The sequence below is a fragment of the Capricornis sumatraensis genome, chromosome 8, assembly GCF_032405125.1.
Source record: "Capricornis sumatraensis isolate serow.1 chromosome 8, serow.2, whole genome shotgun sequence".
Taxonomy (NCBI): Eukaryota; Metazoa; Chordata; class Mammalia; order Artiodactyla; family Bovidae; genus Capricornis; species Capricornis sumatraensis.
In genome coordinates this window covers 7,544,742-7,686,331 of record NC_091076.1, presented here as the reverse complement: position 1 = coordinate 7,686,331, position 141,590 = coordinate 7,544,742, and the positions used below count along the sequence as shown (strand labels likewise).

Below are 141,590 nucleotides of genomic sequence, written 5' to 3'. Positions count from 1 at the left end.
TGTCTTCCAAGAAGCCAGTCTCTGGAGCCAAAGAGGTTGGGGACTGCTGCTTATACTAAATCTCTCTGTATGCGTATCCTATTGGTCCTATTTCTCTGAAGAACCCTAACTAATGCACTATCATTGCTTATTTTATTGTTCAAATCGTCCCAGATTAAGCCCCAGGGAGCTCCTTCGGGTTGACTCATCTTGCTCCTTACTTTCTGTCACTAGGTGATATTCCAGATTCATGATGTACCATCTCTGCACCAGCGCTGAAATGAACCATTTCTCCAAAGAGCCCTGATTCCTTTTCACTGAAGAATGGAATTTAAGAACCAAGAACTGGGCGTCGGCAGCGCTCATCGTTACTGGGGTGTTATCGCCTCCAGGTCCTCTCGGTGGATAGAGTAGGAAATATATGTATGTCTGTACCATCTGTTTATTTCTAGATCTACCCATCTGTACGTATGTACTCATCACACAGGTTTATACTAATGCCTTCGATTCTCATCCAACATCACAGGCTTCTTTCTAGCTTTCCTCTTTCCCTACTTGTAATTCTTCTCTGACAGTGAGAAATCAGATTCTCATAATTTACAATATTCTATTTATGTGCTTAGTACTTGTAAATATCAAATAGGTTCAGAATTTCTAACCCACATCTCTCTGAAAAACAAAGTTGCTACTAAGAGTACAATACTTGTATTGTTCAGTTCTTTTTTCTTATAGTAGTTACTCAAAGATTGAAGCTGGAATCAAGATTGCCAAGAGAAATATCAATAACCTCAAATAAACCACACTTATGGTAGAAAGCAAAGAACTAAGGAGCCTCTTGATGAAAGTGAAAGAGGAGAATTAAAAAGTTGGCTTAAAACTCAATACTCAAAAAACAAAGATCATGGCATCTGGTCCCATTACTTCATGGCAAATAGATGGGGAAACAATGGAAATGGTGAGAGACTATTTTCTTGGGTTCCAAAATCATTGCAGATGGTGACTGCAGCCGTGGAATTAAGAGACACTTGTTCCTTGGAAGAAAAGGTATGACCAACCTAGACAGCATACTAAAAAGCAGAGATATTTCTTTGCCAACAAATGTCCATCTAGTCAAAGCTATGGTTTTTCCAGTAGTCACGTATGGATGTGAGAGTTGGACCATGATGAGGGCTGAGCCCCGAAGAACTGATGCTTTTGAACTGTGGTGTTGGGGAAGATCCTTAAGAGTCCCTTGGACTTCAGGAGATCCAACCAGTCCATTCTAAAGGAGATCAGTCCTGGGATTTCTTTGGAAGGAATGATGCTAAAGCTGAAACTCCAGTACTTTGGCTACCTCATGCGAAGAGTTGACTCATTGGGAAAGACTTTGATGCTGGGAGGGATTGGGGGCAGGAGGAGAAGGGGACGACTGAGGATGAGATGGCTGGATGGCATCACTGACTCGATGGACGTGAGTTTGAGTGAACTCCGGGAGTTGGTGATGGACAGGGAGGCCTGGTGTGCTGCGATTCATGGGGTCGCAAGGAGTCAGACACAACTGAGCAACTGAACTGAACAGAAGAAATGTATGTCACATATTATATATAATATTAACATTCTATATTATATACTAATTATACAAAGTAACATTATATTATACATTGGTTATTACATATTTGTATAAGTACATATACATATATTAAGATATATACATACATACTATATATTAATGTATAAAGTGAAAGTGAAGTCACTCAGTTGTGTCCAACTCTTTGGGACCCCATAGACTGTAGCCTACCAGGCTCCTCCGTCCATGGGATTTCCCAGGCAAGAGTACTGGAGTGGATTGCCATTTCCTTCTCCAGAGGATCTTCCTGACCCAGGGATCGAACCCGGGTCTCCTGCATTGTAGGCAGACGCTTTACTGTCTGAGCCACCAGGGAAGCCTATATTAATGTATAAAATATCTGTTAATTCCTATTTTCTTTAATGTTTTTAAAAAGAAAGGATGTTGAATTTGGTAGGTTTTTCTAGTATCTATGCAGATAATCATATAATTTTTTCCCTTAAATCTATTAATGTGGCCTGTGATATTAATGGATTTCTTATCAGTAAATCAATCTTGGGCTTCTGGAATAAATTCCACTCGGTCGTGGTGCATTGTTTTCTTGCTGTATCGTTGGATTACATTTGGTGATATTTTACTTAGTATTTGTGTCTCAATACTCATGAGTGATTTGAGTCTGTAGTTATCTTTTATTATTCTGCCTTCTAGGTTTAGATGTTAATGTTTTACTTGCTTCATAAAAGAAATAAGTTGTAACTCAAGCATACATCCATACAGTAAACTTTTTTAAACTGAAAAAAAAAATAAAAGAAAGAATGTTCTGAAATGATTTCTAGAACATTGGGACTATCTGTTCTTTAAAAGTTGTGAGAAACTTCTGTGAAACCATCTGGGCCCAGTGCTTTTTTGTGAGGTAGTTCTTTAAAACTTTTCTTATATCTTCTATGGATATTGGTCTAGCTAAGATTTTTTTCATTATAATGAGATAAATTATGCTAATCTCTGTTTCCCTAGGACATTATTACTTTATCCCAGGCTTTCCAAATTTACTTTTATTAAAGTCTGCACAGTAACCTCATAATTTCAAAATTCTTTAAAAAGTTTCTTTATTTAAAAAAATTATGGTAAAATATGCATAAAAGTTCCCTGGAGAAGGAAATGGCAACCCTCTCCAGTATTCTTGCTTGGAAAATCCCACTGACAGAGGAATCTGGTGGGCTACAGTTCATGGGGTCACAAAGAATCAGACACGACTGAGCATCTGAGCATATATACATAAAAGTTACCATTTTTCAATTTTTTAAAAGATATGATTCAGGGCCAAAGGGAGAAGGGGGCAGCAGAGGATGAGACGGTTAGATAGTTTCACCAATTCAATGGACTTGAATTTGAGCAAACTCCTGGAGATAGTGGAGGACAGAGGATCCTGGGGTGCTACAGTCCACGGGATCACAAAGAGTCAAACATGACTTACCGACTTAACAACAACATTAGGTAAGTTCACATCATGCAACCCTCACCACCATCCATCCATAAACTTTTTTTCTTCTTGCCAAACAAACTCTGTACCCATTTTCCTCTCTCCTCAGCCCCTGGAAACCACCATTCTACTTTCTGTCTTTATAAATTTGACTATTTTGTGTAAGTTTAAAAAAAAGTCTTTACTGAGGTAGCATTCATATGGCATATATACTCCTACAAAGTGTAAAATGGGTTCTTGGTATATTCAAAGTTGTGCAGCTATCACTACAATCCAATTTCAGGACATTTTCATGATGCCAAAAAGAAACTCAGTATCTATCAGCAGTCACTCCCCACTGGCTGTTCCTCCAGCCGCAGGCAACCACCAATCTGCTTTCAGTCTACAGCTTTGCCTATTCTGGACATATCACATAAATAACATCATACCATATAGTGCCTTTTGTGACTGTCTTCTTTCATGTAAAATAATATTGTCCAACTCATCTGTGTTGTAGCATGCATCAGTACTTCATTTTTCTTTTTTCTTTTTTGACCACCATACCTCAAGGCTTGCAGGATCATGAGTCCCCAACCAGGGGTGGAACCCTAGCTCTCAACCGTGAAAGCATGCAGTCCTAACCACTGGACCTCCAAGGAATTCCCAGTGCTTCATGTCTTTTTATGACTGAATAATATTCCCTTGCATGGTCACATCACATTTTGTTTAATCCACTCATCATTTGGGTCCTTTCTGCCTTTTGGCTCTTGGAAATTATGCTGCTGTGAATATCACATACAAGGTTTCGTGTGAATACATATCTTCAGTTCCCTTGGGTATACACCTGGGAGCAGAATGACTGGATTATACGGTAAGACTATAATTAACTTTTTGAAGAACCACCAAACTATTTTCTGAAGCAGCTGCACCATTTTACATCCCCACCAGCAATGTATGAAGGCTCCAATTTCTTCACACCCTTGTCAACACCCGTCATTTTGTGTCACTAGGATCCTAGTGGGTGTGAAGTAGTGTCTGTTGTGGTTTCTCTTTTTCTTGCACTTCCTTAATGCCTAGTGATTCTGAGCGTCTTTTCGTGTGCTTTTGGCTGTTTGTGTATCTTCTTTGGAGAAATGTCTATTCTTTTGCCCATTTGAAAAATAGGACTATTCGACTTCTCTGGTGGCTCAGTGGTAAAGAACCTGCCTGCTAATGCAGGAAACACAGGGTCAGTCTCTGGTCCCAGAAGATCCCACGTGCAGCAGGGTAACTAAGCCCGTGAGCCACAACTATTGAGTCTGTGTGCTAGAGCCGGGGAGCTGCAGCTACTGAGACCATGTGTCAAAAGTACGTGGGCTGCACACCCTACGGCCTGTACTCCGAAACACAAGAAACCACCTCAATGAGAAGCCTGCACACTGCACCTAGAGAGTAGACCCAACTCTCTGCAGCTAGAGAAAGCCTGCACAGCAATGGATATACAGCAGGGCCCATAAATAAATAAATACATAAAATTAAAATGAAAAAATAAGGGCTACAGTTGTCAGAGTCCTTTAAATATTACAGGTACAAGTTCCCTATCAGATACCTGGTTTGCAAATATTTTCTCTTATTTTGTAGTTGTCTCTTTACTTTCTTGGTAGTATCCTTCACAGCGCAAAGTTTTTAATTTTTATGTAGCTTATTTTTTCTTTTTTGTGCTTTTGGTGTTGTATCTAAGAAACCCTAACCCAAGATCATGAAGATTTGTGCCCATATTTTCTTCTGAGAATACTATGGTTTTAGTTCTTAGATTTTAGGTCTATGATTTATTTTTATTTTATTATTCATCTGGTGTGAGGCAGGTGTCCAACTTCATTCCTTTGCATGTGGTTATCCAGTCGTCCCAGCACCCATTTACTGAAAAGTCTGTTCTTCCCTTATTGAAAGATCTTGGCACTGTTACAGAAAATCAGTTGACCACAAACGCAGGGGTTTATTTTTGGATGCCCAGTTCTATTATGTTGATCTATTTGTCTGTCTTAATGGTGAGATGGAGCAGGACCCTATGATCCTTGCCCCCATGTCCTCAGCCTACCTTTCGTCTTAGCCAAAGAATAAGTTTAATCAGAGAAGCGAGAAAATCAGAAACAAAGGAAAACAGTCCAACAAGACTAAGTAATTGTTTAGTCCTTAAATCTGGTCAAGGACGTTTAGTGCCTTCTGAAGGGCTATAGACAATATTATGAGCCGTATCCTGTGAGCTGTCTTTTAGATACTGAAACCCCCACCTGGTGGAAGAAGTTCATTACAGGATGACCAGATTGTAGCCATGACATAATCTGACAAATTTCAAGAATTGGCGTCTAAGAAATGGGAAAAATTAAACCATGGAACTAAAGATTAACTGTACTTAAAACAATCAAGACGATCCTGGTCATACCACTGATGATCAGTTTCAAGATGCCTGTCAGAGTTGTCTGCTGTTTCTGCAGGTAGCCCCCTCTGTCTATATTGTCAGTGGGGGAGAGTCAACCTTTGGACAGGTGGTAGCCCTTCCCAACCCCGGTTGCTGGAATCCAAAATAAAGTCAACTTTCCTTTCCACCAACCTTGCCTCTTTTTTGGCTTTTGAGCAGCAAGCACCTGGACCCCACTTTCGGGTACAATGGCAGTACCGCACAGTCCAGGTTATTGTAGGTTTGCAGTAAGTTTGAGTCCAGGAAGAATGAATCATGCAGCTTTGTTCTCTCTCTGCTTTTTTATTTTTTATTTTTATTTTTTAAAAAATTTTATTTTTACTTTATTTTACTTTACAATACTGTATTGGTTATTTTTACTTTTTTAAATCTTTATTGGAGTAGAGCTGAATCACAATGTTGTGTTCATTTCAAGTGTACTCTAATTTTTTTCTCAAGATTGTTTTGATTATTTTGAGTCTCTTGCATACCCACATCAATTTCTGAATCTTTACTTTGCTGTATACCTGAAACTGGAGAAAGCAATGTCAATCCACTCCAGTACTCTTGCCTGGAAAATCCCATGGATGGAGGAGCCTGGTGGGCTGCAGTCCCTGGGGTTGCTGCGAGTCAGACACAACTGAGCGGCTTCACTTTCACTTTTCACTTTCATGCATTGGAGAAGGAAATGGCAACCCACTCCAGTGTTCTTGCCTGGAGAATCCCAGGGAAGGGGGAGCCTGGTGAGCTGCCGTTTATGGGGTCGCACAGAGTCGGACACGACTGAAGCGACTTAGCAGCAGCAGCAGCATGCCTGAAACTAACACAATATTGTAAATCAACCAGAGTTCAATTTAAAAAAAAAGCCATCACAACGGCTCGTTTCATTTTGTTGTTGTTCAGGCCCTCAGTCGTGTCTGACTCTTTGTGACCCCGTGGACTGCAGCACACCAGGCTTCCCTGTCCTTCACCATCTCCCAGAGTTTGCTTAAATTCATGTTCATTGAGTCGGTGATGCCATCCAACCATCTCATCCTCTGTCATCCCCTTATCCTCCGGTCTTCAATCTTTCCCAGCATCAGGGTCTTTTCTAATGAGTTGACTCTTCACATCAGATGGTCAGAGGGTTGGAGCTTCAGCTTCAGCATCAGTCCTTCCAATGAATATTCAGGACTGATTTCCTTTAGGATTGACTGGTTAGATATCCTTGCAGTCCAAGGCACTCTCAAGAGTCTTCTCCAACACCACAGTTCAAAAGCATTAATTCTTCAGTGTTCATCCTTCTTTATATCATTTGTTCACTTTTTACCACTGAATAATATTCTATTTTATGGATATACCACAACTTTGTTTATCCATTCACCTATTAAAGGGTATCTTAATTGCTTTTGTTTTTGGAAATTATGAATGAAACTGATAGAAACGTTTGTGTGCAGGTTTTTGGGTGGACATAAATTTTCAACTCCCTTGATAAATACTAAGGAGGATGGTTGCTGGACTGTATGTAAGAATGTATTTAGTTTTGTAAGAAACTGTCAAACTCTCTTCCAAAGTGTCTGTACTGTTTTTCATTCCTACTAGAAATGACTAAGAAATCTTACTGCTTCACATCCTCATCAACGTTTAGTGTTGTTAGTGTTGTGGATTTTGGCTATTCTAATAAGGATGCAGGGTATCTCATTGTTGCTTTAATTACATTTCTCTAATAACATATGATATGGGACATCTTTTTACATGAGTATTTGCCGTCTGTATATCTTCTTCTGTGAAATGTCTGTTAAGGGTTTTGGCCCGTTTTAAAATCGGATTTTGTTTTCTTATCATTATCTTTTTGTTTTCGTCTGTTTTTTGACTTGCAAGATCTTGGTTCTCCTACCAGGGATGGAACCCAGGCCCTCAGCAGTGAAAGCACAGAATCCTAACCCCTGGACTGCCAGGGAATTCTCTCCTATTTTGGAGTTTCAAGAGTTCTTTGTATATTTTGAATAACAGTCCTTTAACAGATATGTCTCTTTTACAAATGTTGTCTCCCTGTCGAATTCTCTTGACATTGTCTTTTGCAGAGCAGAAGTTTTTCATGTTTATGGATTCCTTTATCAGTTGTTTTTTCACAGATCATACCTCTGGTGTGGTATTTGAAAAATCATGGCCTTACACCTTAAACTAATACAATGTTATATGTCATTTATATCTCAGTAAAACTGGGGGGAAAAGTTATGGCCAAACCCAAGATTTTCTGTAATGTTAACTTCTAGGAGGTTTGTAGTTTTCTATTTTACGTTTAGGTCTAGGATCCATTTTCAGTTAATTGTTGTAGGTATAAGGGCTCTGTCTAGATTTTTTTTTCCATGCGGATGTCCAGTTGTTCCAATATCATCTGTTGTAAAGACAATCTTTTCTCCACAGTATTGCCTTTGCTCCTGTGTCAAAGAAAGACCCACTATATTCATGTGGCTCTATTTTGGGCTCTTGAGTGGGTGAAGCCTGGTATTTGTGCACAGCCTTCCCAAGCCCCAGAGTAGACTGGGACTCAAGGAGGGCCCTTCCTGGCTGCCTCTTTCCGTGATTGTCTTGTAAATGTCCAGTTGCCATTTTACCTATTGCTACTAGTATCAAGGAGTACCTTCTTAATTGCTCTCCACAAAAATATGAAATATCTCATTTTGTTTGATAATGCTGATAGGCATTGTTCCAGATAAGGTAAGTGCCTCAGGCAAAGTTCTTTATGGCCTGCCTTTCCACCTAGGCAGAACCTCTGCCCCACACTTTAGAAACTAGGAGTAGGGAAAGCAGCCCATTATCCATGAGTGACACCCCTGCTCTAGAAGCTGGTGGGAGTGGGAGGGAGCAGCTCCTGTTCTTCTTGACTTTTCCCTTCTGGTGTGGACTCTCTGTTTCAGGAGAGCCATGAGGATCCAGTATTTTACGCCTGTCGTGCCCAGATTGTAGAGCTTCTTGCCTGCAAGTGTGGGTTGTGTCGGGGAAGAGACGCCCAGTTCTCTTTTGCTGCACCTACCTGGGACAGAGCTTAAACAACGAGAGGATGAGAGACATGGACCACCTGCCTTTCTCAAGGTGAGAGCTTTGCTCTAAGCTGGGATTTGGGGACTAGAGTGGGAGAGGGCGCCCCCTATTTTCTTGGCTGCCCTTGGGTGGAATTAAACTCCTGGAAGACAGAAAGGAGAAGAGGAAAGAGAAAGCAGTAGGTGGTAGCTCAGAAGTCATAGACTCTCACTGTTTTTATGTGTTTGCTTTTGTTTTTAAATTGAAGTATAGTTGATTTGGGCTTCCCAGGTGGCGCAGTGGTAAAGATTCTCCCTGCCAGGGCAGGAGATGCGAGAGCTGTGGATTCGATCCCTGGGTTGGGAAAATCCCCTGGAGAAGGAAATGGCACCCCCCCTCCAGTATTCTTGCCTGGAAAATTCCACGGGCAGAGGAGCCTGGGGGGCCTCTCCAAGGGGACACAAAGCGTCGGACATGACTGAGCAACTAAGCACACAGTGGATTCACAGTACTGTGTCAGTTTCAGGTGTACAGCACAGAGAGACAGTGTTTTTGCAGATTATATATGAGATTGTTAGAAGATAATGGGTACAATTCCCTGTGCTAAATAGTGTATCCTTGTTGCGACTCTCACTGTTTTGAGCAACATTCCCTGAAATGAATGCTTCTGAATTTGCTGGATGTGCCTTTAGGGTAATCTCCAGACTAAATAATTAGGTAAAACATTTCTTTCTAGTTAGATAGTTGTTTTACCTGGGGGAATTTCAACCGTGCTCTTCACTCTGCCATTCTAAAAATCAATCTTAAGATTTAAAAAAGTGTCTTATTCCAATGGTTGTTTTCCTCTTGTCGCTTATTTGCTATATATATGTTTCCCCCCCTTTTTCTTGAAGAAGTTAACTAGTGGTTTGTCTGTTTGCTAATTTTTCCAAAAATACAAGTCTAATTTCTGTCCTCTCCTGCACTAATCTCTGTTTTTCTCGTTATTCTTCCCTCTTTGTGCTTTCTTTTGGTTTACTTTCTTGTTGGTTTTTTCCCCTAGTTTCTTAGAATTGGGAATTAAATCCAATTCTTCTTTTTCTTTTACTTTAAATAATAAAATTATTCTGTGTTATGAACGTTCATCTAATCATTGCTGTACTTTTATTTTGATTTATTTATTTATTTTTTTTGGCAGCTCTGCATGATGTGTGATATCTTACTTCCCTGACCAAGGATAGAACCCATGCTCCCTGAAGTGGAAGCTCAAAGCCCTATCCACTGGACCACCAGGGAATTCTCTCTAATCACTGCTTTAAGTGTATCTCATAGAGTCTTATTATTTTTTAGAATTTTGTACTCCAGTTTTTCACCTAATTAATTTTGGTTTTGTCTTTGTTGATGACTTCTCATTTTGTTACACTGTATTCAGAGAATATTGTTTATAACATTTCCATTTTATTCAACTTACTAAAATTTTTTTGTGATTAATATGATTAACTTTTTGTTTCTTTGGATTTATGGGTTTTTTTTTTTTCAGGGGAAAGTTTCCTCTGTTGATGTGTGTTGGATTTTATGTTCTGGTAATTTTTTGGTTTTTAAATAATAGTTCCAAATGGATCTGTTAACCTTTTCCTTGTTCATTTTTTTGTGTTATTGGGGTGTTTTACTAGATTCCTAGCTCTATCGAACACTCTCATGTCAATATACCAAAGTCCAGACACTTTAGTGGATTTTAATTTGTTTAGTTGGGGGAAGGGGTTTGTGTCCTCCGATCTTCTGTTTAGCTTTGTGTCTCTTTTGTCTTGTAAGACCCTAAATTTTTGCCTTTCCCCTCCTTCATCACTCAATTGCCCAAAGACTCTTCAACCATTTGCTGCCCCCCTTTCTTCTTTCCCAGAACCTATGTATTTGAAAGACTGACCCTTCAAATGCCATATACTTGAAGTCCCTTCCCAGCAGTCTGCATTCTGATGTCCCAGGACATTTTCCTATTATTTACAGCCTGAAGAAAAAAAGTCCTCTTCCTGTTGAAGGTTCTAGATTGATGAATTGGACCGTGTTGCCGGCTGTCCTTTTCTATCTTCCCTGTTTTTCTGGGCAGAAAGCCACTCCAGAAGGTGGAGCGGGGCCAGAGCGCAAGAGACCAGCATAACCCTGTGGTTCGCTGTCATTCTGTTTACAGCTATTCTGAAGAGTAGTTTCCCTGGTGACGCAGACGGTAAAGAACCTGCCTGCAATGCAGGAGACCCGAGTTTGATCCCTGGGTCGAGAAGATTCCCCTGGAGAAGCACATGACAACCCACTCCATTCTTGCCTGGAGTATCCCATGGACAGAGGGGCCTGGAGGGCTACAGTCCATAGGGTCGCTAAGAGTCAGACAAGACTGAGCGACTAGCACTTTCACTTTCATTCTGAAGTGTGGACATTCTCTGCTTTCAAGTTATGCTGAGGCTACAACAGAGTTTTATTTCCCATGCTTGTTGTTTCGACTCGCTTGGGAAGGAAGCACTGTGAGATTGGGGACATAGGCAGCCACTGTGGTCCTTGATTACTCAGAAGTCCCTCTGCTTTTTCTTTGTAAGTTGTTTTTTTTTTTTTTTTTTAACATGTATTTATTTATTTGGCCATGCTGGGTCTTAGTTGTCCAGGGGGATCTTTTGATCTTCCCTGCAGCCTTTGGGATCTTTAGTTGGGGCATGTAAACTCTTAGTTGCAGCAAGTGGGATCTAGTTCCCAGACCAGGTATCAAACCTATTCCCTGCATTGAAATCTCACTGGGTCACCTGAGAAGTCCCACCTTGTAACTTTTAAGCTCATTTATTTGCACCCTTTCTTATTTTCCAATATACGCACTTGGGGTCATAAATTTTTCTCTAAGAATTTTTAGCTGGATCCTCCATCTTTGATATATGATATTTCATTATGATTATAATCTAGAGCAACACATATTTATACTCTATTTTCTAATTTCAATTGTGGGTTTTTTTCCCCCGTGATCCAGATATTTCATAAAATGTTTCTTAATTTCAAATGCATGGGATTCCCCATTTTTCTGTTTGTTGGCACTGTTTAACTTAATTATATTGCAGTAAAAAGAATACAAACTGTATGATTTTACTTTTTTGAAACTAGTTGAGTTGCGTGATGGTCTAGAATTTGATGGATTTATGGGAAATGTTCTTTATATGTTGTTCTGCATTTACGTGCAATGCTTCACTAGGTCAAATTTGTTAACCATATTCTTCATATCTTTTATATCCCAGCTAAATTTTTTTTGCTTGCATGTGTCATGGAGTCTACAAATAAAATTGTGATGTAATCTGCTTTTCCTTGTGGTCCTATATATGTATATTCTATTCTATAGAATAGAACCACAAGCGCTGAAGAATTGATACTTTTGAACTGTGGTGTTGGAGAAGACTCGAGAGTCCCTTGGACTTCACAGAGATCAAACCAGTCAATCCTAAAGGAAATCAACCCTGAATATTCATTGGAAGGCCTGTTTTTGAAGCTGAAGCTCCAATTTTGGCCACCTGATGGGAAGGGCTGACTCACTAGAAAAGACACTGTTGCTAGGAAAGATTGAAGGCAGAAGGAGAAGAGGGCAACCGAGGATGAGATGGTTGGATGGCATCACTGACTCAATGAACATGAGTTTGAGCATGCTCCAAGAGTTGGTGATGGACAGGGAAGCCTGGCATGCTGCAGTCAATGGGGTTGCAAAGAGTCGCACACGACTTGGTGACTGAACAACAAATATATAGAGTAGAACCATATATATATATGTATATTTATTGCTTGTTGATCTTATTTTTAAGGATGAATTTTAAATTGCTGTGTATTTTAAAAATCACTAAGTAAGCAACCTCTTTAACCTGAAATTTAATTTTTTCTGAATTTTTTTCTAATATAGTTATTCCAGCCTTTAGTAAACATTTGCCTGGTATTTTTTTCCATCTTTCTGATAGAGATGAAGTAGGATAATCAAATAGTTAGCTCAGAAATCCCATTAGGGGATTGTAAATAGAGAGGAAACTTTAAGGGGCTTTGAGAGATCATGGTGAGTTAATGATCATTCAAGAAAACAGGTTTGCTTAACTACAAAATCAAGTAAGCTCGCTAAGGAACAAAAACATGCAACAGAAGAATGAGACGTGCCTCAGAACAATAGAACAATGGTGGCATGAAACCCACATTCTGCCCAGTGAGCTCATAAGTTAATGATCCCTAGGTCATGCTCTCTACACACATGATAATTTGTGGAAAGGATACACTTAAAAGTGAAAGCCCTTTATTGTACTGAGACCTAAAATAATTTTTCCGTTGCACCCTTACAGTCCTGGCTTGACCATGTAAGGACAAAAAAAACTCCCCTGCCCAACCTGGAGGAGGAGCTGATAATGGAAGCATGATGTCTATTCAAGAATGAGGAAGAAGATGATCTTGTTCTCTCCCTATAAAAAGGTAACCCACTAAGTGCTGGAATCAAGATTGTCAGAAGAAATACCAATAACCTCAGATATGCAGATGACACCACCCGTATGGCAGAAAGCAAAGAAGAACTAAAGAGCCTCTTGATGAAAGTGAAAGAGGAGAGTGAAAAAGCTGGCTTAAAACTCAACATTCAAAAAACAAAGATCATGGTATCCAGTCTCATCACTTCATGACAAATAGATAGGGAAACAATGAAAACAGTGACAGACTTTATTTTCTTGGGCTCCAAAATCACTGCAGATGGTGACTGCAGCCATGAAATTAAAAGACACCTGCTCCTTGGAAGAAAAGCTGTGACCAACATAGACAGCATATTAATAAGCAGAGACATTACTTTGCCAACAAAGGTCCATCTAGCCAAAGCTATGGTTTTTCTATCCATCATGTATGAATGTGAGTAAAGAAAGCTGTGCCAATGAATTGATGCTTTTGAACTGTGGTGTTGGAGAAGATTCTTGAGAGTCCCTATAACTTCAAAGAGATCCAACCAGTCCATCCTAAAGGAAATCAGTCCTGAATATTCATTGGAAGGATTGATGCTGAAGCTGAAGCTCCAATACTTTGGCTACCTGATGGGAAGAACTGACTCATTTGAAAATACTCTGATGCTGGGAAAGATTGAAGTCAGGGGAGAAGGGGATGACAGAGGATGAGATGGTTGGATGGCATCACCGACTCGATGGACAGAGTTTGAGTGAGATTTGGGAGTTGGTCAAGGGCAGAGAAGCCTGGCATGCTGCAGTCCATGAGGTCGCAAAGAGCTGGACACGACTGAGCAACTGAACTGAACTGAAGTACTCAGGGCCGTGCGATGCTCACCTACCCCCTTGTAAGCCTCACAAGCATCCTATTGTAATAAATCACTTCGGATCTATCACTCTCAGTTCAGTTCAGTTCAGCCGCTCAGTCGTGTCCGACTCTTTGCGACCCCTTGAGTCGCAGCACGCCAGGCCTTCCTGTCCATCACCAGCTCCCCGATCACTCAGACCCACGTCCATCGAGTCCGTGATGCCATCCACCCATCTCATCCTCTGTCATCCCCTTCTCCTCCTGCCTCCAATCCCTCCCAGCATCAGAGTCTTTTCCAATGAGTCAACTCTTTTCATGAGGTGGCCAGAGTACTGGAGTTTCAGCTTTAGCATCAGTCCTTCCAAAGAACACCCAGGACTGATCTCCTTCAGAATGGACTGGTTGGATCTCCTTGCAGTCCAAGGGACTCTCAAGAGTCTTCTCCAACACCACAGTTCAAAAGCATCAATTCTTCAGAGCTCAGCCTTCTTCACAGTCCAAGTCTCACATCCATACATGACCACTCGAAAAAACATAGCCTTGACTAGACGGACCTTAGTCGGCAAAATAATGTCTCTGCTTTTGAATATGCTATCTAGGTTGGTCATAACTTTCCTTCCAAAGAGTAAGCATCTTTTAATTTCATGGCTGCAGTCACCATCTGCAGTGATTTTGGAGCCCCCCAAAATAAAGTCAGCTACTGTTTCCACTGTTTCCCCATCTATTTGCCATGAAGTGATGGGACCAGATGCCATGATCTTCGTTTTCTGAATGTTGAGCTTTAAGCCAACTTTTTCACTCTCCTCTTTCACTTTCATCAAGAGGCTTTTTAGTTCCTCTTCACTTTCTGCCATAAGGGTGGTGTCATCTGCATATCTGAGGTTATTGATATTTCTCCCGGCAATCTTGATTCCACCTTGTGTTTCTTCCAGTCCAGCGTTTCTCATGATGTACTCTGCATGTAAGTTAAATAAGCAGGGTGACAATATACAGCCTTGACGTACTCCTTTTCCTATTTGGAACCAGTCTGTTGTTCCATGTCCAGTTCTAACTGTTGCTTCCTGACCTGCATACAGGTTTCTCAAGAGGCAGGTCAGGTGGTCTGGTATTCCCATCTGTCTCAGAATTTCCCACAGTTTATTGTGTCTATCACTCTACCTCTCACTAAATTCTTTCTGCACTGAGACATTAAGGATCAGAACTCCTCAGAGCCCTCTGAAACGCCACCTAGTGGGTTCACTTCTGCTTCTGAATGTGTTACATGCATCTTTTAGAACTATCCTGTTTTTCGTGTATCTTTTTTAAATATAGGTATATCTCAGAGTTGTTGTACATTCCCTTTCAGACTACTACAATAAAATAATATTGCAATAAAGCAAGGTCACAAATTTTTTGGTTTTCCAGTACATATAAAAGTTGTTTACACTCTATTATAGCCTATTAAGTGAGCAATAGCTTTATGTCAAAATGAAACTAAGTACATACCTTAATTTAAAAATATTTTGTTGCTTAAAAATGGTAACCATCATCTGAGCCTTCATGACGATGGATCATGAAGAGTCATGATCAAGGCTTCCCTAGGGGCTCAGTGGTAAAGAATTCACTTGCCACTGCAGGAGACTCAGGTTCAGTCCCTGGTCCAGGAAGATCCTACATGCTATGGAGCAACTAAACCTGTGTCCACAACGGAGCCTGTGCGATAGAGCTGGGGAATCGAAACTATTGAGTCCACTTGCCATAGCTACTGAAGCCCTTGCACCTAGAACCCGAGCTCCACGACAAGAGAAGCCGCCGCAGTGAGAAGCCCGCACACCACAACAAAAAGCAGCCCCTGCTCTCTGCAACTAGAGAAAGCCCAACACAGCAGCGGAGACCCAGCACAGCCAAAAATAAGTAAATAAAATTAATGAAGGGTCATGATCTTTTTGCAATAGTAGCATCACCACAATAAATATAATAAAAATGAAAAAGTTAGAAATTTTGGAAGAATGACCAAAATGTGACACAAAAACACAAAGTGAGAAAATGCTGTTGGAAAAATGATGCCAATAGATGAGCTCGGCGTATGGTTGTGATAAAAGAAGTGTTCACATATTGAGCTGTGGGAAAGTCATTCTGGCTTATACATGGGTTAGCTGCTTTAATTATGAAATAAAAAGACGCGATGACCAGAAGCAAAGAATATCCACGTTAAAAGTAAAGATTAAATGCCTCCTGGGACTCCAGTGCTGGTCCTCTTTTGTTTAAGACCACTTCCCAGGCGCCAAATCCATACTGACTCGCTGTACTTGCTGTACTTGCTGGTCTGCTTTCTTGTTTGTTTAACTTTCTGTTTTATGTTGGAGCGTGAGTCTGAGTGAACTCCGGGAGTTGGTGATGGACAGGGAGGCCTGGCGTGCTGCAATTCATGGGGTCACAAAGAGTCAGACACGACCGAGCGACTGAACTGAACTGAACTGATAGCTGATTAACAATGTTGTGATAGTTTCAGGTATACAGCAAACTGATTCAGTTATGCATACGCATGCATCTATTTCAAATTCTTTTCCCATGTAAGTTGCTACATAATATTGAGCAGAGTTCACAGTAGGTCCTTGTTGGTTATCTACTTTAAATACAGCAGTGTGTACATGTCAATCTCAAATTCGCCAACTATTCCTCCCCCCGACCCTTCCCCCCTGGTAACCATAATTTGGTTCTCAAAGTCTGTGAGCCTATTTTCATTTTGTAGATAAGTTCATTTCTTTTAGATGCTACATATAAGCGATGTCATACAGTATTTTCCTTTCACTGACTTACTTCGCTCAGTATGACGATTTTGGAGTCCATCCATGTTTATGCAAATAGCATCATTTCATTCTTTTTAATGCCTGAGTAACATTCCATTACTTCCCAAGAATCCAGCTGCAATTCGAGAGACCTGAGTTCAGTCCTTGGGTTGGGAAGATCCCCTGAAGAAGGGAAAGGCTACCCACTCCAGTATTCTGGCCTGGAGAATTCCATGGCGTGTATAGACCATGGGGTCGCAGAGTCGACACAACTGAGCGACTTTCACTTTCAACCTTCCATTGTATCTATGTATGACATCTTTATCCATTCCTCTGCTGATGAGCATTTAGGTTGCTTCCATGTCTTGGCCATTGTAAACAGTGCTGCAGTGAACACTGGGGTGCATATATCCTTTTGGACCATGTTTTTCTCCAGGTATATGCCCAGGAGTGGGATTGCTGGGTCATACGGTAGCTCTGTTAGTGTTAGTCTTTGTGACCCCATGGACTGTATAGCCCATCAGGCTTCTCTGCCCATGGGATTCTCCAGGCAAGAATACTGGAGCGGGTTGCCGTTGGTAGCTCTAGCTTTAGTTTTATAAGAAATCTCCATACTATTCTCTATAATGGCTATACCAATTTACATTCCCACCAACAGTGTAGGAGGGCTCCCTTCTCTCCATACCCTCCCCAGCATTTGTTGTCTGCAGATTTTTTGATGATAGCTGTTTTGACTGGTGTGAGGTGATGTCTCATTACAGTTTTGATTTGCGTTCTCTATAGTCCATTTTTCAGAACCTTGAAGGAATGTATTTCTGATTTGTTTAATGTTCTTCGTTCTGATGAGTTATAAAACCGTGCTGAAAAGCCTGCTCCTCTGGAGCAGTTCCTCAGAGTAATCTGGAAAGCTGGCTTCCAGGCCACAGTCTTCAGCTCGCTTCAAATAAAACTCTTTTCTAGGGAATTCCCTGGTGGTCCAGTGGTTAGAACTCCACACTTCCACTGCCAGGGGCAATTAAAATCCTGCAACTAAGGTCCCACAAGCTGTGCAGTGCAGCCAAAAAACAAAAGAACCAAGAAACAAACAAACAAAAAAACACCTCTTTTCTATTCCTAGTATAGTTTACTGATTATTCTTTTTGACAGTTATCATAAACCGTCAATTTGTAAAAAAAAAAAGCAATATCTGTGAAGTGCAATAAAGCAAAATGCAATAAACGGACGTATGCCTCTAGCTTGTAGCACAATTATTTTATAAACTGCATATTAGTTAGCTCAGTAGAAATTATGCTGTGATAAATGTGGTAGGCAGAATAATAACCTCCCAAATATGTACCCATCCCAGTTCTTGGAACCCATGAACATATTATCTGGCATGGCAAAAGGGACTTCACAGATGTGATTAAGGATTTTGAGATGGGGAGATTATCCTGGATTATTCACATGGACCCAGTGTAATCACAAGGGTCCTTAATAGTGGAAGAGAAGAAAAAAAAGTGGAAGAGGGATCAGAGTTAGTAGAAGCTATGTCTTTGAAGAGGAGGAAGGAAGCCGGAAGCCAGATGCCAAAGAATGAGGCTGCCGCCCGAAGGAATTAAACCTCACCCACACCTTGGTTTTAGCAGACTGAGACCCATTTTAGACTTCTGGCCTCCAGAAATGGAAGATGATAGATTCACATTATTTTAAGCCACTGAATTTGTGGTAATTTGTTAGAGCAGGAAATGGAAATCCAACCCAATAATATCAATAATTATTTGATATCAATGATATCAAAAATCTCAGCAGCTTTCGAAACAGAAGTTTTTCTTTTCTTTTTTTTTAAAGAGGAATTAGAGGAAATGTTTAACAAGAGTCTCCTTTTTTTCATTTTCTTTTTTCTTTAAATTATGAAAGTATGATAACACATTTACAGAAGGCCTGGAAAATACAGAACAAAGTTACATGCAATTCCACTGTATATTACAAGTTTTTTTTAAGTAGATAAATTAAGATTTTTAGTTTGAGTTTCAGCAAGGAGTCTCCTTTTAAAAAGAAATTGAATTAGAGTTGATTTACAATGTTTCACTGTACAGTAAAGTGGTTTAGTTATACCTATACTCTTTTTCATCTTTTTCCTAATATATATATTTTACTGAAGTACAGTTGACTTACAATGTTTCAGGTGTGCAGCAAGGTGATTCAGTTATACATATGCATACATATTATTTTTCAGATTATTTTCCATTACAGGTTATTATAAGATGTCAACTATAGTTCCCTGTACAGTAAACCTTTGTTGCTTGTTGCATATCTATTTTTTTAATTAGAAAGCTAGCATTCTGTTCATACTAAGTCAAACAAGTAGAATCAAAATGTCATAATTTTAAAAATTTTAATATGTATGTACAATATATATTTCAGAAAACATGAATTTTGTCTAATTAAAAATTTTTAGTTAATTTCTAGATTTCTAATTAAAAAAATTTGTAATGTATACAAAACCTTTTCTACCTCACTTGATAAAAGCTGGAGAAAGAACATTAAAAAAAAGATGAAGAAATTGGAAAACATAAACTAAATTAAATGGCAGCACTGAATATAAAATAGAAAAAGTGAAACAAAATAGTTAAAAGTAAAAGATCCTCATATAGTCCAGTTGTTTTTAAACAGGGCTGCTCGTTAGAAACACTTCTTGAACTTGAGAAAAAAAGGAATACCTGAGCATTTGTATTTTTCAAAAAATTCCAAGATAATTCTTATATGCATCTGGATTTTTAAAAAGTGATTACAGGTTTTTCTACTAAATAGTAGTTTTGGTGATATAGAATTTTATTATTTTTCTGTTGACCAATCATGATATAATGGTATTAAGTGAGTAATAGTTACATAACATAATAGTAAAAGGTGTTTATAACTTAATGGCACCCCACTCCAGTACTCTTGCCTGGAAAATCCCATGGACGGAGGAGCCTGGTGGGCTACAGTCCATGGGGTCTCGAGGAGTCGGACACAACTGAGCGACTTCACTTTCACTTTTCACTTTCATGCACTGGAGAAGGAAATGGCAACCCACTCCAGTGTTCTTGCCTGGAGAATCCCAGGGGCGGGGGAGCCTGGTGGGCTGCCTTCTATGGGGTTGCAAACAGTCGGAGACGACTGATGCGACTTAGCAGCAGTAGCAGCAGCAGCCAGACAAAAAATAAAAGATAATTACAGTTTCAAGTCATATTGGGAACATGATTAACCTAACAATAAAATATTACATACAATTTGGGGGGTCAAGCAGAGTGCTGTGGTAAGTGGAAGTGCATACACGCACATTTTCAACCACCCAGCCAGTCTGTCTTTTGGTTAGTGCATTTAATCCATTTACATTTAAAGTAATTATTGATACGTATGATCCTATTACCATTTTCTTAACTGTTTTGGGTTTATTTTCTATAGGTCTTTTTCTTCTCTTGTGTTTCCTGTCTAGAGAATTTCCTTTAGCATTTTCAAAAAGTTTATTTCCTATTGATATTACACGTCCTTCACTGTTTAGCTTGAATGTGTGTGTTTGTTAGTTTTTTGGCATGCCACACAGCATATGGGGTCTGAGTTTCCTGACCAGGGATTGAACCTGAGACCCCTACAGTGGCAGCAGCGAATCTTAACCACTGGACCACCAGGGAAGTCCCTATGTTGTCTTTATTCTAGACCCCAGGCTAGAGAGGCTACCAACCACCTGGAGGTACCTTTGACCCAGGGCAGATGGAAAACAGGAAAGGCCGAGCCACCTTGGAGCTCTTAAAACTTCTACTGAGATGCGGCATGAACGATTTCTGCTCAAATTCCACTGACTGAACCAAACCACACAGGTAAGCATACATGGAGTAGGAAGCAGAAAGAAGGACACATTGTCCTTTGGGGAGGGGGCAACATGTATGAGGATCCTGGGGCAACAGGGGGTGGAGGTGGGGGGGGAGAGTTGACAGGAGAACTGAAAGAAGCTGATGTAGCTGGAGGATGGTGATGGAGGGTAGGGTTGGGGTGCTCTTGGAGAGATTCACAAGGGCCTTGTAAGCCATTCATTCATCCAAATGTGAGCAACAGTAGGCTCTGAGTCAGCACAGAGGGTCTCCAGGCTGATAAGGCTGACAAGGTGCCTGTTCTGAAGGCAGTGACCTGGTGGGGAAAATGCATGAGAAGTAAGTAAATAAGGAAGCGAGATGATTGCAGGCAGTGATCAAATACGTTCTATAGTTTAAAAGTGTGTGTTTTACTTGTTTTTAAATTTTTTTATTGAAGTATAGTTGCTCTGGCTTCCTTGGTGGCTCAGCGGTAAAGAATCTGCCTGCCAATGAAGAAGACTTGGGTTTGATCCCTGGGTAGGGAAGACCCTCTGGAGAAAAAATGGCAATCCATTCCAGTGTTCTTGCCTGGGAAATCCCATGGACAGAGAGCCGGGCAGGCTACAGTCCATGGGGTTGCAAGAGCCAGACATGACTTAGCAACTAAACAACCACATAGCTGCTTTACAATGTTGCGTTAGTTTCTATTGCCGTTACTGTTCAGTCACTAAGTCATGTCCAATTCTTTGTGACCCCATGGTCTGCAGCACACCAGGCTTCCCTGTCCTTCACTGTCTCCCAGAGTTTGATCAGATTCATGTCCACTGAGTCAATGACGCTAACTAACCATCTCATCCTCTATTCTACGGCAAAGTGAATCAGCTATACGTATGCACATGTGCTCAGTAGCTCAGTCGTGTCTCTTTGCGACTCCATGGACTGTAGCCCACCAGGTTCCTCTGTCCATGGAATTTTCCAGGCAAGAATACTGGAGTGAGTTGCTATTTCCTCCTCCAGGGGATCTTCGCGACCCAGGGATCGAACCTGTGTCTCCCACATCTCCTGCATTGGCAGGTAGATTCTTTACCACTGAGCCACCTGGGAAGCCCATGTATACATATATACCCTCTTTTTTGGATTTCTTTCCCATTTAGGTCATCACAGAGCACTGAGTAGAGCTCCCTGAGCTGCACAGTAGGTTCTCATTAGTTATGTCTTTTATACATAGTGTTAATAGTGTTTGTATGTCATTACAATCTTCCAATTCACCCCGTCCCCTCCTTCTCCTCTCGATGTCCATACATTTGTTCTCTACATCTGTGTCTCTATTTCTGTTTTGCAAATAAGATCATCTATATTCCACATATATTAGTTAATATACAAGTTTGTATTTTACTAAAAGGACTACTTTTTAAAAGATCACATCTTCTTCCATTCCCAGTTCTTTTTTAAAAAAAATTAATTTGTTTATTTTCTTTTTGGCTGTGCTGGGTCTTCGTTGCTGCGAGGGCTTTCCTCTAGTTGCGGAGAGCAGGGGTTACTCTCAAGTTGCGGTTCGAGGGCTTCTCATTGCAGTGGCTTTTCTTGTCAGGAACGGAGGACGGGCTCTGGAGTGAACAGGCTTCAGCAGTTGCAGCGCGTGGGCTCAATAGTTGTGGCTCGAGGGCTCCAGAGCACAGGCTCAGTAGTCATGGTGCCTGGGCTTAGTTGCTGTGCAGCAGGTGGGATCTGCCCAGGGCAGGGATCAAACCCGTGTCCCGTGCATTGGCAGGTGGACTCTTCACCACTGAGCCACCAGGGAAGCCCCTCCCAGGTCTTCTGGAGCATGATCATCAGCAATCCTCTGATCTTCAAAGAGAAACCTGACTGAGTTCCTGGGAACCCATTATGATTCTTTGAGTTTCACTCTAAAGTGAATCTCACTGCTTTCCTGTTCCACGACTTCGAGTTTAATATCCTCTTCCTTCTTATCCCCCCAGTCCTCAGTTGAAAGTTTTGAAATGGGGAGCTATTGTTTCGTGAGTACTTAAAAATGTGAACTTAAAGGGTGTTAAGGCAGTACGTATTGTTCAAGTTATGTGTACTTTATTACGGGAAAAAAAGGGGGGAGAAGTCACCTGTCACATGTAGGTGCTGACTGTCCCACAAAACTAAAGAGTGAAGGGTAACTGAGTCAGTGAAGATGGAAAGGCTTAAGGTCTGCTTGGTGGGGCGCGTGGGGGCGCGGTGTGGAGGGGCTGAGCTAGCTGGTCCTGGGCAAAGCCTTCCTCCTCCACTTTGGAGCCTCTGGCGGGGCTCTCATATCCCTAAAGGACCTTGGAATGGGGATGTGGCCCCAGGGAATTCGCACTCCAAGACAATCTCCTCTCTGGTTCCCAGGTTTGGGGATTCCTGTATCTGAAATAAATACAGACACAACCAGCGACCCTTCCCCAGCAAGGCACAATCACTGAATATTTATAATTTACTCATCAGTCACGCGCCGCAACCCAGGTTGGTAGCATTCTAGGTCCGCACCTTGGCACTGCATTTGTAAAGAGCGGAGAAGGGCTCCTGCTGCCTTTCTGGCCCTGGGGTCCCGCTGGCCTGCCCTCACCCTTCTCGTACGTAGGTGATGAAACTTGAGAGAAGCCTTTACCCAGGAGAGCCGCAGGTGGGAGGTGCGTGGTGGAGACTGACTGGGTTAACTCTAAGTGGAGGTGAGCGGTGATGACGAGAAGCCACACCCTTTCCCAGGAAGGGGCCTGATTGGTGGAGGGCTTCTAGGGCGGGGCAGCTCTGGGGCTATATAAACACACTCGGTGGGCTTGGAGTTACGCTGTAGGTTAACTCCTGAGCTCAGGTAAGTCTTCTGGAAGGAGGAGGCTGGGCTTACCTGTGGGAACCTAGATGGAGGCCCCTAGGTTGACCAAGCCGTTTTGGAAGGGACCCTCCCCCGAGACCTGTAGTTGGAGTCTCTCTCTTTGTAGCTCCAAATGTTTGCGGTGGCTCCACCTCAAAACTCGCCCTAAACCCCAGTATTTTTGTCTGATAACGTCCTTGTCTCTGGGCTTCAGTTTTCCCTCTGTGAAGTAATGGTCTGCTGGTCTTTTCAGGGCTGCTTGATGAAGGGTGAGGGGGTGGTTGTGAATTGGGTGGCAAGAGGCGCCTTGAGTCTCTGGCTTTGGGGTCAGACAGGAAACACCTTGAAGTGGCCATGAGACCTCCATGCTTCAGTTTGTGTGTTTGCAAAATGGGTTTACTTACCAGGACTAAATAAGTTAAAGCGTTTAACACAGCTCCAGGCACTTAGGAAACCCTCAGAGGCGCTCGTTGCTGCTGCTGTTACTCTCTGGCCTGGTCTGGGGTGCCAGGAGGAGGCGTGAGGGTGCTGTAGCTCCCAGGAATTCTGCTGCCTGTCTTGTCTCCTCACCCCCACCCCCACCCCTGTTTCTCCATGCCCATCCCTCCACCCTCTGGAGGTCCTCTGTCAGGCCAGCCACACTGATCCTGTTGACTTGTGCAGGGCTAATGGGGTAAATGCTAAGTCCTGGGGCTGCTTTCTTTACAGGTCACCCTGTCCCACCCCACCCCACCTGCCCCCAACCCCCCAAGAGATGAATGATGCCCAAGATCTGGCCACAGTCCCTGGAGCTGATACCCAAGTGAAGCTGAGGGGCTGGAGCCGTCAAGGTGAGGGTGATGAGTCTTCCCATCTCCGCCAACACCAAGAGCTCCAGGCCTTTCTCCACCTTCTGGGTGAGTCCACTTGGGGGCTGGCACAGAAGGGACTGTGAGGACCAAGCGTGAACTGATGTGAGAGGTGGGATCTCAGCCTGCCCACATCTCGGTCCCATCCCTTCTCAGGTAACTCTGGTTTGGCAGGTTTGAGGGGGGGCGGGGGATGGGGGGAGGTGGTTCATGACAGACATGTCGGAAAATGAGTTCAGTGGGGGCTCGGGCTTTGGAACTTAGAATGCTGCTCTCGTCTCATGGGGTGAGGGTGGTAACTCCAGGCTACCGTTTCTCCTCCTCTCCCCCAGAGCACAGTTTCCTCCAGGATTTCCTCTCCAAAGATCCCTGTTTCCAGATTTCAGACAAGGTGAGAGTGGGGTAGAGTCCAGGCTCACTCGGGGAAGGTTGAATTAGTGGGGCCTGAGTGCTGCTAATGCATTGGGTCCCCTGGTTTGGTGGAGGGAGTGCCCCCATTTTAAGCCCTTGTCTTTGCAGGTCCCCCCACACCATTTTACCCTGGATTTTCTAGGCCTGCTCCAAGCCCAGAACCTGCTTGATGGGCCTGGCACAGTCCCCTCCCCTGCCCGCAGTGCCCCGCTCTAACTCTCCCCATTTCTGTGTCTGCAGTATCTCCTGGCCATGGTGCTGGTCTACTTCCGGCGTGCCAACCTGCAGCTCAGCGAGTACACCCACAGCAATCTGTTCCTGGCACTGTGAGTGGCCCGGGTGCCTGGTGGGGATGCCCACTTGGAGTCACAGGGTGGGGGCAGGGCGGATGCTTACAACCTCTGTTCCCCTTGTCCCCCACCTCTGTGGCCAGGTACCTTGCAAATGACATGGAGGAAGATCTGGAGGACCCCAAAAACGTGATTTTTCTGTGGGCCCTGGGCCAAGATTGGCATCATCAAGTGTCAGACTTCCTGCATCAGAGGGACAAGCTGTGGGCACGGATGGGCTTCAGGGCTGTTGTGAGACGCCAGAGCTGTGAGGAGGTGCGGCGCCCCCCCCCCCCACACCCCCAGCATCCCAGGGTTGGGGAAAGAGCCTGGGCCTCCCACCTCCCACTTACCATCTACTCTTCTCATGCAGGTCATGGCCAAGGAGCCGACCCACTGGGCCTGGACTCGGGAGCGGCACCCCCACCATGGCAGGGCTCAAAGGAGCTGCCCAAAGGCCCAGATCCCCCTCCCCCGGGGTCCCGGCCTCTCACCACCCCACTGCCCTCTCTGTGCCTTGCTCCCTCGCCGCAGCCTCTGCTGCCACCGCCCCCGCCCCTTGCCTGTCTTATCCAAGTGCCTTCCCTACAATGCTGAGTGGCACCGCCCTTCATTCCAAGCTTGGCCCTGGAGTAGGGGCTTTCTCATTGTCCTGCCCACCCAGCTGCTACTGGAGCCAGGCACCTATACCCTCCACAGTGAGTAGTGGACAGAAGGTGGGTGTGGGGGGGTGGTGCCGGGAGGAGCTGGGAGGCAGGTGTGGAGCCCAACAGAATGGGAAGGAGGGGCATGGTGCCTGGGGTCCAGCAGGCTTGGGCAAGTGTCCAGCTTGCACCCCCTTGCTGTGTGAGCTTGGCAGGCTTCCTCTGAGCAGCTCTCTGTCCTTCCTCCCCCAGTCTTCTCTAAGCTGCTGCTGTGCCCTCGGCGCTGACACTCGTAGGGTGAAGAACAGCCCATCTGCTTGCCTGCTGGCCCAGTGCTCTACTGACTGTGGCCCCTCCAGCCTCCTGTCTGCTTGGCCTCAGGCTGGCAGAGCTGCTCACGCCTCCTGCCCCTTCCTCCCAACCTGCAACTTGTACCCACTCTGACCTGACTCCTCTAATAAATTCATACCCACAGGACATCGGCTGTGCTTAAGACCTGGTCTGGGTCCTTCACCCAGGGTGGGAGTAGGGAGGAAGTTTTGGGGAGGGTGGAAATCTGCCAGATTTAGGTACCAGTGGTTGAGACCCCTGAGCACAGGCCCTGTAATAGCTCTCCCTTCCCACTGGCGACCAGTCATCCCGCTGTTTCTCCTCTTTAACATCTTGGTGGATGCTGAGACCCACATAGAGCCCACGGAACTGAATGAAATGAGCTATATGCAGTCCTTAGAAGAGGGCCTGGGACCTACTGGACCAAAAAGAGCTCCAAAGGAAAACGGCTCTATGTCAGTCTAGGAATGCCTGCAGGGTGAGGTCTTTTTCAGAATGAGCCTTAGTCCTTGCTCTGGGCTGCAGTTGCCTCTTGTGACCCCATGGACTGTAGCCCACCAGGCGCCTCTGTCCATGAGATTTCCCATGCAAGAATATTGGAGTGGGTGGCCATTTCCTTCTCCGGGGGATCTTCCCAACCCAGAGATTGAACTCAGGTCTCCTGCACTGCAGGTGGATTGTTCACTGCTTGAGCCACCAGAGAAGCCCGTCTGATGTGATGAACTATGTCAAGTTTGCCTGTGCTTGGGTGGTGGTGGTGAGGAGCAGGATTTTTGGAAAGACCGTCTAGAGTAGTGATTAAAACTTGGTCTTTGGTGCCAGACAGTTTAAGTTCAAAATCCAGGTTTCTGCATGACTTTAGCCAACAGATTTAATCTCCTCTACCGCCTCATCTGTAAAATGAGTATTACACTAGAAAGGATACTGTTTGAGATTTGGTTGCGATAATGCTAGAAGGGTTTAGAACTAGATCTCAAGAAAGGAGCTCGGATGTGGGTGTTATCAGTAGAGGGAATTGCTGCCCAGAGAAAGGTTAAAGGGGAGTGTATCTGGAACAGAAAGAAGGCAGAGAGGTCTAAGGGCTCCGGTGGCAGAGGAATCTAAATGTAATTTCCCTCCCTCCTCTCTGAGTGGTTCCCAAGAAGCATGGGGGTGAAGCCTGGAGGCTGCAGACATTAGAAGCCAAGACAAGGACTGTAAAGTATTTTTAAGAGTTCTTCAAATAGGTAATATAGTCACATGCATGTTTTGAATTTTGAACCAAGAGTCATCTCCTGCCCCTGACTACCAGCCACCTGGTTCTCCTTCCTGGAAACAATGGAAGTGATCATTTATGTCCATCCAGAGAACAAATCTAAATGTATGAAACCAAATGTGGTATAATAAAAATGCACAAATTTGGTCTTTGTCCCTGGTTCCTGGCACAGAGTGCCTAATACCCTTGGAATTTCCAGAGTTATAGGAATGTCTTTTGTTATTCATAATGAGCTCCTATAGATCACACCAGAGTTTATGCTAATGAGGTTAGTCTGGATGATGGCTGTTGCCAAAAAAACTGATTTAGAGGGTGGGAACTTTCAGCTTCCCCAGCTCTTCCAGGTAGGGCGAGGCACTAGAGATTTGGGATTCTGGGGGAGGGTGGCATGTCTTTCCCTATGAATCTCTCCTATTTGGCTGTTCCTCAATTGTATCCTTTATAATAAACCAATAACAGTAAATAAAGCATTTTCCTGAGTTCTGAGTCTTCTACTGAATTATCAGTTCTGAGGAGGGGGGTTATGGGCATCCCCAAATTTGTAGTCAGCCAGACAGGAGTATGGGTCACCTGGGGGGTTCTGTTTGTGGCTGGCCTCTTGTGGAAATGAGATGCATGGGGCCTGTGCTAATTCTGGGAATTGGTATCGGAATTGAATTGTAGGTGCCTAGATGGTGTTAGAGTTGGTGTAGACGAATCACATGGATTCCTATCTGCACTTTCCTTTTGACAGCTGTATAGTACTCCTCTTTTTTTCTTATTGACTGGCACATGTTTCCACACTTCTGCTATTCCAAACAGTGCCATCGAGCAGTGGCCCCCAACCTTTTTGGCCCCAGGGACCAGTTTTGTGGAAGACAACCACTCACCTTCTGCTGTACGGCCCAGCTTCCATTAGACTGGTACTGTGCTGGGGATCCCTGCTATAGAGACTCACTAAGACTCTGTAAAAGTGTGAAAGTTGTGTAAATCAGTTCTGAATATTCATTGGAAGGACTGATGCTGAAGTTGAAGCTCCAACACTTTGGCCATCTGATGTGAACTAACTCATTGCAAAAGACCCTGATTGCTGGGAAAGACTGAAGGCAGGAGGAGAAAGGGATGACAGAGGATGAGATGGTTGGATGGCATCACCGACTCGAAGGACGTGAGTTTGAGCAAGCTTGGGGGTTGATGATGGGCAGGGAAGCCTGGTGTGCTGTAGTCCTCAGGGTAGCAAAGGAGTTGGACATGGCTGAGTGACTGAACTGAACTGACTGAAGGCTTTGTAAGAACAGCATTATTCAAATATGAAACGGAGTGAATTCCTAGAAGAGTTGTTCAGCCAAAGGTCAGGTCAAAATTGTCATCTTTTTTCCAAGGACCATTTAATTTATTTTTTGGTGGCACTGGGCTTTCACTGTGGGATGCAGCCTTCTCTAATTACGCCATGTGGGCTCTAGAGGGAGAGGCCTCGGTAGTTTCAATGTACCACTTCAGGGCTTAGCTGCCCTGAAGCACGTGGGATCTTAGTTCCCTGATAAGGTATCAAACCCACATTCCCTGCAGTGGCAGGCAGATTCTTAACCATTGGACCACCAGGGAAAGCCTCCAAAATTGTCATCTTGAAGAACTTTGCCACATGTCCATCTGTTGGGGCTGTGTCTGAAACACCTCCCCAGCCTCCAGCTGTGTGAAGGCTGTTTTCCACAACACTCACCGATCAATGAGGAACAAGGTTATTTTATGTTTGCTAAACTGCTAAGGAGAAAATCGTGTCTTGGTAAAGGTTTAGTTTGTATTTCTTTTTTCTTTCAAGTGAGCTCAACCATTTTTTCATACATTAAACAGCGGTGTGTCTTTTTTGTGAACAGTTCTTATCTTTGCCCATTTCTCCACTGTTTTTTGTTACTTGACTCATATGTAAGGAAAAATAGCCTTTCAGGATGTAAATTTTAAGTATTTTCTTCAGTTTATCCTTTTAACTTTGTGTGTGGTAAAATCAATTTTTGTGGCTTCTTGGTTTCGTGTCACAGTTAAAAAGAATTTTTCCACACTGAGATGATTAAAAGATTAAAAGAATGTCTCCCTTAGCTGCTGGCTGTATTTTTGTTTTCATTTTTTACATTTAAATCTTGAGTTCATCTGGAATTGATCATATACAAAATTCCCTCCCATTTTCCTAATGCTTTTTATTGAAAAACTCATCTTTTCTCAACACATGTGAGATGCTGCTCTTATATACTAAATTCCTATATGCATTTGGACCTGTATCTAGATTCTTCTATCTTCCAGTGATCTATATGTATCAGTACCCCTCTTCATTAATTATTATATAACAGTTGTTTAATCATTATAGATTGGATTCAATACCTGATAGTGTTAGGCTCCCTAATGGACCTCCTGATGGCTCAGATGGTAAAGAATCTGCCTGCAATGCAGGAGACTTGGGTTTGACCCCTGGGTCAGGAAGATCCCCTGGAGAAGGGAATGGCAATCCACTCCAGTATTCTGGCCTGGGGGAATCCCATAGACAGAGGAGCCTGGCAGCTACAGACCCTAGAGTCACAAAAAGTCTCCAGGGTCAAAACTTGACTGAGTGACTAACACTTGCACTTTCACAGGGTTAGACTCCTAACTTGTTTTCAGAAGTCTCTTGGCTATTCTTGCTTGTTCAGTTTTCCATAGGAACTTTAAATCATTTTTTCTAGTTCTTTTCCCCAAATAATCTGTTAGAATTTTTTTTTTCACTTGTTAGAATTTAAAATTTTTTTTTGGCTGAGTCATGTGGCATGCTGCTGCTGCTGCTGCTAAGTCACTTCAGTCGTGTCCGACTCTGTGCGACCCCATAAACGGCAACCCACCAGGCTCCCCCGTCCCTGGGATTCTCCAGGCAAGAACACTGGAATGGGTTGCCATTTCCTTCTCCAATGCATGAAAGTGAAAAGTCAAAGTGAAGTTGCTCAGTCGTGTCCGACTCTGCGCGACCCCATGGACTGCAGCCTACCAAGCTCCTCCGTCCATGGGATTCTCCAGGCAAGAGCACTGGAGTGGGATGCCATTGTCTTCTCCGGAGTCATGTGGCATCCAGGATCTTAGTTCCCCAATCAGGGATGGAACCCGTGTCCTATGTATTGGGAGCTCGAAGTCTTAAACACTGGACTACCAGGAGAGTCCCTAGAATCTTTAATTTTTATCACGCTATTACTTTCAGAACAGACATCTTTCTGAAGCATCTTTGTATCCAGAGTGACATGTCTGTCCCCTGCCTCTACTTCTTTCAGGCGGCATGATGGCCAATGACTCCCAAATTTGTTCCTCTATTCGGAGGGCTGTTCACGCCTCCAGGCATCTCCCCTTGGATGAGGGCGGGTCCCACAGCTTTCTCAGTTCAGTCACTCAGTTGTGTCCCACTCTTTTCAACACCATGGACTGCAGCACTCCAGGCCTTCCTGTCCATCACCAACTCCCAGAGCTTGCTCAAACTCATGTCCATTGAGTCGGTGATGCCATCCAACCATCTCATCCTCTGTCTTCCCCTTCTCCTCCTGCCTTCAATCTTTCCCAGCATCAGGAGCTTTTCCAGTGAGTCAGTTCTTCACATCAAGTGACCAAAGTATTGGAGTTTCAGCTTCAGCATCAGTCCTTCCAATGAATATTCAGGACTGATTTCCTTTAGGGTACCACAGGTACCTCCCTAACCTGACCCTCCAGTATCCCCTCCAGATAAGAGTCCCCTACACCATGAATCTACTCAGATGGTCTAGAGTTGTCTTTTTCCTCCCTGTCTCCCAAGAGCCATATCCTATCAGTGGCTAAGTTCTATAGGTCTTTTTAGCAGCTTTACTGAGGTATAGTTGACATAAAATAAACTATGTATACTTCAAGGTTCATTTTTGTTGACAATATATACCACCACAAAACCAATACTACAGTCAAATAATGGACATATTCATTACCCCCAAAAGTTTCCTCAAGCCCCTTTGTAATCCTTTCCCACCTGCTAGCCCCCCCATCCCCCACAGCAATCACTGATCTGCTTTCTATCACTAAATTGCTATCATTTTCCTAGAATTTTCATAGAAATGAAATTATATAGCAGACCCTGATAGCTCAGTTGGTAAAGAATCCGCCCGCAATGTGGGAGACCTGGGCTTGATCCCTGGGTTGGGAAGATCCCCTGGAGAAGGGAAAGGCTACCCACTCCAGCATTCTGGCCTGGAGAATTCCACGGACTGTATAGTTCATGGGGTCACAGAGTCAGACACGACTGAGCAACTTCACTTTCATGTCCCTTTCTGTCTTGTTTCTTATACTCAGTATAATAATTCTGAGATTAAGCCATTATTCCTTTTTATGACTGAGTAGTATTCTGTGGTATATATGTGGCACCACAATTTGCTTATCCAGTCACAATTTGTTGATGAACATTTGGTTATGTCTAGTTTGGGCTGTTACAATGAAAAGTTGCTATGAATATTCATACACAAGTCTTTGCGTGGACACATGCTTTTATTTCCCTTGGGTAAATGCCTAGGAGTGGAATGGCTGGGTCATATGATAGGTGTATATTTAACACGCATGCTCTAAGTTGATTCAATTGTGTCCGACTCTTTGCGACCCTATGGACCGTAACCCAGTAGGCTCCTCTTATTCATGGGGTTTCTCCAGGCAAGAATACTGGAGTGGGTTGCCATGCCCTTCTCCAGGGGAACTTCCCAACTCAGGAACCAAACCCAGGTCTGTCTCCTGCACTGGCAGGCGGGTTCTCTACCACTAGCACCACCTGGGAAGCCCATATTTAACTTTACTGTTCTTTTTTTTTTAAGGTAGACTTATTTTTTTTAGAGTAGTTTTCAGTTCAGCTCAGTCGCTCAGTCATGTCCGACTCTTTGAGACCCCATGAATCGCAGCATGCCAGGCCTCCCTGACCATCACCAACTCCCGGAGTTCACTCAGACTCATGTCCATCGAGACAGTGATGCCATCCAGCCATCTCATCCTCTGTTATCCCCTTCTCCTCCTGCCCCCAATCCCTCCCAGCATCAGTCTTTTCCAATGAGTCAAGTCTTCGCATGAGGTGGCCAAAGTACTGGAGTTTCAGCTTTAGCATCAGTCCTTTCAAAGAACACCCAGGGCTGATCTCCTTTAGGATGGACTGGTTGTTTTAAGTTTACACAAAAATTGCTCAGAAAGTATAGAGAATTCCAGTAGCCCCTTTCCCATCTGCACAGTTTCTCTATTGACATTTTGTATTAGTGTGATCTATTTGTTACAATTGATGAAACAATATTCATACATTGTTATTAAAGTCTATAGTTTGCATTAGGGTTCAGGCTTGTTTAAAAAACTGTTTATTTTACTTGGCTGGGCCAGCTCTTAGTTGTAATGCAAGATCTTCCCTCTTTGTTGCAGCCCATGCAATCTTTAGTTACATTTGAACTCTTAGTTGCAGCATGTGGGATCTAGTTCTCTGACCAGGGATGGAACATGGGGACCCTGCATTGGGATCTCGGAGTCTTAGCCACTGGACCACCAGGGAAGTCCCCAGGGTTCACTCTTGCTGTTGTACTTTATATGGGTTTAATGTAATGTCATGTACCTACCATTACAGTATCACACAGAATAGTTTCAGCGCCCTAAACATGCCCTGTGCTCCCTTCTCCCACTTTCCCTGAAAGCTTGGCTATCACTGATCTCTTTACCATCTCTAGTTATACCAGTTCCAGAATGTCATATAGTTGGAATCATACAGTATATAGTTTTCTCATACTTAGCAATATGCATTTAAGGCTCTGGCATCTTTCTGTAGCTTGATAGTTTATTTCCATTTATTGCTGAATATATGTTTAACTTTTAAAGAAACTGCCAAACTGTTTAACAAAGTAGTGGTATCCCACCAGCATCGTATGAGAATTCCAACTCCTCCACATCCTTGCCAACACTTGGCATGGTTAGTCTTTTTAATTTTAGCCATTCTAGGTTTGTAATGTTGGTCCTTCTAGTTGTTTTAATTTGCACTTCTCCAATGAATAAACATTTTTTCAGTGCTTATTTGCCTTCACATGTCTTCTTGGGAAATGTCTATTGAAATCTTTCACCCAATTTTACTGGATTATTTTTTTTAATTGTAAGAATTCTTTATATATTCTAACTACAAGTCCTTCATCAGATATATTTTTTGGCAATGATTTCCTCCTCTGTGGTTTTTCTTCATTTTTACAATAGTGCCTTTTGAGGAGGAACAAAGTGTTTTATTTCAATACATTTCAATTTTTTTCCTTTTATTATCTGGGCTTTTGTGTCATATTTAAGAAATCTTTACCAAACCCAGTGAAAGTGAAAGTTGCTCAGTCGTGTCCGACTCTTTGTGACCCCATGGACTGGATAGTCCATGGAATTCTCCAGGCTAGAATAATGGAGTGAGTAGCCTTTCCCTTCTCCAGAGGATCTTCTCCACCAGGGATTGAACCCAGATCTCCTGCATTGCAGGTGGTTTCCTTATCAGCTGAGCCACCAGGGAAGCAGATCATAACCCGCATATCCTTAATTCAATACACTAGCTCTGGCTTCTCAAAACGTGGGGCTCAAGCTTCATTAAAATAAGGCTGGATCATTACTTACATTCTCTACCAAAAAACAAACAAAAAATGATAATGCTGGTACTCGTTATAACAAAGTCCAGAAGAAATGTGTCCAGTACCCAGAGTACCTACATTATATTGCCTAAAATATCTAGTTTTTAACAGAAATATGAGACATGCATAGAAATAGGAGTTGGAACCATATAGTAGGAATAAAGGGCATTTGAAAAATGACCAGTAAAATTACCCCAGTAAAATTAGGTGATATCGCAGCAAAAATACAGTGAGGCCAAAAGGCAGAGGGAAGCATTCAAGGCGTGCTAAGAAAAAAACCTATCAACCAGAACTCCATCTTGACCAAAACTACCTTCTGAAAGATAAGAGACAAAACAAAGATCCTCTCAGATCAATAACAACTGAAAAAAATGTATTAATAGCCAATTGCCTCACAGGGATTACAGGAGGCGTTCTTCAGCTTGAACACTAGGGATTCCAGAAGACAGTTCTTATTAACATTAACGAAGAAAAACACTTGTTTATCTAATGCTGTAAGAATAAAAGGCAGAGGTAATACAATTTTCTTTTAACTGATGTCAAAGGAACTATGTAAAATGCTATGTATGTCACATGTTAGTACACTACAATATATAGCAATGTGATACCAAACTCAAGAGAGACTTTATTTTCTTGGGCTCAAAAATCACTGTGGACAATGACTGTAGCCACAAAATTAAAAGACACTTGCTCTTTGGAAGAAAAGTTATGACAAACCTAGACAGCATATTAAAAAGCAGAGACATTACTTTATAGACAAAGATCCACGTAGTCAAAGCTATGGTTTTTCCAGTAATCACGTATGGATGTGAGAGTTGGACAATAAAGAAAGCTGAGAGCCAAAGAATTGATGCTTTCAAACTGTGGTGCTGGAGAAGACTGCTGAGAGTCCCCTGGACAGCAGAAAGATCAAACCAGTCCATCCTAAAGAAAATCAGTCCTGAATATTCTTTGGAAGAACTGATGCTGAAGCTGAAGCTCCAATGCTTTGGCCACCTGATACAAAGAACTGATTCATTAAAAAAGACCCTGATGCTGGGAAAGACTGAAGGCAGGAGGAGAAGGGGAAGACAGAGGATGAGATGGTTGGATGGTATCACCGACTCAATGGACATGAGTTTGAGCAAGCTCCGGGAGTTGGTGATGGACAGGGAAGCCTGGCGTGCTGCAGTCCATGGGGTCGCAAAGAGTCGGACATGACTTAGTGACTGAACAACAATGCTTTCTTCTAGAGGTTGTTGTTGTTCTTTTTTTTTTTTTTTTAATTTATTTATTTGGCTGCACCGGGTCTTAGTTGTAACATATGGGATCTTTTAGCTGTGGCATGTGGGATCTAGTTCCCTGGCCAGGGATCGAACCCAGTCTCCCTGCCTTGGGAGCAAGGAGTCTTAGCCACAGACTACCAGAGAAGTCCCTCTTCTAGAGGTTTGATAGTTCTAGGGTTTATATTTAGGTGTATAATCCAGTTTGAGTTAAATTTTGATCTGGTGTATCCTATTAATAAATAGATTTCAAATCCATCTCTTTCTCTCTTATGTCTACCACCTCTGGAATTGGAGCCACCCACTTCCAGGTGTCCTCCATCATCTGTACAAATCTGAGCAGGCTTCTACCTCAGGTAGAACAAAATCCATCTTCCACAGCCCACCCAGGCCTGCCACAACTCTCCTCTCTCTTTCTCTCTCAGCTCAAGCCACACTCAGAATATTTTAGTTCCTCCATACGCCAAGGCAACTAATTCCCCTACCTCTCCCACCCCTGCCATAACTTCTTTGTCTGATTTATCTTTACTCTAATACCCTGGATTAGCGAGGGCTTCAGCTATGGGCTTCCTTCACATCATTCTTCTTCCCAGTTAATCATGGGTATAAGAGTTGAGTCAATGTCTGCCTCCTTCAGAGGGAGCCGAGGCCTTGGGTCTTCAGCATCTGATGTCCAGGTGACCACAGCACCTTGCACATACAGGAGGTGGTCAGTGCCCATTTGGGGAGCAGTCAAACACAGTCAGCTGGAGTGACAGTTTAGTGAAAATAATCTGGGGACTGTGGGGCACGTAGGTTGAGCCAGAGTGCTTTGAGGGGAAGGGGGGCCTTGGCTACCTCTCCAGAGCATCTCCCAGGCTCCTGCTCCCTGCGTTCCAGTAACAAGGAACAATTGCAGTCTCCTGATTGACCTGTGTCCCCCCAGCCCCTGGACCTTTGCACACGCACAGTTCTTTCAGTTTGGAATGCCCTTTCCAGCACCTCACTGCCTAGTTAACCCTACTTTTCCAATAAGATTCACCTTTCTTAAACCCCAAAGCTGAATCAGAAGAGCAGCCTCCTCTAGCTGGGCCTGGTCTGCCTTAGTCATGGATCTGCTATGCAAGGACCTGTCAGAAGGGTTTGGTCAAGATCGGACACATAAATGCCCAATGGTGATGAGCAAAGAGCTCAGAAGCTGGTTCCAGGCCTGACTCACCAGTGGAAGGAGCTCAGCAAGCTGCACTCTCAGGCCTCAGTTTTCCTCATCTGTACACTAGGAGTGAGAATGGTGTCAGGTTAGATCAGTGGCCCTTAACCTTCTTGGGATCAGTTCAGTTCAGTTCTGTCACTCAGTCATGTCCGACTCTTTGCAACCCCATGAATCGAAGCACGCCAGGCCTCCCTGTCCATCACCAACTCCTGGAGTTCACTCAGACTCACATCCATCGAGTCGGTGATGCCATCCAGCCATCTCATCTTCTGTTGTCCCCTTCTCCTCCTGCCCCCAATCCCTCCCAGCATCAGAGTCTTTTCCAATGAGTCAACTCTTTGCATGAGGTGGCCAAAGTACTGGAGTTTCAGCTTTAGCATCATTCCTTCTAAAGAAATCCCAGGGCTGATCTCCTTTAGAATGGACTGGCTGGATCTCCTTGCAGTCCAAGGGACTCTGAAGAGTCTTCTCCAACACCACAGTTCAAAAGCATCAATTCTTCGGCGCTCAGCTTTCTTGAAGTCCCTCAAATTCGAGGAAGGCGAAGAACTGTTTCCCCATCAAAAGGCTTGTGTGTACACCACATAAAGGGCTTCCCTGGGGACTCAGTGGTAAAGAATCCACCTGACAATGCAGGAGACGCGGGGTTCGATTCCTGAATCCTGGAAGATGCCCTGGAGAAGGAAATGGCATCCCATTCCAGTACTCTTGTCTGGGAAATCCCCAGAGGAGCCCGGCGGGCTACAGTCCATGGGGTCACAAAGAGTCAGACACTTAGGGACTGAACAAGAAAACATCATGTAAGGGCCGTGGGGTCACAAAGAGTCGGACACTTAGGGACTGAACAAGAAAACATCATGTAAGGGCCGTGGGGTCACAAAGAGTCGGACACTTAGGGACTGAACAAGAAAACATCATGTAAGGGCCGTGGGGTCACAAAGAGTCGGACACTTAGGGACTGAACAAGAAAACATCATGTAAGGGCCGCGACCTTCCTAGCTGGGGCCGCCAAGGTCAATCAAAAGCCCTGAGCCGAGGGTCCGCTGCAGTCTCCGTCCCTCCTACTTCTGCATCTCAGGTGGCAGGGTCTCTCCGGGTCCCGGGTGGGCCTGCTGGCCGCCTCGCAGCCTCTACCGCCCCCTCCTGGGTAAAGCGGCACACGGGCGTTCCCAGGAGGGTGGGAGAGGGAGGGCAAGGAGGAGAGGGCAAGGATACTGGCCTCTCGCAATTTCCGAGCACAAGAAACCTCAGAGCGCAAGATGGGATCCCGCAGTTCCTCATTTCATCCCGTTCGCGGCGCAAATGGGGAAACTAAGGCCGAGAGGGGCAGAGACTCATCCAAGGTCACGCAGCCAGCCCGGGTCCGGGGGACCGATTCCCCGAGCCCCGCCTAGATGCCGCGAGCCGCTAAGGCGGGGTGGCAACACCGGGAGCCTGCGCCCCGGGGCGCGGGGGCGGGGTGGGGGTGGGGAGCGGGCCCGGCCCAGGAACCGGGCTGCGGCGGGGAACCGGCGGGGTGGGACTGCCGTTTGCAGAGCGTCCGGCAGGGGTCTGCCCGCCTCCGGCCCGGCCCCTCCTCCGAGCAGCTACCATAGCCCGAGGTAATCTCGGCCCCGCGCTAGGGACGCGCGGGGCGGGGGCCATGTGGGGGGACAGCTGCGGCTCTGCCGAGGGGAGGGGGGACGGACCCCGGGCTGCGGGAGGTGGCGCCGAGGGGCTGGACTCCCGGGAATGCCCTCCGGGGCCGCCGCGTGGGGTGGGGCCACCCAGCCCTGCAACTCGAGCTGCTGCCCCTGGTTAAAAATACCCCCTGTCCGTCCTCCCCCTCCGCTCCCCTGCGCTGCCCTGGCGTCCGGGCCCCAGCCCTCCCCACCCCGACAGGCGCTGGCCCCTCCCCGGGGACGAATCTGCCTTTGACTAATTTGTCCTCTCGCGGAGTTGGCCCGGCGTCTGCGGAGGAGGGCCGGGGAGATACCGTGAGTTAGAGAGATCGTCGGAGAAGGTGCCCGGAGAGAAGGGAGGGCGGAGAGGAAGCGGGGTGGAAGACCGAGGAGGAGAGAAGGGAGGGGCGGAGGAGGGCGGGGAGGAGCGCTCTTCCTGGTTGGGCCCTGTCCTCAGTTGCCACCCGGGAAGCCAGCGCAGGGACCGCAGCGACCCCCCAACACGCTTCCCTCAGGTAAGGAGGGTGAGGCCGGCCCGGCGTTCCCCCAGCTTGGCCTGGATCCCGGCTGCGGGGCTGCCTTTCCCCCGGGCTCTCTGAGTGCCTGCGACGGGGCGGAGGCTCGGGAACCGCAAGGCTCCGGAGCCCGCCCCAGGCTGCGTTCCTCACTGTCTCCAGAGGCTGGGCTGGGGGCTGGCGGGAGGGGAAAGGACTGAGGCCGAGCCTCCCTGATCCTTCAACCAGTCTCAGGAGCCTGGGGAGGGGAACCCCGGACTGCCTGGACTTATCAGCCCCCAAGCTGGGAAGGGGGCCAGTGCCTAGGAGCTTGGCTAGGCTGGGGAGAGGGGCATTCAAAGAGGGTTTGCCTCGGGGTCTCCCCACCTTCCTCGTTCCTTGTGCTATTATCTCGGGCCCCGCCCTTCCCCACCTGACTGGCTGACCGCAGGCCTGCAGACCCGGGACAATGGGAGTCTGGGAACGGAGAGGTGGTAGCATTGGGTGGGATTAGGGAGGTGGTGGCCAGCGCACCTGGGGGATGGGAAGCCCCCTCTGGTGGATTCTGGGAGCAGAGAGGTATGGCTGCCAGCCCTAATTTAGTGAGGAGGTGGGGAAACCACAGGCTTGGGGAGAAAGGATGGCAGCGGGCCAGAGAGCAGTGTTAGCAGATAGGAGCCCCAGCTCTAGGCCTGGGAAGGCCTGGGTTCTGAGCAGGGCCCCTCTGTCCCACAGGATGGCCGAGGAGTTCATCACTCCGGTGTACTGCACCGGGGTGTCTGCACAAGTGCAGAAGCAGCGGGCCAAGGAGCTGGGCCTGGGCCGCCATGAAAATGCCATCAAGTACCTGGGCCAGGATTACGAGCAGCTGCGGGTTCACTGCCTGCAAAGGGGGGCCCTTTTCCGTGATGAGGCTTTCCCCCCAGTGCCCCAGAGCCTGGGCTTCAAGGAGCTGGGCCCCAACTCCTCCAAAACGTATGGCATCAAGTGGAAACGTCCCACGGTGAGAGGGGCCACCCTGGATGGGATTCAGTTTACCCCCTTCCTGAGTGAGGAGTGGGAATAGGATGCAAGGGTCCCTCGAGTGGGGTCTGGGATGGCTGGGTTCCAGTTTCTAGGAGGGGCTGGCCCAGAGACAGGACTCTGGGTCTCTTGCAGGAGCTGTTCTCAAACCCTCAGTTCATCGTGGATGGAGCCACCCGCACAGACATCTGCCAGGGCGCACTGGGTAGGCCCTGGGGGATTCCGAGTGTGTTTTCTGTAGTTCCCTGTGCCCATTCCTTCCTGCTCTGCCTCAGCCTCTCCCTCCTGCAAGCCCGAGCAGGTTCTGGCTCTCAGTGCTGGGGCTGGTTTGCCCAGATTCCTGGGTCTTTTCTGTAAGTTGAGGGGTACCCTGCCTGGGGAGTCCCAGGTTCTCCGCAGTATGGCACTCACTGGGCGAAGAGTAGATCTGACATGGATCCTTCCCATCCCAGGGGACTGTTGGCTTCTGGCTGCCATCGCCTCCCTTACCCTCAATGACACGCTCCTGCACCGAGTAGTTCCACATGGCCAAAGCTTCCAGGATGGCTACGCGGGCATCTTCCATTTCCAGGTGAGGAGCCCCACATGCGCCTTGGACAAAGAGGGGGGCGGTGAGGGAGGGAGGGGTAGCAGGCAACGGAGATGGGCTGGGGGACCCTGAAGTTAGGGTGACTCAGGGCCGCACCTTGCGGGGCCAGCTCCCCCACCTCCCCGAAAGTATTTGACCTCTTGATTCCATCTCAAGTCTGTCATGTGTGAGAATCTATCGTGTGTGAAATGGTTGGGCAGGTATTTCAGCTGGCAATCTTCCTGGCTGGTTGTGCACACTAGAGAAAAAAAAGTGTTTAGAAGAGGAGAAAATTCTCTGGGTTATGTCCTGTGGGACAAACCCTTTTCCTCCCCAAGGTCTCAGTTTCCCTGTCTGAAAAATAGTGTTCTTCTGGGGAAAATCGGCCATCACCTATGGTCATCTACACCCTTGGCCTCAGTCTCTCCCGGACCCTCTCACCCCCAACTCCTCCTGCGCTCAAGTCAGTCTCCAGCCACTGAGAGAGCCCTGCGGAAAAGAAAGACTCTGGATAAAGTTTATTTAAAGCAGCTTTTCCTGATGCTCTTTGCGCACAGGACCCACTTTCAAATTACACTGATGAATTCTCAGTAGGCTCGTTTTGGGGAAGAGACACGCCAGCAACCCTGGGTGAGAATCTCTGGCGCCGGTGTCCTCTCCTTCCGTCTGGTCAGGGAGCGCCTTGCCCCCTACTTCATCCTCACCCGCCTTGGCGCATATGGCTTGACTTGCGGGACCCACAGTGCGGCGCGAACTACTGGGGCCAAGTGCGGCACCTGCCCGCGCTGGTCCGCAGGGGCGTGGCCTCGCTGCCCTTTCCCCACCCTCTCCTCGTACTTCTCCAATCCGTTCCTCCGCGGCCTCTGATTGGCCCGTTCACTTTCTCCACGGTGCTGTGGGCGCACCCCCTCCCTTTTGCCCCATTGTTTTGCACACTCACGGCCCCCAGTGCTGTAGCACAGAGTCACTTTTGGCCTGGAATAGGGGGAAGTCCTTCCCTCACTGGGAAACTTGCCTTTCAAGGCATCTTTGAAGCAAGCCCGCGATTGTGGGAATCCTGTCCTCCTTGGGGTTGAAGGATCTAGATCCCGCGTCTTCATTCCACACCTAATTTACCTATGTATCCCCACCCCCCTACACACACACACACACACGCACACACACGCATTTTCATTCCACATCTAATTTACCTAGGTCTCCCACTCCCTACACGCACACACACACACCCTGGCCTAGAATGGTGGGAGGGGGAAAGTCTGGGGTCATGGTAGAGTCAAGGTTTAAGGGCTTTGCAACGTCTCTGTACCTGAAGAACCACCTTGGTCTGTTTCAAAAGTATGAACAATGCTGCCTTACAAGCGTTACCTTCCTAATCTTGTTTAGTTTTCCCATTAGGAAGGCATTACTGTTCCCTTTTGTGGAGGGGGAAACAGGCTCGGAGAGGACGACTTGCTCAGATCCCTGTGTCTAGGATGCATGGCCTAGAATCAGGTATCTAGTGAGTGGCAGAGCTGCTGAGGCCTGACCTTAGGCCCGAGGGATCCCAAAGCAGGGATTCACCGTGCCCCTCCTCCCCCAGCTGTGGCAGTTTGGTGAGTGGGTGGATGTGGTGGTGGATGACCTGCTGCCCACCAAGGACGGGAAGCTGGTGTTCGTGCACTCTGCCCAAGGCAACGAGTTCTGGAGCGCCCTGCTGGAGAAGGCCTATGCCAAGTGAGTAGGGGCCCAGGGACAGCTCCAGGCCACGCCTGGGTTGGGGTTCCTGCTCGGTGCAGAGTGCTGACCTGGGCTGCCCACAGGGTGAATGGCAGCTACGAGGCCCTCTCAGGAGGCAGCACGTCTGAGGGCTTTGAGGACTTCACCGGCGGAGTCACCGAGTGGTATGAACTGCGGAAGGCGCCCAGCGACCTCTACAACATCATCCTCAAGGCCCTGGAGCGCGGCTCCCTGCTGGGCTGCTCCATCGATGTAAGTGCCTCCCCCATCCCGGGACCTGAGTCTCCTAGCGGTTCCTTCTCTCTACTCAGCCCAGCCTCAGACTTGCCACGGGCTTGGCTCCAGACCCTGTCCTTTGCTTCACACCATCCCCGGATCCTCACCCAGCCTCGCTCATCACCTCGGTCCTGTCCTCCACCTCCATGCCTGGCTTCCTCCTGGTCCCCAAAACCTCAGACCTCAGCATGTTTTCCGACTTCCTCTTTCCTGTCATGAGGGGCCATGCCCATGCACTGTCCAGTTCACAGCCTGGCCTCAGCTCCTCCTGAGTCCCAGTTCCTGTGGGCCCCAGACTCCCCATTCGTTCCTTCAGTTGCTCTTCCGTTCCCCGACTTATCTTCAGACCTCCCTCATCCTTGATCTCGGCCTCCACCCCCACCGTCACTGCATCCTCCACTCTAACGCTGCCGCCATGCTTTTCCCCAGCCTACCCAACTCTAGTCTCTGCTCACCCCTCTTCTCCGCCTCCCTGAGTCCCTCCACATGAGGTCCTCTGAGGATCTCGTGGCTCCTGGGTGAGGGGAGAGGCTTTGCATGGCTGTATGTTTGTGTTCACGCGTGTTTGCCCAGGGTCTGGCCAGCTCTGGCCAAAAGCAGTGTCAGTGGGGTGCACAGGCCCCCTCACCAGCAGTAACATTGGTGGAGTAGCCAGCAGCTCCCCCTTCCAGGGACTGAGAAGGGGTCAGGGGTCCTGCCCATCGCTCCCAGTAACTGTGGGTGTATGCAAGGGAAAGCCAAGACTCGGGGCTCGTCTCCTGAATGGGGGTGGGGACAGCAGCCACAGCCCATGTGTCTTTCTGCAGATCTCCAGCATTCTGGACATGGAGGCTGTCACCTTCAAGAAGCTGGTGAAGGGTCACGCCTACTCTGTGACTGGGGCCAAGCAGGTACCGCCCCAGGTGGAGGTCTTCCCCAAAGGGTGGTTCCAGCCTCCTTGCCTCTCTGGCCTGTGGCCAAGGCTGTGGGAGAGGCCGACTCTCCCCGTGACCTTCAGCAGCACCTTTCCTATCTCCCAGGGACTCTCGCCCAAAGATGGTTATCTTGTCCCACCCTGATTTACTGTACTTTGTGTGTAGAGTTGCCTCTCTCAGCAGTTTATGCCCAGACAGGCTTCTCAGCTGTGCTTCCAACGGTGGGTGCTGGGTGCTGAGTTGGGCTCTGTGAGGATGAGGTGGCGGGAAGGGGTGTCAAAGTGTGTGCCAGAAGCAGACACTGACGTGAGCTCTGGGGAACAGGTGAACTACCAGGGCCAGATGGTGAACCTGATCCGGATGCGGAACCCCTGGGGCGAGGTGGAGTGGACGGGAGCCTGGAGTGACGGGTGAGGGGCCGTGGATGCTGGCCGGGGAGGCCTGGGAAGACTGTTCAGTGCCACTGGCATTTCTGCTGGGATCTCTGCCAGCCCACAGTGGACTCAGGCTTGAACAGAGGGGCCCATCTGCATGTGACTGGGTCTGGGGACTCTCCTGGCAAAGCTCAGGCTGTGCGTGTGGGCGGCTGTGCCCATCTACGAGCATCCTCGGGGCGTCTGACCCGGCCCTCATAAGATAACCCCTGGGACTGGGGTCTCTGGACATGACCTTGTGGAGGCCTCCTGAGCCGGGCCAGGGAAGGACAGGCCCCAGGGATAGAGGCTGGGCAGGTCGGTGGCCGCCAGCCCCTGGCAATACCCTTTTCCCGCAGCTCCTCGGAGTGGAATGGCGTGGACCCTTACGTGCGGGAGCAGCTCCGGATCAAGATGGAGGATGGGGAGTTCTGGTGAGCAGCCCCCTCCTCAGTCTGAGTGGGCACCCCAGCTCCCAAGCCCCCTCCCCGCCCGAAAGCCAGCTGTGCCATGTCTCTCGATGCCCCGCCTGGGCACCCTGGTTCACTCTCACCTCGACCCCCCAGGATGTCATTCCGAGACTTCATGCGTGAATTCACCCGCCTGGAGATCTGCAACCTGACGCCCGACGCGCTCAAGAGCCAGAGGTTCCGCAACTGGAACACCACCCTGTACGAGGGCACCTGGCGCCGGGGGAGCACTGCGGGGGGCTGCCGCAACTACCCAGGTAACCTGGGGGGTGGGGTCCTGGGCCCTGCCGCCCTGGACAAGACGTATCTTCTCTCTGAGCCTGTTTCCTCACCTGTAAGATAGGGGTAGTTGTGCTGGTTTTGCAGATTTGCTTTGAGGAGGAAAAAGTGTAAATTCCCAAGAGCCACCTTTGACTGCCTTGCTGGAACCTGAGCTCAGGGTGCGGACAGAGGAGACTTCCTTGCAGCCCGGCCACCTCCTGTCACTCCTCCTTCTGGGCCTTCCTCCTGGCCCGCTGTCTCCCTCCTTGGTCCTTCTGTCGCCTTTCCCTGGGGTCCATGGGTATCCTTCCTCTCCCACCCTGCCTTCTCTTCTTAGCAGGTTAGCATCCTCATCCTCCCCAGGTTGGAGTCAGCATTTTAATGCTGTCCCTGCAAACACTCAAGTTTCTTGGCTCCTAGCTCCCTCTGGTCCTCTTACCTGGCACACCCATAATCCTGATTGAACCTTCTTGACCGGCTCCAGAACCGCTGACCGGGCCTGGAGAGAAATCACACGCTTGGGGCAGTATTTTCCCTGTACACCCACAGCCACAGACCTCAGATGTGCACTTTCTGTGGCCCCAGCAATTCCACTATTCGTATGTTCCTAGTCTCTCCTCAGACCTGCCTCCACTGTCAGTGTTTTCCGATTTCACAGGACACCCCCGTAGTCCCACCTCCAAGGCCCCCAGCCTGTGTGGACCTGTGCCCGTCTCTGCTGCCTTCCTGCCTGCGACAGTGGCAGAACGGTCCCCGCTCAGGGGCACCCCACCCCCACCTCTGCTCTAGACCCCGCTCTCCTTGGGCTCCTTCACCCGTCGCCTCTCTCTCCGGGTCACAAGGGAGAATTGCCTGCCTCTGGAACCCACTTCCCTGCTTGTTTCTCTGCTCCCCTTCAAAGTGAAGTTTCTCAAGATGGCCAGCCTCCCCATTTCCTTCCTCACTAAGTTCAGTGCTTAACCCGCTCCAGTCCACCTTGCATCCCCACCACGCTGCCGCGGCTGCTCCTTGTCCGCTTGGGTTTTGCCAAACCCACCACCGCTGCTCTCTTCTCGTGTCCTGCCCCTTCCCGCAGTTCTCAGCCTGGCTCCCAGCCCTCTGTGTTCAAGCATTCTTCTCCCTCGCAGGAACCTAATTTCAATTCTTTCCCAAACAGATGACCACTGTTTTCTGTACCGTTTACTGAGAAGTCTGTCCTCTCCCTGCAGGTCCAGCCCTGTCATAAGTTCCCACGTAGCTGGGCCTGTTTCTGAGTTGCCTTTCTGTCCCTCGGCCTATCTCTTTGCTACTGCCGCACTGGTTTACTTGCTATAGATTTATGAGTCCTGGGACTTTGCTGTGGTCCCGTGGTGAAGATTCTGTTTCCAGTATAGGCAGTGCATGTTTGATTCCTCGTTGTGGAACTAAGATTTATAAATCCTGAAATTGGGCAGGATGAATTCCTTCTTCAAGAGTCTCTTAGCTCCTCTTGCTCTTTGCTTCTGGTTTTCTTTTTTTGGTTTTGTTTTATCTGTGTGAATTTTAGGATCAGTTTATCAAGTCCTACAAAAAGCCCTTTTGAGATTTTAATTTGGGATTGCATAGACCAATTCAGGGAGAATTGACATCTTTCCAATCTTGATTCTTCTTATCCAAGCATATGCTATGTCTATTTTGGTCTTTAGTGTCTTTCAATAAAGTTTTATAATTCTCATTGTAAAGGGCTTATACCTCTGTTGAGATTTGTTCCTAGATACTATATCAGCTTGTTGCTGTTGTAAATAGTATCTCTTTTTAAATGACATCTGCCAGGTCATTGCTGATACTGTAGTATGCAGCTGACCTTTTAGGTTTATTCTACATCTGGCAAGCTTGTTAAATTGTAATGAATTTTACTCATTTTTCTGTATTCTTTTTGGTTTTCTAACTGACAGTATAGCATCTGCCAATAACGATAAATTTGTTTCTTTTCCAATGCTTATAACTTTGATTACATATTCATTCTTGATTAATGTGCTGGCCAGGCTTGCTGCATGCCCACTAGGACTCACTATGTTCTGGTCTTACCCCTCTCTCAAAGGAAAAGTTTTTACTATTAAACGTTGACTGTAGATTTCATCACTACAAACTTTTCTACTCTAGGTTTTTGTGTGTGTGTGTATATGCACCTTTTATCAGAGTAATGAAACTTAGTGTTATGAAATAACTATTATTAGAATTAGCTGTTTTAAATTACCTGTTAAAACAATAAGTTACATTGATGACTTTTCTCACGTTAAATTAACCTTACATTCCTGAGATAAAACAACAGAGTAATGATATAAATTTTTTATACAATAATTTTACATCCACGTTCATGAGTGAGGTTTGCTAATAGTTTTCTTTTCTCATGCTTACTTTATTTAGTTTTGATATGGATGCTATATTTGGCTGGCAAAGTGAACTGGGAAATGTTCTGTCTTTTCCTGTTTTTCTGGAAGAGTTTGCATAAGGTGGGGATGGTTTCTTGCTTGAATGTTTGGTGGAACTGGTCTAGAAAACTACCAGGCCTGCTCTTTTATGTGAAGATTAACTTTTGATATTGAGTATCTTTTAAGGTCATTGAATTTTTCAGATCTTCTACTTCCTCTTGAAACTATTTTGAGGAGTTTTATTTTCTAGGAGTTAATCCTTTGCATCTTGTTTTCTTAATTATTAACATGAAGTTATCCTTAATATACTATACCTCATCTGTAATGATAACATCTCTTTTATTCATTGTCTCTTTTGTCTTTATTAATCCTATGAGGGGTTTGTCAATATAAGTCTTTAAAATAAAATGATTTTTTACTTTATAGTATTTTTTTTTCCATATTATGACTCTTGCTTGTTATTTCATTCATCTGCTTTCTTCAGATTTATTTTTAGAATTTATTTTATGACATTTTTTTCCTTCCAGTTTTATTGTGGTATATTGACATTCAGCATTGTGTAAGATGTACAGCGTAATGATTTGATTTATATACATCGTAAAATGATGGCTACAATAAGTTTAGTGAATATCCGTCATATCATATAGATACAATATTAAAGAAATAGAAGAAAATGTATTTTTTCCTTATGATGAGAACTCTCAGGCTCTTAGAATGTAGTCTGTTAGCAACTTTCATATCTAACATACAGCAGTGCTCTATTTATTATGCTATACATTGTATCCCGAGTATGTATTCATTTTATAACGGGAAATGTGTACCTTTTGACCACTTTCATCCAATTCTCTCTGCCTCTACCCCTCGCCACTGATAACCACAAATGTGATCTCCTGTGAGTTTCTCTCTCCTATTCAGTAGGCAGTCTTTTCATTTTGTTGCTGTGCAGAAACTTTTCAGTTTGATGTAGTCCCATTTGTTTGTTTTTGCTTTTGTTTCCCTTGCCTGAGGAGACAGATCCAAAATAATGTTACTAAGACCGATGTCAAAGACTGTATTGCCTATGGCTTCTTCTAGAAGTTTAATAGTTTCAGGTCTTACATTTAATTCTTTATTCCATTTTGAGTTTATTTTTGTATATGGTGTGAGAAAATTGTGGAGTTTTTTTTTTTTTTTTTATGTAGCTCTTCAGATTTCCTAACATCATTTATTGAAGAGGCTGTCTTTTCCTCATTGTGTATTCTTGACTCCTTTGTCATAGATTAATTGCCCATTTAAGTGTGGGTTCATTTCTTGGCTCTCTGTTCTGTTCCATTGATCTGTGTGTCTGTTTTTATACCAGTATCATATTGTTTGTTTGTTTGTTTTAAAGAACCCAAATAAATCCTTTATTCTTATTAGCAGTTTTCTATATTTTTTCAGTTGACAATACATGGTGTCCAAAGTGGGCTGCAAAGCAACCTGTGCAGACTGTTTTGATTACTGTAGCTATGTAGTATAGCTTGAAGTGAGAGAGTGTGCTACCTCCGGTTTCGTTCTTCTTTCTTAATATTGTTTTGGCTATTCAAGATCTTTGTGTTTCCACACAAATCTTAAAATTATTTGTTCTAGGCCGGTTAAAAATACCATTAGTATTTTAATAGGGGTTGCATTGAATCTGTAGATTGTCTTGGGTAGCATGGTCATTTTAACAGTATTAGTTCTTCCAGTCCATGAGCATGGTATTGCTTTCCATTTGTGTCCTCTTCAATTTCTTTCATCAGTGTCTTGCAGTTTCCTGAGAATAGGTCTTTTATCTTCTTACTCAGATTTATTCCTAGGTATTTTATTCTTTTTGATGCAATTGTAATTTTATGACTTCTTCAATCAGATTCTTACTTCATTAATTTTTTTCTGTGTGTACCTTTGAGTTATACAATTTTGATATATAATGTTTTTAAGAATTGTAATATAATTGGCATTCTATAAAATTTATACTTTTAATGGGTACAATTCAGTGGTTTTTAATATATTCACAATGCTATATAATCATCACCATTACCTAACTCCAGAACATTTTCACTACCTGCAAAAGAAATCTTATATCCATTAGTAGTCACTCCCTAACCCTCTCATTCACCAACCCCTGGTAACCACTAATTTAATTTTGTCTTTATAGGTTTGCTGTTCTGGACATTTCATAAAAACGGAATCATGCAATATGTGGCCTTTTGTGCCTAGCTTTTTCCCCTGAGCATTGTGTTTCCAAAGGTCATTCATGTTGCAGGATGATCAATACTTCATTTTCAAGGTTGAATAATATTCCATGACATGGATATACTGCATTTTCTCATTCACTCTTCAGTTGATGAATTGCTTTCAGTTTAGGGGTATTGTGAGCACGCTGCTCTAAAGACTTCTGTACGTGTGTTTGTATGAGCATACGTTCTCTTAGGTCTGCAAGTAGGAGTGAGATTTTCAGGTTGTGTGGTAGCTCCATGTTTACCTTTTCGAGAAACTGTGATCTGTTTTCCAAAGTGGCAGCACTGTTTCACATTCCTCCTCTCAATGCATGAGGGTTCCAATTTCCCCACATCCTTGTTTTTTTTTCCACATCCTTGTTAACACTTATTGTCTACCTTTTTATGATAGCCATCCTGGCTGGTATAAAGTGGTATCACGTTGCAGTTTTAATTTGCATTTCCATAGTGACTAATAATGTTTAGTATATTTTCATGTATTTATTGGCCATTTGTGTATCTCTTCTGGGATGTCTATTCAAATCGTTTGCCCACTTTTAGATTGAGTGTTTGTCTTCTCATATATTCTTCATACATATATTTATATTTTCTGGATGTGAGCCTTATGAGGTGGATGGTTTGTGTATATTTTCTCCCTTTCTGTTGGATGTCTTTTCATTTTCTTGACAGTGTTTTTGAAGCACCAAAGTTTTTAATTTTGACGATACCCAATCTTCTATTTTTTCTTTTACTGCTCATGCGTTTGGTGTCATAGCTAAGAATCCATTGCCAAATCCAAGGTCATTTATCTTTGCATTTTCTTCTAAGAGCATTATTATTTTAGCTGTTATATTTAGGTGTTGACCTATTTTGAGTTAGATTTTGTTTATGGTGTGGGATAGGTGCCCAATTTAGTTCTTCTGATTGTGGAAACCCAGCTATCCTAGGATCTGTTGAAAAGACTATTCTTTATGCATTGAATGGTCTTGTCACCCAGTGGTCAATGGCCATTTAGGTATGGATTTACTTTTGGTCTCAGTTCTATTCCTTTAGTCTATGCGTCTGTTTTTTCTTATTCCAATATCACACTATTTTGATTATTTTAGCTTTGTAGTGAGTTTTGAAATCAGGAGGTATGAGTCTTCCAACCTTGCTCTTTTTCAAGATTATTTTAGCTTCTGGGCCCCTTAAAATTCCACATAAATTTGAGGATCTGCTTTTCACTTCTGTGGGAATTTTGATAAGAATTGCATTGAATCTGTGGATTACTTTGAGTATTATATCTTTTGACTTTTCTATGTCTTTTTTAATTTGTTTCAGCAAAGTTTTGTAATTTTCAGTGTATAAGTCTTTCAACTCCTTGGTGAAATTTATTCTTAGGTATTTTACAGCTTTGGATGCTGTTATAAACATATTGTTTTCTTAATTTCCTGTTTGGATTTTTTTTCATTGTTGGTATATAGAAACACAACTGTTTTTTGTGTCCTGATGTAATCTGCAACTTCATTGAATTTGTTATTAATTCTAATATTCTAATTTTTCAGGCTTTTCCATACAGGATCGTGTCATTTGCAAGTAGAGATAGTTTTTTTCTTCATTTTTAATTTGGCTACTTTTTCTTTTTCTTGACTAATTGATCTAGCTAGAATTTGCTGTACAATGTTGAATAATAGTGGTGTAAGTAGGCATCTTGTTCCTGAACTTAGAGAGAAAGCTTTCATTTTTTTTCACCACTGAACATATTACTTAAATGCTCTTAAATGCCCTTTTTCTTATTGAGGAAGTTCTTTTTTATTCCTAAATTTATGTACGTTCTTGTCATGAATTTGTGTTGGATTTTCTAAAGTGCCTTTTCTGTCTCAATTGAGATGGTTATGTATTTTTTTCCCCTTTGTCCTATTAATGTGATGTATTACACTGGTTGATTTTCTTATATTGAACTGTTCTCACATTCTTGGAATAAATCTTCCATAGCATGTAATCTTCTTAATAAACTGTTGGATTTGGTTTGCTAGTATTTGTTGAGGATTTTTATATTGCTATTCATGAGTGATACTGGTCTGTCATTTTCTTATGATGTTTTTATCTGGCTTTGGTATCAAGGTAATGCTGCCCCATAGAATGCGTTTATCTCAAGGAAATAGTAATGTAAACGAGAAATCACATATGATAGTAATTAAAACACTGTGTACCTATATTAAAAAAGAACTCAAAACAATAGCCTAATTTTCTACCTTAAGGAACTAGTAAGTGGGCAAACTAATCCCAAGGCAAGCAGAAGAGACAAATAAATGAAATAGAGAAACGATAGAGGAAAATCAATGAAGCCAGGCCGGCCCCGTGCAGTGGAAACGTGGCATCCTAACCACTGGATTGCCAGGGATTCCCTATTTTATTGTTGATTTATAATTTAATTTCCTTGCATTCAGAAAATATGATCTATATAGGTCATAACTTTGAAATAAACGGAAGCTGGTACAATGGCTCAGGGTGAGTATTCAGGTGTCCTCAAAAAGACTGGCGAACACTTTCATGTTGTGGACTGTAGGCTAAGCACTTCTGTAAATATTTAAAATAGAATCTACTTAACTTTCACACTGACCCTATGAGGGATGTACTATATTATCACTATTTTACAGATGAAGAAAGTGAGGCACAGAGAAATTAAATAGCTTACCAGAGTCACTAGTAAGTGGCTGAACTGGGATTTAACCCCATCTGGAGTCTGTTTTCTTGACAGGCCTGTTCGCTTGACTATTCTCTGAATGTTAGAGGGAATCTTCTACAATTGTTCATAGTATCAAACTTACTGACTATTTTGTCTGTTTAATCTATCAATTACTGGAAGAGGGATCATAAAAATCTCACACCGCCCTGTTGGCTTTGCCAATTTCTCCCTTTATTTCTGTCAATTATTTTTCTTTACAAATATCAAGCTATGATTTTAGGTGTATCAAGTTTAAAATTGTTTTAAGTTCCTAGTGAGTTAAACTTTTTTTTATTTTCCAGTGCCCGCCTTCATCTTAGTAATTCTTTTTACTTTGAAGTCTGTTTCAGTCTGTGTGACTGTGCTCTTCCAGTTTTCTGTTGATTACTGTTTTTGTGGTATGTCGTGTTATACTCTTTGATGTCTGATCTTTCTATAGCTCAGTGTTTTAGTTATCTCTTATAAATAGCATACGACTTTTTTAATGGTCAGATTTGGAAAACATTGTCCTTTGATTGGAAATTTTAATCCATTTGCATTCATAGTGTTACTGATACATTTGTATTTAGTTCAGCAGACTTACTATGCATTTTCTGTTCATCCCTCCTGCTGTGCCTTCTTTTGGAGTGAGTTTTTTTTCTTTTCTCTCTGCTAGTTTTTCCCTCTATGAGTTTGGAAGATATAAGAGCTTGCTTAATAAGTTCCAAAGTTAGTTGGTCAGTATCTTTACCCTCTACCTGAACAGTGTAACGTATAAAGACCTGAAAATGTTTCAGCTGGATCACATCCTCTCTTTATTCAATATGCTGTCTTTAGCTAGCATTTTAATCCTGAACTATTTCCTGCCTGTCCTAAAGTAAGCACCATCATCATCCCCATTATTTGATATAATCCATGTTTGTTTGAGTACCCACATAATATTAGTATTTTTGCTCGCCATTCTCAGACCTTTCACCTGAGATCTTTTTAGTCTGTCTGCAATATAGCCTTCTGAATTTATTTTAGTGAGGGTCTTTGGTAATAAATTCTCTCAGAACTCGTGTAAAATGCCTTTGTGATGTGCTCATTCTTGGTGATTCTCTAGATGCTGAATCTTGAATCGACATTACTTGCACCTCCCTGGAGATGCTGTTCCTCTTCACTCTGCTCCCACTCCTGTGTCTGAGTCTCGAATCTGCCCATCTACCATGTCTTCTGTAATGTTTGTCTCTCCTCTTTTAAGATTATGTTTCTTTGATATTCTTCAATTAGACAATGAAGTGTTGAGTTGGGGATTCTGTTTTGGATTTGTTGAGCTCCCTGTATATGAAGATGGATGTTGTTCAGCAGTTCTAGAAAATTCTTAGCCATGCTCTTTCAGAATACCATTTTCCTAGTCTCTTTATTTTCTGCTTTGAGAATGCCAATCAAATGTAAGCTAGACTTCCTCAGTCAATCCTCTAGATCTCTTAACATCTCTTAAATGGTCCTTCTCTGAATCTCCCTAGATTGCATTCTGGGTAGTTTCTTTAGATCCATTCTCAATTCACTTGAATTTTCTTTTTTGCAGTTGGTTAAGCTTTCCAACAAATACTTAATTTCACTTTTATTTCTGGAAGTGTTAGTGGCTTTTTTCTAATCTGTTCGTTCTTGTTCATATATTCCAGCTTCTCATTTATTTCTTCAAACGTAGTAAGCTTAGTCTTTCATAGTCCATGTCCGATCATTTCAGCGTCTGAAGTCTTGGCAAGCTGTTTTTCATCCATCATGGTGTCAGTCTCAGCTGTCATGAGGTTTGTCCACTGTGGCAGCTTGTTCTCAGCCTCGAGAGGTTTTTGGCTTATTTGACCTAGAAGTATGTGGGAATTCTTTGAGTTCTTAGATGAAGTTAAGTTCCTCGAGTGTTTCTGCCAGTCACCTAGGATACTCCAAAGCCATGACTCTGAAAAATAAATTCTCTCCTTAAGTTTTTTTTTTTTCACCTCATGGGCAGCATGAATTAAAACTGCAAGCTCATGAGAAGGCTGCTTATGGTTGTAAATTCTCAGAGAATGCTTTCCTTCCCCCTGGTGGTTTTATTTTCTTTCATACTTCTGCTGCGGGCATTCCACACAGAGCTCCCAGTTTTATTGCTGGGATCTCCTTTCGGACTTTGTCTCCTGCCCTTGTACCCAGGCAGGACTCAGGGTCTCTATGAGTCCACAGAAGTCCTTCGGCATTATTTACCTTTCATGGCTCCCAGTTTTTATTTTTTTTTAATAGCTTTATTGAGATAAAATTCACATACCATATATTTCACCCATTTTATAGTGTAAAATCCAGTGTGGCCATTGCTGTATTCATAGAGTTGTATACCCATTATCACATCAATTGTAGAACATTTTCATTACCCCCAAAGAAGTGCTGCACACCCCTGGCTGTTACTCCCAAGTCACTTCTCCCCCTTATTTCTATCCTACCCCTCATCTACTTTCTGTCTCATATGGATTTGCTTGTCCCAGAAAATAATTTCATATAAATGGAATCATACAACATGTGGTCCTTGGTGACTGGCTTCTTTCACTTCGCATAATGTCTTCAATGTTCATCCACGTTGTACAGCATGTGTCCAATTCCTTTTTTGAATAATATTCCATTATTTGGTTATATCCCATTTTGTTTAAATTGGGTTTGTCAGTTATAAATAATGCTACTTTGAACAGTCACATACAAGTTTTTTGTGTGGACATATATTGTCATTTGGAGGAGGAAGTGGCAACCCACTCCAGTATTCTTGCCTGGAGAATCCCATGGCCAGGGGGAGCTTGGCAGGCTACAGTCCATGGGGTCGCAAGAGTCAGACATGACTTAGTGGCTAAACCACCACCACCACCTGTTGTCATTAGTCTTGGAGATACACACGTATATGTATGTATATATACACACACATACATACATATTCCTAGGAGTGGGATCACGGGGTCATGTGGTAATTCTATGTTAAACCTTTTGAGCAACCGCCAGATTATTATGCAAAATAGTTGAACCATTTTATGTTCCTACCAGCTGTGAGGTTCTGATTTCTCTATACCCTCACTTATGATCTATCTTTTTGATTAATGTTCATTTGGTATGTGGGGGAGGGAATGCTGGACTTACTGGTGCCTTTAAAAGGAGGTTTTGTATTTTCTGTCCAGCACTTTGCTGTTCTAGTCGGGGGTGGGGGTGGGGGGGTGGTTCAGGCAGCTGAATTACTAAACAGCCAGAAACGCAAGGCCCCCTCAGCCCTGTGGCCCCCCCTGCAGACCCTCTTTCTCTGCCCCTGCTCCAAGTCACTGTCTACACAGCAGACACCCTCTAAAACCCTAATCCAGTCACGCCCCTCCCAGTACAGACCTGTCAGGGGGTCTTTTTTACTCCCTGATTGAATCCACACTTCTTACCTCTGCCACCATCCCAGACCCCCTTTGCTCACTGGAGCCCCTGCTGTGGGTCTTTTTTCTCTCTCTGCCTTGTCCTGCTTCCCAGGCCTTCTCCTTCAGGTCTCAGCTCACAGGTCACCTGGAAGATTCCTTCGCTGACCAAGTCCAGCTTGCTTTCTTTGTAATTGTCCCATTCACTAGCCCGACTTGCTTGCGCTTTGCCTCTCCTCTGGAATGTGAGCTCCCGAGGGCAGGGACTTTGTGTGTCCCCTCTGCACACATGTCACCTGGCACACGGTGGACACAGCGACATTTGTTGAATGAACACATGCAGGAGGGAAGGCTTGATGGGAGGCTGCTCTCCTCCACCTCTCCTCTGATCCCTGCCTCTCTACCTCCTGCAGCCACTTTCTGGGTGAACCCCCAGTTCAAGATCCGGCTGGAGGAGACGGATGACCCAGACCCCGACGACTACGGGGGTCGCGAGTCAGGCTGCAGCTTCTTGCTCGCCCTCATGCAGAAGCACCGCCGTCGAGAGCGCCGATTCGGCCGTGACATGGAGACCATAGGTTTCGCTGTCTACGAGGTGAGCAGGCGGATCGCGCGGAATGCGGCAGAGAAGGCGGCCTCCCGGCGAGCTCCGCCAGGGGGCGCCAGTGGGGGGGGTGTTCTCCGGAGGACTTGGTGACACCTGCCAATCATGGTTCAACTGGGGCCAGTCACACCCCTGAGGTGCACAGTCCTAGACCTGGCTTTGGGGAGGCACCTGCTGAGGCCCTCCACCAGGACTAGGGCAGCCAGGGGCCTAAAATGCTTCCCAGGAGGCGGATAGTGAGTGAGGAAGATGTTTAGCCAGGAGAAGGGAAGATCCTGAGATTCTCCCTGTCCTTGGAGGCCAGGAGGCTGCTCTTGGGCAGACCTCTGGCTTAGCTGACGCCTGGGAGACAGACCGCCTGGCTCAGTTTCAGAAAGAAGTGGGCAAGTGGTCTGTCCTGGAGGAGTAGTGAGCTCCCCATCTGGGAAATATGGAAGCAGATGCTGGCCATGGAGGACCCTGCTACATACTCTGTATTCGTGACAGACAGACACTTCTGGATCTCCCTGGTCGGGGTAAAGGACAGTCACAGCCTCTGCCCAGGCCTACAGCCCCCCCGACAGCAAATTCGTGTGGATGTCTGATGTCCCTGGGCTAGAGGACTTTGCAGTTGTCCCTGCAGGGGGCAATCCTGGAGACTCCGGTTCAGAGCTGAGGTGCAGGGCATTCCAGGGACCAAGAGGGCCCCGCCTGGGCCTCCCTCCTGGGGTCCCTCTCTGGCATGAAAACAGGTCTGAGGCAACAGTAGCCCCAGGCCCATCCCTAACCCTCCTGGTGTCCCCATCTTGTCCTTTTCATCTGAAGAACTCTGGGCCCCTGTGTGGCACACACCATACTCCCTGCCCCTGGGCCAAGCGTGTATCTCTAACTCCCCTCATTTCTCCGGCAGGTCCCTCCGGAGGTAGGTGTGGCACCTGACTCACCTGGATTTACACACCCTTGAACACACGTGGCCCGATGCTGCCCAGAGGGAGCAGGACAGCAGCATGCCCACATGTAGAGAGCTAAGACGCCGCCTCCTCTGGGGGCTCACACAGTGCCCCCACCCCCTGCCCACTATTTAGTGGGCAGAGCAAACACTGTCCTCCTGTGTGTCAGAGCAGGTAACAAGTCAGGAGGCTGGATTTGAACCTTGACCCTCAGAGCCCTGCCTGAACCACACCCACAAGGCTTTTCCTGTCTGACTCTTTACACTGAGGACATCTGGGACCCTGGTTGGGAACAGGGTAGTGAGTGGGCTGAGTGTTCTGTGCCCTTGAGCAAGTTGCTTAAGCTCTAAGCCTCATGGGCTCCCATGAGCTTAAATGAGGTGCTTGTGTAGAGGGCCCTGCAGTGTCTTATATGGGAAACTCCTGGTAAGGATGATAAGAAAGTTACTTCATGGTGTCATCAGTCAGTTCAGTCGCTCAGTCGCGTCCAGCTCTTTGCGACCCCATGGACTGCCAGGCTTCCCTGTCCATCACCAGCTCCTGGAGCTTACGCAGATTCATGTCCATCGAGTTGGTGATACCATCCAACCATGTCATCCTCTGTTGTCCCCTTCTCCTCCCACCTCCAATCTTTTCTAATGAGTCAGTTCTTCCCATCAGGTGGCCAAAGTATTGGAGCTTCAGCTTCAGCATCAATTCTTCCAATGAATATTCAGGACTGATTTCCTTTAGGATGGACTGGTTTGATCTCTTTGCAGTCCAAGGGACTCTCAAGAGTCTTCTCCAACACCACAGTTCAAAAGCATCAATTCTTCAGCACTCAGCCTTCTTTATGGTCCAATTATCACATCCATACATGACTACTGGAAAAACCATTGCTTTGACTAGATGGTCCTTTGTCAACAAAGTAATGTGTCTGCTTTTTTAATAAGCTGTCTAGGTTTGTCATAACTTTTCTTCCAAGGAGCAAGTGTCTTAATTTCATGGCTGCAGTCACCATCTGCAGTGATTTTGGAGCCCAAGAAAATAGTCTGTCACTGTTTCCATTGTTCCCCCATCTATTTGCCATGAAGTGATGGGACCAGTGCCATGATCTTAGTGTTTTGAAAGCTGAGTTTTAAGCCAGTTTTTTCACTCTCATCAAGAGGCTCTTTAGTTCCTTTTTGCTTTCTGCCATTAGGGTGTTGTCATCTGCATATCTGAGGTTGTTGATATTTCTCCCTGCAGTCTTGATTCCAGCTTGGGCTTCATCCAGCCCAGCATTTCTCATGATGTACACTGCATATAAGTTAAATAAGCAGGGTGACAACATACAGCCTTGACGTACTCCTTTCCCAATTTTGAACCAGTCTGTTATCCCAGGTCCGGTTCTAACTGTTGCTTCTTGACCTGCATACAGATTTCTCAGGAGGTTGGTAAGGTGGTCTGGTATTCCCATCTCTTGAAGAATTTTCAGTTTATTATGATCCACATAGTCAAAGGCTTTGGTGTAGTCAATAAAGCAGATGTTTTTCTGGAATTCTCTTGCTTTTTCTATGATCCAACGGTTGTTGGCAATTTGATCTCTGGTTCCTCTGCCTTTTCTAAATCCATCTTGAACTTCTGGAAGTTATTGTTTCACGTACTGTTGAAACCTAGCTTGGAGAATTTTGAGCATTACTTTGCTAGCATGTGAGATGAGTACAACTGTGTGGTAGTTTGAGCATTCTTTGGCATTGCCTTTCTTTGGGATTGGAATGAAAACTGACCTTTTCCAGTCCTGTGGCCACTGCTGAGTTTTCCAAATTTGCTGGCATATTGAGTGCAGCACTTTCACAGCATCATCTTTTAAGATCTGAAATAGCTCAGCTAGAATTCTATCACCTCCACTAGCTTTGCTTGTAGTAATGCTTCCTAAGGCCCACTTGACTTCGCATTCCAGGATGTCTGGCTCTAGGTGAGTGATCACACCATCGTGGTTATCTGGGTCATGAAGATCTTTTTTGTACAGCTCTTCTGTGTATTCTTGCCACCTCTTCTTAATATCTTCTGCTTCTGTTAGGTCCATGCTGTTTGTGTCCTTTATTGTACCCATCTTTGTATGAAATGTTCCCTTGGTGTCTCTGATTTTCTTAAAGAGATCTCTAGTCTTTCCCATTCTGTTGTTTTTCTCTATTTCTTTGCACTGATCACTGAGGAAGGCTTTCTTATCTCTTCTTGCTATTCTTTGGAACTCTGCATTCAAATGGGTATATCTTTCTTTTTCTCCTTTGTCTTTCATTTCTCTTCTTTTCTTAGCTATTTGTAAGGCCTCCTCAGACAACCACTTTGCCTTTTTGCATTTCTTTTTCTTGGAGATAGTTTTGATCACTGCCTCCTGTACAGTGTCACGAACCTCTGTCCATAGTTCTTCAGGCAGTCCGTCTATCAGATCTAATCCCTTGAATCTATCAGTCACTTCCACTGTAGAATCGTAAGGGATTTGATTTGGGTCATGCCTGAATGGTCTAGTGGTTTTCCCTTACTGTCTGCATTCACCTCCACGGTGTCTCCTCCCCTTGCCCTTGTGCAGTAGGCAGGCTCTTCCACCCATTTTACAGATGAGGAAGCAGGCAATGTGACTCATCAGGGTTGGGCCACCTGCGGGTGGCTGAACCTTGACCCAGCTTTCTGGCCAACGGGCCAGAACCTGGAGCCTGAGGTCTGGGTCTGGGGGCAACTTCTAAGGGTGGGCTGAGCTGCAGCCCCCACTTCCTCCTCCCTTCCCACCAGCTGGTGGGCCAGCCAGCCGTGCATCTGAAGCGAGACTTCTTCCTGGCCAATGCCTCCCGGGCCCGGTCTGAGCAGTTCATCAACCTGCGGGAGGTCAGCACCCGCTTCCGCCTGCCACCCGGGGAGTACGTGGTGGTGCCCTCCACCTTCGAGCCCAACAAGGAAGGCGACTTTGTGCTGCGTTTCTTCTCAGAGAAGAGCGCAGGGACCCAGTGAGTAGAAAGCCCTCCCCCAACTCCCCTTTCCTCCCGCCACGCCCTCGCTGCCCCTACCCAAGTTGACTGGCCGCTCTCTCTCCCACCCTCTGCAGAGAGCTGGATGACCAGGTCCAGGCCAATCTCCCTGATGAGGTATGTGCCCTGCCCCCACCCTGGGTGCACGATGGGGACCTGGGTGTCCTGTGTCTCGGTCTCTAGCCGGCAGGGCAGAGCCCCTCCTGGCAGGAGCCATACACATCCCTCACTTGCCAAGCACTTTACAGCTTGCAAAGGACTTTGTGATAGTAATGGCGCCGGGCCCCTGGGTTCTTGCTCCCTGCAGGGTCTGTGCTGAGCTGTTTACCTGGGTTACTCAGTTTCCTCCATAACAACCGTGTCAGGGCGCTGTCACCATCTCTCCTCTCAGGGAAACTCAGGTTCAGAGAGGGTAAGGAATTTACCCAAGGTCGCACAGCAGGGATCCAGCCTCACCCCTCATCATTGGGCTGAACTTCCGCCTCCACATTTAGACTACACAAGTTCTAGACAGGAGTAGAGTAGGGGCTGGGTTCCCATTTTACAGATGAGGAGAGTGAGGCTCTAAAGTGAAGTGACACCTAGCTGATGAGTGCTCCCAGCCCCGCCTGCCGCTGCTGGCCACACAGAGGCCAGGCTGGGGCACCCCTGACCTGCTCTCCCCGCCTTCTCTCTCCAGCAAGTGCTCTCAGCAGAGGAGATTGATGAGAACTTCAAGTCTCTCTTCAGACAACTGGCAGGGGAGGTAGGCTGGGCCTGGTGGCGGGTGTCCGGGGCACCGAGGGGTTTCCCCAGGGCAGGTGCCATCCTCCCTCTTCCCCCAGGACATGGAGATCAGCGTCAAGGAGCTGCGGACCATCCTCAACAGGATCATCAGCAAACGTGAGCGTTCCTGGGAGGCTGCTCTCCACCCCGTGTCCTGCCTCCACGCCCCCAGCCCCCGTTCCTCCAGACTCCAGGATCTAGGCTTCTCCTACCCTGGGCTGAACCCAACCCCTCAGTCTTCGAGGGCGGGTACCCTCCACTGCATTTCAGAGCCCTGCTCACCCCGCCTTTTCCTCCTAAATTCCTCTTGCCGGACCCCATTCTCTGTGCCTGAGCTCCAGGCCCTGGTGTGATTAGGAACTTAGCTGGGGAGTAGGCCAGTGGTTAAGAATCCACCTTTGATCCCTGGCCAAGGGGCAACAAAGCCCTTGCACCACAACTGGAGAGTCCATGTGCCTCAGGGAAGATCCCTCATGCTGCAACTAAGGCCTGACGCAAATAGATAAATAGATGGATATTTCAAAAAAGCAGCAGCTTAGCTGGCTGGTGGCACCTTAGGGCCAGTGTGCCAGCTCCCTTCCTCCCAGAAGGCAGGTGACAGGTGCCTGGCTTCACTCCCCAATGTGTACAACTGAAGGCAGCTGCCTTTCAGCCTTCCCTTTGCCCCCACCTCTGACCTCTGACCTCCGACCTGTGTCCATGGTTTTCCCTTAGCCCAGAACCCCTCTCTCCTGCTCTTCTCACCCTTCGGGACCTGCAGCAGCCGCTAGCCCTGCCGTGACCACCTTCCCTCCATGTTTCTGCTGCATTCCCTTCACTTCTGTCTAGCATTGTTCCTTTTTACCGGCACCTAATCGTGGTGTTGATGTGGCTGTTGGGTCACCGGCTTGATTACTAGAGTACTTTAAACTCCTTTTTCTGATGATAAAAACAATCCTACGCACCTCCTCAGCTAGATTTTAGATACCAGGGGACAGGAATGGTGCCTCCCTCCCCCTCGTCCTACCCAGTGCACCCAGCGTGGGGCAGGCTGAGGATGGTGGTCAGGTTGAGGTGTTGAGACTGGTCTTTCTTGCAGACAAAGACCTGCGGACCACGGGCTTCAGCGTGGAGTCCTGCCGCAGCATGGTCAACCTCATGGATGTATCCTCCTGAGCAGGGCCCGGGGTTGGGGTGTCCGCATAGAAAGGGCTCAGGTTGGGATGTTGGCATAGGAAGGGCTCTGGGTGACCCGTCCCAGGAGCAGCATAGGAAAAGAGACAGGTGTGGACAGGGCAGTTCCTTCTTCCTGGCATCCTCCCCTTGACTGGGGGGAAACTGAGGTGCAGGGCTATGTCAAGTGACAGGGGAGGGCCTCATCTACAGGCTGGCACTCGGTGAACGCCCCTCCCAACCTACCCCAATTCAGGCCTGGCCTTGGGCGGCTCCTGCAGCTTCTCCCCTCCCCTCCCTCGGGTTTCTCTCCACGGCCAGTCTCCCCTCCCCTTATGCTCAGTACTCGCTCACCCGGTGTCTGGTTTAAGCTGTAGAGTTTTCTTCTTAACCGCCACCCAGCGCGACGGCAATGGCAAACTGGGCCTGGTGGAGTTCAACATCCTATGGAACCGGATCCGGAATTACCTGGTAGGTGGTTCCTGCCGGCAACACCCTCCCCTCTTCTTCGGCCTCAGTCACAGCAGGCGGCAGGCCTCTGGTTCCCAAGCCCTCACCCTGGCTTCTGCCCTTCCGAGCCCACGTGTCCCAGTGGGTCACCCCCTCTCCCCACCCCCACCCTCGTTAACCCTCCACGCTGGGCGGATAGGAAGGGCTGGATGCCTGCTGAGCCCTTACCCTCTGCCCCCACCCCAGTCCATCTTCCGGAAGTTTGACCTGGACAAGTCAGGCAGCATGAGTGCCTACGAGATGCGGATGGCCATTGAGTTTGCAGGTGAGGCCTGAGGGTAGGCAGGACCTGTGGAGCCCCCAGGGAGATGGCCCCGGGTCTCTTCCCTGACAGTTCCCAGGGCAGTGGCCCACCCACAGGGCCTTGTCAGTGGGTGGGGGTGGGGGTTGTTGATGGCAATGGTGGAGAAGTGATAAACAGCCATCTACTGCCTTTTTCTCCCGGTGACTGTTAGCATTTCCTGTTGTCCTCACTAGACTTCCCTGGTGGCTCAGAAGTTAAAGCGTCTGCCCGCAATGCGGGAGACCTGTGTTCGATCCCTGGGTTGGGAAGATCCCCTGGAGAAGGAAATGGCAACCCACTCCAGTACTCTTGCCTGGAGAATCCCATGGACAGAGAAGCCTGGTAGGCTACAGTCCACAGGGTCGCAAAGAGTCAGACACAACTGAGCGACTTCACTCACTTCAGTTTGTCTCACTGCAGGCTGCTGAGGATAGGGTCTTTTATTATCCCATTGAGCACAGAGAAAAGTATCTGCTCAGATACTGGATACTGGAGCCACACAGCCAGGGAGAAGTGCAGCCGGCCTCCAGGGGCTCCAATGGGAGCCATACAGTGCTCACCCTCATAGTCCCACTTGAGGATGAGGCCAGGCCTTTCCGAGCAGATGAAACTGGACCTATGGGCCCTGATGGCCAGCTCCTGGGTGGGGCATTCTGGGTCCTCAAGCTTTCTCTGCCCCCACGCCCAGGGTGGGGGCTCACTCCCCCCAGCCTTCCGTCCCCCTTCCTGCACTTCCCGGGGCCTCACCTGCTCTCCTGGGCCAGGCTTCAAGCTCAACAAGAAGCTGTACGAGCTCATTATCACCCGCTACTCGGAGCCAGACCTGGCCGTGGACTTTGACAACTTCGTGTGCTGCCTGGTGCGGCTGGAGACCATGTTCCGTGAGTGTCCCCATGGGCGCCCCCTTCCCATGAGGGTCTTGGGGAGTGGAGCTGGGGGTCCACACAGTCTGAGTGCCAGGAGATGAGGAGTAGGGAGGGAACTTTGGAGGGGGCTCTCGGGCAGCAGGGGGAGGTGGAGGGTGAGGCTGGAGGTGCGGCTGGCCCTCGAACTCGTGTCTCACCAAGCCCTCCTCCCATCGTTTCTTGAACACACAGGGTTTTTCAAAACTCTGGACACCGATCTGGATGGAGTGGTGACCTTTGACTTGTTTAAGGTGGGACTCTCCTCTGGTCGGGTTGGGGAAGGCACTCAGGGGCAGTGGGTTTTTCTCACCCGCCCCGCCACCCCGGGGTGGGGCTGGAGCCTGCAGCCTCAGAGTCAGCCCTGAGGCTGGCCGCCTGCGTCCTGCACGGACACAGCAAGGATCTCTGGTTTCTGAGGGTGGGGTCAGGAAGGCCCAGGCCCCTGGAGGCCTGCACAGGAGCCAGCAGTCTGGGCTCCCGGGTAGAGGAGGTAAGAGTGGCCCCCTCCCCAGGAGGGTCCCTCTCCCTCCTGCCCTTGACAGAGGGAGGAGGCGGCAGCTCCTGAGCCATGGAGCTGGGAGGCGGGACTTGGGGCTTCTGCCCTGGCTGACTGCTCTCTATGCCCTCTCTGCCCGGCAGTGGCTACAGCTGACCATGTTTGCATGAGGCGGGGGCTCGGGCCCCTTGCCGTGCTCCTCTGCCCTCCTCGTCCGCCAAGCCACGCCTTCCTGCGACGCCACGCCTTCCTGCGACGCCACGCCAGGCCACACCAGCTGCAAGTGCCTTCCTTGGAGCAGGAGGCGGCCTCGACCTCCTGTCGCCTCTCCTCTCAGCCGCTGCGGTTCGTTTGCTATGGGCAGAGCCATGGGGCCCTCCCTGCCTCCACCAGGCGCACATGGACTCCTCCAGCCCCTCCGGTCGCCAGACCAGGGAGGCAGCTTTCGCTAGTTCCTGCCTCAGGATGGGGCTCCCCGGGGAGCTGGGGGCCGCTGGCCTCCCCCATCCTGACGTGTCCTCTCTCCTGCCCCCACAGGCCACCCATCCGCCCCCTCCCCCACCTGCACACTTTATAACCACTAGCTCTGCAACAGTCTGCAGTCTAGACCTGTGGAGCCCCCTCCCAGCTGGGGCCCCCTCCCCAGGACTGGGAACGCCTGTTCGTGCCTGTGCGGAAGCCAATGCTCCCCTCTGCCCCATGACCCCCCCAGCCTGTCCCTGCCAGCTGAAAGAAGCAGCCTAGCCTGGGAGGTGGTCAGGCCTTCCCTCCCTCCCTCCTTCCCACTCTCCTTTTTTATATTGGTGATTTTAAAGGGGACTCTGTGGGGACTGAGTTACGGGGATACCAGAGGCACCTGGGCATGGGGTGGGAGGGGTCTCATGTTTACATGTGGAGAAACCCCAAACAATAAAGGAAAAGACCCCACTTTTGTCTCTGGAGTATGTTTCTGCCTAAACCTGCTGGCCCATGAGGGCACCTTGTCCTGCACCCTGCCCTCTGTCTCCTTCCCCATCGCCCCAGTGGCTGGCACCTCTGCTGGAGTCCTAGGCATCTGTTGGGGGGGCAGGGCGGGGGTGGGGCCACACTGCTGAGGTCCCACATGGCCCTGCTGGTCCTCCGTGCCCCCCTCCTCTGAGCCCTGACCCCTTCATTCCCTGCGCATTCTGCAGGGAACACAAGGCTCTGGCTGAGACCCAAAGCCCTACTTAGCACCAGCCTGACCCCCAGGAAGCTCCCCAGAGCACAGAGCCTCCTGGAACTCTTCTTGAGGCTGGGGGAGGGGAGTTGCCCTGTGACCCAGACACCTGTGGTTTATATAAGCTGTTCCGGCCCTAAGGATCCAGGCTCTTCTTACCAGGGATAAGAGGAGGTTGAGTTGGGGGTAGAGGAGGGGCTGGGACCAGTGCTGCAAGGGGAGAACCGCAAACTAGGGCAGCACCTGCAGGGCAGAAACTGATGGAGCCAGGTGGGGGGTGGGGACTGCCCTTGGCCCTGGAAGCCCCAGGCGGAGCCCCGAGTGGCAGATGGGGCCTGGAATCTGTATTTTGCCTTTGGGAGTCCCTGGGCCTGTCTGCTGGGTCTCATCAGTAAGGAGAGTGGCCCGTCATTTCCTGGGCACCAGGGCTGGTTTGTGAGAGGCGGCAGGTGGAGGGCCCCACCCTCTTGGTTCTCGGTAGTGGGTTTCCTTTGATGAGAGGCTGGGACACTGTGGGTGCCCAAGCGCAGAGGCCCTACTCCACCCACCTCCAGCCTGAGGGTGCCTGGGGTGGAGGCAGGGAGAGCAGGCCTTCCTCTTGGTTGCCCTATTTGGGCATTTTTAAAGGACTTTTTTTCTGAGTATCTCCTGCGCAGCCCCCGACTTCCAGGAAAATGGGGGAGAGGCAAGCAGCAGTAATTGCTGGCACCCCCTTACGTGATCTCCAAGCTTTTAAGGCTCTGGCCTCAGGGGAGACCGGTGACAGGCCTGGATCCCGTGTGCTGAGGCTGGAATTGGGCTCCTGAGGATGCCTCAGCGGCCTCCAGAGAAAAGGGGAGGGTGACGATGGTGCCGCGTTTACTGCTGGGGTCCCCCCATGAGGGCCGTGGGCAGGGGCCTGGGCCTGCAGATCTGGGCAGGGGGCTGTGAGGCAGCCCCCTGGGACCTCCCGCTTTTCTAACCCGGGAGGTGAGAGATTAGGAGAAACGAGGAGAAAGGGCTTGGCAGTAGGGGAACTTGCAGATGTGGGGACGCCCCAGGCCTCCTGTGAGGTGTAACTGGACTCTTGTGAGTTCCGGACACGGGCCATCTGCGGTCCTAACCCCGGCCCGTTCCTCCACCTCCCAGGGCCCAGCACCTTTACTTAAGGCCCCACACCTGGGCCTCAGGTCGGGCCCAGAGCCATGGCCTTCACAGACCTGCTGGACACCCTGGGTGGTGTGGGTCGCTTCCAGCTCGTCTCCACGGCCCTGCTGCTGCTTCCCTGCAGCCTGCTGGCCTGCCACAACTTCCTGCAGAACTTCACGGCCGCCGTGCCCCCCCACCACTGCCAGAGCCCCGCCAACCACAGCGCGGCCGCCATCTATGGCTCGGGGGCCTGGCTGAAAGCCACCGTACCCCTGGACCCGCTCGGGCTCCCCGAGCCATGCCGGCGCTTCACACGGCCTCAGTGGGCCCTCCTGAGCCCTAACGCCTCTGTCCACGGGGCAGCCACGGAGGGCTGCAAGGACGGCTGGGTCTACGACCGCAGTGTCTTCCCGTCCACCATCGTGACGGAGGTCAGGTGGGGCCAGGGGCTGCGGGGTTGGTGGGGGCTGCACCCCAGGCCGAGGCTGGAGCATCCTTCCCTTCCCCGCAGTGGGACCTGGTGTGTGAGGCCCGCACCCTCCGTGACCTGGCTCAGTCCGTCTACATGGCTGGGGTGCTGGCAGGCGCCGCTGTGTTTGGCAGTATTGCAGACAGGTGAGCCTTTGGGGGTGAGGGTCTCCCCAGTCTCTTCATTAACTTTTCTTTATTAAAGTTTATTTTAAACTAAATTTTAAAATAATATGTATTTTAATGTATTTAAAATATATATTTTAAAGTAGATGTATGTATTATATGTTGTATTATATAATTTATTATAATACATATAATACATTCACATGGTTCAAAATTCCAGAAGGTACAAGTGGGTATGCAGGGCAGCGTTCTCCCCTCTGCCCTGCACTCCAGTAATTCCTCTAGGGCAGCCTGGTTTCTGTGTACCTCACAGAGATGTTTTATGGTTTTATACAATCCAAGGCTGGGTGAGCTGCCGTCTGGGGGGTCACAAAGAGTCGGGCACGACAGGGCCACCGAGCAACAATAGTGCGAGAGAGCACGCACACGTGCTCCATCCCCCTTTCTCATACAAACGCTGGCGTAGCCCACACATGGTTCTCTATCAAGATTTTACTTCATTCGAGGCCTCTGCGCATTGCTTCAGACAGCTATCCCATCCTGCCTACATCCAGGCTGCACCCCACTGTGTGGGTGAGCCACTGCTGACCATAAGGGCCCCTGAGGGTACAGAGACGCCCCGAAGCGCAGCGCACACCGCTGCCCTGATGGAGCTGGCATCCTTCCCTCCTCCGTCCTCTTTCCCTTCCCTCCCTGCTTCGCCTCCCCTTCTCTCTCCCTCCCCCCTCCTCTCCCCGCCCCACAGCCCCTCCTCACAATCTTCAGGCTCTTGGGTCTCCAGGACTGCAGACCCACACCCTGGACTGTGCTGTGTGGCTCAGCCGCCTCGTGGGTGGCCCTGTTGTAGCCCCTGTCGCCCTGTGTCATCACACATTGGGTCTTTCTCTGTATGAGCCTATATCTTATGCATAGCATCTTCTTTGCCCCCAGCTCAGACCTACCCCTTAGAGGTCATCAATGGACATCTGTGCAACAGAATCAATGAATGAGTGATGAAATGAATGAGTGTAACGTGCGGTGTGTGAGCAAGAGATGCTGCCCACCTGACCAAGCTGGGGCTCCAGCCCCGGACCCTCACTTACAAATGAAGCAATGCCAAGGCCCTGTTTCCCTGGCCTTGGACTCCTTTATGGTATAACAAGCCCCACCTCACCCTGGCCCCCGCAAAATGACCAATCCAAATGAAGACCGGCCCCTAGGGTCCTGCTCCCATCAGCCTGGGCCCCCTCAAGGGCTCACACCCCCATGAGTTCTGCTTCAAGGGCTACCCCCTGCCAGGAAGTCACTCAGGGGACCCTCTCATAACCCTCCGCACCAGCTTCTGGGCCTCTGCAGAATCTCTGCCTTCCCCCAAATCCTGGGAGAGAGGGGGCTTGGTCGGGAGCTAGAATTCTCCTTGAGCGAAAGAACAAAGGTGGGAAGGTGTCTCTTCATTCCCGCTCTCCTTCCACACCATGTTCTCCCTCCCCGGCCTCTGCTGGGGCCTGGGCCCCAGCAAGTGCGCTTCGCTTAGGATGAGTGGCTTTCAAACTGGGGGGTAGTGGGTGAGGGTAAGTAGCTTCCTCTCATCCTCCCTCCACGACAGCCGTGGGGGAAGCTGCTGCCACCTCAGAACCCTAACCCTGTGCCCATGGCCGGGCTCAGGCTGGGCCGCAAGGCCCCCCTGGTCTGGTCATACCTGCAGTTGGCAGTTTCGGGGGCAGCCACAGCGTACTTCAGCTCCTTTGGCACCTACTGCTTCTGCCGATTCCTGATGGGCATGACCTTCTCCGGCATCATCCTAAACTCTCTCTCTCTGGGTGAGTCCAGCCATGGAGGGGACTGGAGGGGAGGGGGCTGGCAGGGGCAGGAGGGCAGTGGCAGCCCCACTGGTGGGCATCTTTCCCATTTCCTTGTGGTGGGATTCTCATCCGGTGACCTCAACTCACAGCCTCCCACCAGGGTTCTCAGGAGACCTGGGTTCTCAGCGGGGCCTGCCAGCAGCAAGCCGGGGACCCTGGGTTGAGATTTGCCTGTCTGTGAGCTGAAAGGACTGGGTTCCCTTCTTTTGTGAATTAGTCAGCAATAACCACTTACTAAGGACCTACTGTGTGCCAGGCTCCTGTGGGGCTTAGTGTGGGGGCATGGAAACGAGATGAGACACAGGGGTCCCCGGGGTGGGTGGCAGGCATCCTGAAAGTATGTGGATCCAAAAGAGGCGAGGCTTCCCCTTGGGGCCTCTGGCGGCCTGGCCTCCTGGGTGCCAGGTGGGAATGTCCCCACCCCACAGTGACAGGGTCAGTCGTCATTCCAGGCTGGTTCCAGTGGCTGTGGCAGAGAGCCGTGTGGGCAGAGGAAGCCCACCCTGGACGCAGGCCCGCCCCTGCCTCTAATTACTTGGTTTGTTGGGGTCTTTTATCCCAGGGTAGTGGGGAATCTTGGGGCTGGAGAACTAGGATGCTCCAGGTCACACTCTGGTCACCTCTCCTCCCCACATCCGGACATTGAAGGGTGCTGAGCTCACGGTGGGACCTCAGCAAACCCCAGCCCACCCGCCTCATCCTGCAGGGTGGGCGTCCAGCCATGGCTCGTGGAATCGAAAGGCAGAAACAGTTGTCCAAAATCCATCTCCTGCTAGAATCACCTGTATAATACACATGCCTACACACACACACACACACCCCCCCCATATACACACATCCTGACATACACACATGCACACTTCTGACCACAACACCCACCCCTGCACAATATATAATGTGTATATTGTACACACAACAATGTGTACACCTCTACACATACACACACCCATACACACATACTCCTACATACAGACACACACACATGCTCCTAACCGTTACACACGCACCATACACACTCCTAACCACAAGACATGCACCATATGCACACATCCCTACACACACACACGAACACACACACACACACACGAACACACACACACACACACAACACACACACACACACGACTAGGTGTGCGAGATGGTGAACAAGTATATCCTGCTCTGTAGAGCCCGTGTTCTCCTGCAAGAAGACAGATAAACAACACAAAGAAGCAGACTGTGTAGTGTGTTAGAAAGTGATAAGCGCTACAGAGGAAAACTAAAGCCCAGAAAGGGGATGAGAGCGGCCGGGCGAGGGGGCCGGGCGGCGGCGGCCTGAGGTGGAGAGAGCCTGCAGCTTTATTGGCTCAGGGCAGGCCTCGCTGAGAAGGGGTCACTTGGACCAAAGCTTGAGGGGGGTGAGGGAAGGGGACCTGTGGCCACCGGGCGAGAACGTTCCAGACAAAGGCCCTGAGGGGAGAGAGTGTCTAGTAGACTCAAGAGCAAGGAGGGCCTCGTGGCTGGACAGGGCTGAGGTGGGTGACAAACGGGCTGGGACGACAGCGGCAGATCCTTAGACCTGCTGGCCCTGAAGGACGTTGGCTTTGACTCTGAGCAAGGGGGCAGCCTCTGGAGGGTCCTGAGCTGAGGACAGGCCTGACTTGGTCCCACTTGGCGTCGGCCAGGACCGCTCAGGCTGCATCCGGCTTGAGGACAGGAACAGGAAGGCCAGTCCGAGGCTCATCCGGTCACCTGGCAAGAGGCGAGGCTGGAGTGAGCCGGGGTTAGCGCAGGGGGAGGCAGGAAGGCGCAGTTAGGCTCTGAGGTTCTGTCTACGGGGAGAAGGGTTTGCCAATGGACTGGACACACGAGCTGGCTGCTGCCTGAAAGCAGCATCCTCTTCTGTTTATTCTGGTTGCTTCGTGAGAGTGTGCCTGCTCTATGTCACCAGGCCCCCACGGATGGACATTTAAATCATTTTGCTATTTGCTATTTGCAAAAAAGCATGTAATTAAGAGGGGCTTCCCTGGTGGCTCAGATGATAAAGAATCTGCCTACAATGCAAGAGACCCAGGTTCATTCAATCCCTGGGTCAGAAAGATCCCCTAGAGAAGGGAATGGCAACCCACTCCAGTATTCTTGCCTGGAGAATTCCATGGACAGAGGAGCCTGGCAGGCTATATATAGTCCACAAGGTCACAAAGAGTCGGACACGACTGAGCAACTAACACAGACAAACACACGTGCAATTAAGAGTCATTATATTCCCTTTTCAACCAACCGTTCACAGCCTTTGCCCGATTTTCCTTTTGGCGTGTTAGTTGTTTTCCTATTGATCTGTAAGAATTCTTCCCAGATTAGGGAAATTCACCCTTTGACTATTATTTGAAATGGTATTTTTTTTTCCTGTCTTTTTTGCTGAAGTTATGACTCTGCTTACAATGGGTATTTTTTTTTTTTTAAGCAAAGACTTCTTATTTTTATGAAGCTCTTTGTTGGCCTTCCCTTTTGTTGTTTCTGGGTTTTGTGACATTCTTGGAAAAGTCTTTCCTGACTCTAAGATTGAAAAGACATCTAGCATGGTTTCTTCTAATATTGTTATGCTTTTATTGTTATATTTAGCTCCTTTTTAATATGTATTTATTTATTTTTGGCTGTGCTGGGTCTTTGTTGCTGCGCAGGGACCTTCTCTAGTTTGGGGGCAATGCTCTAGTCGCAGTGTGCTGGCTTCTCACTGAAGCGGCTTCTCTTATGGCGGAGCAAAGGCTTCAGGCTCAGGCTTCAGTACTTGTGGTGCACAGGCTTAGTTGCCCCATGGCATGTAGAATCTTCCTGGACCAGGAATCGAACCTGTGTCCCCTCCCTTGCAAGGTGGATTCCTAACCCTGGACCACCAGGGAAGCTCTACGTGAAGCTCTTGAGTCCACCTGGCATTTGTCTAAGGGTAAGGACTGAGGTTGGGACGTCTCTGGTGTGCTCAATGCCTCTCTGGAATGATTTCCAGCTGCCACAGGGTCATTCTAAAGTGGGGGAGGCTTGAATTAAACACCCACGTGAGCAATGAGCCCCGCTGAGCCTGGCGTGGTTTTCTCCGCAGTCGTGGAGTGGATGCCCACCCGGGGCCGGACCGTGGCGGGGATCTTGCTGGGGTACTCGTTCACCTCCGGTCAGCTCATCCTGGCGGGCGTGGCGTACCTGATCCGCCCTTGGCGGTGGCTGCAGTTTGCGGTCTCTGTCCCCTTCCTCGTCTTTTTCCTCTACTCTTGGTACGTCCTGAGCAGAGAGGGCTGGGGCAGAGCACCTGCATAGCCGGGCCCTCACCTGTCCCTGGGGGAGCCTTGGGGTGGGCAGCGACTGGAATTTGGGGGACGTGGTGGGGACATGCAGGAGTGAGGACATGGGCTCACGAGGACCATGCATGGCTGTGGGCAGGTTCAGGCTAGGACCCCTTACATTACTGAGGGGCTCCAGAACACACCGAGAGCTTTGCCTTCATCAGCTCCTTTGCGCCTCACAGCAACCCCAGGGAATTTTATAGGAGGATCTCTGAGGCAGCCCAGGTGGATCCATGACTTCTTCAAAGCCACATACGGGGAGAGACTGGGATTGACATAAACACACTACTATATATAAGTTAGGGCTTCCTGGTGGTTCAGATGGTAAGGAATATGCTTGCAGTGCAGGAGACCCAGGTTCAATCCCTGGGTCGGGAAGGGTCCCTGGAGAAGGAAAAGGCTACCCACTCCAGCATTCATATCTAGAGAATTCTATAGACAGAGAAGCCTGGCAGGCTGCAGTCCATGGGATTGCAAAGAGTCGGACACGACTGAGCAACATGCTTTCACTCTTTTTTCATATATAAAGTAGATAACCAATAAGGACCTACTATAGAGCATAGAGAACTCTACTCAGTACTCTACAATGACCTATATGGGAAGAGAATCTAAAAAATTGGGGATTTAGGTATATGTGTGACTGTTTCACTTTGCTGTTATAGCAGAGAGTAGCACAACATTATAAATCAACTATACTCCAGCAAAAATTTTAAGAAAAAAAAGAAAATTAACTACAACAAACAACCAAAGGAAAACAAACAAAAAAGCCATTTACTGGGGTCAGAACCAGTTTCAAAACCAGATCTGTGGACACCGGAAGGCCCATGTTGTCTCTAAATACACTGTAGAGATTCTCTGAAAGATGTGCTTCGAGAGAGGCCGCGTGTCCCCCAGTTTTCCCGATTCTGCTGACAGCAAGGGTTTTTCCTTTTCTCTGGGGTCTGGAAGGTGAAAGAGGGTGAGCTCTGGTTTGAGGAATGGCTCGAGTGCCACCCTGCCCGTTCAGGGCCCCAGTGGCCATCACAGGCCGTCATGGTGGCCGTTTACATGCCTCTCCTTCTCCATCCTTCTCTCGGTCCCAGGTGGCTGCCAGAGTCGTCTCGATGGCTCCTCCTCCATGGCAAGACCCAGGCAGCTCTGAGGAACCTGCGGAAGGTGGCTGCGATGAACGGGAGAAAGGAGGAAGGGGAAAGGCTGACCAAGGAGGTAGGCAGGTCTGGTGTGAGTTCGAGGAGCAGCAGTTTTCAGTCTTGCTGGCAGCCTCGAGATGTGCTAGGATTTGGTGACTTGCCAGGACTCACCATCCAGGTGAACAGGCTGAGAATAAATAGAGTGGGAAGCGCTCCAGTGAGACGAAGATGTTTAACCATAGAATGGCTGTGTGATCTGGGGTAAATCATTTCACTGCTTTGATGGGGAAATAACCCATTCACATTTAGCCAAAAATTCCATAAAATAAAAATCCTAAAATGAAATTATCAAATAATCAATAATAAAAGTACCATTTACCATGCATACCATTTATGATAAGATAGCTACCATTGATTAGAAATAAACACATTTATCTAGCCAGTTGCTTGATACCATGCTAAGGGATTTCCATACACAATCTCATTTAATGCCTCACTTTTTTTTTTGTTGGCTGCTCTGTGCAGCTTGCAGGATCTCAGTTCCCCAACCAGAGATTGAACTGGGGCCATGGCAGTGAAAGTGCCGAGTCCTAATCACCGAACCACCAGGGGATTTCCTAATGCCTCACTTTTAAAGATGAGGAATCTGATGCTTGGATTACCAAGTCACCCAACCCTTTGGATCCAGAGGGAACAGACAGGGAAATAATAACTTGGGCAATCTGCTTAAGAAAACACAATAGGAGGTGGCAGAACCCCTGGGAACCTGCCTTCTTAACCACTGGCTGAGACCGTCTCAGAGTTGATGCCAGGAGTGGGGCCTGAGGGTGCCCCTGGTTATTTCAGCCTAATCAGTGAGCAGCCCAGGCGCCCTGGGACTCAGGTTGGAGCCTCTGCTTCACCTCAGAGTCCTGGAACCAGCCTGGGGAGGAGACAAGGGTCAACCATCCTGCCAGGGCTCGAGACCTTGGCCCTCCCCTGGGAATAGGATCGCAGATCCCGCCTTCCCCTGATCAGACTTTCCTCACCCAGGTGTTGAGCTCCTACATCCAGAGTGAGTTTGCAACTGGTCGCCCCTCCAACTCAGTCTTGGACCTCTTCCGAACCCCAGCCATCTGTAAAGTCACGTGCTGTCTCATGGTGGTCTGGTAGGTATTGGGCTCCTGGCCAGGACTTTGACCCAAGCCCAGGACACGCCAGTGTCCCCACTGACAAACTCTCAAACAGTTAATGCAATGCACAGAAGGGTCTTGTGAAGTCAGTCCTGTTCCCCATGCTTTTTCCCATGTCTTCTGAGTGTCCAGGGTCCTCTGGGCCCCTGCTGGTTGCTAAGACCTAAGGTCGTGCATAAGATACCCCTGCTGACCTAGGGTACCCACATCTGGAGATGGGTCTCACCCAGCTGGGGCACCGACTGAAATCAGCCAGGCAACTTGAATGAAATACCCCTGGTTGCATCCTAATATGCCTCCAGGGGATTCTGGGAAGTTCCCCACTCTGGAAAAACACTTGTGACCCTGTGCCCTGCAAATGTGGGGTTGTCCCCTGCACTGAGCATTCAGAGGGCTTCTGCTCCAAAAGTGTTGCCTGTGAGGCCGTTCTGGGCCTGGGCAGCCAGAGGGCTCCTCAGGACCCAGGTTCTGGGAAGACTTTCAGCTGGGGCGCTCACGTCTTCACAGGCCACTCCTTATATTCCCCACTTTCTAATCCCCAGTTGAGCAAACGTGTTATTGAGCAAAGGATATGAATGGAAACCAGTTAATTTTTGACTGGGTGTCCCTCAACCCTCTCAACAATCACTTTAGGTTTCATATGCTGTATTAGTTTCATGCTGCTATGTAACAAATGACCATAACAGCTGAAAACAATACCATTTTTTTATTAATTGAGTTTCTTTAATGAAATATTAATGATACAGAAGTACATTTGAAGTCTTAAGAAATACCCAGGTTCAATAAACTAACGTCTTTTAAGCAACAGTTTCCCCCTTTTTAAAATTTATTTTTTTTTAATTAAAGGATAATTGCTTTCCAGAATTTTGTTGTTTTCTGTCAAACATCAACATGAATCAGCCATAGGTGTACATATGTCCTGTCTCTCTTGAACAGCCCTTAAAACAATACCATTTTTTAAAAGTTTATTTGTTGAAGGATAGTTGGTTTACAGTGATTTATAATGGTGTGTTAGTTTCTACTGTACAGCAAAGTGACTGTTATATTACATATATATATACATTCTTTTTCATGTTCTTTTCCACTATGGTTTATCACAAGATATTGAATATAGTTCCCTGTGCCATTCCGTAGGACCTTGCTGTTTATCCATCCTGTATGTAACAGTTTGGATCTGCTAATCCCAAACTCCCAGTCCAACCTCCCCCTCTTCTCTTCCCCCATGGCAACCACAAGTCTGTTCCCTACATCTGTGAGTCTGTTTCTATTTCATAGATTAGCTCCTTTGTGTCATATTTTAGATTCCACACTATACCCCTTTATGTGCTTCTAGTTGCGTAGGTCAGAAGTCCAGGCATAACATGGTTGAGTTCTCGCTTCAGGATTTCCTTACAAGGCTGAAATGAAGATGGTGGGCAGGCTGCACGGGAAGAATTCACTTTCAGATTCATTCAAATTGTTGGCTGCGTTCTTTGTTGTTGTGGGACTGACATGTTCTTTGTTGTTGTGGGACTGACATGTTCATTTCTCCACTAGTTGTTAGCCAAGGGCCACTCTCTCAGGTCATTGAGGCCATTTATATTCTTACCATATGGCCACCTCCATCTCAAGGGAGGATTTCCATCACAGCAAATCCTTCTCACATTTCGAGTCTCTGACTTCCCCACCTTTGACCTCTATATCCAGAATTAAAGGATTTCTGGAGAAGGCAATGGCACCCCACTCCAGTACTCTTGCCTGGAGAATCCCTTGGACTGAGGAGCCTGGAGGGCTGCAGTCCATGGGGTCACTGAGAGTCAGAGACGACTGAGCGACTTCACTTTCACTTTTCACTTTCATGCATTGGAGAAGGAAATGGCAACCCACTCCGGTGTTCTTGCCTGGAGAATCCCAGGGACAGGGGGGCCTGGTGGGCTGCCGTGTATGGGGTCGCACAGAGTCGGACACGACTGGAGCGACTTAGCAGCAGCAGCAGCATGACTAGGTCAGGTTCACCCAGAAAAATCCATCATTTTTCTCTCTTATTTTTTAAACTGAAGTACATAGCTGATTTACAATGTTGTGTTAGTTTCTTATCTATTTTTTTCCAGATTCTTTTCCCTTATAGTTTATTACAAAATATTGAGCATAGTTCCCTGTGCTGTATGGTAGTCTTTGTTGGTTATCTATTTTGTCTATAGTAGGTATATAGTTAGTTAGTTCAGTCGCTCAGTCGTGTCCGACTCTTTGCGACCCCATGAATCGCAGCACGCCAGGCCTCCCTGTCCATCACCAACTCCCGGAGTTCTCTCAGACTCGATATGTTAATCTCAAATTCCTCCGCTTTTCCCTATAAAAACTGTGAGTTTCTTTTCTATGTCTGTGGGTCTTTCTGTTCCATATATAAACTCATTTGTATCATTAGATTCCACATACAAGTGATATCAAATGATATTTATCTTCCTATGTCTCACTTCACTTGATGTGATAAACTCTAGGTCCTTCCATGTTCCTGCAAATGGCATTATTGAATTCTTTTTTGTGGCTGAGTAATATTCCGCTGTATAAATATACCACATCTTCTTTATTTTATTTTTAAAAATTTATTTATACATTCTTTTTTTTTTTTTTTTTTTGGCTGCACTGAGTCTTCATTGCTGCAGCGGCTTTCTCCAGTTTCGGAGAGCTGGGGCTCCCCTCTAGTTGTGGCTCACGGCTTCTCTCTGCTGTGGCTTCTCTTGTAGATAGCGGGCTCTAGGGCACGTGGGTTTAGTATATGACACTCAGGCTCAGTTGCTCCACAGCATGTGGAATCTTCCTGGGCCGGGGATCGAACCCACGTCCCCTGCATTGGCAGGTGGATTCTTAACCCCTGCACCACCAGGGAAGTCCTACCACTTCTTTATCCATTCATCTGTCCATGGACATTTAGGTTGCTTCCATGTCTTGGCTATTGTCAATAGTGCCCACAAGAATGACTGTCACCTTTTCCTGAAGTCTGTTCTCCTTTTCTCCATCTTCACTGACTCACACGGCTGGGGATAACCGGGAGGGATGGCAGGAATTTCTCAGTAAGAGGTTTGGGGGCTGATGCTGGGCCCTGGTAGGAGAGAGCCCACTGCCACTTTCTGTTTTTCCACTTCCCATCTCCCTACACTCCTGGGTCTGTGCCAGCATGTCCTACAGAGAAACAAGACCTATGCAGGTGGGTCATGAGGGCCCATCTCAAGCCCCTTCCTCAGGGATATTTTCTTTTGTTTCACATCCAGAAAGTGTCATAAAATACACATAACAGAAACTTTAGCATCTTAAGCATTTTTTTTGGCCATGTCACGTGGCAAATTGGATCTTAGTTTCCAACGATCAAGTCTGTGCCCCCTCCAGTGGAAGTGCGGAATCTATACCACTGGAGCACCAGGGAAGTCACAGCTTCCTAACCATTTGTAACTGTGCGGTTCAGCTGTGTTGCATACCTACCACATTGTTGTACCACCATCAGCAGAACTCTTTTCATCTTTCGACACTGAAACTCTGTACTTATTAAACAATATCTCCTCCATTCCTGCTCCCCCCCAACCTCTGGCAACCAGCATTCTGCCCTCCATGTCTGTGAACTCGACCACTCTAGGGGCCTCCCGTAAGTGGAATCATACGATACTAATCTTTTTGTGAGTGGCTTATCTCACTTAGTATAATGTCCTCAAGGTCCATTTGTGCTGTAGCATGGTCAGAATCTCTGCCTTTTTCGGGCTGAGTCATTGCATGTGTAGACCACTTGCTGTTGATGGACACCTGGCTTGCTTCCACCTTTTGGCTATTGTGAATGACACTGCTGTAAACATGGATGTACAAGTAACTCTTTGAGACACTGTCTCAGGGATCTTGTAAGCTTCTGTGGAGACCCCAAGTGTTGGAACTCCAGGCCAGTGCAGTCAGTTTGGCTGTGAACCCCGAGATCTTAGCTCCCCAGCCAGGGATTGAGTCCTAATCACTGGATCACCGGGGATGTCCCTCACTCCAATTCTTTTTTTTTTTTTAATAACAAAAATATTTTAACAAAACATAGGATTTACAGAAGTTTCGAGACAAGCCATATTAAACGGTCACAAGCTTTTTCTTGAACCTCCCTCTAATTCTTGATGTCCTGTCCAGATCAGATCAGCCACTGAAGCCTGGAGATGGAGGGGCTGGAATGATGCTGGCTGGACTCAGGGTGGCTGGGAAGGGATGTGGATGGAGGGACATGGGCTCGAAGGCCAAAATCAGAGGCTTAGGAGATCAGAAGGAAGTGTCCTGCCAAGCCGGGGCATTTTCGCTCCCCACTTATGTAGTCAGGTTCTGGGAATATTTTGGTGGGAGAGCAGCAGAGGAGTCCTATGCCATTCACCCTTGGGTGCCCTTCTCAGATCCAGGACAGTGAGCTCTGGGCTGAAGCAGGGCTGTCTGCCTCCTCTGCCAGGTTCTCCAACTCCCTGGCTTACTACGGCCTGGCCATGGACCTGCAGAAGTTTGGGCTCAGCGTGTATCTGGTACAGGTCCTGTTTGGCATCATAGACATCCCGGCCATGCTGGTGGCCACCACCACCATGATTTACGTGGGCCGCCGGGCCACAGTGGCCTCCTTCCTCATCCTGGCCGGCCTCATGGTGATCTCGAACATGTTTGTGCCGGAAGGTGAGCTGCCTGCTTCTGCCTTTGGGGTTGAGGGTTTGAGGGGCAAACAGACACTGTGCGGGAACAAGGCTGAGGGATATTCTGGATCTGGAAAGAAAGTGACTACAGACTACTGGAGTTTTTAATAAGCACTAGGACCTACTGATAGTATCACAGTGGAGAATCTACAAAGGACGTGAGTCTTTGCCCTGAGAGCCTTTACTGTCTTGGCAGAGAGATTAGAACGATGGATAAGAACACCAGGGCTTCCCCGGTGACTCAGATAGTAAAGAATCTGCCTGCAATGTACAAGACCTGGGTTTGATCCCTGGGTTGGGAAGATCCACTCCCGAGTGGAATAGCTATCCACTCTAATATTCTTGCCTGGAGAATTCCATGGAGAGAGGAGCTTGGTGGCTATAGTCCATGGTGTCACAAAGAGTTGGACACAACTGAGCAACTAATACTGTCACTTTTCACTTCACTAAGATGAGCTGGAGAGGCAGAGGGCGGGGTGGCATGTCCCTCTGGAGCCTGGCTAGGCACTTGACGGTCTGAACTTCCACCAGGTGGATCTGAAACAGTAGTTTGCAAAGGTGGCTGCAATCATCACCAATCTGGAGACCTTTGAAAACTCCCAAAGCCCATGGGCTCCAGGCCAAGGCAACCAGTCTCAAAGAGAGGGACCCAAACCTCAGTATTTAGTCCAGTGATCACAGCAAGAAGCCAGACTTGCGTATCAGAGACCCGAGCAAAGCCAAGGGCCCAGCTGTGACCCCCAGTTCTGCCACTACGGCCTTGGGCAGGTTGTTTGCTTTCTCTGTCCTTCAGTTCCTTCCCTGAGAATAGATGTGTGTGTGTGTTAGTGGCCCAATCGTGTCTGACTCTTTGCGACCACCATGAACTATAGCCACCAGGCTCCTCTGTCCATGGGATTCTCTAGGCAAGAATACTGGAGTGGGTTGCCATCCCTAGTCCAGGGCATCTTCCATTCCAGGGACTGAACCCAGGTCTCCTGCATTGCAGGCAGATTCTTTATTGTTTGAGCCGCGAGGGAATGGTAGAATCGATAGATTATTACTATTGAAATTTTGACTTATTTTCTTCCAATCTTTTTTTCCTATTCATAGATTTTGTACTTGACACAATTGAGATAAATATATATATAATACTATAAATAGGATAATATGTGTATATATTGTACATAGTTATCTATATAAAACATATATCTCTTTTCACTATTTGTTGTAAAACAAATTTGCTTTTCCACATTAATGCAAATGTTTCATAACCCTAATTTTTTATACTATTTAGTATTTAACCTGATTGGTGTTTTTCAACTCTAGCTGCACATCAGACTCCCCTGGGGGGGTCTTCTAAAAATACCCAAACTTGAACCAGCCCCAAGAGGCTTTGATGTACTGGAGATGGAGCAGGGCCCAGGTGTGGGTGTTCTATAAAACCTCTCCTGACTCCTGAGTGCAGCGGGAGCTGCCCCCAAATCCAGAGGACGTGTCATAATTTCTTTGACCATCACCCTGATGTTGGGCTTGTCATTGGAATTTTGCTGTTTATAACCAACTGCATGATGAATAATCATGGTAACAGCAAACTTTCAATGACGCTGAGCACTTTTTCCTCATTTTACAGATGAGGACAGGGAGGCTCAGAGAGGTTGAGTCGCAGTGGCCAGGTCACCCAGCTGAGTCAGAGCAGGGGTTGGAACCCAGGCCTAACTCTGCAGCTTGGCCTGCCTCCCCAGAAGGACTGATGAGAGATGGAATAAGGCAGGAAGGAGGCAGAGGGCAGAGAAGGGCAATGTGCAGACTTCTGTGTCCTGGGAGGTAGAAAGCCCCCGTCCTCCCCTCCATGTTCTGCAACCTGAGCCTCTGCTCCTGGGGCTCTGCCTCCTTTCTCCCTCTGCAGGCTCTGAGCCTCATCCACCCTCCTCCCCAGGAGTCCCTCCCCCTCCAGCCCCACCTTGCTGTGCCTCCCTGCCCCCTTTAGGGCTCTGGGCTCCCCCTGCAACTCTGTCCCCCTGTCCCCCAGATATGCAGAGCCTGCGCACAGCCCAGGCGGCACTGGGCAAAGGCTGCCTGGCCAGCTCCTTCATCTGTGTGTACCTGTTCACGGGAGAGCTGTACCCTACGGAGATCAGGTGGGGGCCTGGGGGCAGGTGAGGCGGTAGGCAAGGGTGCTGGCCCCAAACTGGGAGGACCTCACTCCAGGCTGGCACCTGCTGGGCTTGCTGATGCAGGACCCGCTCTCCATTCTGCTTTGCCCCCAACACCCAGGACCCGGCGCGCCGGGCCCTCCGGGCGTCCAGGCCACAGCGGCTAACCCGGCCCCACTGCTCTCACAGGCAGATGGGAATGGGCTTTGCCTCGGTCAACGCCCGGCTCGGGGGCCTCGTGGCCCCGCTGCTCACCATGCTCGGGGAGTTCAGCGCCGTCCTGCCGCCCGTGGGCTTCGGGGCCCCCTCGATCCTGGCCGGGCTGGCCGTCTGCTTCCTGGCTGAGACACGCAACGTGCCCCTGGTGGAGACCATCGAGGCGATGGAGAGGAGGTGAGGGGCCTCTGGGCACAGTCGGGTGGGCAGCAGAGACAAGTGCGGGTCCTCCACATGCTGCTAACACGTGGCCTGGTGGCAACAACAGAGCCCAAGAGACCAGCGTTCTGCCCGCCTCCATCTTTCCACAGCGAACGGTGAAACAGAAATAAGAACAACCTATAGACCAGGAAAAGTAGGACGAGTTGAAGTGAAACGCGGCAGAGCAGTGGCAGATGTTTAGCCGGAGGAAGAGGTGCCCCTGTTTGAAGCAGAGACCAGCCCACAAGGTTGTCCGCCGGCTTTCCACTTGGGCTCTAAGCTTTCTGGCAGCAGAAAGGGACACCCCTCATTGATGACTCTTTTCATAGAGGACGAGGAACACCAGTTCCTCCCAGAAAGGGAGGTTTTTCTCAGCAGCTAGCACTGGAAGACGTGTCTCTAACGCGTCTTCTCAGGGAGATCACTGTGTGAGCGGACCGGGATGTCCTTGACAACGTTTCTAAAATAAGAGCCAGAGGGGACTTGTGTGGCTTCTTGAGGCATTTCTCACCACCAAGGGCTCCGTGATGAGCTTCAGTTTTAGGGTGCCAGGGGACCTCTGTGGGTCTAGCTTGATTCCACCGCCGAACCATCTGTGCCCAGAGGCCTGTGTGCGTGGACTGTGTTTGCATCCCTTAAAAATAACCCCCCATGGAATTTTCAGGTGGTCCAGTGTTAGAACTCTGCGCTTCCACCGCAGGGGGCACAGGTTCAATCCCTGGTTGGGGAACTAAGATCCTGTAAGCCTTGCGGGATCCATAACTCAAACCATAAACATCCCATTTCTACCCTGAGCTGTGGACAAAGTCTGGATTCATACAGATCAAGGATATAGACCTTGACACTTCCTGTCAATTCTACCTCCAAAGTATATTTTGAATCTGTCCATCTCTCTCCACTTTTCTGGCCACCATCATCTTTTGTCTGAACAATCACAAAAACTTCAGATCCTTCCCTGCCCCTCTCCTCTTTCCTCTGTACACAGGTGCTTGTGTGAAGGACTTATCCTATGAGTAGAACCACAGCATTCCTCTCCTCAGAACCTTTTCTTGGCTTTTTATTGCACTGAGGATAAAATTGAAACCTTACAAAACTCTCAGGATCTGGTCCCTGCCCACCCTCCCGTGGTCGACCCCTGCCCACCACCAGGGGTCCCTGTCTGGAATACTCTTCCTTTTGCTCTTAGCCCCTACTCGTCCCACAGAGCAGGTGTAGGTCCAGGTATCCCAGGGGCTGGTAAGTATTTGTCAATAACCCAGTCCGGAACCTGTTCGCAGGTGCTCTGAGATGTTGCCGGAGGGCCCCAGGTACTTGGAAGAGAAACTGGGGAAATGTCCTTCCCTAATATGACAGAGAGAACCCACTGTAATGGTCTGGCCTGGGCATTTTTAAAATCAGATTTTGCTTGCCCTGGCTATAGAAAAATCTGAGTAATGCCAAATGAAATTCTGGTTTTAGGTAATATACTTTCCTTTGATCTTGCCAGGAACAATTAATTATGAAACTACAGTATTAGTTTCTGGCTATGAACCAACTGAATTTGGGGCACCATTTGCCCCAAATAATTTTGATTTTTATAGCAATTGACAACAAGTGATTCTTCCTCACAACGATCTACTGTTTGGGTCTGATCTAGCAGGAGTCCCCTCCTCCCAGGGGTGAGGAAGAGCTTGTGATGGCCACAGTACGAGAAGTACTCTTAAGCATGATAAAGTAGTCCCGTATTTTGTATTGCTTTTGTTGTTTATTTTTATAGTTGTATATATATATGTATACACACATGCTTGTGTGATTTGGAACAGTCTCAAACAGAAGTACTAGTGTTGGACAAAGAACTTTTTTTTCCTGAACCATACAGAGAACGTTGTTGAAATCTCTTTCAAATATGTTCATGTGTAATTTTTCCAAGGGTGTTCTTCTGCATGAGCGCAATACAGCCACCACACACCGCAGAAAGTTAATGTTGCTATGTGACTACCATTTCACCCTCAGACCTCATTCACGTCCTCCCCAACCACGTCCTATAGAGCAGGAAGGTAGGGTTCAGAATCACAAATGGCATTCCGTTGTCGCGTCCCTTTCAGGCTGGAGTAGGTCCTTTGCTCTTTGACTTCCACTACTCCAGCAATTACACAGGATTTTATAATTGGAAGCACTAAGATGACTCCACAAAGCACACGTATTTAAGGTTGTCGTAATTCAAAGGATACAATGTGGCAGGAGGAAGAAAATATAGGCCAACATCGGGAAGGGCCAGGGCACCCAGCGCATCTGCCAGGGTCCTCAGGGCCCCCAGGATGCCATTCATTCCCCCATCACAAGCCATCAGGATGTGGGTCTCAATCTCAGGGAGGCCAAGCACAAGCTTGCTGAAGGGTCTTTTCCATTCCGTTGGTCATAGCCCAAACCAGCCTGTGTAATCTGGTAAGCCAGATGCAGACCACAAATCTATAATTTTCAATCAACAGTGTAGACAGGCTGGTAAGAGGCTGCCTCCAGGAGGAGATTTAGACTTGACCAGCATATTATAAATTATAGAAGTAGTGCCTGGGCTTCTTCACTGACCAGTCCAGGGTTCTTCTTGACTGTTCTTGTCCAACCAAACATGAGATGGCAACATCTGGACTTGTTCTGGTTTGTTGGGGAAGGAGAGGCAAGAGACAGCCTTTCTGATGAGACAGCCGAGTGGAGTTTCAGACATTTAGACAATAAGAATTCAGAACTTCTCAGCCCCTCTTATTTTTCTGTTTTGAATCTCACCAGATACTTATGAATGCCGGTCACAGGCCTAGGATGTTAAAGGTTAAGGTGAAAAGAAAATGCCTGTTTCTAAAGTTCCAGTTGCTCATCCTCAAGATCCTTCATTCATCACGAGACCAGATACTGTTTCTGAGAGTATCTGAATGCCTGATATGGTCCAGGGCTCAGTCCCAGTTGGGTCTATGCCCTAGTTTGTTGGAGCAACATAGCAAAAGAGCAGTTGACTAATTCTGTTTTTTAAAAAAAAGGCCCTTTTATGTAAGAATAGAACATTCACAAAGAAGGAAATGCCAGTAGGAAGTAAACAGAGAAAAAATATCCACCTCAGTCATAATCAGAGAAATTCAAATAAAACCATATGATGTCCTGTTTTAAATATTCACTGAGGAAACATTTTCAGTGCAGGAGATGTACAGGTAGCAAGGAGGAAACTCCTGCAAGCTTTCTGGAAGTTTCTTTGGCATTACTGACCATGAGTTGGAAAAATTTCCACAAGCTTCTAGGCAGCAATGACATTTCCAAGACTCTGCCCTAGAAAAATTAGCTGAAATGTGGACAAAGTATATTTACAAGGATATTCATCATCATGCTTAATGTATCCGAAAAAAATGTCAACTCTCCAAATATCTAGCAATTTAGATAACCTATGATACACTGTGCACTAGTTAAATGTTATGTTGAGGGGTTTTTAAAGGCATGGGGAATGTTTACAATATGCTGTTAAACAGTGTGTTATAATTAGGATATTTTCCTAATTATGTCAAGAAATAGAGACTCAAAAGAGAAAAAAAGTATATTAAAATGGTGACAGTGGTTGTCTCAAAGCATAAGCGATATTTTATTTTTTTTCCTGGCTGCTTTATATTTAGAATTTTTTTCTCCAAATAATCTGCATTGAGCAGGTTTTCCTTGGTAATCAAAGAGATGAGTCACACAGTGTAAAACATTGTAAGAATTCAATTATGCCAGTTCCCATTTCCCAGGCCTAGAAGTGAGGGAAGGATCTGGGTGAAGCTGAAGCTCCCCTAAGTTTGTGAGGTGTCGTGAAAACCCGGAAGAGAGGTAGCCCGGCCTGAGAAAGTGCCGAAAGTCCAACCAGTGACCTTCCATGGAGCTCTTCCCACTGGTGGGGGCATGGAGAGGTGAAGGGTGGAGAGAAAAGTTCAGCCTTTCAGCAGAGGTCTGGTTTCCACCAAGGCCAAGGGCCAGGTCTTGGTCAGCTAGGACCTCCTGCTGCCCTCCCACCCATAGTAAGCACCAGCTGCATGGCTGACCCAAGCATGTTTTTAATGCTTACCTTGAGAGCGTGGAGTCCTAATCACTGTGTGTGTGTGTATATATATACATACTATATTTCAGATACTCATATATATTTTTATACTGTATTTCAGATACTTAAAAAAAAGTATCAAAAGACCATTGATAATTCCCTGGGGGTCCAGTGGTTAGGATGCCACACTTTCACTGCTGTGCTCTGGGTTCAATCCCTGGTCAGGGAACTAAGATGCTGCAAGCTGTGAGCCACGGCCAGAAAAAAAAAAAAGACTATGGATTACATGAAGAGGCTGCCTCTGGTCGTCTTTGCTCATTTGATGAGTTTAAAAAATAACACTGAGCAAGCCTACCCGTTGCAGCAGTTGAATGTGGAGAATGTCTGCCTCTGGGTTTTTAGGAATCATCTTTGAAAGGGAAGAGGAATCTATTAGACAGAACTGGAGAGAACCACCTCTCACTCCCCACCACAGGCACTTAGCAAACAAAACCAACAAGCTTCTGTCCCTCAGTGACCCTAAGGGACAGAAGTCAGGAAAATGAGGCTTAATGGGCAGAAAAGAGAGATGCAGAACAGTAAAACGAGAAGAAAAATGTTTCTCTGTGATTATGTTAGGACATGATCACACACACACAAAGGCTTAAACCATTGAACTAAAAGATCAGAAATAGAATAGGTAAGGATTAAAAATTAAAAAAACACTGATGAAATGTTTTGAACGTGGAAAAATTTCTCAAAATGGAACCAGCTGAAACTGGACAGGAGTGGCTCAGAGGTTAAAAGCGTCTGCCTGCAATGCGGGAGACCTGGGTCTGATTCCTGGGTCGGGAAGATCCCCTGGAGAAGGAAATGGCAACCCACTCCAGTATTCTTGCCTGGAGAATCCCAAAGATGGAGAAGCCTAGTGGGCTACAGTCCGGGGGGGGTTCGCAAAGAGTTGGATATGACTGAGTGACTTCACTTCACTTCATGTGAGTGATTTAGACAAGAAGATAAGAAAAACTAAGTAGAAAAACAGGTAGTTCTTAGTCTGTGCAAGAGGAGGACGAAATAAACAGAAGGTCAGAACACAATGATTTCAAAGACTCGAATAGGAAACAGCGGAACCAGATATGGTCAGGGCCAGGCAGCCCTGAGGGCAGCCTCGGGCTACCAGGAGGCTATTGCCCTCATCCTCACCTGACTCCTCCCTCCCTGCTTCCTGAGCGACTGACCTCTACCTGGGCCAGGGCCCAGTCCCGGAGTCTCACTGGTGCCCCTGGTCCCTGGGCAAGCCCGGCCCAAAAGCAGAAAGTGAGCTGAGCCTGGTGCCCTGTTCACCAGCTGTGTGAGCTGGGGTGTGTGTCTGGCCTCAGGTCCTCATCCGAAGACTCTTTGACTTGGCATCCTTTGCAAGTCTGGATGATAGCAGCCAGGCCAGCCCCTGGTGGCTGTGGACCTCAGGAGAGAGCGAGGGAGTGGACAGGACGGTGGGAGACACCTGCTGAGGTTCCTCACAGGGATAAGAGGATGGGTCGCCTTCTTTGGGGACTTTGGGACAGCAGAGATACACCCCCTGTATGTGGAGCAAATACACCCTTGACCATGACGCTCACCACCCCTGCCCCTCATCACCTCCTTTTTATGTCATTTGTCTTTTCATTTCAACAGAGTCAAAGAACGCCTGTCCAGGAAGGATGCAGAAGAGAAGGGTGAAGAAGTTTCTCTTCAGCAGCTGGGAGTCTCGCCCCTCAAGGAAACCATCTAAGCTGCCAACAGCCTGGCACTTGCTGGCAGTGCCCCAGCCAGTGTCCAGTATCCTCCAGTTTCTCCTGGCACTGATGAGGGCAAGACTGGCTGAGGACCAGGGCGACTCTGCAGAGCCGTGAGAGAGAGCCGCCCTGAGAGCAAGGCTGGGGCTGCTGGAGAACACCAGCCAGCAGCAGCCCGGCGGCTTTGTGAAGGTTTAGAAAAGAGAAACTGCGCCCAGGGGCCAAAGAAGGCACTGTCTTCCTTTCCAATCCCTGACTCTGCCCCTTAAAACCCTCTCTGTTCCTCCTTGTCCCACGTGGAAATGCCATGTCTTTGGAGGGTTAAGGTGAGATTTCTGCCCCCAGTTGTCCCTGGAGCAGCCCCTGCCTGCTGGGTTCCGAGAACTTCAGGACTCACTGTGCTCACTCATTTGGCATTAACTCTTTCCTGCCTTATATGATTAAAGCTCTTCCCCGGTGTGTGACTTGTATCTTCCCCTGGCAAATGTCTCCCCAGCAATGTGCCTCGGAGACAGTACTGTCTCAACACACAACTGATGAGTAAATGATGCAGCCAGACTCGGGCAATGAATAGAGACCTCACTCATCACTGGCATTCCTAGCAACTCCACTTTGCAGAAGTGGGATGTGGTTTGGTTCCCCAGGAGTCAGACAGAAGATTGAGTCACTGGTATGACACAGCACCCCTCGGAGCTCAGATCCCATATTAAATATATTTTGAAAGATTAGAGACAAGTTGGAGAAGGCAATGTCAACCCACCCCAGTGTTCTAGCCTGGAAAATCACATGGATAGAGGAGCCTGGCAGGCTGCAGTCCATAGGGTCAGAAAGAGCTGAACATGACTGAAGTGACTTAGCAGCAGAAAAAAGTACAACACAAATTCAAATGCCTTTCCTGATACATTGCATTATTTTTATTATCTTAGTAAAAAAAAAAAAAGAAGTAAATACTAAGACATTGTAATATTTTCATGGGGTATTTCCATGGAGTATTGGAACAAATACAGAGGTATAGAGATAACCTGTTTCTCTCTCTTCTTTTAAATGATTTTTGCCACTGTTTTTTGAAGTTATAGCAAACTACAGGTGGCATTCTGGGGGGCTCCAAAGAGCTCTGGTCCTTTATGTCTAAGCACAGAAAGAATTCAGTGAGAGGCAAAGTGATAGATAAGAAGTGATTTGTTAGAACAGGATGATCTTGAGGCTTACAAGCAGGCGGGGGAGAGGGTGCTGCCCTGAGAACTTAGCGAGCTACAGTTTTATAATCAAAAGAAGAGTGGGGAGGGGACAAGACCTTCTTTGTCTTTCTTGCGTAGACATCATGCTTCCAACATCAGCTCCTCCTCCAGGTTGAGCAGGAGAGTTTTTTGTTGTTTCTGCATGGTCCAGTCAGGACTGTAGAAATTGTTTCAGGTCTTTGTAACAGTGAGTGCTTCTCTGTAAATTATCATTTTTATGTGTACAGAGAGCATGTCCTAGGATCATTAACTTACTGAGCTCACAGGGAAGGACGTGGGCCTCACGCTGCCATTGTTTTAGCGTTCTGGAGCATAGTTCTTGCTTCTGTTACATCGTTTTGTTGCTAAGCAAGCCTGCTTGGTTTTGTGGTTAAGCAAACCTGCTTTCTTGTGTAATCATTAACTTAGAGGGGCCTCCCATGTTTTATTTTATTTTATTTTTTTAATTTCAATCCCTTAGTGGGATTGACTATTTCATCACCTACCTTGTCCCTTACTCTGTCCTTAGGAATATGACACTATGGCAAGTTTGAAAAACAGAGTGAAACAATCAACCATGACCTCCACCCCTCTCCACTCACCCTCATAATTAGTCATCTGTTGCTGCTTTACAAATCATCGCAAAACCTGGTGGCTTAAACAAATGATAGATGTCTATAATTCCTGATGGTTTCTGTGGGTCAGGAATTCAAGAAGGGTTCAGCTGGGTAGCTCTAACTCAGGAATTTCACGAGGTTGCAGTCATCTAAAGGCTTGACTGGCATTGGAGGATCCATTTCCGAGGTCATTCACCCACATAGCTGGCAACTTGAAGTTGGCTGTTGGCGGGAGGCTTCAATTCCTCTCCCCGAAGACCTCCACTGGACTGTTGAAGGTTTCCCATAACATGGCAGCTGGCATCCTCCATAAGACATGATCCAGAGCTCAAGGCAGAGTCCAGACTGAAAGCCCTTTGTGACCTTAGCTTCAGAAAGCACACCCTTCTGCTACCTTCTACTAATCACTCAAGTTAGCCCTGACTCACGCCAAATGAATCTACTTGTGGCCTTGGATATCAGGAGGTGAAGGTTTCGGGGAGGAGGTTTTGGAGGTTGGCTGCCACACTCTCCCCCAACACTCTGACTGTGGTTATGGCAGGGTATTTCCTCCCCAGACTTCACCTACCACCGTAAAGCTTTCAGACAGTGATAATAATATTATTCAGACATTTTAATCTTTTTTCTATGTGTGTGCACTAAGTCGCTTCAGTCATGTCCAACTCTTTACAACCCTATGGACTGTAGCCCACCAGGCTCCTCTGTCCATGGGATTCTCCAGGCAAGAATCCTGGAATGGGTTGCTGAGCCCTCCTCCAGGGGATCTTCCAAACCCAGGAATCAGATCCACATTTCTCAAGTCTCCTGCCTTGCCAGTCGGGTTCTTTACTGCTAGTGACACCTGGGGAGCAATTCACATGTTGTAAAAATTCAAACTTGAGAGGAAAGTGTCTGGAAAAAACGTGAAATTTTCTTCCCCATACCCTGTCGATTCCCATGCTCTTTTCACAGTTAGAGGTAAATTCTTTCAGAATGTTTTTTCTTCTTGTGATCTTGGGCAAGTCACTTGACTGCTCTGATTCTCAGTTTCCTCAACTGTAAATTGAGAAGAAATAAGGCCTACCCAACAGAGTTGTCATAAGGATTAAATGACATATATACAAATAACCTTACCTGGCAACCATCAAACGTTCAGTTAAAACCTCTCCTGGCTGAAAGTTAAGTAGTCAGCAACTTGACTGACCGACTGGCTGGTGGCACGGCTATAATTTGAACCCAGGTCTGCATTTCCACTATTTTGGTCATCTGATGTGAGCAGCCGACTCACTGGAAAAGTCCCTGAGGCTAGGAAAGATTGAGGACAGAAGGAGAAGAGGGCATCAGACACTGAGATGGCTGGATGGCATCACCGATGAAATGGCCATGAACTTGAGCAAACGTCAGGAGATGATGAGGGACAGGGAGGCCTGGTGTACTGCGGTCCACAGGTCACAAAGATTCAAACACAACCAGGCAATGGAACAACAACGACCACTGCATTTCCATAAAACCATTCATTTCCCATTATTCCAAGTACCTATCTGTCCCAACGCTATCAGTTACCAAGTGCGTAAACTTGAGCAAGGCATTTAACATTTTAAAGCTTAGCTTACTTCATCTGTAAGATGGGGACAATACCGTGTATGCAGGGAAACTGGTTTAGCGAGCAAATAACTCAGCTCTGCAGATGTATGACAGGTGTGCACAGGTATGACCAGAGCAAGAGGCACTTGTCTACTAAGATTCTTCTAGTCTTTAGCAACAGAAACTGACTCTGGCTAAATGGCAATCCACTCCAGTTCTATTGCCTGGAAAATCCCATGGACAGAGGAGCCTAGTAGGCTACAGTCCATGGGGTCGCAAAGAGTCGGACACAACTGAGTGACTTCACTTCATAGTGTTTAGGAAGGTCGCATTAGATAAGTGGCAGATAATCTAATTCCTCTCCTCCCCTGCCCTCTACTCTCATCTTGTATTCTTTCTTCTTTCTTCCTGGATCTTTCTGGTCAAAGGAAATGATCTTTCTGAGCTATTAAGCTAAGACTGAAGATTTCTTTCCTTATACTTCCTCTGCAAAACACTCCTGAATTTTTTCCTTCAGAAAATACTTAATGGCTCATTAGTTTCTGGCTCTAAACAACAAAATCATCTTATTCCTTTAGAAGTTTTATATCCCTTCTCTAGAGGACAAAACAGAGAAGGCAATGGCACCCCACTCCAGTACTCTTGCCTGGAACATCCCATGGACAGAGAAGCCTGGTAGGCTGCAGTCCATGGGGTCGCTGAGAGTCGGAAACGACTGAGCGATTTCACTTTCACTTTTCACCTTCATGCATTGGAGAAGGAAATGGCAACCCACTCCAGTGTTCTTGCCTGGAGAATCCCAGGGACGGAGGAGCCTGGTGGGCTGCCGTCTATGGGTTCACACATAGTCGGACACGAGTGAAGTGACTTAGCAAACTGAATCCCAGAGAAGGTTTTTCTGGACAGCTGTAAGAAAAAGTGAAAGGATCCGAGCAGCCCCAGGGCTGCTTAGCAAGAGTGCCCCAGCCTTAGTAGACAACCAGGACCCTATGGGTGATGGTGCAGCTCTGAGCATCTTCTGCCTCTGATTCCTCACTTACATTTTCAAATCCTTGGATAGCATCTGACTTGCTTTGCTTGGTTCTGGTGCATCCTGAACACATGAATCAGAAAGCCTCAACCAGGATGGGGTATAGCCTGCTCAGAGCCATGGGAGAACTGTGGGTCTGACAGCCTTCTGGGTTACAAAGTATTTCCTGCGGAAAATGAATGAGAGACCTGAATCTTGATGGAGAAGTTGCCATTAGCCTGGTGGGGAGTGGCGGGAGCGGGGCGGGGGGGAGGCGGGCGGGGGGCGGGGGGGAGGCGGGCGGAGGGCGGGGGCGGGGTGGAAGGGACTGGGGAATAGTCCCAGGAAGAAGAAAGGGAATAAGCAGGGACAAGGAAGTAAAGAGAGTGTGATGCATATTAGAAGATACAAGATGGAATCCTGTGGCTAGATGAGCTCAGAGCAAAGGTAATAAAGCCCCCTATTTTCAGGAGGGAAACCCCAGTACTTGTGGTTAAAGAGGTTGATTCCATGGCCAGCCTGACCAATCAGAACACGCCATTTCCTCAGCACCAAGGTTCGGTGCAGGGAGGCCATGTGACCCAAGGAGGGCCAATCAGATTCACTTTATGAGGGTCTGGAAGAAGATATCCTTTGGATCCTGACCCTGGAGGTCTTCAGCAAGAGATCCATGTCCTGGGTGGCAGGCTCTGGAGGCAAAGACGCTCTTCTCTGACTTTCTGCTGCCACCTGGAGAAAAAGCCATTTGTTTAGCAAATACAACCTTCCCTCACATCTCCCATTTTTTTTCAATCCCAGTTGATGCTCCAGTATTTTAGTCAGGACCTATGAATGAGAAATGACAGAAACAGTCTGGTCCCAGCTCCCTTACTAACTGTGAAACGTTGGGGGAGCTGCCTAGCCTCTCTCGTCTTGTCGTCTTGGTTTTCTTCACTATGAGATGAGAGTAATAAGCATTGCCTACCCGATCGGACAGTCAAATAGAAAACAGACACGGAACAGGTAGAGCAGTGTTCCCAGCGCATGCCAGTTGCACACAAAAAAAGCCAGGGTGAGAACGAAACCAACCAGAACAAACCAAAGCCAAGAGCATACATTATTTTGAGTCACGTTTCTGTCATTTCTCATTCATAGGTCCTGACTAAAATACTGGAGCATCAACTGGGATTGAAAAAAAAATGGGAGATGTGAGGGAAGGTCGTATTTGCTGAACAAATGGCTTTTTCTCCAGGTGGTAGCAGGAAGTCAGAGAAGAGCGTGAAGAGAAATATAATCTCCTAAGGGACTATCAAGGGAAAATATCAAGGAAATGACCTCTGTTGACATTTTAAAAGCAGAAGTTGTACATGTAGGAAATACAAACACAGAAAAGCACAAAATGAAAAAAAAAAAAATTTCCCCTGTCCGTCTCTCTCCCCAAAGGTAAGTATCATTCATAGTTCTTTATGGTTTTTTTCAGTCAAGGGTTTCAAGTAAGTGATGAGCACAAATGGGAATTTTAGGAAAGCCTCTCTGGCAGCAGTGGGGAGGGTCAGATGTGTCAGGGTTGGAAGAAAAGGCAGCAAGAGAAGGGGGTGAACTGAAGGCTGGCCCTCCTGTCTCTCCTCGCCGCTACCCTGGCTCATGGCTTCTCACCCGGCAGGTCCGGGTGCGTATCACTCCCTCAGGAAGCACCCCCACCCCTCGCCAGGATCCCCTCCAGACTGGACCACGTGCTCTTAGAATAGAACCGTAGCCCCTTGCACATTTTATCATCTCATTTGTCCTCCTTGTTCAGCGCCTGCCTTTTCTGCTGGACTGTGAACTCTATAAGGGAAAGCCCCATGACTGCCTTCCCCGAACACCTGGCAATCACTAATCGGCTTTTCTTTTTATTAAGTTTATTTATTTTTAATTGAAGGATAATTGTTTTACAGTATTGTGTTGATTTCTTCCAAACACCAACATGAATCAGCCATTGGTTTATCCACGTCCCCTCCCACTCGAACATGCCTCCCACCGCCCTCCCATCCCACCCCTCTAGGTACTGATCCACTTTTCTATCTCTATAAATTTGCCTTAAGTACTAATCATAAAGAACCATGAATGGTACTTACCTTTCAAGAGAGAGATGGACAAGGGAATCATGCAAAATCTGGTCACTGTATCTGATTTCTTTGACTTAGTATAATGCTTTCAAGGGTTATCTGTGTAGTAGCACATATGTGTGCATCGTTACTTTTGATCCCCAAATAATATTCCATTGCATTGATAAATCACACTTTGTTTCGCCATTCATCAACTAATGGTCTTTTGGGTTGCTTCCACTTTGAGAATACTGCGAACAGTGTGGCTTCAAATATTCATGTGCAAATATTTGTTTGAATACCTGTTTTCAATTTTTTTTGGTTAAATACCCAGGAGAGGAATTTGTGGGTAATCAGGTAATTTTTTGAGAACATGCACAGCATCTGTGCCATTTTCCATTCACATCAGCAAAGCAGAGAATTCCAGTTTCTTCACATCCTTGCCAGTACTTATTTTCCATGTTTTGTTATAGTTATCCTAGTTGTTGTCAAGTGATATCTCATTGCAGTCTTGATTTGCATTTTCTTAATGACTGATCTGTTGAGCATCTGATGCAAGCCTTTGATTAATTAATTTTCAGAGTTCTGAAAAAGTTGATTTCAACATCTTTGGCCAGTGTTCACATGTTTTTATAGGGGAGAAGACTTTGGAGTTACTTACTCCACTGGAAGGACCACTGTCCTTGATGACTCTTGGTGGATGACGTTGACAAAATGTTACCATCATCGTCATGTTGCAAGGTTGTTTCTGCAACAGGGTCTACCAGCACGATTGGAAAAGGACTTTAAAAAGCTTTAGGTCTCATCAGCTCACGAACTCTACAATTCTTGCATCTTAGTCAATGTTCCATAGCTGTCTCCTTGTCAATACAAGGCTCTTCTATCCGTATTGGTCCCCGTGCTGTGCTTTGTCTGCCTAAAACATTTAATAGACCCACTTTTTGACATTATTTGGGTCTTTACGAATATTTTAAAACTGTTTAGGGTTACAGTGTTCTGAATCTAGGTTCCAGATTTAGTCTGCATTGTCCAATGCAGTTGCTAATGGCTCCCTGTGGCTACCGAGATTGATATTAATTAAAATTAAATAAAATTTAAATGTAATTCCTGGGTTTCACTAGCCACATTCCAATTGCTCAGTAACCACATGTGGCTAGTGGCTACTGTACCAGGCAGCACAGATCTAGAAACTTTCCATCATGGCCCTTCTCTAGGTGCTTCCTCTCCAGCTGTCTCAGGATCATCACTGTTGGGATATTGAAGGGACACTGGGCATAGAGTCTCCTTTATCTACAAGAAGGTAGCTCTTTTAATGAGTCCTGATTACTTTTAATGATAAGGTGATGGATACACATGACTTTCCTGGGTGATTTCCAACTATTTCTAGACAAGTTTCCAGAGTAGCTCTGTGCAAGACAGGATGACTGTGCAAAACACCAAAAAAAAAAAAAAAAAAAAACCCAAATTTAAATAATGCTACTATTGTTGTCTCTTTCAGGCAGCTTTTCATCAGCTCCCAGGTGCCAAGACCACTTCTCTCTTTAGCAAGCACTCACCCAAGGGCAAGCCAAGGTCAGTTGTCATATAAGCCTAGCCCCAACCCAGCCCTTTCTGGAGACAGAACCCAGCCAGGTCTCCTGGTTCCCCAGCCATGTCTGCTCCCAGGACACCCCTCTCCTCTCACAGAGCAGCTTCAGGTCTCAGAAGGACTTAATTCAGATTATAAAATAGACCCATCAGGCAGAGGAGAAGCAGCTGAAGAGCCCAGATCAGAAGAAGGGCAGCCAGCCCATGTGGTCCTAGTCCAGTGTTGGCTTCAAGCAAAGGAAGACTCTGGCATTATTGAGAAGGACTGTGAACATGGCTGACTTAATGGATGTGCAACCTTGCAGATGCTCGGAGCTCCACGCTCAGAAGGGTCCCACGTCTGGGCATAATGCTTGGCTGCCACCATCTTGAAATGCTCAGTCATTTCTGAACGAGGAGCCCCGCATTCTCACTTTGCACTAGGTTTCACATATTATGTAGCTGGTCTTGCCTGAGCTTCTCCGTGGAAGGCGTTTATCTATGAGCAAGTGGGGAGCCTGGAGAGATGGGGGGAGTGAAGAGCTGGGCAGCAGCTATGGAGCACTAAGCGAGAGTCAGTGAGCCACAGAGCCACCCCAGGGGGCCCTGGGGTCCAGACACTCGAGGGGTAAATCCTTGCTTGCTGTAGAAACGTAACTATTCAGAGAAATTCTGATTACACATAGGGAGGACTTCCGTATTGTAAATCTGTTTTACCATGATGTTCACAGTTTATTCTCTTCCCAAACTTTTGCCTGATTTCATGTGAACAGGTAAAAGCTAAGAAGTATTTGAAAGTAAATTCAACCAACAAACTTGTAATGATACTTTTTCATTCAAGGGACTTCCCTGGTGGTCCAGTGGTTAAGAATTCACTTTGCAATGCAAGGCATGCAGTTTTGACCCCTGGCCAGGGAACTAAGATCCCACCTGCTGTGGGGCAACTAAGCCCATTGGCCACAACTAGAAAGCAGTGGACCAGCCTGGCCAAAAATAAAACATAAGTTCATTCAATATGCCAAACAAGACATTGTTATTTATCAGAAAGCCACGCTACATGCAATACAGTTTTGAAGGTTTAAAAACCAGCAATGTGACTTTAGAACATAAAAGGTTACTTAAATATTACACGTAGGGGTGTGTGTGTGTGAGTGTGTGTGAGTGTGTGTGTGTGTGTGTGTGTGTGTGTGTGTGTGTGAGTGCTCTCAGTCATGTCTGTTTGAGACCCCATGGACTGCTGCCCGCCAGGCTCCTCTGTCCATGGACTTTCCCAGGCAAGAATACTGGAGTAGCTTGTCTTTCCTTACTCCATGACATCTTCCCAGCCCAGGGATTGAACCTGCGTCTCTTGAATCTACTACATTAGCAGGTGGATTCTTCACCACTGCGCCTCTTGGGAACCCCCAAATATTACACAAAGAAGAAGAAATAACTAAATGTCCTCTTGTATCTGAAAAAGACTCATAATGTTCTAGATTTGTTTTTTGGCCTGATTAGGAAAGGAATAATAAACTATGAAAATACGTTAGTTAAAAGAAAACAAGATAAAGAAACAGAAAATAAATCAACTATACTTCAATTTTTTAAAAAAAGATAAAACTTTTCTATGCCTACAAAAAAAGAGAAAGAACAGAACAGAATGTCAGAGTCAGCCTGATCATCTTGAGGAAGAAGCTCATTGCACCTACTAACACAAATTGAAAATCTGCTATTTACTAAAGCAGGAGAATGTGTAACAGCTGTAGCTTTAATTCTGTATAAATGGAGCTTAAAATGCACTTCAGCTTTGTGGCCACTTGCTAGCTACCTCATGTATTCCAGGTATTTGTTTTGTTTTGTTCATTAATAATAAAAAAAAATTAGCTAATTCTAAAAAAAAAAAAAAAAATTGCCTTCTTGATAGCGCCATCTTCCCAGCCTACCTCACACACACCTCCTTGTCTTCCTGAACACTTACACTGCGCCCACAACCAGTCAGGAAAACATTGAGTCCAAAGCATCTGGACTCATTAAACTTGCCCTTCCTCAGCCCAAGAAACTGGAGCAGTCAGGACAGCAGCTCCAGACTTCCTGGACCTCAGGGTGAAACACTCAGAAGGGAAACGGCACCCCTCCTTGGCTGCTGTCCCCAACCATCCCCAGCCTTGGGGGAGAGGGGTTGGGGAGGAACAGGCTTTTTTTTTTTTTGGCCATGCCCCAACCCTTGTGGCTTAGCTGGTAAAGAATCCGCCTGCAATGCAGGAGACCTGGGTTTGATCCCTGGATTGGGAGGATCCCTTGGAGAAGGGAATGGCTACCCACTCCAGTATTCTGGCCTGAAGAATCTCATGGACTGTGTAGCCCACTGGGTCGCAAAGAGTCGGACATAACTGAGCGGCTCTCACTGTCACTAATGGCATGCAGGATCTCAGTTTTCCCACCACGGATCAAATCCATGCTCCCTGCGGGATCGCCAGAGAAGTCCCAGAACAGCCCTTCTTTGATAAATGGGGGTGGGGAGGCCGGGCAACGGCAGTGGCAAGAAGTCACCTGGGTTGGCCCTCAGGGAGTGTTTGCTAAAGCGACAAGCAGAGTTTGTACGCTGGCGTGATCCTCAGGGACACAACTCATCTCCCACAGTGTCACCTTTAAGGACAAGATAAACAGCCAAAACTGGGGTCCCGCTCAGTCCAACCCGGTTCTAGTTCATATCATGTGCTAAGGAAGAAGGTCTAGATGCCGAGCATCCCGCAGCTCGAGGGCACAGCTGGGAAGGTGAGGAAAGAAAGACCGATGTCATTGCTCCATTCTCCCATTTATACACAGCACTCCCAGGACAGAGGAGCCTGGGAGGCTACAGTCCGTAGCGTCACAAAGTGCCGGACACAGCTGAAGCGACTTAGCATGCAGCATGCACCCCAAAAAAACAAGTTGTCTTTTCTTCATAATTTCTTACAATAGAATGCTTGACTCAGTTAAAACATACCATTGGGCTGGCCATAAATGCAGGGACACCTAGTCCATACATCACCCATGGGTGAATTTAGAAAAGATACCCCCTCCAGGCAGATGCAGCATGTTCAGCACCCAACTTGGTGGGTGGGTGGTGCCCACTCCACCCCAGGGAGATCCACAGCTTGGCTAGCAAAACATGAGCTCCATTTCCACAGCCTGTTCCCACCCATTTGGCCAGGCCCCCTTGCTCAGTGAACAGCCTGCACAACTGCACTCAGAGGTTCTGCTTACTCACTAAACATTAAGCTGCTCTACTGCAGGAGGAGAGCAATTTGCTTGGACTAATTCCTCTTGCGTACAGTTCACTGACAACTCTCAGAACCTCACAGCAGGGCTTCCCTGGTGGCTCAGTGGTAAAGACTCCGCCTGCGAATGCAGGAGACACAGGTTCGATCCCTGATCCAGGAAGATCCCACATGCTGTGGGGCAACAAAGCCCATACATCACAGCTATTGAGCCTGAGCTCCAGCTAAGCCCCCGCTCCACAGCTACCGAAGCCTGAGCACCCTAGAGCCTGTGCTCTGCAGCAAGAGAAGCCACCATAATGAGAAGCTCTCACACTGCAAGTGGAGAGTAGCCCCCGCTGCCCGCAGCTGGAGAAAAGCCGCACGGTAACAAAGACCCAGCACAGCCAAAAGTAAATAAAAATACTTTTTTAAAAAAAAACCTCACAGCAATAGCCACTCTCTTTCTTTTTACATTTTTATTTTATTGTATTAATTTCTTTATTTTCTGTCGCACTGGGTCTTTGATCCTATGCACAGTCTTTCTGTAGCTGCGGCGAGCAGGCTTCATTGCGGTGGCTTCTCCTGTCTCGGGGCACAGGCTGCAGACACACAGGCTTCAGTAGTCGCAGTACGTACGGCTCTCAGGCGCTAGAGCGTGGGCTCTGCAGTTTCAGTGCAGAGGCTTAGTTGCTTGGTATTATGTGAAATCTTCCCAGGTCGGGGATGGAACCTATGTCCTTTGCATTGGCAGGCAAGTTCCGATCCACTGTGCCACTGGGAACGTTCTTGTTTTGTTTTTTAAAGAGGAGGTTGTTGGGACTTCACCAGTGGTCTAATGGCTAAGACCCTGCAACTCTCAAGGCAGGGGGCCGGGGTTCAATCCCTGGTCAGGGAACTTGAGCCCACATGCCACAAGTAAGCGTTCACATGCCGCCTGGAGAGGGGTAGCTGGGGCCAGTCTGGGCAGAGGCTTAAGGCTTCAGCAGGATGTGGTTCTTCATCCTATTAACAAAGGGAAATGAAGGATTGGTCTTATGTAAGACGGGGCAAGACGCAAGAGGTGACAGGTGTGACAGGATTACATTACTTTTCGAAAAGATTGCTCTGGCTACAGAGTATGAATAGAAAATAGATTGGAAGGGAGCCAGAGTGGTGTGGGGACCAATCCAGCCATCCTGGTGAGATAGACTGGTAGGAATATAATGCAGGTCACATGTGTAATTTAAAATTTTCTAGTGGCCGCATTTGAAGAAGTAAAAAAGAGGGACTTCCCTGGTGGTCTAGTGGTTAAGAATCCACCTTGCAATGCAGGGGACACAGATTCAATTCCTGGTCTTGGAAGATTCCACATACAGAGGCGCAGCTGAGCCTGTGTGCCCCAACTACTGAGCCCAAGCCACTGCAAGGAGAGGCACGTGCACCGCAGCTAGAAAAAGCCCACACACAGCAGCAAAGACGCAGCACAGCCAAAGAAAGGAAAAAGAAATTAATTTATAATATACAGTATAATAAAATATGACATTTTACTTAACATATTCAGAATATCATCATTTCAACCTGTGACCAATATAAAGCCGTATTAATGAGCTATTTTACATTCTTTCGTTGGTCTCTAGCCAGCACTCCTCCTAAATCCTTCCTCCACATGTCAACTCATTTCGTTTCTGTAGCCATCCTGGAGTCCAGCAGTCCTTCCACCTGGTTTTATACCCATTTGACCAATGAGGAAACTGAAGTGCGGCAGTCAGCTCATCAGTCTGAGGTCACAAAGGGCTCGACTTGAGTGCACAGAGTGGAAACCTGCGCCCAGTCTCGGCCGGCACCTCTACTGGCTGCAGGACCCTAAGCAAGGCCCTCCAGCCGCCAGCTTCTTCCCTTTGTTTAGTCAATAAGCACCTCCTGAAAGCATCTACCTGCCAAGGGTCAGCACTGAGATGTCAGCGCAGACATGTGATCTGCCTTAGGGAGCCTGCGGGAAAATGAGCTGGAGAGACATGAATCCAAGACAAATAAATGACAAATGTGAAAATAAAGCTGTGTTGAGGGTCATGAAGGAGAGATTCTGGAGGTCAAGGAAGAGGCCTTGAGAAAGAGGAGTTGGAGTCAATCCGTGAAGAGGGGACACAAGAACATTCCAGGTGCAAAACAGAGCGGGGAACAAAACCTCTGCGGAGGATGGACCAGCATGGCCTGAGAAAGGAGAACAAAGGCCGGGCCTGGGGGTGGGGATCCAGAGCTAAGAGGAATCCACGGCAAGGGTTCTACCCAAGGGGCGGGACTGATGTGGCAACGCTTGCATTTCAAACAGATCCCAGAGACCAAAATAAGGAAGCGACTGACTGACAGGGTAGGCTTCCCTGCTGGCTCAGGCCGGTAAAGAACCTGCCTGCAATGCAGGAGACCAGGCTTCCATCTCTGGGCTGGGAAGATCCCCTGGAGGAGGGCATGGCAAACCACTCCAGTGTTCTTGCCTGGAGAAGCCCATGGACAGAGGAGACTGGCGGGCTACAGTCCATGGAGTCACAAAGAATCAGACACATTTGAGCGACTAAAACACACACACACACACACACACACACACACACGGGAGTAGAGGCTGGTTGCAGTAATGCCACACAAGGTTGCCTTGCTGCTAAGTCACTTCAGTCGTGTCCGACTCTGTGCGACCCCATAGACGGCAGCCCACCAGGCTCCCCCATCCCAGGGATTCTCCAGGCAAGAACACTGGAGTGGGTTAAGGTTGCCTTAGGAGTAAGGAAAACTCGTGACAGGCACCCAGCAGAGTGAATGCACAGTAGACACCCACTGTGGTTACTATGACCGCAGCCTTCAGCCCACCCAGGATGTACCGTCTTTGTAACATTCCCTCCCCCCGCCCCCTCCCCAACTCTGCACCTCAGACTTGATAGAAACTCAATAAAGTGTAGTTAATTATCTCAAGGTTCATAGCTTTCTTTTTTAAAATCTTGCCTCCCTCTATTCAGAATGTGTTAGTTTCCCATAGCAACAGCCTGGGGAGTCTGGAAAGGACAGAGGTTGAATAATCTTGCTAAAACTCAATCCCTGGGACTGTGCCGCACTGCCGCCACCTGGTGGCAACATGTCTACACTACAGGGCAATGTCTCCAGGCAATACTAGTCCCAGAATTCAGTTCAGTTCAGTTCAGTCGCTCAGTCGTGTCCGACTCTGCGACCCCATGAATCATAGCATGCCAGGCCTCCCTGTCCATCACCAACTCCTGGAGTTCACTCAAACTCACGTCCATCTAGCCGGTGATGCCATCCAGCCATCTCATCCTCTGTCGTCCCCTTCTTCTCCTGCCCCCAATCCCTCCCAGCTTCAGAGTCTTTTCCAATGAGACAACTCTTCGCGTGAGGTGGCCAAAGTACTGGAGTTTCAGCTTTAGCATCATTCCTTCCAAAGAAATCCCAGGGCTGATCTCCTTCAGAATGGACTGGTTGGATCTCCTTGCAGTCCAAGGGACTCTCAAGAGACTTCTCCAACACCACAGTTCAAAAGTATCAATTCTTTGGTGCTCAGCTTTCTTCACAGTCCAATTCTCACATCCATACATGACTACTGGAAAAACAATAGCCTTGACTAGACGGACTTTTGTTGGCAAAGTAATGTCTCTGCTTTTAAATATGCTACCTAGGTTGGTCATAACTTTTCTTCCAAGGAGTAAGCGTCTTTTGATTTCATGGCTGCAATCACCATCTGCAGTGATTTTGGAGCCTCCCAAAATAAAATCTGACACTGTTTCCACTGTTTCCCCATCTAGTTCCCATGAAGTGATGGGACCAGAGGCCATGATCTTTGTTTTCTGAATGTTGAGCTTTAAGCCAACTTTTTCACTCTACTCTTTCACGTTCATCAAGCAGCTTTTTAGTCCCTCTTCACTTTCTGCCATAAGGGTGGTGTAATCCGCATATCTGAGGTTATTGATATTTCTCCCGGCAATCTTGATTCCAGCTGTGCTTCTTCCAGCCCAGCGTTTCTCATGATGTACTCTGCATATAAGTTAAATAAGCAGGGTGACAATATACAGTCCTGACGTACTCCTTTTCCTATTGGAACCAGTCTGTTGTTCCATGTCCAGTTCTAAATGTTGCTTCCTGACCTGCATATAGGTTTCTCAAGAGGTCAGTCAGGTGGTCTGGTATTCCCATCTCTTTCAGAATTTTCCACAATTCATTGTGATCCACACAGTCAAAGGCTTTGGCATAGTCAGTAAAGCAGAAATAGATGTTTTTCAGGAACTCTCTTGCTTTTTCCATGATCCAGTGGATGTTGGCAATTTGATCTCTGGTTCCTCTGCCTTTTCTAAAACCAGCTTGAACATCAGGAAGTTCACGGTTCACGTATTGCTGAAGCCTGGCTTGGAGAATTTTGAGCATTACTTTACTAGCGTGTGAGATGAGTGCAACTGTGTGGTAGTTTGAGCATTCTTTGGCATTGCCTTTCTTTGGGATTGGAATGAAAACTGACCTTTTCCAGTCCTGTGGCCACTGCTGAGTTTTCCAAATTTGCTGGCATATTGAGCGCAGCACTTTCACAGCATCATCCTCCAGGATTTGAAATAGCTCAACTGGAATTCCATCAGCTCCACTAGCTTTGTTCATAGTGATGCTTTCTAAGGCCCACTTGACTTCACATTCCAGGATGTCTGGCTCTAGGTGAGTGATCACACCATCATGATTATCTTGGTTGTGAAGGTCTTTTTTGAACGGTTCTTCTGTGTATTCTTGCCACTTCTTAATATCTTCTGCTTCTGTTAGGTCCATACCATTTCTGTCCTTTATCAAGCCCATCTTTGCATGAAATGTTCCCTTGGTATCTCTAATTTTCTTGACGAGATCTCTAGTCTTTCCCAGTCTGTTGTTTTCCTCTACTTCTTTGCATTGATCACTGAGGAAGGCTTTCTTATCTCTTCTTGCTATTCTTTGGAACTCTGCATTCAGATGCTTATATCTTTCCTTTTCTCCTTTGCTTTTCACCTCTCTTCTTTTCACAGCTATTTGTAAGGCTTCCCCAGACAGCCATTTTGCTTTCTTGCATTTCTTTTCCATGGGGATGGTCTTGATCCCTGTCTCCTGTACAATGTCACGAACCTCATTCCATAGTTCATCAGGCACTCTATCTATCAGATCTAGGCCCTTAAATGTATTTCTCACTTCCACTGTATAATCATAAGGGATTTGATTTGGGTCATACCTGAATGGTCTAGTGGTTTTTCCTACTTTCTTCAATTTGAGTCTGAATTTGGTAATAAGGAGTTCATGACCTGAGCCACAGTCAGCTCCCAGTCTTTTTTTTGCTGACTGTATAGAGCTTCTCCATCTTTGGCTGCAAAGAATATAATCAGTCTGATTTCGGTGTTGACCATCTGGTGATGTCCATGTGTAGAGTCTTCTCTTCTGTTGTTGGGAGAGGGTGTTTGCTATGACCAGTGCCTTCTCTTGGCAAAACTCTATTAGCATTTGCCCTGCTTCATTCCGTATTCCAAGGCCAAATTTGCCTGTTACTCCAGGTGTTTCTTGACTTCCTACTTTTGCATTCCAGTCCCCTATAATGAAAAGGAAATAGAAGGTAATATTAATGAAGTATACAAATAAAAGTGGTTAAGATGGTGAATTTTAGGTTTATGTTTTTACCACAATAAAAATAAATGAAATAATAAAAATTAGAAGTGTGAAATAAATCCTTTCTCACTTGATTTAGAATATAGCATTGTCTAATATCGGGATTATGCTGTAGTCTCAAGATTTACTTCTCATTATTACAAACTGTATTATTACATGACAGTTCTGTCCTATCTCTACATTTCCCTCAAGACCTTTATAATTTCTGCTGGGCATCCTTGGGGGTCTATATAACTATATACTGTTAAACATGTATTATGAGTTTGAGCAAACTCCAGGAGATAGTGAAGGACAGGGAAGCCTGGTGTGCTGCGGTCCATGGGGTCAGGAAGAGGTGGACGCAACCTAGCAATTGAACGACAACAGTATATTATATGTTATGTTTATATATTCTGCTGTTCTTTGGCTCAAAAGCCACCCTTTATTAAGTTTGCAAGCATAAATTCTCAGCATCGTGTTCCATCTGATTTCCACTGCGTGAGCTCCTTCTGAGGTACAGAATACATGTGACCCAGCCACTGCCTGAGCCAACAGCAGTGTGCCATTGGCCTTGACCTTAACTCCTTAAATCATTTCTAACAAAGGTGAGGTACATGAGGTCCCGATTTGCAATCAAAGTCCAGGATCTCTAACAGGAGCTGGATTTAAATCTCACCTCATTGTTCCCTGGGAGTTCCCCACAATGGTTTCTCTACGCTTACTCAGAGCTGCAATATGAAAGAACTGTTTACCTTGTTCCTTACCAGCAATGTGACTCCCAGCAAATTATCTAAACTCTCCAAGTTTATAGAATCCCTATCAGTAAAATGGGGTTAACAACCAATGTGCCAAAAATCAAATGATAAAGTATAGTAAATGCATTATAAGCTGGAAAGCACTATGCAAGAATTGTATTCCTGTATTAAGATGGGATTCTCTGTTTTTCTTTTCTTTTTTTCTTCATCTTGGGAGTTTTGTTTGTTTAGAGCTGCATTTAAAGCATGAACTTGAGGTTGAGATCTGGGCTGGACTGGATCTGCCTCTGCCCAGAGGGAACTCTCCCTAGGCCTGTCACTTCCCTCTCTGAGCTTCCTTATTTGCATGTGGGAAATAGAGGTAACAATACCAATAACTCAGGGATTGCATCATCACTGCATGACAAAGCGAAGGTCAAAGAGCTATCTGAGAGCAGGTTCACAATATCTGGTAGCCAAGGGCTCTGTTAGAAAATACAGGCTGGTCTGGGAGCCTCCCCAGAGAGTGGCTCCCAGCCACAGCCACTTGGACCACTTCCCTCTGCCATAGACAGCCTGGGCTTTCCACCCACAGGCAGACTTTATACGGAGAGAACAGCATGTCATAGTATGGGACATTGCATGTATTTGATTCCTTGACCAAACTGTTCTTTTGAGATGACAAGCCATTCAAAAAAAATAAATAAATAAAAACAATAATGATAAACCTTCTCTGCCCCAGCCTTTCAGGATATTCTGGGTTTTTTACAGCCTAACGGTGATAGGGACAGAGTAAAGGGACAAAATAGGTGATTAAATAGTTAATCCCACTAGAGAATTGTAAGCAGAAAAAAATGGGAGACCCCTGTTAATATTCACTCGAGAAAGCAGGTTTGCTTAACAACAGAAGCGTGAGACATGCCCCCAAACAATAAAACAATGGTGGGGGCTTCCCTGGTGGTTCAGTGGCTAAGAATCCACCTGCCAGTGCAAGAGACATGGGTTCGATCCCTGATCCAGGAAGATCCCACATGTTGTGGACCAACTAGGCCCTTGGGCTACAACTACTGAGTGCATGCTCTGGAGCCCAGGAGCTGCAAAACTGAAGCCCACGTGCCCTAGAGCCTGTGCGCCACAGAGAGGGAAGCCACGGCAACAAGAAGCCCATGCGCCGCAAAGAGAGAAGCCCCTGCTCACCATAACTAGAGAAGAAAGACCCAGCACAACCGAAAAAACACAGCAGTGGGCGCCATGAGACCCATATCCTGCCCAGTGAGCTCAGCAGGTTAGGACACGCTCTCTGCACACATAAAAAACACAGTAATTTGTAGACCTAGCTTGACCATGTAGGGACAAGAAAACTCCCAGCCCAACTTGGAGGAGAAACTGATGATTTCTTCCTTTGATTGTAAAACTGTAACCCACTAAGTTCTTAGGCAGCATCTTCTAGCCTGCCTGTATGTAAGTCTCACAAGCGTCCTATTCTAATAAATCACTTATCACTTTGTTTCTTGCTGAATTCCTTCTGAACTAGGACATAAAGGACCAGAGCTCTTCAGAGCCCCCCAAAACGCCACCTGATGGTTTCAACAGAAATTGTTTTTCTTTAATGTGAGATACTACATAATGAACACTTACGTTGGTCTATACTATTACAAAACACAGCCACATGACCATTTTTAAAAGCTTTATTGAGATACTTTACCCTTTCAAAGTGTACAATTTGATGTTCAGAGAAGGAAATGGCAACCCACTCCAGTGTTCTTGCCTAGAGAATCCCACGGACAGAGGAGCCTGGAGGGCTGCTGTCCATAGGGTCGCACACGACTGAAGCAACTTAGCATGTATGCATGCATGCATTGGAGAAGGAAATGGCAACCCACTCCAGTGTTCTTGCCTAGAGAATCTCAGGGGCAGAGGAGCCTGGTGGGCTGCAGTCCCTAGGGTCGCGAAGAGTCGGACACAACTGAGCGACTTCACTCTTCACTTTCATGCCTTGGAGAAGGCAATGGCAGCCCACTCCAGCGTTCTTGCCTGGAGAATCCCAGGGACGGGGGAGCCTTGTGGGCTGCCATCTATGGGATCACACAGAGTCAGACACGACTGACGCGACTCAGCAGCACCAGCAGTGGCACATTCACAATGTTGTATATTCACACTATTGTGTAACCATCACCACTATCAAATGCTAGTACATTTTCATCACCCCAAGAAAGAAACCCTTTACCAATTAGCAGTCACTCCCCATTCTTCCTCCCTAGCCCCTGAAACCACAAATCTACTCTTTGTCTCTGCAGATGTATCTATTCTGAACACTTCGTATGGATGGAACTATACAATGTATGTATTTTATGTTTCTTTTTTGTTTTTTTGCTTCTGTCTTCTCTCACTTAACATAATGCTTTCAAGATTTACCCATGTTGTTGCATGAATCAGTACCTTTATTCCTTTTCATTCACTGAATAATATCCCATTGTATGGGTATGTCATATTTTATTATCCACTCATCAGTCGATGGACATCTGGTTGTTTCCATTCTTTGGGTATTATAAATAGTGCCATTATGAATATTCTTGTAGAAGTATTTGTATAAACATATGCCTTCAATTCTCTTGAGTATATACCTAGGAGTGGAATTGCTGGATCATATGGTAATTCCCAGGGGCTTCCCAGGTGGCACTAATGGTAAAGAACATGCCAGCCAGTGAAGGAGGCGTAAGAGCTGCAGGGTCGATCCCTGGGTCAGGAAGATCCCTTGGAGGAGTGAATGGCGACCCACTCTACTGTTCTTGCCTGGAGAATCCCCATGGACAGAGGAGCCTGGTGGGCTACAGTCCAAAGAGTCACAAAGAGTCAAACACGACTGAAGCAACTTAGCACAGCAACATGGTAACTCTACGTTTAATTATTTGAGGAACTATCAGACTGTTTGCTCTAAATTTTGCATTCCCATCAGCACGTATGAAGGTTTCAGCTTCTTCACAAATTCAACATTTGCTATTGTTCATCCTTTTTTGTTATAACCATTCTAGTGGGCGTGAAGTAATATGATTTGCATTTCTCTAATGACTAATGAGGTTAAGCGTATTTTCATGTCTTATTGGCTATTTGTATATCTTCTTTAGGGAAAAGTATAATCAAGTCCTCGGCCCATTTCTAAACTGAGTCTTTTTGTTGCTTAGTTGTAAGAGTTCTTTACATACTCTGGAAACTAGACCCTTATCAGATGCATAATTTGTAAATATTTTCCCCTGTTCTATGGATTATCTTTTCACTTTCTTGATAGTATTCTTTGATTCGTTAATGTTTTTAATCCACAATCTGTTAAATTAGAGTGAATCTTATTTCATCATTATAAAAGTGACATTTTAGTACAGTCATAAGCTAAAAGAGGAAATCATTCTCTTGTGGAATTGGGCACAATTCAGCAGCCATTTTAATAAACTTCGAGTGAAACAGAACTAGAAGAAAAAAACTAAACTCTGATTATGAATCCTTAAGACAAACAAGTAGCAAACATCAAAGTAAATGAGCCATCCTGGAGCCACCGCCACCAGACCGGCAAGAAGGCACGGGCGTGCACTAATGTTCCATAATGAGTTCAAGCTGTGGGGATCTCCCTGGCAGTCCAGTGGCTGAGACTCTGAGCTCCCAACGCAGGGGGCCTGGGTCCACTCCTTTGTCAGGGAACTAGACCTCACATGCCACAACGAAGACCTGGCACAGCCTAAATAATAAATAAATAATTTCTAAAGATTCAGATCAGTATAAAAAGTAAACTGTAAAGCAGTTAACAAAAGAAATATTAGAAGGATAGCTGAATAAGCTTAGAAGATCTTGTTAAGTAAAGCAAGAAACCTAAAAACCTTGAAAGACAGATTGGGGCTTCCCCGTTGGCTCAGTGGTAAAGTATTCACCTGCCAATGCAGGGGACACAGGTTCAATCCTTGGTCCGAGTCGGTGCTCTGCGCGAGAGAACCCACCGCAGTGAGCAGCCCAAGCACCACGACACAGAGTGGCCCCGAGCCCCACACCTAGAGAAAGCCCAGGTGCAGCAACGAGGCCCATTGCAGCCAAAAATTAAACTAATAGTTAAAAAAAAAAGAATGAGGAGGAAAGTGGTCTTTTCCCCTCCCCCGCTTTTCCTTTGATTATAAAGCTGTAGCCCAATAAGTTCTCGGGGCACGGCACTCTCTTGCCCATCCACTTGTAAGCCTCACAAGGGTTCTATTTTAGTAAATCACTTCTTATCTATCACTTCGCCTCTCACTGAGTTCTTTCTGCACCGAGACATAAAGAACTAGAGCCTCTTGGACCACCCCCAAATGTGGCCTAATGATTTCGCTAGGGGTGTGATGTACATCATGATAAATATAACTAACACTGCTGTACATTATATATGCAAGTTGTTAGAGAGTAAACCCTTGGAATTCTCATCATAAGGAAAAAAATTTTTTTTCTATTTCTATAATGTTGTATCTCTAGGAAATGATGGATGTTCCCTAAGCTTGTTGTGGTCATCCTCTCATGATGTAAGTCAGTCAAATCATTATGCCATACACCTTAAACTTATACAGTGCTGTATGTCAATTATATCTCAATAAACCTGGAAGAAAATAGGATAAAAATACCTTTGATTTTTAAAAAAAGCTGGGAAAAATATATGTGCAATACATTTAACGGACAGTGATTATTGCCTATGGCAAGCATCTGCAAATATTTTCTGTAAAGAGCCAGACAGTAAATATTTGAGGCTTCAGGGCCTCAATCATAACCCTTCAAGTTTTTCTCTGTAGCACAAATGCAACCATAAACCATTCATAAACAAATATGCACGGCTGTGTTCTAAAAAAACTATATGGATGCTGAAGTTTGCATTTCATATAATTTCCACAAATCATTTTTTTTTCAACCATTTAAAAATGTAAAAACTGAGGGACTTCTTTGGAGGTCCAATGGTTAAGAATCCACCTGCCAATGCTAGGGACACAGTTTTGACCTCTGGTCCTGGAAGATTCAACACACCTCAGAGCAACTAAGCCCACACAGCACAATAACTGAAGCCCACACACTCTAGAGACGGTGCTCCACAATGAGAAGCCACTGCAAAGAGAAGTCTGCTCACGGCAGCGAAGACTGGCCCCCACACGCCACAACCAGAGAAAGCCTGTGCACAGCAGCAGAGGCCCAGGGCAGCCCAAAAAACTAATGAATAAAATTATTTTTTAAATTATGGCATCTGAATAAAATTGATAACCAGTGTTGGTAATAACGCAAAATAAAGGAATATCCCTTTAAAAAAATAAAAATGCAAAAACTGGGAATTCCCTGACAGTCCAATGGTTAGGACTCCACATTTTCATTGCTGTGAACCCAGGTTCGATCTCTGGTCAGGGAACTAAGATCCTACAAGTCATGCAGCATGGTCAAAAATAAATAATTAAATAATTAAACAGATAATTTAAAATATAAAAACCATTCTTGACTTGCAAGCCTCATAAAAAAAATAACTGGTCAAATTTGGCCTAAGGGCCATAGTTTTTGACCCCTGTCTTTGATGTACAAAAAGCTCCTGTTGCTTGGTAAGGAAAGACAAAGGACAACGGATGTAAATCTGCAGGAAAAAAAAACAATCCAAACGGTCATTAAGCATTTGTTACAGGATGTAGAATGAGATTTTTTTCCTTTTATCTGAATACAATATATGACAAGTGATCCCACATTCTAAAAAGAAAGTCTTGACAGCTTGAAAGCTTTCTAGAAGAGACCAGAACCAGACCCTCATCACTCATCTCCAGATAATAACAGCTAATTTAAAAAAAACTGAGGGACTTCCCCAGTGGCTCAGATGGTGAAGAATTGGCCTGTAATGCAGGAGACCCTGGTTTGATCTCTGGGTCAGGAAGATCCCCTGGAGAAGGGAATGGCTACTCACACCAGTATTCCTGCCAGGAGAATCCCATGGACAGAGGAGCCTGGCAGGCTACAGTCCGTGGGGTCACAAAGAGCTGGACACAACTGAGCAACTAAGCATGATAATTCAGAAAAGGAAAGAGAGGAGGGGTCAAAGTCATTCTTAGCCTGTTTAACACCCAGAGCAGATGATGTTTTAACTCTCTCACTATTATACGACACTATTTTGGTAATTACCATGTAATGAAACTGTATCCAATATTGAAGGCATTATATATTTCAAAATAGATCATGTCGTTGTTCTAATAACTTCCTCTTCTGCTTTTTTTTGTTGTTGTTGTGCTCTATTGGGTTAATATTAAAAAGCAGAGACATTACTTTGCCAATAAAGGTCCATCTAGTCAAGGTTATGGTTTTTCCAGTGGTCATGAATGGATGTGAGAGTTGGACTATAAAGAAAGCTGAGCGTCAAAGAATTGATGCTTTTGAACTGTGGTGTTGGAGAAGACTCTTGAGAGTCCCTTGGACTGCAAAGAGATCCCACCAGTCCATCCTAAAGGAGATCAGTCCTGAGTGTTTATTGGGAGGACTGATGTTGAAGCTGAAGCTCCAATACTTTGGCCACCTGATGCGAAGAGCTGACTCATTTGAAAAGACCTTGATGCTGAGAAAGATTGAAGGTGGGAGAAGAAGGGGATAACAGAGGATGAGATGGTTGGATGGCATCACCGACTCAATGGACATGAGTTTGGGTAAACTCCAGGAGTTGGTGATGGACGAGGGGCATAGCATTCTGCGGTCCATAGGGTCGCAAAGAGTCGGACACGACTGAGCGACTGAACCGAACTGATTGGGTCAATGTCTTTTCCTGTTGGAGCAGTGCCCTCCTCACACTGCTATCAAGGGATTTACAGATGTAATTATGTCCCCAAATCAGTTGACCTTATGAAAGTGACATTATCTAGGTGGTCCTAACCTAATAACATGAGCCCACTAAAAGCACTGTCCCTAGCTGGTGGCAGAAACTTCTAGAAAGGAATGCAACTTAGCCAACACTTTAATTTCTACCTTACTGAGAACACAGACATGTTGTGCCCAGACATCTGACCTACTAGATCTGTGGGTTAATAGATGAATATTGTTTTATGCCACTAAATTGGTGATAAATTATTACACAGCAACAGAAAAATATATGCTCTACTGCTTGTACCCAGGTGAAATGATCCCACCCTCTGTCCTTGGTACCCACCAGTAATAAGTCTTAGAGGAATGTAAGGTGGTTATCCCTCTCCAGCCCTCTCCCAACTGCAGTTAATACGCAGAGTACACTCTATTTCCCAGGGCTGGACTGAGGCCAAGACAGAGCTCCTCCCTCATGTCCTCAGGTGCCCCCTAAAGGTCTTTGACCCCTTTAGTGCAGTCTCTTTTTAATGGTCTGCTGCTGTTGTTTTGCTTCTATTTTTTGGCTGTGCTCCAAGGCATAATGATGTTTGTTCCCCAAGCAGAGATCAAACCCAGACCCCGTGCCCCTGCAGTGCAAGCGCCGTGTCTTCACCACTGCACCACCTGGGAAGTCTCTCTAGTACAGTCTTGAGAATCACTGCTCTAGTGATACTCTATACTTTCCTACCTCTGGACACTCCATTTCCATTTTTTAATTTTTTTTTTCACAAACAACAACAAAAAAATGAAGAGCATCTTTGTTTATAAAACTTTGAATTTTGGCTGATTTTCTTAGGATAAGAAATGCTGAGTCAAGAGGGATGAATCTTTTTAAGGCTCCTGATATATAACACCAAGGTTTTCTAGAGACTCTACCAACCTACCATCCCATTACCGAAGTATGACGTCTAAGGTTATTTGATCTAAGCTGAGCCAATGGAGATTTTTGGGTCAACGAATTAGGAGATATTTTGGGGGAAGACCCTCTTCTCATCTTACCTCTGAACTCTCTCCCATTTACTGACTCATCTTCACTCCCAAGCTTCCAGGAACTCACTGGGAACCTCTACCCGAAAATTCCAATTGGGTTGTCTCCAAAACTAGATCACTTGTCTCCTTTCCATTTCTTCTCCATTGAAATGCTCCAGATCCAGAAAACAGATCTATCACTGTGACTGGGACCATGGTAGTAACCATGATGATAACCATGGCAACCAGATTCCCTAAAGAAATCACACTGAGGGCAGAGATGACCCAGGAGACCGAGTGGGACTACAGGCCTTCCTCTCCTGCATTGGGCACAGAATGGGACACTTAGAGGCATGTGCTCGAAGCAGCTGCACACCCAAGGACAAGACGAAAGAGTGACAGGCACACCTCAACAAGTAACATGGAGCAGGGGTGCCCAGAAAGCAAGGTACAAAACCAGGATTTTGGTGCTGACAGTTACAGCTTTGAGCTTTCCTGGTAGCTCAGCTGGTAAAGAATTTGCCTGCAATGCAGGAAACCCCAGTTCGATTCCTGGATAGGGAAGATCTCCTGGAGAAGGGATAGGTACCCACTCCAGTATTCATGGGCTTCCCTGGTGGCTCAGACAGTAAAGAATCCTCCTGCAATGTGGACAACCTGGCTTCAATCCCTGGGTTGGGAAGATCCCCTGAAGGAGGGCATGGCAACCCACTCCTGTATTCTTGCCTGGAGTATCCCATGGATGGAGGACCCTGGTGGGCTAAGAGTTGGACATGCATGGTTGAACAGCTAACCAGTTACAGCTTTTGCATTCAGAAGGCTAGCTTTCGTGCCAGGTAAGTCACCCTGCTTATTTAACTTACATGCAGAGTACATCATGCGAAATGTGGGGCTGGATGAAGCACAAGCTGGAATCAAGACTTCTGGGAGTAATATCAATAACCTCAGATACACAGATGACACTACCCTTATGGCAGAAAGCAAAGAGGAACTAAAGAGCCTCTTGATGAAAGTGAAAGAGGAGAGTGAAAAGCTGGCTTAAAACTCAACATTCGAAAAACTAAGATCATGGCATCCGGTCCCATCACTTCATGGTAAATAGATGGGGAAACAATGGAAATAGTACAGTTTATTTTCTTGGGCTCCAAAATCACTGCAGATGGTGACTGCAGCCATGAAACTGAAAGATACTTGCTCCTTGGATGAAAAGCTATGATCAACCTAGGCAGTATATTAAAAAGCAGAGACATTACTTTGCCAACAAAGGTCCATCTACGCAAAGCTATGGTTTTTCCAGCTACAGTTTTTCATGTATGGTTGTGAGAGTTGGACCATAAAGAAAGCTGACTACCAAAGAATTGATGCTTTTGAACTGTGGTGTTGCAGAAGAGCCCCTTGGACTGCAAGGAGATCAAACCAGTCCATCCTAAAGGAAATCAGTCCTGAATATTCATTGGAAGGACTGATGCTGAAGCTCCAAAACTTTGGCCACCTGATGCAAAGAACTGACTTCTTGGAAAAGACCCTGATGCTGGGAAAGATTGAAGGCAGGAGGAGAAGGGGACGACAGACGATGAGATGGTTGGATGGCATCACCGACTCGACGGACATGAGTTTGAGTAAACTCTGGGAGTTGGTGATGGACAGGGAAGCCTGGTGTGCTGCAATCCCTGGGGTCGCAGAGTTGGACACGACTGAGCGACTGAACTAAACCGAAGGAATCTCTTCCCAGGTGGCGCTAGTGGTAAAGAATCCGCCTGCCAATCCAGGAAAACAGATTCAGGTTGGATCCCTGGGTAGGGAAGATCCCCTAGAGGAGGAAATAGCAACCCACTCCAGTATTCTGCCGAGAAGCCCAAGAACAGAGGAGTCTGTCGGGCTACGGTCCATGGGCTCGCAAAGAGTCAGACATGACTGAAGACAGCGCAGCACCAGGGCTAACTGCGGAGCGGCGGGTAGAGCGGACGGGCAGCCAGGCACCGGGGCGCGAGCCGGCGCTCATGCGTTTGTGCTCAAGCTCGGACGCGCGTGCGCGCGCAGTCAGAGACCCGACAGCCGGAAGCAGGGGGAAGTGGTGGGGTTGAACCTGGGTCTCGCGCATGCGTGCGCCGTACAAAGCATTTGGCGGGTTTTTCCGGGCTATACTGTTTTGCTCCCATCACTGAGAAGCTCTGCAGTGGCTTTTAGGAAGCAGGACGTTCTCCCCAAGAGAACGAACTTCTCAAGCTTTCTGTTTTCTTCCTCTAGGCGTTTGAGGGCATCCAAAAAAAGAAAGAAAAAGTGTTTCTCCGTGACTGACGACTGGGGCCTTCTGTCCGCCTGAGGTCTTGGGCCATTTGGTCACTCTCCGCCTCAGGCCCTCGGAGAGTGAAAGGATCAGAGGGACCTCGTTCTGCTCATCGATCTCCACGCTTGTGGGTTTCTTGGCGTCAGGTCGGAGCTAGGGTGGGCCCGGCCCCGGTCCCCCTCCTGGGTCATCATGGCTGTGTCCGCCCAGCTCTTGGTGGAGGAATTGCAGATCTTCGGCCTAGAATGCGAGGAGGCTGTGACTGAGAAATGTGAGTTCCTTGCCCCCTCTCTGGACCCCACCCAGGTCCACCCCCCTGCTCTATTCCGAAGTTCACCTCCCCTAGATGGGGCTTTCGGTGTTTGTGAGATGAGTGAAACTGAGTTTGAGACTTTGAAATGCTCACAGGGTACTGCTTGGATTCCAACTGAAAAATAAGAATGTGAAGAATGGTTTTCAGTCAGCGCAGTTGCACAGAATTTGGAAAATGTTTAAAGCTCAACAGCAAAGCAAGAGATGTTGGGATTTTGAAATGTAGCTTTTTATTTCTGGCTCCTCCCTTTCCAGCCTACACCTAAACTTCTGCTGATCCATCAACTTCTCATCAAAACTGTTGGTGGTCTGTGCAAAGAAGAGTCCCTGACTTGGGTTCCTAAAATTAAATTTTAGCTTTGCAAGGAACTTTAAGGAGCTTGTCAGCTGATGCTGACAAAGTTTACAGGTGGAGAAACCTATTGTTGTTGTTTAGAGGCGGCTGCTGCTGCTGCTGCTAAGTCGCTTCAGTCGTGTCTGACTCTGTGCCACCCCAGAGACGGCAGCCCACCAGGCTCCCGCGTCCCTGGGATTCTCCAGGCAAGAACACCGGAGTAGATTGCCATTTCCTTCTCCAATGCATGAAAGTGAAGTCGCTCAGTCGCATCCAGCTGTCAGCGACCTCTTCAAGGCTAGACGTGTCCAACTGTTTTACGACCCCATGGACTGTAGCCTGCAAGGCTCCTGTGTCCATGAGATTTTCCAGGCAAGATACTGGAGTGGGTTGCCATTTGCTTTTCCAGAGGATCTTCCCGACCCAGGGGTCGAACCCATGTCTGCTGCACTGCAGGCAGATTCTTTACCACTGAGCCACAGAGAAACAGATAAGGAGAGTTAGTTGCCTGAGCTGGTCTGTGAACCAGGTCTCCTGCGCCTGCGTCCAGTACCCCATTGTATTGATGAGGCTCTAGGGCAGTGTCAGGAAGCAAACTCTTGGGAGGTGTGGAGTTACCAGTTTTAGAATCAGGATGATCATGCATCTGCCTTTACCCTTCGTCAGCACATTGAACTTGAATGCAAACGTTAATTTATGAAAGACTGCAATACTCTAAATTTTTATCTCCAGGGCATTCTCTTCTCAACAGGAGACTTGAATGAGAAAACCAATCATAGTCAGAAGTTTATTTGGTGAGCCTAGAGTCAAAACAAGAGAAATTAGTTGTGTGAACTAAGTTTGTAAAGGCTTCAATCCAAGATGCCTGCTGGTTCCATTTCATGTAGGACATTGGCAGTGATGTTGGAATTCTAGACTTGTACTTCATAATTGCTAACCTCACCTGGACCTTAATATTGCCTGACATATCGTAACATATTTCCCTGATCTGTTCACTCTGAGTCTCCTGTGGGAGACATTCATCACCTGCTCCTCCTTTGACAATCTTCTGTCCCACGCTCACTCTCAGCTGATGAACTTACTTTCTGTTTCACTGAGAAAAATAGAAGGACCTGTGTCTATGCTATATTCCTTGCCTCCTCCCATTACAGTGAATAAATTCTCCATATTTCCAGCAAAAGCCACGCGCTCCACTTGTCTTGAATCCCATTCCTTCTCTCCTCCTTAAGGACATCACTTCAGTAATTCTTCCCTTTCTTATTGTCTATTTTCTCTCCATAAGATATTTTTTCCTAGTAGCCCAGGAATGTGACTCTTACCCCAACCTTTAAGTACTCCATTGTTGCCCCATCCCACTCCAGTTATCTTCTCCCAGTTATAACAAATCTTCTCAGAATGATGGCCTTCAGATTTTTCCTCCTTAAGCCCATTTCAGTCAACTTTTTCATTCCCACCACTTCACTGAAACTGCTCCTCCCCAGGTCACCAATGACCTTCACCTGGCCAAAGCCACAGAGGCATTTTTCAGTCCCCCTTTGGATGAGCAGCAGCATTTGATGCCATTCATCCGGTCCTCTTCTTTAAAATGCATTTTCCTCTTAGCTGCTTGGACACTCCTCCTGGGTGCATGTCACCACCTCTTAGCCTTTGCAGATTCCTCTGCATCCTAAGCCCCAAGATACACTCAGCTCCTTGATGATCTCACCTGATTTCATGTGTTTGCTGGTGGTCCCCAAATTTATAACTCAGCCCAGACCTTTTGCCTGATCTGCAAGCCAGTCTGCCTCCCACACGTCTCCAGCTGGAAGTCTGATTGGCATCTCAACCTCAGGTGTCTGAAGCTAAGCTCCTGCTCCCTCTCCTCAGAGTTCCTCCTGCTGCCCCCCCACCTCAGTTAATAGTAACTGGCCCCTTCTAGAAGCTCAGGCCAAACCCACAGCATCATCCTCATGACTCTACACACCCACATCCGGTCAGCAAATCCCAGTGGCTCTACCTTCAGGATGCTTCCAGTCTAAAGTCCAACCACTTCTCCCCTCTTCTACTGACACCGCCTTGACCCAAGCAACTATCATCTCTCACCATGGATTTTGCCATGGTTCTCTTAATTGGTCCCCCTGATTCTATCCTCGTCCCCTTCCATCTGCTTAACACAGCAGGCAGGGTGACCCTGTTCAGTGGAAGTCAGGTCGTGTTACTGTTGTGTTCAAACCATCTAGTGATTTCTCAGTTTGCTCAGAATAATTACAGGGGCCAACGGTCTGCACCCCCTTTACCCTTTCAGCTTGTCTCTGTCTCCTCCTTCCTCTTTGCATCCCAGCCGTGGAGGTCTTGCTGCTCTTGCTTCTCCCTTAGGATTCTTGCCTGAAAGCTCTTCCCCCTCAACACTGCCTGCCACACTCCTTTACTTCTTCCAAGTCTTTACTCAGATGTCATGCCCTCAATGAAGCCTTCCCTAATCACTGTGTTTAAAATTGCCCTCCCCTCCCCCCAGCCCCCTGATCCCTCTCCAGGCTTTATTTTTTCTACAAAACACATTTAACCAGCTAACATACATTTTTTATTTATTTGGTTGTTTTCTGTCTCCCCTCCATAGTGAGCTGCGTGAGAACAAGGGTTTGTCTCTTTGTTATTCACTGCTATTAATATATTCTTGTGTCTAGAACAGTGCCTGTCCCTAGTAGGTGCTGAATAAATGACTATTGAATAAATAAAGGATTATTTTCACTTTTCAAGGTGAAAGCCACAAGAAATGAACTAAGTTCTTATGTGTCCAATTTCCCCCTACAGTGGTAGAATTGTGCATTCTGTATGGACAGAATGAAGAGGGAATGGCCAGCGAGCTTATAGCCTTCTGCACCAGCACACATAAAGACTGCCTCAGCGTAGAGACCCTGAATTCTTTTGAGCACGAGGTAAGAAGAAACTGTAGACAGACTAATAATGTAAATTTCTGTGTCTGCTCTGTCAGAAGGTGGAGCACTGTATTGAGAAGAGCGTGTACCTTAGAATCAGACCTGGATTCCAGTCCCAACATGAGCGTGGACCACCTCCTTATTGACTCCTAACCTCAGTTTCCTCTTCAGTCAGTGGTCCCCATGATGTGTATTTTTTTATGGTTATTGAATGAATTGAGAATGGTTGTAAATCCCTCCTAAAACTGTGCTCAGCAGGTGGTAGTTCATCAGGAAATAATTGGTGTTCATATTAGAATTGTTATGTGTTGGAGAGAAACAGTGACAGGTTAAGTCTTTAATCTTTAGTCTATCATGTATATCTTCATTCTTCCTTTGAGGAATTTTATATTTTCGATTATATTTCAAATGCCCATTATTACCTCATGACTATGGGAAATGCTTCCTCTATTACTTGACTACGGAATAATATATTCATTATCTTTTATTCCTCAGTTTCTCACCAAACGATTATCCAGAACCTGGCATGGCGCCTCCAAGGACAGAGGGCACAGGCACGCAGGACCCAGAGACATTGTCTCCATACAAGAGCTGTATCCTTTTCTGCTCAAGGCCTTTGTATCAAACTACATATTGTATTTTATCCTTTGTCTATAGTTGCATGTGTAAGTTAAGAACCAGTAATAAGGGATTTCCCTGGTGGTCCAGTGGTTAAGACTCGGAGTTCCCAATGCAGGTGACATGATTCCATCTCTGGTCAGGAAACTAAAATCTGCCATGCCACATGACATGGCCAAAAAAAAAAAAATTGTTTTTAATAAATAATTTTTTGAAAACCACAAAAAACATGAGAACAAACTCAAATTAAAAAAAAAACAAGTAATATGCCTAGTATTCAGATTTCTTATTTGATCGATCCTTGCCTTAGATTTTGGGTGGAAGTTTATTGTTTCTCTTAACCAATGTTTTTAGAATTGAGGTGGAGGAAGAAGAGGAGACCCTCTTGAACTCTTACACCACACCCTCTAAGGTACGTGGACCCTGTTTGGAAATTGCATTCTACACGTAGCATGTTTTTTTCTTTATTCTAAAAGTATCAGCGCAGCATTTGAAGTTCTGAAGGAGAAAATTAGCCACTCATACAGTTCCTACTCTCTTTCCACGTATGCGTTTTCCTTTCCGATCATGTGCGTAGATGATTTTACATGATGGCTGTCCTTGTGGACACATAGTTATCCTTTCTTCAGTTAGCATATCATAAAATTTTTATCGATGTAGTTTCTCCATAATTGCTCTTTTTTAGTGGGTGTCTAGTTTTGTCTTAAGTGGAGGCACTATAACTATTGCTTATCCAGTTTAGGTGTTGGACCCCACGGTAAGAGGGAAAAGGCACTGTCCTCAAAGCCTGAGTCAAAGACCTCAGTGACCTTGAGTGAGCTGCTTTTATCTCTCTGAGCTGCCATGTCCTTTGCTACATAATCAGGGTTCATTCATTCGCTTACTGAGCAACTACTATGTGCCAGACACTGGATGAACTGGTGGATGGAGCAGGCAAGGTTGTGCTCTGCCCTCAAGAAGCCAGTAGCCAGCAGATAATACCCTGTGATATTATCTTAAATATCTTGAAGGGCTTGAAAACTAAATGAACATGTAAAGTGCCAAACCCAAGGCAATGTATTCAGTAATCATAGTTAGTCTCTATAGAAACTGAATTTGTGGCAATCCTTAAAAAAGGAGCAAGCCTTAATCTATCAAAGTAAATTATACTGTAAGAAAGAAGATGATAGGGGAATTCCCTGGCAAGAACTTGGTGCTCTCACTGCCAGGGCCCTGGGTTCAGTCTCTGATCTGGGAACTAAGATCCCACAAGCCACGCTGCACAGCCCCCCACCCAAAAAACAGAAGGAAGGAAAGGTGAGTCATTTAAATGTGCCTGTGGAAAGCAAGAAAGCTAAAATGTTCACAGCATCAGAGTTGTTCATATTTGGGAGGACTGACTTGTGGTAACTCAGCTCTCAGTAGACTGACGCATAAATCAGATACAAATTTACTTAATTTACTGTTGAAGTACACAGCTTTCTGATGGCTGAAATACCATATTGAGGACACCCCATTCCTGCTACAAAAGTACTCAGGAGGCTCAATCACAGATCAAAGTTTGGCCATGGAATCATAGCTAAGAGATGAGCTGAAATGAGTGAACAATTTGAAATATGCATGTGGAGCTCAGAGGAGAGGCAGACTGGATCTGGGGTAGAAACAGGAAACAGACTTGAACAGTGCCCAGCACGTGGGAACTCGGGCATCAGCGCAGCATGATGACAGGGTCAGAGCCCAGGGCTGGCCTTTCCCACCCAGACTGGTGCCAGGGGCAGGAGGGCCCATGTTGCAGAGGTGAGTATGTCAGTGGTCTTAGCTTGTCACCATTAAATATTTACCTTGTGCAAAGACAGCTACTCTTTTTTAATTTTTTAATATTTATTTATTTATTTGGCTGTGCCGGGTCTTAGTTGCAGCATGTAGGATCTAGTTCCCTGAGCAGGGACTGAACCCAGGCTCCCCTCCATTGGGAGTGCAGAGTCCGAGCCACTGGATCACCAGGGAAGTCCCACCAGCTGCTCTTTTGCCCCCGTGCTCACTATAAATCTTCTGGTTGTAGTCCGGCTCTCCACATGTCCTGCCTGACGGAGAAAGATGTGTCAGCCTGGGGATTTGAAGTTCCCATGCTGCTGGCATCTTTTGTCTAATAAATGAATAATCTGGCTATAATTTGGGTTCCTGTGTGCTGTGAGGATGAGTTCCCCCCAGGGTATGAGACTGCAGTCCCTCTGTATGTCTCATTATGGGTGGGTAAACCAGCCCGTAGTATTAGCAGTGAGTCTCCTGAGCTTGCTGCGAGTGAGCACACCCCAGGAACGTCTCGAGCTGGTTTGCTGACACAGTCAGGCTTCACCACATGGCTGAGGGCTGAGCCCCAAGGCTCTGCTCTTTCGCAGAGTCCTGTCCTCTTGCTTCATCCTGGGAGATGGACCTGGAGCTCTGTAGCCCCCTATATATTAGAAGGGTCTTCGGGAAAAATAGTTTGAGAAAAACCTATTGAAACCATAAAATCTTTGCCATCGTTTGGCCCAGTAATCACTCCTAGTAAGAATCTCTTGTAAGACATTATCCAAATTCCAGGAAAAGCTACGTGTGTGATAGTGAGCACCTCAGTATTTGTTGTCTCCAGAAACAGATACACCCAACAACAGAGAAGTAGTTACGTAAACTATTACATATCGATTCCATCAACACAGCTACCAGAAAGGATGAAGGCTGACAATGTGGAGAAATGCACAGAATTAATACAGAGCAAAAAACTCAGAATATACAATACTTCAGTGAAGGATCATATTCAAACTAAGATTATAACTATTAGAATTTTTTCAATTGGAAAAATATTGAAATACTAGAAAGGAGTATTTTTAAATGGCTGCTGTATAAGTGTGGTACATAAGGAAGGGTCCTTTTAAAATCTAGTTTCCATTCCAGCCACTTAAGGGTGGTTTCGAATCCTGCTTTCTCTCTCCTTGTCTGTCCGTAGTCACCCCGTAGGCAGCTTTGGTGGCATAACCTAAACCCGCAGCCAGGAGGAGCCCAAGGGCAGGGGAACGCCAGCCAACTAGCCGGCTGCCTGGTTTCCCTCCAGCCGAGGATTTTGTCTTTGCTCAGCCACAGTCCGTTGTCCCAAACTCTGGGGAGCAAGGGATCTCGGGATTTGCCGGTTTCACCCTCCACTCCAGGCATCTCTTTGGATTCTTCTTGATGAGCAAAACCACCCAGAAAACAAAACTGACCATCAGTGAGGCGTGTGCTAAATACTCTCCAAGTATGAGCTCACCCGTGTTATCTGCCTGGAGTCACTCCCTTCTTTAATTCTGAAAATGTGTGGTAGACTTTGCCAGAATAAATAGTAACACGGTCCCATCCCTTGACAGGAAAATGTGTCCGTGCAGGTTAAAACTATGTGTGTAGCCAAACTCCCAGCTGTGGTAAAGCAGAGAGGTGGGGAAGGAAAATGAACACGCGAGCGATTTGACAGGACAGATCGCCTGCTTGGCAGTCCTGTTGGGGGATGTTGTTGGCATTTGTTTCTTAGTTGCCTCCCAAATGGAGACAGCGTACTGCCGAGGACTGTATTACAGTTGCTAAAGTCTGAGATTCTGCTTGAAAGATGGGGCCTTCAGAAGAAACCCAGCCCTGTGTGGTCTGTGCCCTTCATCCGAGCACGTCCCCCCTTTCTTCCTAAGGATATGCGTGCTTCACTTAGCAACCCGAGTCTAGAGTAACTACGCCCTTCTCCTGCTTTGCTTCTAGGGTTCTCAGAAGCGAACTATCACCACCCCAGAAACCCCCCTCACAAAAAGAAGTGTGTCTGCTCGGAGCCCCCATCAGCTCCTCTCACCGTCGAGTTTCTCTCCAAGGTATGGATTCTGATAATTCAGCTGTCAGGCAGCAGGCCCGCCCTCCCCTCTCTCTGGTTACCTGTTAGAGGCAGACACTACAACCTGACTTAAGGAAGAGAGGTGGACGTTTCCCTCTGCAGTCGACTGGCTGGAAGACCGACTGCTCCCTCCCCTCCCCGCCCTCATCCTGTGTGGAAAGTTACTGTTTCTTACTGGTGGTTAAGGAAACTCACTTTCCACCCTCTTTTCTAGGGCTCATTTCCTAGCTCAGAACCTGATACCTCCTACCAAAAACAACCTGTCTATTCAGAAGTTGGGGAGCCTGCGAGTCTCTTGCCAGGAGGAGGCTAATAGGTTTCCACCTGCTTCTGTTAGTTCATGTGTTGTTGGGTTTCTTTCTTTCTTCTTTTTTTTTAGGTATTTATTTTTTAAAAAGAAAAGCACATATCTTTGTTCATAATGTTGCATAACCTGTTCTTTGTTCCTCACTCAGGTTACAACTAGTTGCTGAGAGTTTTCTTGTCCCTGAACCTACCCCAACTTCATTGGTATTTTATCCCTGCTGCCACTTCTGCACATAAATCCACAGGGATCACGTGTGACTTTTGGAAATCCATAAATGACACGTGTTCCACGAGAGAATTCCGTAGTGGGAGCTCTGCTGAGGAGAAGAAAGGGCTTTAGGTGCTGCCGCATCGGGATGGGGCAAAGGAACAGTGGTGTGAACCAGTTAGGGCGACACTGGCTGCCAGGAGTCACTTCTAGACCAAGCAGAGCTTAAGACTTGCCAACCTAGAACTTTCTGTCACATCAGAGAGGAGGTGATAGGGACCTCCCTGGGAGTCCAGCGGTTAGAACTCGGCACTTTCACTGCCGTAGTCCCAGGTCTGATCCCTGTCAGGGAACTAAGATCCCACAAGCCACTTGGTAGGGCCAAAACACACGAAAGAAAGGGAGTGCTAGCATCGTTCAAGATCAGAACGGGGTCAGATTCTTCTTTTTTTCTTCAATTTTTTAATTTATTTATTTGGCTCGACCTAGTCTTTGTTGGAGAAGGCAATGGCAACCCACTCCAGTACTCTTGCCTGGAAAACCCCAATGGATGGAGGAGCCTGGTAGGCTGCAGTCCATGGGGTCGCTAAGAGTCGGATACAACTGAAGCAACTTAGCAGCAACAGCAGCAGCAGTCTTAGTTGTGGCACGTGGAATCTTTAGTTGTGGCATGTGGACTCTTGGTTGCAGCCTACAGGATCTAGTTCCCCAACCAGCGGTTGAACCCCGGGCCCCCTGCATTGGGAGCACAGAGTCTTAGGCCCTGGACCACCAGGGAAGTCCCCTGAAAGGTAGTTGGATCCCGAGGGCAGATTTGACTTTAGTGTGGCCCACTCCTGCTTTCAGGAGTTTTCACCCTGGCTTCCGAATAGAACTGTGTAGACTTAGAAGGGCATCTTTGGATGCACAGAGATGGCTGGTTACAGAGTGGTTCTCGTAGGTGCCAGCACCATGGCAGCAGTTCTGTTCTCTCAACAGCCAGACTTTGAAACTTGCAGATCTGTTTGCGACAGACCCCGCGTGAGCATCTCCCGGGGTTAAAGGGCCGGCTGTAATGTGTGCGCCGCACAGCTTCGCAGGGAGGAGCTTGGCGCAGTCGAGATGCCCTGCCTCGTCATTCTGTAACGCATGCCAGTAAAGCTGACATCAGAAACTGGCTTCGTAATTTATGAAAGTAACTTCTAAATTATTCAGGTGGAGGCAGCACTGGAGACAGAGGTCATTAGTCAAGCTCGTTTGCTGCAGCCTCTGTGGGAAGGAGGAACTGGCAGTACCCACTGTAACAGTGCTTGTGTAGAACTGGCTCCCGCAGGGTTTCAGGGCATTAAATGAAGCCTGTTGTAAGCAGGCCTCTCCATGCACTGTTCACAACCAAAGGCTTAGAAGACCTCGCTGTCCTCTAAGCAGATCAGCAACACTGTGTGTCCTCGGAGATGGAATTTATCAGCGAATGAGGAGGAATACGAGAACTTGCCGATTGAGACTTGGAGAATGGGAGTGTTTGTTCACTAGCTGACAGAATTCATTACCTGTCCACCTCCAGAGATACTGGGGAAAGCTGATTCCCTTTCATTTAACTTCATTTTGTTACTGTTTCTACCTTGAACTATATCATGAGGTGTTATGTGTACACAGAGCAACTTTTGACTTATCCACAGTTCCAGGCTCCGATGGTATTCTAACAAGTGCTAAAAATTCATAAGAAAGAAAATAGTACTCGAAACTGGCTCTTTAATCAATTCAGAGTTTGGGTTTTGTTTTACTTTGTTAGTTTTAAGCCAGGAGAAGACCTTTTAAACTGCGTCTCTGTGTCTAAGCTTTTCTAAACACGTTTGGTATTCCTCAACCCCCCTCATTCCTGAAATTCCTTAAAGGTCCAGAATGTCCAACCCCATTAAGCTGATTAGATTTATAAAATGTGAGGCCAGGCTGGCATGCCTCCAATCCCAAATTTCCAAGAGGTAACCTCATCTTAGACTCCTCTCTCCTTTTAGATATGAACGTGGTAACGTTGATGTCTTTTGCTTCCAATCAGTGCTACTCCCCCTCAGAAATACAGCTCGAGAAGTAACCGGGGAGAAGTGGTTACCTCCTTTGGCTCGGCACAGGGGGTGTCTTGGTCCGGGAGTGGAGGAACTAGTCACCTCAGCCTGAAGGTCTTGGGACACCCAGAGCCGCTCACCCGGAGCTACAAATACATGTTTCAGAAGCTCCCAGACATTCGAGAAGGTATTTGTTTTTCCCTTTGACATTCTGGAGGGTATAAAACCACCTGGAAGGGCTTGAATCAGTAACAAAGTGTCAGCTAGGCTGGTAGAACAAGTTCAAGGTTGCCTTTGATTGAGAGATGTCCTCTGGGCGCCCCTATTAGGAAACAGATATAAGATGACCACTCTCAATAATTCTCCCGAATCACAATCACTTTGCTAAGAAAAAGCACATAACCATTTCCCAGTAACAGCCACTTGAACTGTGTAAAGGAAGCCAATTACAATGTTAAAGGAAGCGGAGACATTTATGGTGTCTTCCTTGGAAAGACTGGAAGGCTCTTTGGGTTGTTCCTGGCTTCCCTGAAACCCCCCTGACCACCTGAGTAAGAGGGAGGCTGGGGAGGGAGCCAGGCCGACCTTGGGACTGTGACCTCATCCGTGACCCCCTCTCTCCCCCCGCCATGGCCAAATGGAAGGCCGGGTTCAGCAACCAAATATCGGGCAGTTGGCTCGGGCTTGAGAAACTTACAAACCAGCTGGTGTCCTCGGCAGCCTGCCTGCTTCTGTAAAATGACTGACTTTAATGTCTTACAAGGTGCTGTGTTTTCTCTGCTTGGCAAGTAAAATGTCTTAAACATGCTTTTTCCCTCTGGGATTTCAGTTCTGACCTGTAAGATGGAAGAACTTGGCAGTGAACTCAAGGAACATTACAAGATTGAGGCTTTTGCTCCCATTCTAGTCCCAGCACAGGTAAGAGTTGTTCTAATAGTCTTTTCTGATTGATATTGGTTTTTTAAATTAATGATGAAAAGTCAGCCTCTGGCTTCCTTTTCACTAACTGTCTACCTTCTAGTTAGAACATCTACCTTGGATGAATTTGGTAAAATGGGTTGTAAGTGCTGCCTGGTTTTGTGACCAGATTAAGTCGTTTTCTTTGCGCTTGAGTTAGAGTCTTGCATGTAAACAAGATTGAGGGCCTTAAGCATTCAAGTGTCAGGATATGAGAACAGCAGCTAAGTGAGGATTTCCAGAAACGGTGACTCATGGTCTTTCCCCTTCTTTGGTCTCTGTCATCAGGGATCAAGTGCTGTGAACAGCGTCTGCGTCATAGTTTAATCTGGCTCGTGTATAGTGCTTTCTCTCTAGCGTGTACTTTAAGGGGAGATGTGTTCTCAGAGTTTCTTTACGGGGCCTCTGTCACATATTTGCATTCAGAGGAGAATGGCCAGCTGGGGAAGATATGCAAAACCATGTCATATAAGGAAGATTTGGGGGAGTTGGGAGGAAGTAGTGGAGGGGAGGCTGGGTTGTACGATCTCTTGGGGAAAGATTAGACTTCCTCGGTTTGCCCCCGGGAGTGAGAACAGGATAGAGGAAGCCACCGAGAGAGGAATTTCAGCTCAGTTTAATGAACTTCCTGTTACAAGGCGGTATGGTGTGTGGTTAAAGGATATGGCCCTGGAGCCAAACATCTGGGCTTCAAACCCACACTTTGCCCACTGTTTGACCTTGATTAAATTATCTAACCTTTCTGCTGCTGGTTTTTCTCATCTCTAGTATGGATGCAATAATAATATCCACCTCACGGTTATTGTGAGAGTTAAGTGAGTTGATACACGTAAGCTTTTAGAACGGTGCCTGGTGTTCAGTGAGCCCAGTAAACCAGAGCTGTCATTAACAGTTATTCAGGAGATGTGTGAAGAAAGAAATGGCAACCCACTCCAGTATTCTTGCCTGGAAAAGTCCATGGACAGAGGAGCCTGGCTGGCTGCAGTCCATGGGTTTACATGACTGAGCACACATGCCTGAGGAAGGTGGAGGGAGATGGATGGGTTGGTAGTGATAAGCTGCTGGAACTTAAAAAAAGAGAGAGAGATGTGGTGAGTGGGCTGCCGGTGGGGACAGTGGGCTCGGGGCAAGTTCCCCTTCACTGGAGATGCTGTCTCAGACAGCCGCTTATAGGGACTGAGGCATTAGATGGTGGGCAGGCTAGATGCCCCTTAAGGGTCCTTTCACCCCTGGGAGCCAGTGATGATACTTGTGGTCATCTCGGGCTCAAAGTGATCCACCATCCAAAACATGATGCTGTTGTTGGATGTCTGTTTTGCTCTCCATCGTGCGGACCAGATTTTAAGCTCCTGTGTCCCAAAGACTGTTGTTCTCCTGTGTGTCTCGGTAGGAGCCTGTTACCCTGCTAGGCCAGATCGGCTGTGACAGCAACGGGAAGCTGAACCACAAGTCGGTGATTCTGGAGGGAGATCTGGAACATTCCTCAGGCACTCAGATTCCAGTGGATCTATCTGAGCTCAAAGAATATTCTCTATTTCCTGGACAGGTGAGATCAGGGGCGTGTCTCCCCTCTGGGTGCGGCTATGCTATTTGCTCCTGGTGTGTGTAGTGGACTGTGGCCAGGTGCCCCACACCTTTGACCTCTGATGCCAAGAGGTGTAACTGGAGCTCAGGCGCCGGAGTGGACGCCATTGTGGGGGTTCCGATCCCCTGTGTGCTCCAACCTTGGCTCTGGGATCTGCTGCCGGATTTCAACCCCAGCTCCACCCCGCAGGGTGGATGACTGTGGCGATGTTATTTAACCTCCCAAACCCAGAGTGTCCTGATCTGTGAAATGGAAATGATAATTCTCACCTTATAGGAATGTTGTAAAAATGAGATCACCATGTAAAGCATAATGATTATTACACTAATATAACCCCCTTCATTTGTTTTCTAGAAAAACACCCCCGAGTTTACAATTACAGAATGAGAGTGGCTGGACAGTACTTGTAACTCTATGACAATAGCTTATCCCAGACCTCCTGTTGATCACGTCTGTCTGCTGCCTGCCTTTCAGGTGGTGGTCATGGAAGGAATCAACACCACGGGTAGAAAACTCGTTGCCACCAGACTCTACGAGGTACAGTGTGTGGGCTCCTCTCCATCCTGGAGCCCGTCCTCTGTAAAGGCCTGTTGATTCGCTTCTCAATTCTCTGTAGAGTACGACCTACCTCTAGGTCAGGGCTTAGCAAACTGCTCCCCTAAAGGGCCAGACAATACATATTTCAGACTCCACAGACCTGGTCTTCATACGGTGTCGACTCTGCCATCATAGCACAAAAGCAGGCACGAACAACCCATTATCCAAAGAGCGTGGCTGTGTGCCAGTGAAGGTTTACTTACAGCAACAGGCGGTAGCTAGATTCGCCCGTAGCTTAGCAGCCCCTGCTCCTGCAGTAATCCTCTGCCAGCTTCCAGAGGACGTGGAAGAAGTAGCAGCACGTGTCCTCCCAGGCAGGACACCCATCCTGTGGTCACCCGTTTTGCTCTTGCTCTTTCCTGGGTGTTTTTTTAGTTTAGCCGTGACCTCATGCTACCAGGTGTCTTGGCCACTCTGAGCAGTAAAGAAAAAGGGAAGGGTCATCAACTCTGTGGTCTTCCCTGGTAGCTCAGCTGCTAAAGAGTCCACTTGCAATGCAGGAGACCCCGGTTCAACTCCTGGGTTGGGAAGATCAGCTGGAGAAGGGATAAGCTACCCACTCAGTATTCTTGGACTTGCCTGGTGGCTCAGCTGGTGAAGAATCCACCTGCAATGCTGGAGACCTGGGTTCGATCCCTGGGTTGGGAAGATCTCCTAGAGAAGGGAAAGGTACCCACTCCAGTATTCAGGCCTGGAGAATTCCATGGACTCTGTAGTCCATGGGGTCTCAAAGAGTCAGACACGACTGAGCGCCTTTCACTTTCATCATCTCTGTGGGCTTTTAGCTCCAAGGAGCAAGACACCCACAAACAAGCCCCCATTCAGTGCCCACCCTGTTCCTGACAAGAGGTGGAGCCTGGGGCAAAACCTCACCACAGTTTTCTCTCCTGTTTGAAGGGTGTGCCGCTCCCGTTCCATCAGCCCGATGAAGAGGATGGAGGTGAGCTAGACTTCAAGGGTATTTTGCCAACAGTGTGGGTGGAGAAGGGTGGGCCAGGGTCTGGAGCACAGTTCCTCTGGCCCTGGGAAAGCTTCAGAAGCTGAGAGAACCGTTCTGGAGCTCCAAGGGCGACCGCAGATTCATGGGTTCACAGGCCCTTTGTGGACGGCCAGGGCTCTGAGCCTGTGTGGCTTGGTCGCCTTACCTCCTGTGCTCTGATTCCACAAGAGCTGTCATTTTAAGACTAATGTTTAACAGGTGTTTGAAGGTTGCTTTGAAAAAGAAAACAGTGGAATTCCCTGGCCATCCAGTGGTTAGGACCCCAAGCTCCCAATGCAGGGGCACAGGTTTCATTCCTGGTTGGGAAAGATCTTGCGTGTCGTGCGGCCAAAAAATGAAAAGGGAGGGAGAAGAAAAGGAGAAAACGAGAACAGGGTAAAGAGCACCAACTTAAGAAAGAATTCCTTTAAATGCCATGTGATATCCTGCACAAGGAAAGGGGACATTAGTGGAAAAACCAGTGACATTTATAAAGTCACGAGCTAACAGTAACATGCCAGTATTAATGCCTTCGTTTTGATGAATGTACCCTAGTTATGTAAGATGTTAGCATTTGTGGTTGCTGGGTAAAAGGTGTACATACGGGAACTCTGGACTCTGTTTGGGGCATTTCTACAATTCTAAAGTTATTCCAAAAAGAAAACTGTATTTAAAAATTAGACACATTTCTCAGGAAGCCTAGCTAACCTAGATGAGAAAAGATGAACATTTCAGTAAACTTGGCTTCATAACAATTCCAAGCATTTTTGTAAGCAGAGCAGTAGGCTGTTGAGGATTAGCAGGGAGATAGCTGATGCTAGCTGTATTGTGAACACCCCCTCCACGTTAATATTGTGTGAGGTCATTCTTAGAGGCGGCTTGGAATTGGGAGCAAGATTTAGGAGTTTATGACATTGCACATTCTCTCAGGAAGTAAGTGTTTATGGAAGCTAGAGTGCTGGTATTGAATCAAGTTCAGGTAACAAAGGGAACAGACAGGGCTGAACTGCCCGGAGCCAGAGCTGTGCCAGGGAAATCTTTGGAAGCAGTTGAATGAGTTGGTTTGGTTTTGTTAATAGTCATTTATTTTTTCTTATTTATTTAGCTGCATTGGGTCTGCACTGTGGCATGCAGACTCTAGTTCCCTGACCAGGGATCGAACCTGGACTTCCTGCATTGGGAGTGCAGAATCTTAACTGCTGGAAGTCCCTGAAAAAGTTGTTAATAGACATTTTGTGAGCGAGGTGTTGGGCTCAACACCTGGGTGTGGAGACACAGAATACAACATGGACCTGGCCGCCGGGCACTCACCTTCTACCTGGGGCTGGCGTCTCCTGGGCTCCTCGGCACTGAATGTAGCTTTGAGCCCTCCCCTCTTCACAGCACCAGTATTGCTCTCCTCCTTGAATTCTCCGTCTCAGTTCAGTTACTGCCACGCTTGAGGAACAGTGGCCCTCATTCCTGGAATATATTCCTGAACATACTACTTTATATGGCAGAAGGGACTTCGCAGGTGTGACTAAGTTAAGGCCCTCGAGATGGGGATTGTCTAGGTGGGCTCAGTGTAATCACAAGAGTCCTTATAAGGAAGGGCGGGAGAGATGGACATGTCAGGTTCTGGCTTTGAAGATGGAGGAGGGGCTGTGGGCCAAGGATGCAGGCAGCCTCTGGAAGCTAGAAGGGGCCGGGAAAGGATTCTCCCCAGAGCCTCCAAAAGGAATGCTGCCCTGCCCACACCTTGATTTTAGGACCTCCAACCTCTTGGACTGTAAGATAACAAATGCGTATTATTTTAAGCCACCAAGTTTGTGGTAGTTTGTTACCAAAACCATAGGAAGCTAATAAAGCTGCCTGTTAAGAAGTCCAGGATCATTGGATTTGTTGTTGTAAGCTACAGAACTTGGTTCAGACTAACTTAAGAGAATTTGTTAGGGGAAATTCAGGTAGCACACAGACCGGACAAGTGGCTGGAACAGGCTTACAGCCTGGATCACGGCTCAGTAACGCCAGGTGTCCAGGTAGCAGGGAGTCCTGGGCCTATACTGACCAGGCACCTCAGCTGGGTGGGTCAGTGCCAGTCTTTTTTCTGTCCTTGAATAGTTCACCTTGAGATTCTGGAATCCAGAGGAGAGAGTGAATGGCTTAAGCTGGTGCATGCCTGCTCTTTGGCTGGGGAGGACGGTGCACCTAACTTACGTCTCCATAGGGCAGAGGGTGCGGGGGAGGGGACCTTATGGATGCCAAGGCTGGTTCTCTAAAAGGAAAGCAGATGCTTGGAGGAAAATGGCACCCTGAAACAAGGCACTGCACCCCATAACACAAGAGTCTACTGTCCCAAGCCTTGCCCCCTAGCTTGTCTTCCTGGACCCCTCGATGTACCAAATTCTCCAGCTGCTGTCATCACTGATGGTCCCTCCCACTGAGCTCGCAAACCTCAGTGCTGTTGGGGACCCACCTTGCCCTGGCTCCTGAAAAACTCTACTCTCAAGGGTAAGCAAAGTCACAAAAAGACAAATACTATATGATTCCCCTTAGATGAGTTTCCTAGAGCCGTCAGAATCATAGAGGTGGTTGCCGGGGACTGGGCAAGGGGGAGCAGGGAGTTAGTGTTTAACGGGTACGGAGTTTCATTTTTACGAGATAGAAAGAGTTGTGCAGATGGAAGGTGGTGACAATTATGCCACATTATGGATTTATCTAATACCACTGAAATGTTGACTTAAACATGGCTATGATCAGGAGGAATTTCCCTGGTGGTCCAGCGGTTACACTCCGAGTTTTCACTGCTGAGGGCACAGGTTCGATCCCTGGTCAGGAAACTAGGGTCCTGAAAGCCACGCAGCACGTCTCCCCCGCCCCCCAAAAAAGTTGAGTTTTGTGTTATATGAATTTTACCACCAAAAAAGAAGTTAAGAGAAAAAGCACGTAAGCAAATGTCACTTTGATCAATTCTCTTATGACCCCCACTTTCCTCCCATCATCTCTGGAATCCTGTTTGCTGGCTCACTTGGCTGTGTGCAGCTCATGGAGGGCTCTTTGAGGGCAGAGTGAGGTCTTATTCCTTTCAATTCCCAGAGTTGCACATGTGAGACTCTTAATTGAGTCCCAAGGCATCTTGCCCTCATTGTCCTTTGTCCCACCATCCCAGCATCTTCTCATCAACACCTTAACAATCCTTTCCGGCTTAGATTCTGAGCAGTTCATGGTCCTGGTGGCCTGCGGGCCATACACCACATCTGACAGCATCACCTTTGACCCCCTGCTCGACCTGATCACCATCATCAACCGCGATCGACCGGACGTCTGCATCCTGGTAGGGCCCCTCCGGGGACAGTTCACCTAGGGAGGCACTGAAGGAAGAATGGGGTGGGGGTAATCTTGGAAAAAGGTCTGATGAGGTTCTAAATTTTTAGGAAGAGTGTCAAACTCTCCTCCTCAAAAGTATTTCTGAGTTCTTGGTCTCCCTCTTTGGCGAGGTGTGCGGGTTTTTGTTTGTTTTAATGTTTATTTATCTGGCTGCACCAGGTCTTAGTTGTGGTGCGTGGGGTCTTTGATCTTCATCGCAGCATGCAGGATCTTTAGCTGCGGCCTGTGAGATCTAGTTCCCTGACCAGGGATGGAACTCGGGCCCCCTGCATTGGGAGCAGAGTCTTAGCCACTGGCCCACCAGGGAAGTCCCTTTGTGTACATGGTCTTAATCCAAAAGCCCAGGGTGTTTTGCCACCTGTATTGATTTTTCAGTATTTCACCTCTTGTCTAATTACTCCCATTTGCGAACTCATCTCTTTTGAAAGCTCAGAGTACTGCTTCTTGGAGGTAGATTGCCCTTGCTGGGTTGAAGGGGGAACAAAAGCCCAGTATTATAGGAGGCAAAGCAGCCAGTGACGGCCCAGTGTGCCTGTCCATCCAGGAGGCTGTGTCCTTCTGCCTGTGATATTGGCTGGGCACCACCCCCACCCATCTGCCAGTGTCCCAGGCTGTACAGGCAGCCTTGGAGGGAGAGGTGGACCCTGGGCAGAGAACTGCTAGGATCGGGTATGTGAGGGTACTCAGAGGCACGTGCAGTTCTGATGTGTTCTTTTGGTACCTTCGTTTCTCCACTTCGGGCTGATCTGCAGTTTGGACCTTTCCTGGATGCTAAGCATGAACAGGTTGAGGTAAGTGGCCGGAGCTGGAGTCAGAGAGAGACTGGGTACTCGCATTCAGTCAAGGCCTCACTGTTACTTTCATCTCTTGGAGTTTATCCTGCTTCTGTAAAAGCCTAAATGAATCCCTGTGGCTGATCAGAAAAACATTATTGCAGGGCAAGTTTAATAAAGGTACTGAATGTGAGGGCTTCATTTCACCAGAATACAGAGCCCTCTGGAAGCCGGGGCGGGTGGAGGAGGGGATCCAAATATCTGAGTCCTGGTCCTCTTCGTGTACACGTGTGGCTCTGCGGCAGGAAGGTGGGGGAGGTGCCCATGGTCCCCTGGAGCTGTGCCTGTGAAAGCCCTTTCCTGGCTGCGACAGCTCTGGGCCCTGAGTGTCACTGCCCTTTGAACTTAAAACACAAATGGCCCTTCTGGAGGGGTTTCTTTGTTTTGTTTTTTTAATTTTCAACTGCTGGGTCTTCACTGCAGTGCGAGCTTTTCTCTAGTTGGGGCAAGCAGGGGCTACTCAACACTTTCAGTGTGCAGGCGTCTCATTGCAGTGGCTTCTCGTTGTGGAGCACGGACGCTCGGGCATGCAGGCTTTAGTGGTTGTGGCACGTGGGCTCAGCCGTTGCAGTTCCTGGACTCTAAAAGCACAGGCTCAGTAGTTGTGGCACATAGGTTCAGCTGCTCCTCAGCATGTGGGATCTTCCCAGACCAGGGATCTCCTGCATTGACAGATGAATTCTTTACCGCTGGGCTAGCAGGGAAGCCCTCTCAGGAGGTTTACCAGCCACAGCAAAGGCTTCAAAGCTGTCTTCTTCCTACTCCTCCCCTCGGCTCACCATCAGGACTGATTCTTCCCTGACCTCCTTGCCTGCTCCCAACTAGACTCATTTCTTGAAAGGACAGAGACCTTTGTCTTGAGTATCTTTGCATCTCCTTCAGCTCCTCACCCAGCATCTGCCCCGAGGGCCATCTAACCAGCACTCAACAAGTGAATAGACACCAAAAGTTCACCCTGTAAATCTTTCTTTTCTTGCAGAGCTGTCTGCTGACGAGCTCATTTGAAGATGTTTTCAAGCAATGTCTCCGAACAATTATTGAAGGAACACGAAGGTCAGCATTCAAAATACTGGGCAGAACCTTACATTTCCTGAGTTTCTCCAGGGCTTCCCGTTAAGAAACTGAAACCATTCAAAAGTGCTGGTAATTCCCATCCTTATATCCTTTTGAACTGCAGAGATCAGCTAGAACCCTTGAACTTCAAGTGCGCCGACCCTGAGTGAAGAGGCATCTTTGTAAAACACAAAGATAAACACATTTGAAAGGACAAGGCTGCCCAGACTTTTGCTCTTCCCTGTCTCTTTCTGTATTTCCTTCCTTTTCTCACTCCCTTTTGTAGAAATTCATGTTCCCTGGGAATCTTCCCAGGGTGAGGCCAGAGAGTGTTTGATGGCTTACAGCACAGAGTCCCAGGGGGCCTAACATCTCCTGTGAGTGAGAGTTGGAGGGTGAGCCCAAGTCCTTCCCCGAGTCAGTGCTTCCCTGGTGTCACAGCACCCTGCGACAGCTCGTACGTGGGTGGGGACGCATGAGGGTGGGGATTTTGAACCCTTGCCACGGACTGGAGGGACGGGACTGGGAAAGGTCATAGCGGTGATGAGGGCTGGGCAGTTCTAATTTGAGAGAAAAGCCGCTATTCCAGGAAGAGCGTAAGCCAGAAGTAGAAAGTTTTTCTGGAAGCTGACACCCCCATTTCCTGTCGCTCCCCTCCAGTGCCCGGGTTCGAGAGAAGCTGCTCTTGGTGGTGGATCTCCTCCGGGGATCTGCCTGCCAGGAGCTGAGCTCATCGAAAACAAGCATTCCTGAGGCTAAGTGTAAAATGCGTCTGGAACAAGGGTGGTTTTTGAAACAAGATGTATAGTCTTCTGCCCTTGGTGGTGAGAACTGATCCCAGCAATGATTAGCTGTCATTCTACCTTCTCGTCCCAGCAGGGTAGGCCTCTCAGACTGGGGGGAAACCCCAACCGACCCCAGAGTCGAGGGGCTCGGATCGTGCAGTGTGACAGCCTGCAGCTGGGCCTGCCGCTCCCTTCTCCCTCCCCCACTGCAAGTGACACGACAGGTGTCTTCCCTCTGCACCCCCAGGGTTGTTTGGGACCCTGAATGAGTTTCTCAGACCTGGAGGCTCCTCAGGAGATAAATCCCTGAAAAACAGGGGCAGGCCTGGTGTCCCTGTTTTGTCAGCCCTCGGGTCCCCTCCGGGATAGGAGCGGACCGCCCCCCACACCAGCCGGGTGCTTTCCATTTGAGATGGGGTTCTGTTTTTGGTTCCTCACCCCATGTGGTATTGACAGCAGTGCCACACAAAGAACAGACCGGGCATTGTTGCCCTGGGGGTGAGCTCCCAGCACCACCAGGCACTTTCATCTGCAGCCAGAGTGCGCCTCAGGGAGAGGGGCTGCCCACCCTCCCCAAACAGTATAAAAATGGCCCTCTTTGGGGGGATTTATTTTTACTCTGAGAGGTCAGCAGCGCAGAGCATTGAGCCCATTTATCAGTGAAAACCAGAGCCCATGAGGAAGCGCTGCCTCCCTCCCGGGAGCCCAGCAGAGCCCCGGAGCTTGAGGGAGCGGCTGCGAGGCCCGGCCCACCATGATGTGTGAAGTTGTGCAATGCTCAGCATAGTTGGAATTCTCTTTCGGATCCCTCCCCCTACAACCCGTGTATAACCCAGAGCAGGAGGCCCGTTTCCTCCTTAACTGTTGCTCTGCCAGCTCCTGCGAGGAAACAGAGCAAGTCCGCGTCATAACAGCGGCCGGCTGCATTTCTTGGTTCTTTGTGTCCATCACAGACTGAGCCCTGGGGGTCTGGAACACACACTGTCCCCTCCAGGCCACCCCCCCCGCTCGTTTGCCAGGCTTCAGCGCCCAAATTGGTAGTCTTGAATAATCACAGAGAACTTTTCAGTGGCAAAGGAACAGTAACTAATTTGCTGAGTACCTTTGGTCTCGAGGTTCAGATTTTCCGCTGCAGAAGTATCGGCTCACGCTTTGAGCAGGTACGATAAACAAGTGGCACATGTATTAACATCACCAGCACCTTTATCCCACGTGAGAGGCAGCTGTGTCTGTATACCTGCACAGGTGGTACCTGCCTGTACCCACCTTTGGGAAGCCATCTCGTCTTAAGCAAGAGAGGGCGCTAGAAGTGAAAGCTAGTGGTGGGTGGTGTTTGTTGTTTAGCGGCTAAGTTGTTAACGACTCTTGGGATCCCATGGACTGTAGCCTGCCGGGCTCCTGTGTCCATGGGATTCCCCAGGCAAGAATACCGGAGACGCAAGAGAGGCAGGTTCAATCCCTGGTAGGGTAGATCCCCTGGAATAGGAAATGGCAACCCGCTCTAGTATTCTTGCCTGGGAAATCCCATAGACAGAGGAAACTCGCGGACTACAGTCCGTGGGGTCACAAAGAGTCAGACACGACTGAGCAGCTGAGCACGCACAGGGATCGAGCCCGAATCTCCTGCTTGGCAAGTGGATTCTTCACCACTGAGCCACCAGAGAAGCCCAGCGGATGTTAGACATGCCTCCAAACTAACACCTTCCGCCACAGGCCCCCCTGCCAAGGACAGCGAGGGAGTCAAGGAGACGGGTTCTTTCCCTTTTCTTCTCTGGTGTGGCTGGAGAGGATAAACCATCGGCCCCTAGAGTTACGGGGCTTTTCTTCACTTCTGTGTTATAACCTCCACCAGAGGGGAGATCTGTCATCTCTGCTTGTACTCTTCCTGTTAGATATTTCTTTCATGTTTGTCAGACACTCAGCTGAGGAGTGAAAACCAGCACTGATTCCCTGTGGGAGGCGGAGGGGCGGCGGGGGGCCATGGGCTCTGGGAGAAGGCACTGTTTCTCCCGCTCCTGGATCCAGTCTGCCTGCCTGGTCCCTCCCGAGGGAAGAGCCCCCAGTCAGGGAGGCAACGGGACACGTAAAAGCCACATCCGTTCACCCAGCGTGAAGAGTCAGAACTTTGGCTTCAGCTCTTGGTCTGAGGAAAGTGAAGATGTATCAGTCTCTCAGCCGTGTCCGACTCTCCACACCCATGGACTTCAGCCCCCCAGGCTCCTCTGTCCATGGAATTCTCCAGACAAGAATACTAGAGTGGGTTGCCATTCCCTTCTCCAGGGGATCTTCCCAACCCAGGAATCGAACCCGGGTCTCCTACGTCGCAGGCAGATTCTTTACCACTGTGCCATCTGGGCTCTGAGGATTTCTAGTCACATCCTTGTCTTTCCTGATTCTCTAGGTCTCTGTCTCGTCTTCCCTTTTTCTACTGGTCGTCCTCTTCCTCTCTCAGTAGAACATGACACGGAGCTGTGAGAAAGCATGTCCTGAGCTCGTCGAGGTGGTCGTGTGATAGAACAGACCGTCTCTTACACCCAGTACCCCATGGGGAACAGCACCCCCTCCTCGTGGAAGAGCTCCATTCTGAGCATCCCCCTCGGAAGCAGGCTCTTGTCTGAGGCCCTGACACTTGGAATCTGTCACCCGGCTATGAGCTGTGTCATTTTCCTTCTCCTGACCTGTTTTGTTTTGTTTTGTTTTTTGCAAACCAGCTCCGGCTCCCACCTCATCTTCGTTCCATCGCTGAGAGATGTGCACCATGAGCCCGTGTACCCACAGCCTCCCTTCAGCTGCTCCGACCTGCTTCGAGAGGACAAAAAGGTACACGCTTCCTCTCCTTAACAGCAGGCAGCCGAATGCAGCGTGCCGGCGGCGACCACCCAGCTCCATCTGGAAGTGGAGGGTGGGGAGATGGAGCGCCTGACTCTCAGCTTCTCTTTATCACAAGCACATGTGTTATGTACTGCGTGTTGGACTTCCTGTGGTCTCCCCAGCCCTGTGGACCCCCCACTTGCCCAGAGGAGAAGTTTCTAACTTCGGCGCGCTAACATCTGCCCTGCCTGTCTCGTTGCAGCGAGTGTGGCTCGTGTCCGAGCCCTGCACCCTCTCCATAAACGGAGTGACCTTTGGTTTGACGTCCACCGACCTGCTGTTCCACATGGGGGCCGAGGAGATCAGTAGGTGAGAAGGGGGTTCCAGTTCCGTGGGCAGTTGCTGGCCCTTTGGACCCTGGTCCTGTCCTTGGCCAAAGGCCTGCTGGGCATTCTCGAATGGGCAGTCCCTAGAGCAGCACTTTCTGCTAAACCCTTTGGCCGCTGAGTTTCTCTGCACCCAAAGGGGGCGGAGGGACACACGTGTGTCTATCACCATTTGTCTACAGTGTTTGAGGCCCTGCAGGGCCCCTTCCATCCTACCTTTGCCCTTAATTTCTAGTCATAGACATTCATCTACTTTGCTTCCTTTGCCACATGTGTGACCTAAACAAGCTGTCCGTGCACGTGGGGTGACTGTATTTACCCTGGAGGGTATTCCCCCTCCCAGAACAAGGTATTACTCTGCAGGGAATCAGACGCTACCGGGTCTGTTGAGCCGAAACTCAGCGGTTCAGTTCTTCCATCACCTGTGATGGAAAGGAGTGTGGAGCCATTCATGTGTTAGGCGAGATGGGTGTGTGCAGGTTGGCTCTGGTTGGAGGTGCAAGGGTCACCCAGCTACAGCTGGCCCCTGGAGGGGCAGACCCCACGTGCTCTCGCACGGTGTGGGGCTGATGACGGCCTGCCTGGGCCCTGATCACAAGGCGTTCCCGCTCTTCCCCTTCTCAACCCAGTGTCCTGCTCAACAGACTGAGCTGTTTACAGACACGTCTTTAAACTTCCTCAGAGGCAACTTCCTGTCACACACCTTGGCCACATCGCTTCTCTCTAGTTTAAGAAATCCTCCCCGAAGAGAAACAGGTGCCGAGAAACAAGTTTCCACATTCTGTTTCTTGCTTTTCTTCCTTCTGCAGTTCTTCTGGAACTTCAGACCGGTTCAGCCGAATTCTTAAACACATCCTGACCCAGCGGAGGTGAGCCCGCCCTGTGGGGCATCTGCCCGTGCCTGGAATGCTTTGGAGTCACAGAGCTCGGACAGATCTGACCTCAAGAACCTTCCCCATGGAAGTGAAAGTGGCTCAGTCGTGTCCAACTCTTTGCAACCCCATGGACAGCAAGGAGATCAAACCAGTCAATCCTAGAGGAAATCAACCCTGAATATTCATTGGAAGGACTAATGCTGAAGCTGAAGCTCCAATCCTTTGGCCAGGCCACCAGATGCAAAGAGCCAACACATTGGAAAAGACCCTGATGCTGGGAGAGATTGAGGGCAGAAGGAAAAGGGGCAACAGAGAGTAAGAGGGTTGGATGGCATCACTGACTCAGTTGACATGAGTTTGAGCAAAGTCCTGGAGATGGTGAAGGACAGGGAAGCCTGGCCTGCTGCAGTCCATGGAGTCACAAAGAGTCAGACACGACTCAGCAACTGAACAACAACGACAGCCTTCCCCAGGCCCCACCAGAGAGCTCCCTCCTGGCATGACAGGCCTGTTCTGTCCCCCAAATACAGAGGGAAGGGAGAGGCAGGGTGTGACAGCCTGGAAACCAGCGGCAGAGAAGGAGTCCGTCTGGGGACGGCTCCCGAGTCCGCCGCTGCTGACACTCTCTCCTCTCTGCAGCTACTACCCGCTCTACCCACCCCAGGAGGACGTGGCCATCGACTACGAGAACTTCTACCTCTACGCTCAGCTGCCCGTCACCCCTGACGTCTTCATAGCCCCGTCAGAGCTGAGATACTTCGTGAAGGTGGGTTTGAACTCAGCCATTTCCCAGCAATGCCAGAACCAGTTCCTTTCTGGACCCCCGGCACTTACTCCTCTCGGGTCTGCTGGTGGGGACAGTGGCCTCGTTCCTTTGCAGGAGTGGGGAGGAGAAAACAAATCTGTTAGTATAGTGCTTAAGTAAGTGACGCGCCCTTGCTGCCTGCCGCCACCACCCCATCCCACCTGCGGCATGGCGCTCAGGCAGCCCAGCCTGGGAGGCCTGGAGGCAGCTAGGAAGGCCCTCTAACCATGGCTCTCACCCACAGCCACCTCAGGTGACCTGGGCTTGCCTGTCCCCTCCCCGAATTCTGAGGTGAGCTCCCAGCAGCTCTGGGGCACATTCAGGTTCGGGCCCTCGGGGGGGAATCTACCCCATCAACCTCCTCTTGCCAAATCAGAGCCAGTCCGACCTCCGGGGGTAAACCTTCTTTCACGCTGTGAAACCAATAGAGCAAGTCTGTCTCCACGTTTGGGAATTGGCTGAGTCACCTTCTTCATTTTGTTTTGGAGACACAAGAGGAACTCAGAGTTTTCTAGTAATAAATTAACATATTGGACCGAAGATGGTTTTCGGTTGCCTTCGTTTCCAGTTTCTGTAACATCCTCTGGGGCTGAACCCTTAGATGGGTCCAGCTTCTTCACATCCGTGCCCATGGTTTCAGCCTTTCCAGACCCATAGTCACTCTTTCCTCCCCTCCAGGACATCCTCGGCTGCGTCTGTGTGAACCCGGGGCGCCTCACCAAAGGGCAGGTTGGGGGCACCTTCGGCCGACTCTACCTCAGGAGGCAGACCGCGGGCAGCGGGGGGCGGCAGAGTCCGTGTGCTGCCGCCCAGGTGGTCAGGATCTGAGCCGCCGTCCTTCATCAGCCCTGTTGCGCAGGCCTCACAGGCGGGCCTGGGAGTAGCCCTCTGATGAGATCCCACCCGTGGAAGGAGCAGGGGCCCTGTAGGAAGACCTCAGGCAGCTGCTCCCCATCCCTGAGTCCAGCTTCTCTGGAAGAAAACTGTTGTTTCTTCCTGGACACTCGGAGTCCAGAGAGAACTGGCTGTGCGTGCACCATGCTCAGGAAGGTCAAGGCTTTACGATTTCGTATATGAGTCACACAGAAAAACAACTTTGGGAGAAATAGAATAAATTCTGTAACTTCTGCATTGAATCTGTCTTCTGCTCCTTCTTTTTCCTGGTAGTGAACAAAGAATGTTGCCTCCTTGACCTCTGTCCAGAGAAGCAGAGCGTCTGTCACGCTGGGTTTGCGCCCAGTCCCAGCTCTGACCCTCTGAGGCCCCCATGGCCTCTGTGCTGAGGAGGCGCTGGGCTCGGCCAAGGAGCGTGCAGCTGGCTGTATGCTGGGCCCGCCAGGCGCGGTCCTCTCAGGCCCAATGTGGTCCCAGCCCGACCGCTGCATCTGGAGGGGTGCCTCCCAGAGCTGCGCCAGAGCCAGATCCCCTTGCGCTGGCTCGGCCGAGTTGCACCGCTGCCCGGGTCTCGCCTCCAGCCCAGAATGCTCGGACAAGGCCAGGCCCTCCAGGTCCCCCCGCCACGTCCCCACCCCTGGGGGTCCCGGCACCTGGCAAGAGGCTGTTGCTGCTAAGTGAGGAGTGGGTTTCTGTTCTCAGCTGGTGGCCGTCCTGCCTCAGACTCCAGAGCCACGGCTGGAAACCCCCAGCTGCCGGGCCAAGGGCCAATGCCTTGAGTCAGAGATAAATAGGTAACCTGTGTCCAACTTTTGCCTCCCCGATGAAGTGGAATCAACAGATCTGAC

General features: G+C 47.4%; 4 protein-coding genes across 7 annotated transcripts; all 4 read left to right on the top strand.

The window, feature by feature from the left end:
- Positions 1-23,865: 23,865 nt before the first annotated feature.
- SPDYC (speedy/RINGO cell cycle regulator family member C) lies at positions 23,866-25,405 on the top strand. Its single transcript, XM_068976492.1, has 5 exons — positions 23,866-24,007; positions 24,292-24,350; positions 24,611-24,696; positions 24,804-24,975; positions 25,073-25,405. Exons 1-5 carry the CDS (start codon positions 23,866-23,868, stop codon positions 25,403-25,405), a joined length of 792 nt encoding a protein of 263 aa, XP_068832593.1.
- A 12,099-nt stretch (positions 25,406-37,504) lies between these two features.
- On the top strand, positions 37,505-64,017 carry CAPN1 (calpain 1). 3 transcript variants are annotated; one of them, XM_068977766.1, is made up of 22 exons: positions 37,505-37,600; positions 38,890-39,157; positions 39,313-39,382; positions 39,630-39,748; positions 41,325-41,458; positions 41,545-41,713; positions 42,544-42,627; positions 42,976-43,061; positions 43,424-43,498; positions 43,631-43,791; positions 54,893-55,074; positions 55,973-55,984; positions 58,764-58,975; positions 59,074-59,113; positions 59,676-59,741; positions 59,821-59,878; positions 60,840-60,904; positions 61,316-61,384; positions 61,610-61,688; positions 62,471-62,587; positions 62,804-62,862; positions 63,251-64,017. In XM_068977766.1, the coding sequence occupies exons 2-22, from the start codon at positions 38,891-38,893 to the stop codon at positions 63,275-63,277; spliced, it is 2,151 nt and encodes a 716-aa protein (XP_068833867.1). In that variant the 5' UTR covers positions 37,505-37,600; position 38,890; the 3' UTR covers positions 63,278-64,017. The 3 variants fall into 3 exon arrangements, with proteins under 3 accessions (XP_068833867.1, XP_068833866.1, XP_068833865.1); XM_068977765.1 differs by lacking the exon at positions 37,505-37,600 and adding an exon at positions 37,957-37,975; XM_068977764.1 differs by lacking the exon at positions 37,505-37,600 and adding an exon at positions 38,096-38,175.
- Positions 64,018-65,489: 1,472 nt separating this feature from the next.
- LOC138084795 (solute carrier family 22 member 20-like) lies at positions 65,490-86,486 on the top strand. Its single transcript, XM_068979200.1, has 10 exons — positions 65,490-65,864; positions 65,945-66,048; positions 67,672-67,826; positions 70,945-71,113; positions 72,265-72,388; positions 73,345-73,460; positions 77,923-78,137; positions 80,166-80,274; positions 80,479-80,682; positions 86,390-86,486. The coding sequence occupies exons 1-10, from the start codon at positions 65,490-65,492 to the stop codon at positions 86,484-86,486; spliced, it is 1,668 nt and encodes a 555-aa protein (XP_068835301.1).
- A 27,833-nt stretch (positions 86,487-114,319) lies between these two features.
- On the top strand, positions 114,320-140,932 carry POLA2 (DNA polymerase alpha 2, accessory subunit). Of its 2 annotated transcripts, XM_068977173.1 has the most exons (18): positions 114,320-114,487; positions 117,653-117,777; positions 118,273-118,370; positions 118,750-118,807; positions 122,134-122,240; positions 124,810-125,003; positions 125,646-125,734; positions 127,164-127,319; positions 127,833-127,895; positions 128,853-128,895; positions 132,123-132,247; positions 133,053-133,091; positions 134,113-134,186; positions 137,683-137,791; positions 138,045-138,151; positions 138,978-139,037; positions 139,683-139,809; positions 140,527-140,932. In XM_068977173.1, exons 1-18 carry the CDS (start codon positions 114,409-114,411, stop codon positions 140,674-140,676), a joined length of 1,803 nt encoding a protein of 600 aa, XP_068833274.1. In that variant the 5' UTR covers positions 114,320-114,408; the 3' UTR covers positions 140,677-140,932. The 2 variants fall into 2 exon arrangements, with proteins under 2 accessions (XP_068833274.1, XP_068833275.1); XM_068977174.1 differs by lacking the exon at positions 133,053-133,091.
- Positions 140,933-141,590: the final 658 nt, after the last annotated feature.

Bases quoted from the DNA above. Each gene is read 5' to 3' on its own strand.
- POLA2 (XM_068977173.1), top strand. From the start codon at position 114,409: ATGGCTGTGTCCGCCCAGCTCTTGGTGGAGGAATTGCAGATCTTCGGC. The intron at 114,488-117,652 runs GTGAGTTCCTTG...TTCCCCCTACAG, and splicing joins GGAGGCTGTGACTGAGAAAT to TGGTAGAATTGTGCATTCTG. The intron at 133,092-134,112 runs GTAAGTGGCCGG...CTTTTCTTGCAG, and splicing joins CTAAGCATGAACAGGTTGAG to AGCTGTCTGCTGACGAGCTC.
- LOC138084795 (XM_068979200.1), top strand. From the start codon at position 65,490: ATGGCCTTCACAGACCTGCTGGACACCCTGGGTGGTGTGGGTCGCTTC. The intron at 67,827-70,944 runs GTGAGTCCAGCC...TTTTCTCCGCAG, and splicing joins CCTAAACTCTCTCTCTCTGG to TCGTGGAGTGGATGCCCACC. The intron at 71,114-72,264 runs GTACGTCCTGAG...TCTCGGTCCCAG, and splicing joins GTCTTTTTCCTCTACTCTTG to GTGGCTGCCAGAGTCGTCTC.
- CAPN1 (XM_068977766.1), top strand. From the start codon at position 38,891: ATGGCCGAGGAGTTCATCACTCCGGTGTACTGCACCGGGGTGTCTGCA. The intron at 39,158-39,312 runs GTGAGAGGGGCC...GGTCTCTTGCAG, and splicing joins TCAAGTGGAAACGTCCCACG to GAGCTGTTCTCAAACCCTCA. The intron at 62,863-63,250 runs GTGGGACTCTCC...TCTGCCCGGCAG, and splicing joins TGACCTTTGACTTGTTTAAG to TGGCTACAGCTGACCATGTT.
- SPDYC (XM_068976492.1), top strand. From the start codon at position 23,866: ATGAATGATGCCCAAGATCTGGCCACAGTCCCTGGAGCTGATACCCAA. The intron at 24,351-24,610 runs GTGAGAGTGGGG...CTGTGTCTGCAG, and splicing joins GTTTCCAGATTTCAGACAAG to TATCTCCTGGCCATGGTGCT. The intron at 24,976-25,072 runs GTGCGGCGCCCC...CTTCTCATGCAG, and splicing joins GACGCCAGAGCTGTGAGGAG to GTCATGGCCAAGGAGCCGAC.